The 130,589-nt window shown below is 39.5% G+C and overlaps 4 protein-coding genes across 9 annotated transcripts; 1 reads left to right on the forward strand and 3 right to left on the reverse strand.

Annotated features, from left to right (window-relative positions):
- Window positions 1-11,842: 11,842 nt before the first annotated feature.
- Window positions 11,843-56,722, reverse strand: clec16a (C-type lectin domain containing 16A). 4 transcript variants are annotated; one of them, XM_061712834.1, is made up of 23 exons: window positions 56,528-56,722; window positions 55,411-55,539; window positions 51,760-51,893; window positions 49,675-49,823; window positions 48,035-48,140; window positions 44,051-44,174; window positions 43,683-43,857; window positions 42,956-43,006; window positions 41,727-41,843; window positions 37,217-37,454; window positions 35,977-36,088; window positions 35,793-35,893; window positions 34,039-34,158; window positions 33,490-33,599; window positions 30,314-30,358; window positions 27,967-28,017; window positions 27,674-27,802; window positions 27,148-27,268; window positions 20,657-20,808; window positions 18,326-18,530; window positions 17,225-17,395; window positions 16,064-16,201; window positions 11,843-14,459 (listed from the first exon to the last, which is right to left on the reverse strand). In XM_061712834.1, exons 1-23 carry the CDS (start codon window positions 56,599-56,601, stop codon window positions 13,882-13,884), a joined length of 3,330 nt encoding a protein of 1,109 aa, XP_061568818.1. In that variant the 5' UTR covers window positions 56,602-56,722; the 3' UTR covers window positions 11,843-13,881. The 4 variants fall into 4 exon arrangements, with proteins under 4 accessions (XP_061568818.1, XP_061568817.1, XP_061568819.1 ...); XM_061712833.1 differs by having other exon boundaries at window positions 37,145-37,454; XM_061712835.1 differs by lacking the exon at window positions 17,225-17,395 and having other exon boundaries at window positions 37,145-37,454.
- A 284-nt stretch (window positions 56,723-57,006) lies between these two features.
- Window positions 57,007-62,519, forward strand: dexi (Dexi homolog (mouse)). 2 transcript variants are annotated; one of them, XR_009770687.1, is made up of 2 exons: window positions 57,007-57,884; window positions 59,618-62,515. XR_009770687.1 is itself a non-coding variant. In XM_061711028.1 (2 exons), the coding sequence occupies exon 1, from the start codon at window positions 57,490-57,492 to the stop codon at window positions 57,757-57,759; it is 270 nt and encodes an 89-aa protein (XP_061567012.1). In that variant the 5' UTR covers window positions 57,007-57,489; the 3' UTR covers window positions 57,760-57,765; window positions 59,618-62,519. The 2 variants fall into 2 exon arrangements, 1 of the variants encoding a protein (XP_061567012.1); XM_061711028.1 differs by having other exon boundaries at window positions 57,007-57,765; window positions 59,618-62,519.
- Window positions 62,520-62,545: 26 nt separating this feature from the next.
- ciita (class II, major histocompatibility complex, transactivator) lies at window positions 62,546-91,002 on the reverse strand. 2 transcript variants are annotated; one of them, XM_061711026.1, is made up of 21 exons: window positions 90,084-91,002; window positions 80,143-80,202; window positions 79,345-79,380; window positions 79,088-79,147; window positions 75,353-75,457; window positions 75,217-75,276; window positions 73,564-73,785; window positions 72,100-72,150; window positions 71,846-71,959; window positions 71,701-71,754; window positions 71,394-71,611; window positions 69,283-70,610; window positions 67,750-68,277; window positions 65,606-65,785; window positions 65,431-65,502; window positions 64,921-65,001; window positions 64,747-64,830; window positions 64,547-64,630; window positions 64,367-64,450; window positions 64,046-64,129; window positions 62,546-63,952 (listed from the first exon to the last, which is right to left on the reverse strand). In XM_061711026.1, the coding sequence occupies exons 1-21, from the start codon at window positions 90,901-90,903 to the stop codon at window positions 63,877-63,879; spliced, it is 4,401 nt and encodes a 1,466-aa protein (XP_061567010.1). In that variant the 5' UTR covers window positions 90,904-91,002; the 3' UTR covers window positions 62,546-63,876. The 2 variants fall into 2 exon arrangements, with proteins under 2 accessions (XP_061567010.1, XP_061567011.1); XM_061711027.1 differs by lacking the exons at window positions 75,217-75,276; window positions 75,353-75,457; window positions 79,088-79,147; ... (1 more) ...; window positions 80,143-80,202; window positions 90,084-91,002 and adding an exon at window positions 73,874-73,891 and having other exon boundaries at window positions 62,553-63,952.
- A 3,435-nt stretch (window positions 91,003-94,437) lies between these two features.
- On the reverse strand, window positions 94,438-107,209 carry nubp1 (nucleotide binding protein 1 (MinD homolog, E. coli)). Its single transcript, XM_061712011.1, has 10 exons — window positions 107,155-107,209; window positions 103,550-103,654; window positions 103,101-103,234; window positions 101,239-101,307; window positions 100,943-100,975; window positions 100,762-100,852; window positions 100,526-100,680; window positions 97,275-97,385; window positions 95,815-96,001; window positions 94,438-95,454 (listed from the first exon to the last, which is right to left on the reverse strand). Exons 1-10 carry the CDS (start codon window positions 107,183-107,185, stop codon window positions 95,402-95,404), a joined length of 969 nt encoding a protein of 322 aa, XP_061567995.1. The 5' UTR covers window positions 107,186-107,209; the 3' UTR covers window positions 94,438-95,401.
- Window positions 107,210-130,589: the final 23,380 nt, after the last annotated feature.

Genomic DNA, 130,589 nt, shown 5'->3' on the forward strand with positions numbered 1-130,589 from the left:
CGCGGTGTTCTTCCAGCAACGTGGTAATGGCCGCCAGGGTTAAGACAGCGCCAGCCTCGTCCTTTTTTCCCGACTTGCCGCTCTTCGAAGCCATCTCGGAGGTAAGTGGGCTCGTTCGAGACAAAAAAAAAGAAAAACAGCAACAGGGAATCCCTTTTAAAGGAAAAAGTTTGAAAGTTTGAGGGCTTGGTGGTTTAAAAAGTTTGGCATTTACGGGAGCACTCACGAAACACGTCTACTCCATCTGCTCACCAACCGGAAGCCCCAAAAATTATTTTAAGATGAAGTTCCACTTGTCTATGAGCAATTGGTCAGTTTTGTTTCCCCCGAGACACAAAACACAATTTTTCAGATGATTTATGTCAGTTTTTGCATCTAAAATTTCTTCAGTTGTCAGTGTTAGTTAGGGCCCGAGTTCTTACAGTGCGAAGGCCCTATTGTATCTGTAGGATTTTTTTTCTTCTTTATTCTTTCTTCTGACGTGCCCCAAAAGTCACCAAATTTTGCACGCAAGCCAGGGCTGGTCAAAAAATGTGATATTTCATGGTTTGCATTAATGGGCGTGGCCTAATGGTTCAACAGCGCCCCCTAGAAAACGTTGTGCCTCAAGCCCCACAATACGGTTTGACGTACATGCACGAAAATGGGTACACACCTGTATCATGTCGAAACTTAAAGAAAAGTCTCTTGGCGCCATGGCCGAAACCGAACAGGAAGTCTGCTATTTTGAATTAATCGTGTAATTTTGGCGCAATTTATGCCATTCCTTCGGCCGTAAATACGGCCCGAACCGTAACGTGCACTCAGGTGTGTTATACATCAAAATATGCGTCTCCATCCTGCGACAACGCGCATTACTTTTCTCTTTCAAAATTGTTCCCATGGCGACGCCAGACGCCAAATAGCTTGCCGCCCTTCATCTGATTGGTCCATATGTGATAGTTCCTGCTTTCTGCCATAACTTTTGAATGGTTTGACAGTAAGACTTGTGGGTGGTGTCATCGGACTCGGTATTGACTCCTTGAACAAAATTGGTGCAAATTAGCCCCGCCCCTTCTTCTGATTAGTCAATATCTGATAGTTCCTACTTTCTGCCATAACTTTTGAACGGGTTGTGATAAAGACATGTGGGTGGTGTCATCGGACTCGGTATTGAGTACTTGACCTTCATTGGCATGAATTAGCCCCGCCCCTTCTTCTGATTGGTCGATATGTGATAGTTCCGATTTTATTTTCTCCAATAACTTTTGAATGGTTTGACCTAAAGAGTCGTGGGTGGTGTCATCAGACTCAGTTTTGAGACCTTGAACATAATTGCTGCAAATCAGCCCCGCCCCTTCATGTGATTGGTCGATATCTGATAGTTCCTACTTTCTGCCATAACCTTTGAATGGTTTGAGAGAGTCGTGGCTGGTGTCATCTGCTAAATGTCCAGGCCTGAAGAATCTACATGCAGGTCATACAAGCGCTTCCACTGCAGCACGCCTGAACGTGTACAAGGGTGTGAGGGCCGTTCATCGCTGCTTGCAGCTTTAATTTTCTTTAATGACTTTGTCATTATGCGTGTCAGATTTCTTTCCTGCTGTGTGATCTTTGTTACACTGGATGTAAAAATGTCTCCTTCATTCTATTTTTTAACCCACCAGATGAGCCTTTTGTGAAATAATAACATTGAAATCTGTCTATTGTAAGTTTTCTTTGTGTATTTGAATGAAAGATGTGCTTTTTTTGTTGTTGTTGCTATCTCTGGTATGCAAAATAAATTTCAGCAGGACATAAAGTGACAAAGCTGAGCCTTCCTCAGAGGGAGGAAGGCGGGAGATCCGCCGAAAACTGTCAGACGGAAGGCAAGATGTCGGAACTTTGTCTGAAAAAAAGAAACCATAAGATATCAATCTGAAGACATGATGAACACAATACAACTAGTATGCTTGGTACGTCTCAGCCAATCAGGGGGCTGGTTGTTAGTATGTAAGGACCCGGATGTCTGGTCATTGGTTACTGTTGCTATGGACGTGGAAGTAAACGGTTAATATTTAAGATAGTTAAGCTTATAGTAACGTAACATTTCAGAAGTTAACATACATTTTATTTTTGTTGGAAACTAACCGTTTAAAGAGGATATTCCTGGGGTTTCCAACCGGCCACGAGCACGAAGAACCGGCTTTTGAAGGCCATAGCGCTGTTTTTAAACAAAACAAATCAAATCGGATTATATGCACAGGTTATACATGTTCTAACTTAATTTGAACCGATCTGGTTACCGCACTGGCCAACCTGAACATGCAAGATTTCCCTCATATTTGCTTGACGAGGTCTAGTCACTAGTAACACAGCCAGTTCACCTGCTGCTAAACCCGAGCTGCTAGTACGGACGTACGGAAGCGTGTTGCCTTCACTTGAGAAAAAAAAAATCTGGGCTGCGTCCGATATTGCATACTTCCACCCTAATGAGTATGCAAAATGAGTATGCAAGTGCGTCCGAAACATTAAAACGTACTCATCAATAGCATGCTCTATCCATACTCATTCCGGAGAAATGTATTAGTGTGGATTGATGGACACTAGCTGAGCAGAAACTTCCCACAATGCAATGCAGTGGTGTTTGGTTGCTAGGGTGCTGCATAGATACGGATATTTCATAAGTATAATATTAAGTATAATTATATTATTATATAATATTAATATTATAATATTCGTATATAATAATATTATATAATGTCATCTTGTTTCGCCCAGGATAAACGGGAAATAGCGGAGCGCTGCTACTGCTGCTGTGACACGTCACCTCCTCCTAACGGCAGGAAGTGACGTGTGCGCTCTGAGTAGTACGTCCCAATTAATGCACACTGATATTTACTCAAAAGTGTGCCGAATTTTAGTATACTTTTTAGTATATACTGTTTAGTATGGCATTTCAGACACACCGCTGTTTTTCCGAATTAACGAGATAAATTTTTAATCCAAAAAAAAAATCTGCTCTGTTTTTCTGAATTAACGAGATAATTATCTCAGAATTCCGAGAAAATTTTTAATGAAAATAAAAAAGATATTAATTTAATATGTGATGTTTGATACCGTCTGTCTAAAGTTGAGTGTACAGCTTGCTAATTTCAACATAGGTCCTACTTCATATGAGCAAGAACAGAGGACATAATCAAACACGATTGATCAACTGATCAAGCAGCTCTATTAAAGCTAGGTTTTGGCAGTTTGCTGGTTTGGGGCACTCGGTTGGTTGTTATCACAGTGCCAAGGAGACAAGACATCAGTAATAATGCAAGTGAATCAATCAGTGCTGCCTATCTGTCTGGGAACATCAAGGACGTTTTTGAACTGAAATGCTGACCCTGTTTCTCAGTGGATGGGATGTAGTATGTTCCAGTGAACAAGCGGAAGTCAGCTGGCGCTTATCCCAGCGGCTAATTGCTAACAATTGGTTGTCTGAAGGTAATTCGTGAACAGAAACAAAGTTATATGGCTTTGCTTCATATGTTTGGTAAATCATTACTGTGTTGACATCTTTGGCTTTGTCTGCTGTTACAATGAAAATCCTAGTTTTGATTTGGAGAGAGGAAGTTGCACCAATAACTTGGAATACAGAAGATAAGGTCAACAGTTTTCCACTTTTTTCCTCAGAATGGGAAATAGAAAATAAATGAGTGATTCCCACGATTCCAAGGAGGACTCATGACTACAGTTTCAGAGAGGAGGCCCTGACCTCGACTAGCGGAAACGACGTGCCTCCCTCCCGCTGATAACTGGATCTTTGCTCATTATTTTGAAAGAAACTGGAGCTCAAACGAGACACCAAAGCAGTGCTCTGTTGGTCAAACAGTAGAGAGAGAGGTGACCTGCTGTTTTTGCCGTTGAAGCCATGGGTCATTTCAGGCTGAACACAATGTTTGTAAAAACAAAAAATAGAAGTGACATGGCAAACTTTGTGTGCTCTGAAAGGAAATGAACCGAGATCATGTCGTGAATTGACTAGATCTGATAATGATCGTCTGTCAAATGTTTCAGTCGGTTTTCTGGTTTGAAAAAAAAAAAAAAAAGAGAAGCGTTGGTGATATTTATTTATAACGGTTCCTTCAGTGAAACCAACACCCACATTTGTCAGTGAGATCAGACTCTACACAGTTACCTTCTGAAAGCCATGACATTTAGTCATGAGAGTGTCACTTTGTCACCCGGCGTGACGTAGACCTCATTTCTAATCTAAAGTGGTACCCCCTTGAAGGTCTGCCACGTTCCCCACCTCGTCAGGCTTTTTGGGGATTCTTTTTTCAACTCTTGATTCTAGACAAATACAGTCAAGCACACACACAGGCGGGTCACGCTGAATTAGATACTCACAGCTTGACTCAAGTGACGCTCGACTAGTTAGGAGATATATTTAGGAGTGAGCTCACATACCCACATATCCTCATTTTCTAGTGAAACAAAATATTCAAACACAAAGAGATATTCAAATGTGAATTCTTGTGATGAGGTGAATCATGAGTAGCAGTTTCACTCAAGTCCTGTGTTTTCAGGACATTCCCGACTATTTCGAGAAGTGAAAGGTGAAGTGGGGTGTTTTTGCGACTGCCAACCCGTCAGCTGATTTCAGCAGAAGACTTCATCTGGAGTTTTCTATTCTTTAAACATACTCACACAGACTTCTACCGAAACCAGTCGATTGCAGACACCTGCAGCGAGAGAGGACGAGGGCGTTGTGAGAGAAAACAGGGAGATGTTGCTTGACATTTGACATCATTAGAGTGAGTTGATTCAATAATCGTGGCCTTGTTTTTACTTCTTTTTCGATGAAACCTGAGAAAATAAGTTCCAGAAATGTGATCCTGTAAAACATCCTATCTGGCAGCATCACTGCTCGCTTGTTTTTTTCTCTCCACTTCCCTTACTGTCGTATTGAGAACAGAAGAATCAGCAATTCCCTGAAGTCACCTTTAGTCATTTGCTTTGTTTCCTCTGATTCTCATTCGAGGAATCTCTCAGAATTCCTTGGGTGATTGTCAAGAGCTTTACAGGAAACCCCGAGCATGTAGGATAAGAGGGGCGCGTTTCAACAGCGACTTGGCCAACAAAGGCTTTGCTCCACAAGTCGCATTTGAGTCACTGAACTCTCAAAAGTCATTCATCAAACTGCGTTTCCTTCTTCAGCAGAAACCATACAATTTCCCTTTTTTCAACTACGTAACATAATGAGTGTGTGTGTGTGTGTGTGTTTGTCTGGGGGAGGCAGCATTTCTGCTTTTCACTACCCAACCAAACTAGATGGACATTGAAAAGCTGTTCATGATTCCAGAAAGTCCCCAACTTCTGGTGAAAAAAAATGACGTCACTGCTGAAATATGCCATATGTTTGGTTCTTTCCTCAGACGTCTTGGATGAAACATCCTGGAGTGATGTTCAAAAAGCATCACTATACCCTAACTCAGCACAAAGACTTAAAATAGATGAAAAGAAGACAGTGACTGTGTGTCTGCCCGCCAGTTACGTCGAAGATTACCAACTCCTTATGGAATTAAGGAAAGAGAACTTTAAGTGGAGTTTGATGTTTTATAGTGTAGTTTTTTTTGTGATTTGCACAGGTTATGCAACCTGTATTTCCCAGAGAAGGATTATTGATTACAATTCAGTTTAAATGATTAATTCAAATCTTCATATATTTCTTAACAAATGTCTACGTACAAGAAATATTCACCAAGAGATCTGGTCGGTGTTAAGAGAGAGATCCGCCTCCTATTTTGAAATCGGAAGAGAGACTGAGTTATTTATTTTGGACACTAACCTGTAAAAACTTTAGAGTGCTTAGGTTCAATAATTCTATTATCCTGGCGGGAAGTTGTAGGTCCAATTGGTTAAGTTTATATTTTTTATTTATTATGGCCTTAAGTTGTTGGTATTCTAAAAATGTATTACTAATTCCATATTGAACAGTAAGGGGTAAATCCACAAAAGGATTGCGCGGCTTTTGCGGCCGCTAAACCGGTGCAAATGACACAAAAAGAGAGCTTCTAATTCACAAAGCACCCGCAAAGGGCGAATTGCACCACAAACTGCGCTTCCAAGCAAATAGTGGCATTATGCGCCTGTGCCATTTGCATGCATGCAAATTAGGTAATATTCATACATTCGGCGCAAAATTGCCCCCTTTCTATGCAAATAAGCCTCATTGCAAAAACCGTCTAATTCACAAAGGCCAGCGCTATTTGCCACACGCAAAAATAGTGGAGCAAATACCGTCTTTTCGAAGCGTGTATTAACTGCGCGCAAACTCACTCCTCAAGGCTGAATTATGCTTCTGCGTCAAAACGACGCCGTGTCTACGGCGTGTGGTTTTTGTACACGCAGAGGACACGCCGTCACCTGCGCCGTCAGTGACGTGCACCTCCCGAAAATTGTAACTACGCGTCGAGGAGACGCCGTCCACACGCAGACCGAGAGGGCTGTGATTGGTTCGTTTGAAAGCGAAGCATTTCCGGTTTCCGGTTTGAATCAGTAGTGAACTTCCAGGGCTTTTTTCTTCGTTTATATGTGATTTTTTTTGTTTTTGTTTTTTGCACAATAGTTGTCCTTATTTCTTTGATTTACTGTGACCGGAAAAAGTCGGATAAACCATTTAGAAAAAGATCGCTAACTAGTGGCCGCGGGGGGTACTGCACCGCGACCAAATGGAGAGACGGAGAACTCTGAACGATTCGTGACGGCGTCACGGGTGCGCCGTGTGCTCTGCGTGTGTGTGACGCAGAACCATACCCGCACCTTCACTCCCGCTCTGTCTCTGTTTCTCTCTCTCTTTCAAGCCTGTGTGATACTGAATGATATTAAGGGTGAAATCTACAGTCAGACATAACTGTAAACAGTCAGATCAAGTGGGGTTGTGGACTTATCTCGGATTTAAAAATAAAAATAACAGGACGGAGCTCAGGATTCATCCATACAGTAAGGGGCTGCTTTATTACAAACAATTCCACCATATAAACATATAAATCTAGAATGTGTGTGTTTAACAGCTGACCTGTAGGTGTGTGTAGCAAAACACAGAACATGAATTACCGTCAGATCCTGATCTGGGACCTCATCTATAAAGCTTGCTTGCGCACAAAAAGGGCCTGAAAGATGCGGCGACGCGCACTGTACGCTGCGCGTCGCCGCGTAACCAACGCCGTATGCTCTGCGTCGATTTAACGCGGAACCATAAATCAGCCTTGAACAGCACTGAGGGAGGAGGGACAGTGTCTTGAGGATGTACAGGCTGAGCCTACCGTTAGTTCTTAAACTGTAAAAAAAAAAAAAAAAAAGGGGGGGGGGGAGACAAAAGCATGAGTTTGAAAAGTGGAGGGGCATGTCCCCCCTGTTCCCAGTGGAAATTGCGCCCTTGCGCCTCACAGCGTTTTGTTTTCACTCGCTTTATTTTTTATTTCTGCAGTTTTCATTATGGACCAATCTGTGTGCTGAAATATGGAGAAATGGAGAACACTGGAAACAGCTCCGCTCACTTACTCAGACAAGGGCAAATTGCACTCAGCTCCAAAACTTTATGGGCGTGTTTGCGCCGGTATATCATTAGAGAGCAAAATCTTTTGTGAATAGGACCTTAAAGCGACACTACGTAACTTTTCCACCTTAATATAATATTTCCAGAGTCATTGTGATGGTACATCAACTTCCAACAGGTTTAATGACACCTCTGTCCTGGTCTGAGGGGTCTGTATCGCCTTCACTGGCACTATGTAACTTTGAGGAGCATGGTAGGAACCCTGCCACACTACTGGTAAAGCACTACCGCTTTTGTCCAAAGGAGACGCCAAACTCAACAAAAGCTGAAAGTTACGTTGCGCTGCTTTAAAGGTATTGTGACATGAAAAACACATTTTTCTTGATTTTTTGTGTTTTGTTAGGTGTCTTGACATCAATTACACCCAAAAAACAACGAACTTTTAACATTCAGTGTATTGTGTGCTTTCTGGGATTTTCCGCATAACTGTGCAAAAACGGCGCATCTGGTTTGGTGGCGGGCCGTGACGTCAAGGCCCGCTAAATCACCGCCCCCTCCACCCAGCTCCCTGCCTCCTCTCCTCTCCAGCGCACCATAAAGGCTGATTTATGGTTCCGCGTTACACCGACGCAGAGCCTACGGCGTAGGGTTACGCGGCGACGCGCACGGTACGCTGAACCCTACGGCGTAGGCTCTGCGTCGATTTAACGCGGAACCATAAATCAGGCTTAACACAGAGCTGTTTAGAGCCTCTTTTGTTCTAATCACCGGAGGAAAACTGCTAAGAAGACCCGCGGCCACTGACTGGACTTAAGATAATGTGACACTGCTGCTTGCATGCCTTTATTTTTATGATTGTTTGCTCTGGTTCGCCCTGCTGCTTTTCCGTGCATGCTTCGCCTGTCGCTCCCGGCTTAACTCTCCGACGCCGCTGTGAGCGTATGGCTGGAAGAGGAGGAGGTTTGGAGGAGGAGCGGGGCAATGATTGACAGGAAAGGGGGAAAGGGAAGCATTTTTCACGGCGCAAAAAAACACTGTCATAAAAAGCCAGGAATGGAGTACTAGAGTGAAGTTTTTCTTGTTACACTCTTTTAGACACATTTGAGGGATGTTGGCCAAGACTTTTAATAGTGTTAAAAGCATGTTAAAAATGATGTCACAATACCTTTAAGGCGGGGCAAATTGCGGGGGCAAATTGCGGGCGCAAATGCGGCGCAATTCACAGCGCTATTTGCGGGCGCAATCTGTTCTTTGTGGATGTACCCCTAAGTGTATTAAAAGGTACAAACTGTCCAAAATTTGAAATTTTGACACATATGAATCCAATGACTTAAACCAAGAAGGAGGGAGTTTGGATGGTATCATTGAGAAAAAATAGTTTACTTTTGGTAAAACCATCATTTTAATGGGGACTATTCTGAGTGAAATGGGAAGAGAGTTCCATCTGGAAAGATCATCTTCTATTTTCTTTAAAAGCTGAACATAATTTAATTATGGGGAGATATTTATGCCTAAATATTCATTGGTTATTTTTAAAGCTCAAAACAGCAGTTTAAAGGTAGGTCTGGGTGATGTCACATTTGTTGATATTTGATATAAAAAATGAACAGAACAAGCAGGCCTGTTGACTGGCTGGACCACTCCCACCAAGTTTAATGCAGTTCAGTAGAGACCAATGGAACACACGCCAAAGACCCACTTTTAGTGCTAGCTCCTAGTGGTCAGTCTAAGAACTACCGTTTCCTGCACTTTCTGGCCTGCGTCAGATCATCAAAATGAATATAAATATAATTTTTTTTATATTATGTCAATATTGCACAACCTGGGCCCTCGATAGCTCAGTGGGTTGAGAGGGCAATATTTACAGAGGACATTGCCCTCGTGCAGGCAGCGCAGGTTAAAATCCCGGCCTGTTGCTTTTTCTGGCCCGTCTCCCACCCCCCTCTCTCTATACCCATGTCCTGTCTACCTACTTCCAAATAAAAGCCACTAGTGCCCCAAAATCTAAAAAAAATTATCAAATATTGCACAACCTCCTCCTCTTGCACAACGACCTTGAAGCATCATTTCCACAAGCTTATGTCTTATCACTGTGTTGCATTCATTTCCTGTTAAGATCTTGTACCGATTAGAGAGCTGGACCCCTTAATAAAGGGCTCCTTTCTCAACAGGGTTTACATGTGGACTCTGTAGTGGTCAATCCATGTGTGAAAATCCTGTCCCATGCTACCTGAGCCACTCTTTCACAGTCCGAGTTCCGTGAATCCCAGCTTTGTCATGTTGAAAGTTATCAACCAGTTGATGGGAAACCCTGGTCATTCAGTGTATTCAGGTGATTTGCTGACTCATTTCTTTGAGCGTGCAACACTACTGAATCCTAGAGCTGATTGAGTCACAACCACCCCAGATCATGACACTGCCAACGCAGACACTAGATGTTACTTTCTGCTAGTGTTTTACTTGAGTTAGAGTTCAAGTCTTTAAATGACCTCCAGTCATGATCACTGACTAAGTTATTCTCATCATATTTCTTCCTATTCTTCTGGATTTTAGTAGTCTTCGTTATTTTGCTTATGAAGGCCAATAAAACAAGTCTGCTGTTACAGAGTAACCAATTTCCGATCAGGAATGTCTTCGCACAAAGTTGTGAATGAAAACATCCGTTAGGTTTAATTGAATTTAATGAATTGAATTGTTGCCAGCTGATTCACAGCTTTTTGTTCATGGCATGTTTGTTGCACAATGTAAACTGGTATTTAATGTCATTAACTGGGTGTTGGCAAAAACACTCCCAAAGCGTGGGGAGAAAAAAAAGGGGAACAATAAATCTGATTATAGGATTACTGATTGGGACAGGGATGGTCTTTACAGCAACTTTCTAATGAAGTATTTGTATTGCAGGCGTGTGCACAGTGACACTAAAAAGGTGTTACTGATGTTCTCAGATGTCATTTGAATTCAGCTGCACCGCTGAGCATTGCCAAGAAAACAGTGACATATGATGTCTGAGCGGCTTCTGTTTAGAGCGGCCACATGTGAAAACGCAGAAGCACGAACACGTCAAAGGTGCAGCTTCGAAGACAAAAAGTCAAATCTTGTCTGAGATCTCTACAGTCAAACCTTCTATTAATCCTGAAACTGTGGTTTTGTACAGAGAAAACGTACACGCCGTATCGCTTCAGTACCAGGAACCTATTCACGTTTACGCATGCACAAGTCACTTCCCTGAAGAGAGGAACCGCGATAAAAGTGACACGTACAGACCACAGGCTGAGTGAGGCCCCCCAGCAGCAACCGCAGCCAGGTAGAGGCCAGGATGTCAGCCTGCTCACCCACTCTCCTACAGCGCTGGAGGAGAACACGTTCACATCCAGCTTCCTTCTACAGAGAGGCAAATCCTTCTGGGTGGTGCTTGTTTGAATATAGGAATAAAGTTTTCACAATCCAAATGTTTTAGCATCACACATTTTGAGATGAACAGACAGTAGTCAGACGCTTAAAGGCGACAACCCTGAACATTTACTTGGAGATGCTGGCGTTTCTCTAAATATCAATCAAATCAGATGTACAGGACTCTCTCAGAAAATTAGAATATTGTGATAAAGTCCTTTATTTTCTGTAATGCAAAAATGTCATACATTCTGGATTCATTACAAATCAACTGAAATATTGCAAGCCTTTTATTATTTTAATATTGCTGATCATGGCTTACAGCTTGAGAAAACTCAAATATCCTATCTCAAAAAATTTGAATATTCTGGGAATCTTAATCTTAAACTGTAAGCCATAATCAGCAATATTAAATTGTAAAAGGCTTGCAATATTTCAGTTGATTTGTAATGAATCCAGAATGTATGACATTTTTATTTATTTATTTTTTTTTAAATTGCATTACAGAAAATAAAGAACTTTATCACAATATTCTAATTTTCTGATACAGTCCTGTATAATTGAGTGGAGTTCCGATGTGTGACCCAGACTCTCCATCTCATCTCCACCCATCTTTACACTGTCTAAAGTTACTTTCGAGATACTAATGGATCTTGAAAATGAGTAGCACTATAAAATCCATTTCAAAAGAGGCACCGCTTGCAGATGAGGGGGTACGTGGGCCCCCCCACTTAAAATGAAGAAGTTAAAAAGGTTGCTCTGGTACCGTTTCTCTGGGGTATTTCTGAAAACACAATGCCACAGATTTCATTAAGACCTCAAGATATCAGCTTTTTCAAAAGAGATCCTCGTGTCTTCTCTGAAACCTGTTTGCTTTTGATAACATGAACTTTATCAAGAATGGTACGGTAACTCGAGGAAGAGACGGCAGCATGACTGGTGTTAGGTAGAATAATTTATTGCAGTTCTTTATTTAATCCTCTCTCTGTTCATTAACAATAATTACAATTTCAAAAGCCCAAGCATTTACAGAGCATACAAACATACCACACACACACGCGCACACACACTCTCTCTCTACAATCAGAAAGTAATGGAAACTTGTCTTGGCGTGTTACAGTAGAAGTGTCTAGTGGCTGCAGGCTACATGACTTCATGCTCCTAAAACCACATGACGGACTCCCCCAGCTGTGCCAAACACCTTCAGGACATCAGTGATCATCACCTTAACTCTGTTGCTATCTACAGCAGCGAGATGGAAATATGAACAGACAGACTCATAAAAGAGTGTATTGCTCTGAATTTGTCATTTATAAACTTACTGGTTGTTAAAGCAGAATGGAAAAGAGAGTGATTGAGTATTAAGACCTAATCTGTGTGATTATGGCACAAAAAAGGAGATGGGGTGACAGAAGGGTTAAAGGAAGGGAATGAACTGCAGGATTTAAAGGAAGGGAATGAACTGCAGGATTTAAAGGATGCATGTGTGCTCTGTTACTAAACGTACAAATCAGTTCACGCTAAAACTCACCAATCCCATTTGCATTCATCAAACACTGCCGTTTGGAGAGAGGTTCTTTGTTACAATCACCTCTCCCCTCAAGGTTTGGCTCTTTAAATGATTGCAGTAGTGAAGCTTCCTCCGTGTGAATGAAAGACCGAACAAGGAGGGGTTTGTCTACTGAAACAGTCCTCAGGTCACCGCCTACTTTCTTTGTCTTTCTTGGAACTGTTTTAGTAATTCCAAGTCTGAACCAGAGCGGTGGACCCACTTCAACCAGTTCAACCCAAACAATTGTTGTTAGGAGCGTTAGGAGCTTTAATTTGTATTTCTAAGAGTGGCCTATGCAGTTACAAGAAGTCTCTGGGGCAACAATTAACACCTTAAGTTGTCATTTCAGATAGTTTTGCACGTTTGAAGATGACACTCAAACATATTGACTTGAAGATCGTATGAAGCTGACTTTTATTCTTACATTCTTTAACCTAAATTCCTGTTAACAGACCGGGGAACAACTGGCTTTTTACTCAACCTACGCAGCTACAGTGTAAATAAATGGATGAGCTGATAACTGCTGTTTCTATTAATCATCGATGACAACCATTTACTTATGAGGCAGGTCTTGCTTCATAGTGATCCCTCAAATCCATTATGCTGTTACTAATGCTGATGATTCATAAATGAGCAGACCAGCTTTAAATCCTTGAATCCCTTCACTCTTTGAACTATGAATCTGGAAATAAAGACGGTGAGGAAAAAAAGTCAACCAGATCCAACATGTTGTTATGGTTATTTAAACAGACAAAAAAGAAAAATGTTCGGTTGCCACAGAAAAGATGGGAGGCTCTGACTGAGAGAAGGTCAGATTAATGCTTTCAGTTTGAGACCCGCTCCCTCCTTACTGATGCTGCAGATAACAGAAGTAGATAAACGGGAAATTAATGAACAACTGAAGACTGAACAGCACACACATGTATCTAGCAGCAGATCAGGGTGTCAGTGCCTGCTAGTGGATTTGACATGCTATGATGAAAAAACAAGTGCAGCTGATCGAGTGGTGAGCTGTTATATGAACACAAAGACAGAAAAGTGAGGGGGTAAACGCAGCTCACAGAACTAGCATGTGGTGTGTGAGTGTGATTGAGATGATGCACAATCAATCAGAATGAGTAGAAAACATTGCTGGTTGTGTCTTGACACACGTAGAAATACGACCTGACACACTTGAGTGCACAGAAAACTGAATGTGCTTTGAGCCGTCCTGGAGGCCGACCAGTGTCTGTTGTCCTCTGCTCTCTCTGGGAGCAGAAAGAGTCTTTCTTCATGTGCAAACACAAATGATGGGATGCTTCCAAAAGCCTCTTTAGATTATTTACATGACACTCTACCTTCAGTACCAACATGAGAAGCAGACGAGCAGTTCCTCTGGACTGTTGCTCACCAGTGAATGAGATCAGTGCATAAACGTGACTGTGCGTGTCCTTTAATCCAGCTCAGGTGAGTCTGGTGTTTCAGAGCGCAGCTCTGCTTCTTCGCTTTTCTCCGTGCTCTCTCCTTCTTGCAGCCCGTCTCTGTCCACCTCCAGAAGTGTGTCTTCACCTTCTGTCTTGTCTGCTCCCTCTGAAGCCTCATCAGTGGGTGTGACCAACTCCGCCGTCTCAGTGGTTTCCTCTTTCACAGTTGGATCCGTCTCTGGATCGTCCACTGGAGACCCGTCGTCCTCCTGCAGCCTGCCTTCCTCTTTTAGCTTCCCCCTCTCCTCCTCTTCCTGCTCCTCTGTGATGGCTTCTGGCCTCCTCAGGGCGAGCGGGGCGGTGCAGGGGTGCAGGTGAGGGGAGTCGGCGGGGGGCAGCAGCGTCAGGGACTCCACACTCAGAGTGTCTGCACTGCTGTCTGTGAGGAGGGAGATGGTGGGCTGGGAGGCCGGCGTGAGGCTCGGGGCCAGAGCTGGAGACGAGACCGGGGTCACGTTACCGGTGGAAAACTGCGCCACTTCACCTCCTCCTTCACCCTCTCCACCTGAAGATGAGGGTGGGGTGTGCTCCAGGAATGTGCCATCATCTACGGGAAGGTAAAAGAGAGAATGAGACAGCTGAACTGAGGAAGAGGCGGGTATGAAAGGGATTTATGTGCTTGTTACCATCACAGATTTAAGTCAAAATTACATTAACTGTGATAAGACAAGGGAGCTGGATGTGGCTGTAACAGACACTAGTGTGGATGACAAACATGCACGTGGCCCGACAGGCTGACAAAGGCATGTTTTCATTGTCTACAGAGAGAAGAATGAGCTGATTCCTACTGACGAGGTTCAGACCGCCTGCTGTTCTCAGAGCACAATGACACTCGACACAGGTGTCATCATTCAAGTTTAGTTTTTTAAGAAATCTATCAGTTTTAGAAATCAGACAAACAACATAATTTTGGCTCTTCTGTACAAAACTTAAAGATTAAACCTTTTTAAAAAAAACCGTGATATGATTCTGATAATTTGTCTAACTTGTATAGGGTTAACTATGTGTACAGCAAAGCACAGAGGTGGTAGTATGATGATATGAGTGCTTGTATTTGCAGATAGCAACATGACCGTCAGTGCACGTACAAATATACCAACAAATTGAAGGTTTTTTCTGTATAACAGAATAAAGCACACTGCTGAAGCTGTGCGCGATTCGCTGTAGGAGTTTCAAACTATGGTCTGGATGAGTTGGTCTGAAACCCAAACAGCAGTTGAAAGAGACAATCTGTCAAGGACAGATATGAACTTGTCCAGGAACTTCTGCAACACTGGTATCCATTGTGTCTAGTAGGAAGGACTCAAAACACACTATGTATTGAAAAAAAAGTTTAATCTCAGTAATAAAAAAAAGTTCTGACTCTATTTCACTCTTTATGCGGAGCCTGTATTACAAAATCAGGAGTTGAATTTACATGGGAAAAAATACCCAAGTAACCATTGAGAGTAATGGGGTTATTTTGAGTTGATAAAAGTTTTGATTATGGACATTTGTTATTGCTCAAGTGTAATCCAACTTGCGTACACGTAAAGTAAAGTAATAACAGCAGCAATACTAAGTGTGTATCTCAAAATATACACATTATTCACAAGAGTTAAAGGATAAAGATTGGAAAATTAAATCACAAAACAGAAGAAAACAAAAATACATTTTGTTTGGCCCTAAAGATTTCTTATACACAACATCATATGATCTCATCTATTTACTTGTGCAATTTTGTACTTTCATCTTCTCTGAAACTCTTACATGCTGATTATTTTCTTGTGTTACAACTGTCTTGCTTGCCATGTTTAATGTCTGTTTAACATGTTTGTTAACTTTCCTTTCCTGCTTGCTTTATCAGTTCCCTGGCAACGCACCACGTGTTTACTTAAGGACGGTATGGTGAAATAGTTTTGACTGCACACACTGTATATGTAACACATACACACGCCTTAACACACTATAAGGGTAAAGGCTTGTTGAGTGTAAGGGCGTGTATATAAGTGCAGTGATGGTAGACAGTATATTGCTGCACTTTTGCCTTGAATTAATATCTTCTTTACAGTGCATTCTTCTGAATCTTCACATCATTAGCACAGCGCATGAATCTTTTGTGTGTCTCTATGTCTTTAGAGACTAAGGGTGTTCTGTTTGTGCGAGTGCTACCTGTGGGGCTCTGAAATGATATAGTGCTTGCAGTAACAGAGTCACATCGTCCTGTGCTCCCACTCCCACTGGAGGGAGGCGAGGGAGAGGAGAGGGGGGAGGAACTGTGCTGTGGGACACAGTGAGCCACCGCAAAACCTGCACATGGTAGAATAAGGAAACACTGTTAACAAGATGTTGTACCATTTTAACCTCTTCATTTGATTTCAGGAATGGGTCATTTACAAAATTCTTAGCAGTTTTTTGGTGCCCTCTGGTAAATTCTCCACTGCCTGGTCTAAATAAATCAATCAGGTTTTATTGAGTTTTGGAATACTTTAGCATTGGTAATGCCATGTTTTTACTAAACCTGCACAATGACACAACTGTGGCCTTCAGTTATATTCATTTATTTATTACCAGAATTCATGATGGGGCCGTCAGACTTCTAAAAAAACAAGTTTATTCAGAACATTTCAGGGGCTCTCAAATGGACACTGTGAGTGGAAATGTCTTGATTTACTAGTAAAATATTACTGTCAAGTCAAGTCTTGATTTTTCTTTGACTAGCTTTCTTTAAAGCAGTTAAGTAATCTGTATTCAAGATCAACTTTAGGATTTATTCCAACACATTTCTGTCTGAAAGATGATAACTTCCAGGGTTTAATAATGTGTTGGACAGATCTTAACCCAGTTTCAGTAGCTTCAGCACCACCTTACTTGTTTTGTTTGCTGGATTTGGATTACTTGCTGAAGTCCAGCAAGTAATCTGAAACAGAGCAACATCTTTGCACGGCCAAATGACATGATTGGGCAAAATATTGCTGGATTTTTTTTAAGGAAAGAAGAGCTCCTCACTGGATCAGTTAGGGCTAAATGACATGTTGCCCAGTGAAACATATTAATCACTGCAGTACTTCACTAATAGGAAGATCTACCTGACAGGTTTAGTTAAACCCGGGTGGTGACTTTTGACTGTGCACTGCATTTCTACTTTTTTGCAGTGTTGAGGACAAAAACACATTCATCAGTTTTCAGGTCCCCCACACGTCACTTTGACGGCCAGAGCAACTTACAAAAAGTTTCTTGCCTTAATACAATTATTAAGTGCATGTCAAACAGGGACTTCTAACTCTTTATTGTTGTTGTTTTGTAAGGTCTGCATGCTACTCTGCATGTCACCTGGTACTTTGTCGACAGAGGCAAACACAGATCTGGTTGCCGTGGGGTCATTGGGGGCTCGTCTTGACTGCTCGTAGAATCGGAAAGGTAGGCCGCCGGGTGAGGCGTTAGCCGTCTGACCGAAACCCAACACGTCTGTTGTGCTGGGCTGCACTGGCAGGTCCAACAGGGCTGGATGTAAAGGAGGACAGGACAGTTGCATAAACCTGTGCTGCCATTACATCTTACAATACAAGAGTAAATTCAAACTCGCTGGGGAAAACATGCCTTCTTTTTAAAGAGAGAAGAGAAAATTTGTAACCGTCTGAGCAGGATTCACATCCCTTTTTCATGTGCCACACTCCTATGATTTCATATCTGTTTTGACACTTTGGTAGGTATTGCTTAAGAATTAGTCTATGTTGAGGGGAAGTACTGATGGTTAAATCTTTTTTTCTTTTTTTTTTACAGTACAAAAGGGATGATTTTTCAATGCAAAACAAACTATGCCGACTCAACCATGGACTATTAAAGTTTGTTACAAGCAGGATTTAGACATTTATGCTATTGGCTAAGATATTTTAGAGGCCCTTAAGGAGAACAAAAAATTAAAGCCAGATGCAGCTTCCAGATGATCAGCTTTACTTTTGTTTAGGGGAAAAAACGTACTCTTGAAGCACCTGAAGGACTTATCATGGGGGACTGAACTGCAGGAAAAACAAAATGTGATGATGAAATGTGATGATGAATACTGATAATCAAAGAAAAGTTAGGCAGTCACTTGAATTTAGCAGAAAGAAGATGTCTGATAATGGAAAATAAAAATACTGATTTCCAAGAGATCATCTTTCACTTCACTTGAACAGTAGTTTCACATGTAAAACCGCACAATGCTTTAGTAAAAGAGGTATTTTTGAACTTCAGCTGTATTATAACTGTTCTGTATAACGTTAGGCAGTTTCATTGTTAACTTCCCATTGGACGGCGTGCTTTTCTTGTTAAATTCACTGTACTGGGTAACTTCCCAACGTCTGTAACACTTCCAGCCCCTAATCTTCTGCTAAAACATTTTGACAATTTAAGCAAAGACTGGACACTTGCAATACTTTTCTCTCATCTCACCTGCAATTCTCTGCATCTTCATGCGTCGGGCCTGAATGCGACCTTTGGCTAGTCTCTGCTTGGCGATGATGCAACGGATGTGGTCAGCAAAGATGAAGGTGGCCTGCAGGATGGGCAGGGGCTTGGCGTGGGGGTTGGAGCCAGGTTTATGAATAACAATATTCAAAGCTCTGCTGTCGTCCTCAACACCAGACACCTGCATGTCCTGTTCAAAGAGAGAGGCAGAAACAACAAAACAAAAAGCTAGATCGTAAAAGTTTAAACCCCAAGACAGATATCTGCAACGAGAAGTTAAAACTGGGAAATATAAGATACAAACCCTCTGAAAAAAACTGGGTCAAAAAAACGGGACATAAACTTCAACTTTAACATTCACAGAGATAAAAAAAGAGGACTTACATTATTATCGTATAAAGGCTCAAAACAAACGGGACGCTGACTTTAGAGCCACTTATTCAATACCCATTCAACAATTGTATACAGTCTATATTCACTAAATTTTATAAATGAACTGTAGTTTATCTTAATCTGTTCATGGGTGACAGACATTACAGATTACAATGACCCCGCTTCTCTGGTTCAGCTTGTCAATATTCAAACAGTTTATATACAGTTTGTTCCTTCTTCCAGAGAAGAGATATGAAAAACCCTGAAAAACAACAGCTAAAGTTCAGATGAGTTTAACAGAAGAGAAATTATAAGAAACAAAGAAAGAAAGAAAAAACAACAGTGAGATGGGAATTTAAAGAGCGGATTGAGATGAATCAGAAAATCTGAACTGTAGATAAAAGCTAGACAGATGTGGAGATTGAAATAAATAAATAAATAAATAAATAAATAAATAAATAAATAAATAAATAAATAAATAAATAAATAAATACAAATAAAAACACAATTCCTATTTAAAAAAGACTGGGCCATTAAATTCAACTTTTGCTTCATATACTGTGTAGTCTAAATTAGGGATGTCACGATTACTTGTTTTCACTATTAACCGCGATTTTAAACGGCACGATTAATTATTCGTGAAGACTCCTAAACATCGTCACTTTCCAAAGATTACGCCGGGACCCGGAACCATAGACAGATCAGCGCAACTCGCACGGAACGAAAATAAAGTTACACAAGCGGAGGCGGAGCAGCTGAAGTGAAGCATGGATGAAGAGTTATTCCCCCCCAAAAAGCGGATAAAATCAGCTGTGTGGGATTATTATGGGTACCGCAAAAATGAGGAAGGGGTTATCAGTGTGTAAACATTGCCGAAATAAATCAATTTATTTAATAAAAAATCCCCGGCCCGCGGGGACGGGCTGGGAGCGGGCTCGGACGCGAGGCTGCGCTCCGTCGCGGGCTCTGTTGATGGATTGTACCGTAGACAACTGCTGCTTCTGTTTTACATCCATTATTAAATAAATGGATGTAATAATAAAAGAGTCTGCTAACTTAACCGCCGTCTTCAACGCTCCGTTGTTTAAAAACGGCTCTTCCGTGTTTATTCTGCTTTGGTTGTTCAGTAACACCGTCCCCAGCCCCGCCCCCAGCCCCCGACGTAAGCACGTAGCTGACATTCCTGCACTTTAACCTGAACTGAAAGGACTTGAAGCAAGTCTTCTGCAGGTGGCTCCTGTCCTGCAGCCTTTCACCACTTTTTTTGTTCCAAAAGGAAATACATAGCTAGCTTGTATTTAATTTCAGATGTGGTCTTGTTTATTTTCACTGTTTCAGTATTATTTATGTTTCAGAGGGCAGCTATAAGTCAAAAGCTAGCTAGATGTTTTTTCCTGTTTAAAAATTCTCTTCTCAGGTCCAAAAGAAATGTTAAGAAACATTTTTGTACCGGTAATACAGTTTACAGTTTGCATGTAGCATTTGAAACGTTATTACCCAAAAGGGAAATCCTGCTGTGGATGATTAACACAGAAGTGATTTTTGTTTAATTCCAATGGTATTATTGTCATTAATGTTGTACTTTTTGGTTACTTTTCTTTGTTGCTAATATTTGGCATGGAAAATAAATGACATTTAAAGATCTCTAAGGAGTGTTCATGTGATTTTACACATTCATAGTGTGAAATTAATTAATACATAATAATCGTGATTATTTCTCTGACAATAATCGTACCAAGAAAATCTGTCATCGTGACATCCCTAGTCTAAATATGCAGATGAGGTTTCACTGCTTTGTTTACTGACGCTGCTCACCCACCTGTCTGCTCAGTTTTGACTGTTCAGTCTAGTTCTTTCTGATGGCGTGTTGAAACCTTTTGAGATTTAAACACTTTGTTCGTAGCACAAAAACAAACATGAAGATATGGAATAAACGTCCCTTACTTGCAAAAGCCCAGCAAACTTGACAACTCCCCATCCAAGCCGCTTGGTTTCTGGTTCAACCAGACTCATCTGGTACACGTCCACAGCCAGGAACCTCTGGGCCTGGCCGCCATCTTTGCTGACCACCATACAGGCTATCAGGTCGCTGTTATCTAAGGGCGCATAAAATAAAAACCAAATAGGACAAGAATGGGGTCAAATGTGCTACTGGAACAATATGTGCATCCAAAAGAACAAAATACACTTTTAATCTGAGGAATTATGGATACTGTTATCAATAAGGTGCCGATTGTGTTCCTGGTTCAGAAGAACTACGCTTGTGTTTCTTGATTTTTAAAACAATGCAACTAGAGTGGCACAGTATTTTTTGTATTATGTTATACATAACAGTCTGTCGCCATGGTACGTGTCTGGCAGTAACATGTTTAGGAAGGTAGCCAATCACAAGCAGAGTGAGCAGGAGGGAGAGGGAGAGGCCATACTAAGTGATCAACAAGCATACATGAAAATGACAAAGTTTTAGAGTCCTCATCAAGGTAAACCAGCTCTGAGAAACACGAATAAGGGGTCAGAATTGCATTAAAGGGGACCTTTAAGAGGTGTTTTTTTGTGTTGACACTGTATATGCATAATCATCTGAATTCATGCCAGTCATGTATTAACAGAAACAAAGACAAAATGCAAAAGCAGTATGTAGTCAAACTCATGACACTGCAAGATCTGCAAAGAGCTCGATGGACCACTTTTAGCAAACTCTTCTTTACAACGTTGTGTGCGTGCTCATTGAGGTTTGTAGGCTTTATTTAATCGCAGCTATTTTAAAAGCCATCTCCCCTGTGGGCCAATGAAACCTTTTTTTTTTTTAGTCTGTCGTAAATTTTGTAAGTCTCTTGGCGTATTTGCCATCATTTTGTTACATGACTCAACTTCAGCCAAGCTGTAGCGTTCAGTTAGACGACCTTATATCCCGTCTTTAAAATACAGAAAAAATCATTATCAACTCGGTTCGTGTTCGTGTCCAGACTCTGTGGTTGTAGAATAAACCCCAATCATCACTGGGCTTGCTGTGTGGTGTTTGTATTTGTTTGTCTCTGTTGCTCAGTTTAGAATAATAGGCTTTAAATTGCTTGGAAGTCACCTTATAATCCTTCTCAAACTGATGTGCAGCAAATATTTGTTTCTCTGATATCTTTGATGTCTTTCCTACCTGGCATTATATCAAGACAAACCTAAATGTACTAGACTAGTATAATCAGTGAATCAAGTCTTTTGATTAGCAGGTCCTGATTGCTACTTATCTTCTTAAGATAAGATGTGGCCATAGGAATCATGTATTTGTTCATGTGGTTTTATTATTGTTATTTTTAATGATGTTTTAATAGGAGGTATTTAAAAATGTATTGCATTCTTTTTCCATGATTTTTTATATGCAGTCAGGCAGAAGAAAACAGTGAAAAAAACACAGGCAGGCAAATGCACATTAAAGACAACGGTGCTTTACTCTCCCATGTCTAGAAATATTGTCAACAAATAATTAAGAACATACTTCAGCTGCTTCACCTCATTTCACCTCAAATGCTTCAGGACAGTGAACCAGAAATGTGGAAACGCTGGTAAGCTGATCAAACATCAAGTATTTGTTTGACGTGTCACCCATTCCGACTGCCACTAAGTGGAAACCAGTACAAAAAATAAATATAAACTGTTGATCAAATTCCTATTTCCTACTCAAATATTTTAACCAGCCATCTTTAGACTGCGACTAATGCTATGAAAGGAAAACCTGTTGGATCCCTGAAGTTCAGCAAAACTGACATTTTGTTCCCACAGTACATCTAGAGTAAGATTACAAACACTACTTTGGGGATTTTCTTGAAGACCAGGCAGCTATGACTTGTGGGACGGGCAGTAACCTCAGTCCATCATACATGTGTCCTAATAAGACGTGAAAGGGGGGTTCCAGGAAGTGAAGGGTACCTACTGAACCAAAGAGCAGGGACAAGGTAGTCCTCATTCTGCTACCGTTACAGAGGACACCGACAGCCACACAGTCAGAGGACAGTTTGATGGATTGAAGCCCCTGACTAGACAGGAAAAAACCTCAACATCCCCTGTGTTTTAACTTCTGCAGAAGTTAACAAGACATCGCAAGTTGAAAGCCAGATCAGAGTGGGATGTTCAAAAGGCAACTATGCGAATGTACAGCCAAATTCTTTATTAATGATTATTGAAATTGTGATGGCTTTAATTATTAACTTTGTTGCTACTTCTATCTTTTAGTCAAGTGTTTTTTCCCCTTTTTTGGTTTTTAAGAAAGCTTCCCGTTCCAAGAATAATGCTGTTCAAAGACACCGTTATTTGTTTTATGGTTATTCCTGATTATAACATAGATAACAGAGGGTATTTTTTGGGAGAGCAAGAAAAACAAATTACATGATTATTTTGTTCTCCCAATAAATTAAGCATATATACAGGACTGTCTCAGAAAATTAGAATATTGTGATAAAGTTCTTTATTTTCTGTAATGCAATTAAAAAAACAAAAATGTCATACATTCTGGATTCATTACAAACCAACTGAAATATTGCAAGCCTTTTACTATTTTAATATTGCTGATTATGGTTTACAGTTTAAGATTCCCAGAATATTCAAATTTTTTGAGATAGGATATTTGAGTTTTCTAATGAATACATGAATGTATGAAATTTTTGTTTTTGTAATTGTATTACAGAAAATCACAATATTCAAATTTTCTGAGACAGTCCTGTACATCATATCACCTGTTTAGTGAAAAAGACTATTTTGGGTTACAATTTGATTTGTCGTCTTAATTGTAAACAATGTTTAATGAACCATCAGCCATATAAAAGTGTGTGTATGTATGTATATATATATATATATATATATATATATATATATATATATATATATATATATATATATATATATATATATATATATATATATATATATATATATATATATATATATATATAAAAATGGAATGACAATATTAACTGGTGTGAAAATTAATACATAACTAAAATCAAAGTGAGACTCCCAATGATTAAATGTGTTCATTAAGGAATGCAAGATCCAAAATCTATCAATATATTAAAAAGTGAATTTTGAATACATAAATAGTTGCTTGTAACTAAATATACTAAAATCAAGACAATCTGAACACGTCACAGGAATGTATGATTCAAACAACTGTATAATAATATTGCATTATATATCATGACCTTTCACTTGTGAGACTTCTAATCTCCAAAAAGAGATTCTCGGGTAAAGACGGTCCTGAGACCGATTAGTTCTATTGATGATGTGTTGCTGTAGCTGCAATCCCACTGAATCATAGCAGCAATGCTCTATGATTCAACAGTTATCAGATGATGTGGTAAAGGGTAGGCAGTAGCCGCCCAATGGTCAGAAAAAGACATCTGAAGGTGGAAGGTTCCAGGTTTAACACCCCCCCTTCCACACACGAGGAAAAACCCTCCCTCTCACCATAATTACTCTGTGAGAGTGCGTTCTTAGTCAGCCTCCTAGTTTACAAGTAAAGTCAGCACAGGAATGTATTTTTAATCATGCTTCCATTGAATTAAAAGTAGTACAGAGTCATTATTAATAAACAAACTGTGTAAGATGATCTTTTCAAGTGACACCAAATTACAGGAAGTCAAGCCAAAGCTGATATTATCTTAAAGGTCGTCAATACCCAGATATGGTGACGTGTCGTTCCACTGGCATTTGGAATAACTGCAATAGGCAGTCAACATTATCTTTTAATTTATTTTATTTTAAAAAGTAACTGAACTAGACTTGAAAGTAAGAATGCAAGGAACATTTGCTTTTCAAACAAGGTTTGTACTCCTTTTACATCCAGCCTGGGGAGCAGAATCAATACTGCACTGTTAATGTTGGGAAGGTGAAACCTGAGACCACCTCCTCCATTGAACACAATGTTAGTTTTTCTGGTTCAACAAGGATATCCATTTCCCCTCTTTTATCAAACATTTGTCTTCTCTGTTCAGAGTTTCTAGATCTCTGGTGTACAATGATTGTTCCTTATGTAGGCTGCTGTTCATTTCAGAGGATTTGGCTTGATGGCTTGAACTTGATATTGTTGTTAACCAAGCTGATGGGTTTAGAATCAAATGGAATTCATTAATCCCAATAAAATTATACAATTCAGTTAAGCTTGGTACAGGCCCAAACTGTGAGATGGTACTTTAATCCCCATATCTGAACCAGCTGTTTGATATTATTCCCCTGCAGATGTTGAATGTACTGCTTTTCACTTCTTCCATGTGAAGAACACAATTTCAATGGTCCACAGGAGGGGTGAGTTTGTCAGTGACTTATAAAACTTTTTTTTTATTATTATTTTAATTTAAATTTCCAAACAACAACTCATATGCCTGAAAAGCTGCGTCCCACAAAAAAAAAGAAAAATATTTTGGATGGGATCCAAGAAGAGAAGGCCAGCTGCCCGTGATTTTTGAATGATACTGACCTAAGAATCTAAACCAAAATAAACTAGTGTATTTACTCGTCCATCAGCTTATGATGTTCAATTATACAAATGTTAAAAAAAAAAAAAAAAAAAAAAAGCTTAAGCAGAACTAATACCAAAAATACTACCCGTGAAAACAGATCAGTAACAGGGATACTGCTGTGTCACGTATTTGTTCCAGCCAGACCACACGTTTACATCATTACTCTTCTACTTGTTCTAAATAGAAAAACTGTGGCTGACTCAACACAGATCAAACGATAACTTTTAAAGAGCATGACTGCCTACTTATGCAACAGATACAACAGACATCACTTCCAGATAAACAAAACTAAATTCTATTACAAAGTAAAACAACAAAAAATGTTCCTCCATTCATAATTCCAAAGGGTGGATTTAACCACAATGGTTAAATAAAGTATATAACATAACTCGGTACACATCTGTGCAACATCTTTTTTTGTTGCACAGATGGTGCAGAATTTCCAGCATTTTATTTTTCAATATGTTTTGCACCTAATTACATGTCGAATAATTGGCTGAGGCCTGATACTCAAATTTGTGGAAATGTACTAGTCATCACTGGACTAGAAAAATTTACTTCTCTCAGTTGTTTGACGATGTAGTGAAATTATATAGGCTGCAAGTTTACAAGCAGCTGATTCATTTTTATATGTGCCAATATTCTATGTACATATAGCATACAATAATAAATCATGGTTCACAAATGTAAATAATACATCTCTCATCCCCCCAAGAAACCAAAACAAAACCCTAGTGTATAGGCCTACATTGAAAACATTTTTTAAATACAAGAATGTAATACTAAAAGTAATAACCGTGTATTCCAAATGTATTCATATGGAATCACACAGGGTGTATGGAAAGAAGGTTTTAGTTAAATACAATCACAGTCTGGTTAACCGGCTGAGTAACACTAACATTCTGATCTTAACAATTTGATTTTGTTTCATCCAACCAATAATGTGCTTCAGTGTTATGCTTGGGTTGTGATTTTTTTTCCATGGACATCATCAGTATGTGCGTTCTTGTGTGTTTTCAGAGCGAAGTTGCATGATTTGCATGAATAGGCCCAACCCCTTTTACCATGACTTGTACAGCAGTTTATCTCCTCTTACGCAGTAAAATCTGCTTCTCATGAATCTAAAATTACATTCAGACATGATATCTAGACCTCGCCCAGACACATGCTACTATTTTTTCTTTTTAAGTTTATAAACTGGCAGTTGGCCCAACCCTCCGGACTGCGGTCTATGGTCATCTGTGTACCTTATTCTCATGTTGAAGGATGCCTCCTGTCTTAATGGACTAATAGTTTCCTTTGGAAATTCAGACTAAACTGTCAGATTCCAGATTAATTTGCATGTGAAAGCTAAGACAGTCAGTATATTTAAATACGCTTGTTGTCAGATGCATTTGAATAAAAGTTCCAAATCGGCACTGTTACTTTTAGGATTCAATTTGAAAACTGATCATATTTTAGCTACTGTTTTAATGTATTGTTCTTCCTTTATGTTTCTTTACATTTTAAATCATACCTTTTATTTTCTGCTTTGTGTTTTAAAGTCTCTATTAAGCACTTTGAACAACCTTGTTGTTGAATTGTGCAGTACAAATAAACGTGCCTTGCATGAGTCAGTCTTCATGGAAAGGTGTGTGCTGACTGTAAATGTGGACATTTTTGGGCTGTTGTTAAATGTTTACATGTGGGCTTATCTGGGTTTGTAAAGACAGGACTCATACATTTGTGTTTAGGAGCTGCCAATGAATTTTGCTGGCAGAGTCAGAATCAATGATATTAGTCAGATATCCATGTTGCAACTGTGAATGAAGTAAACTCTTTTACGGCGGGGGTTTCTTTGTGGATTTCCTTTGTATATTACACTGATCAGCCTTTTCTTATGAGGTCATCTGCTATGATGAAGTCTGACTGTATCTGTGTGCATCTTACTGAGATCTAAGACATCATCGGTCTTGATAAGGTCTTCAGGTCTGGTCAGAGGCAGCTGAGTCTCTGGTTCTCCCTGAAGTTGAAGTGACAACGACCGCAACATGAAGAACACTCGAATCGCCTGAGTGAAGTGAAGAGAGTTCCCGCATAAAAAACAAAACACACACACGAACAACAGAAAAACACAGAGGGAGGGCACGTTAAAACAAATTACTTCTCTGAAACTGGGGCACGGATATGTTAACTAAATCAGTGTTTACAAAAACTGAACTATAATGAACTACTATGATAGTAAAACTTTTACTATCATAAATAAAATTAAAATAAAATGACTTTTACTAAGTAAAAGTCATTTTATTTTCTTGGATGTAATACTTCGACACTACTGATTAATAACTTTTCATTTGTTACATTTCTTGCATTTTCAATTAAAACTAAGCCAAAAGCATGTGAAGCCAGGTATAATTTATTTAATTTCAACTGTGAAATGATTGTGAAATGACTGTGCTTGTGTGCGTGGACACACCCTGCGTGTCTTCTCCACATCTCCACACGGTAGTCTCTTAACAAAGTCAATTCCAGTCAGAGGGGTGCCGGTGGGCGGCAGCAGTATGGAGGCATCCATCATTAGATACTCCACATTCAGAGGTTTACTCTGCAAAACACATGACAATGAAAACCAACACCACTGATGCACAACAACTACTCAATCATCCCCACACATCGGCAGCCCCTTGCAGTGTCTAAGTTAATAGATGCACATTTTTAACTGTCAAGAAATAGAAAATAAACCAATATGTGAAATAAAAGCCAACCAACCGTCATGCTTCTGTATTCATCTTCAAACATGTCCAGAAAGATCTCTTCCCCCTACAACAATGATGGTAATTGATGCTGGGTTAAAAATAAGAGTGTGCAGGAAGACGAAAAACTGACAAAACAATCAATTTTTCACAGACAAGATGGAAGCTTTTCTTCTAGCGTTTTGTGTTTAAAAGGCATTTAATTTGATAGTGATTGCAGAGACTAAGAGATGAAACCTGGAAAAGAAATATACACAAATAAAACGTCCAATCTCAACTGAAACTCTGATGACACATTACTTGCCCAGATTCCTGCTTAATTTTTTTTTTTTTAACCACTTTGTCATGCCTGAAGGCGAGACAAGCTTTTTCTTTGATAAGTGATTCATTGTTTTAGTCTTTAATGTCAAATAAATACACAGCATATTAACCAGTAAAGAAAAGTATTATATTGCTGGTATTATGCCATCAAGATAAAAAACTATATGCTACAGTGCTGCACTAAGAGGATGGTTTACATTCACCGAAATAAACAAGTTAGAACATATATCTGATAAGCGCCATTTTCTGTTGGAATAATTATTTTTTTTTTATTGTTTTTAAGAGTTTGGGTCATTTTGGCTATGCACTGTAATCATGATCTTGCACTGTTGCATACAACAGACCCAGACGCTTTCACAACAACAGCAACAAGGGACGATGATTACCCGCTGTCTGGAAAATAATAACCAGCCTACTCTGCTCTTTTACTGAACACGATACCAAGAAAGATTTGTTATTTGCTCCGTATTCTGTTGCCCATATAAACGCAAGCGAGAGAGGAATTCTCAAACAGAATCCCATCAAACAAAAGAAAGAAAAAGAAAAAAAGATTATGACCCAAAACAGGAAATGATGTAGTTTGGACATTCACTTCTGAGCATCCAAGATGCAGCACAGTCTTTGTTAAAGTCAACACTCGTGGGTTCATGTTCATCCTAGTGCCTTCTTACATCAACGTACCATAGTTCCCTTTTGTTCGAGACATACTGTGTTGAATAGAATTTTTCCTCAAAACAGAAGTCCAAAATATGCCAACCAACAATTTTGGGGGGATTTTTTAATACTTTTTACACACAATTTAACTATAAAGGATAAGATGCCTCCAATTTCTAAGATCACAATTATGCAAATGCAGGACAAAAGGAAGTACATCCCATGGACACGGTTGACCTTTAGTTTGTTGGCATTAATTTTGTTTGCAAATTTCCAAAATCCAATAGATAAAAGAAACAGATTGGTCAAATGGAAAAACTTAATTTATCAAAGCTATAAGTGTATCTTGGTTTCAAATTAATCAGGTGTCTGTTCTGGAGGAAGTGACAGTTTGACCTCTTGTCTAACCTCTGACACGTAGAGTTTTCGCTGTTAAACCGTTTTTGTTGCCTGCAAAACTCTGTAAATAACATCAAAAAAAGGTAATCGCATAAATGAATACACAAAAATCCATGTATGATCTGAAATAATCATGATGGCCAAAAGTTCTGTGGGTCTGGAGACAAAACGCAGGTAAATCAAACAGACTTCAAATCATTTGGGAACATGTTCTGAACAGACAAATGAGTGATTTAGTAGTTGAGACATCTTTTACAGATAGGAAATTCAAACCTCTTGGACTTCTTTTTAACTATTTGCTAAAAATAAACAACATTTGGAAATAAAAACAAACTTCCACCTCAGTCTTAACTGGTAGTCTGAGGCAGAGAGTGAAAATTAACTCCTGTGACTTACGGTATGTCAGAAAATCAGAGTGAAACAGAAAACTGCACTACAAGCAGTTTGCCTGTCATTTACCTGTTAATAAATACTTTCCGTGACATCGATTATCCTTTTAAAGGAATAGCAATTATCACCAATTATATACCCTTATCTACAATGTGTTTTACTTTCACTTACAAGTTTTCAACAAGCTAGATAGTCAGGTTATTACTGTACTTTTTGTTTTCTCAGAAGGGACTAAATGCAATGCAAAGATATTTATTCCCTTAGTCCATTTTTTCTAAATTCATGCTTTTTAGTGGCTAATTGTCCATGTCAGTCTTAGCAGTTCAAGCTAAAGTGTCCCACTTGAGTGCAGAAATAGTCTTGTGCACGACACAATGCAGGAATTGTAAAATACTTTGCAACACTAATTAGACAGTGTCACTCTGACTGAGTTTTATGGTGTCCTTAAACCTTTGATCCCTTTTATCTGTATTTGTAAATTGTGTACATGTTGGTGGGTGATGGTGTAAGGGACTTATTTTGCAGATCTACTGAGTCCATAAATAAACTGTGTAGATATGTGAAGATGTTTAAAGTGTTGTGTTACTGTGTATACTAACCTTGTAAAATCTGCGCAGCAAATGCAGGCTTTCTTCTCGGGCTCCCTGCAAACAAAAAACATGACCACCAGTAAACCCATGGAAAAAACATACTGTATCCTCACCTTTACTAACATCTTCAAACAAACAAGTAAGATAAAACCAATACCAGTCAATACCAGGGCTGAATAATGGTTCGGATATGTTAGACAAAAAATAGTACAGATGATTTATTTTTCTTTATTGCTTCTATGCATTAGTAGTAATAAATTATTTCACCATAATGCAAAAGAACAATATTGAATCAGCAATTCCCATCAGACCTATCAGTCTGTATAAAACACATTTACTTGATGGGACAGTATTGCCAGATGCTAATGAATTCTATATCATTAACACACATTATCTTCTCACCCAGCTGAAAGCAACGTTTCTCTCTCTAATGTGGCAGGATTCCTTTATGTTTACAATAGTACACAACAACAGGGTGGAAGGTAATGCCACTGAATCTTTAAAAGCTTCCTTTATGTACTGATCCATAAGAATTGCAAGACCCCTGAGAACAGCACTCAGAATCAAAGCTTTTTTAGTAAGAGCAAATTCTGCATTAGCAGTTACCAGTTGTTATTCCTGTAAAGCCCTGTCGTGTATGCGTCAACAATACGAATGAACTGCAAAGAGTGAATCACATGATTAACATGAATCAGAGGTTGTACGGGTGGGCGATATGACCTAAAATTAATATCACGGTATTTTTCATCTTTTGAACGGTGACGGTATAATATCACGGTATTTTTTTGGTACGTTTTGGGAGGAGTAACCTGTCCTGTCCCTTTATGTGAATAAGGTTAATATTTTTATAATATAATAAGTAAATGGTAGTATTCTTATCAAAAAGAGACATGGGAGAGTATCATGCATTCTCAACATATTTATTTGGCAAAAAACCTAAAGATCTTACACACATATATATATATATTATATTTATTTTTATTATATTATATTTTAAATATTTTGTAAACCTGTCTTAAAATGTAATACTGGACCTCGGTTGGGCTGGTTGGACAGCGGGTGGTGGAAAATTTCCCTTAATTTTAAATCCAAAACTTGACAGGTTTATGCCATGAGTATTCATATACAGTAATCCCTTGTTTTTCGAGAGGGTTACGTTCCAAAAAGAACCCGTGATAAGTGATATTCACATAGTAGCAACCCTTTTTTTTTACAATTATTATACAAAGCTTCAAACTGCGGAGATCAGCACCGCCTCGCACGTATTTCACTGCTCTTCTGATGCTGCTGCATCCCGACTCGCGCTGCAGCGTCTTTTTCTCCTAAAGCCTGCGGTACAGGTGTGTTTTTTCGAGAGAAGAACATGGTTATGGGTATTTTTTGTCACTCTTTTTTTCTTCTGGGCAAAAAGATTCTTTTAAACCGACATTCATTAATTTTTTCTCCATCTTGAAGTCGGTGATTGGTATTCCGGCAGGTTGAAACAGCGCTCTGCGCTCCGCTGCCGTCAAAGACCCGCCCAGCTCCACTTCTGATTGGCCGGTGTTAGTTTGGTTGAGCCAGAGCTGCTTTCCTCTCATTCCATTGGTAGACGAACTCGGTTGACTAAGACTTTTTTTTTTCTTTCAAAACTTTTTTTTTTAAAAGCAGTCAAACTCGCACGCCGAGAAAAAAAACTCCGTACGCCGGAGATCCGGCACGGTGCCGGAATACTTTAAGCCCTGTCATTTCTTACTACTCTTGTCGTAAGGTGTAGCAGCATAAACGATGCCTGCAGTGAAAGCTGTGTAGTCTTGGGACGTGCTCCGCTGGTGCTGCTGAGCAGCGGCCCCAGCAGCAGCTGCTGGTCCCACTTGCGCTCGTTTTGGCCCGGGTTGCCTCTTCATATTCACGGGCGTGTGTGTTTTTTAAGTGATGAAACAGGTTGCTTGTGTTTCCACCTCTTGCTGTCACAACACGGCAGCAAACCTTGCATATCACCGACGTTTTTAATGCCTTATTTAGGCTTATTATTTTATAATTGATTTATTACGGTATTGACGGTATTGCAAAATCCATGTCGTGGCGCAGTGTCACACCGGTGATGACTATGACACCGGTGTACCGCCCACCCCTATACTCTCATCTGTAATGTTGCAAATTCTTCCTTATATAATAAACATGCTTATGGGGTTAGGATTGAAAATGAAAGCAAATTCAGATAACGACATGATTTAGTGTCCTCTTTCAGTAACTCGAGGTCACATTCAAACAATACTGAATATCAACCTGGTCTGTTTTACAGTTAGAGATGAGTAGCAATCAAATTCCCGTAAATATACTAAGATAAGATAAGATTATCCTTTATTTCTCCCTCAATGGGAAAATTCACTCTGTGCAGCAGCAGTACACTTAACACACATGCAGGGAAAGGGTAAAAAAAGTAAAAAAATATATAATTACAAAATATAAACAGTATATACATTGGAATGAAAAACAAAAAAGTAGTGCAGTGCGGGAAAAGAAAGAAAAACAGCGCAAAAAAAGCAGGTAGGATGTGTGTGAGGTAGACAGATATTGCACAGATATTGCACATGTTATTATTGTCCGGATATACAATAAAAAATATTAAAATGCAAAAAATCTAAATCAAAAGCACTAAAAATGTAATTTTCAAAAGCAAATAAAGAGGCTTCTTTTCTGTGCCACTGAAGGAGATGAAATAAAATAAAATAAAACACTTCCTGGAACATGGTGTGAATGCAAATAAACAGCAGGTGGGGAGGATTACCCTGAAGTTATAAAAGAGGAACAGAAGGTTTCCCAGAAAGATGACCAAGAAAAAGCAAAGTTAGTCCAAGCTCAAGAGAGAAAGACAGAAGGACGAGTCAGAGAAAAGGAAATAAAGCAAGAAGGAAATGTCAAGGTTTGGGCAGAATAATGAGTAAGTCCCACCCACATTTATGAGTAAATCTTAACAACAATCATAACCCGGCTCTTTCCAAGTAGCCTTACAGATTCAGATTGTACTGAAATGTAGAGATTATACAGAAGAAGAAGGCGTTTAACTTCTGTGGTTGATAATACGTGTTCTCTTCTTTGCTCCCCAGAAACACTTTTGTTTGAAACATTACACCTGTGTGCATGTGACATTAACAGGATAGTGACATCACTGAGCAGCATGTGTACGTTTGTGAGTCCCTTACCTCCAGACAGGCCAGATGAACATCTTTAATGATACAGTTATTTCCAGAGAGCACAGACTGCTTTAATAAAAGGCAGCTCAGCTCCAGAGTAGCTAGACGCACTCTACCGTCTAGACAGAAAAAACAAATACATAAATAATGTTATAATACTGTACACACTAAAGGAAGAAATGTTTAGATGTATAATGGAGTAGCTTCTAATGGTATGTAGCTTAAATGTATTTTAATTATGAAACATTCTGAAATATACATAGTGTTTTTGAGACACACAAACGTCTCCTAGTTTAACATTATTTATATTCACTTATGCAGCTCCTGTAAGACATGTTGTTATGTCTGTGCTTAAATATTCAGGTTGGTACTGTACAAACAACAAAAACCAAAAGAAAAAGAAAATCACTGAATTTAATTTTTTTTTTTTTAATTCAACCAACAGCCATGCTTAGCAGTGGGAAATAAAACTGTAATCTGCTTGCAAGATAGCTTCATATTATTATCTACACTACAAAGGATACCAAGACATTTAACACACATCTGTGTGTGTGTTACCTGGCTGAGCTGCCTGGCTCATCACTCGGATCAGTCTTTCTACGAGCACCAGACTGTAAGAGCTCCTCTCCTGGTCTGGAACTGGCAGCTGCAGGCGCTCCAGAAGATCACGGTTTACACCTACAAAAGAAAAAAATTGAAGAACCATAAGTCTGAAACTGATGGTAGGGCCTACAAATCATCCATCTATTCTCATCCATTTATCCGGAACCGAGTCGTGGGGGCAGCAGTCTCAACAGGGATGCCCAGATTTCCCTCCTCCCAGACACTTCCTCCAGCTCCTCTGAGGGGAGTCCGAGGCGTTCCCAGGCCAGCCGAGAGACATAGTCTCTCCAGCGTGTCCTGGGTCTTCCCCGGGGTCTCCTCCCGGAGGGACATGCCTGGAACACCTCCCTAGGGAGGATCCAGGAGGATCCGATACAGATGCCCAAGCCACCTCAGCTGACTCCTCTCAACGTGAAGGAGCAGCGGCTCGACTCCGAGCTCCTCCCGGGTGACCGAACTCCTCACCCTATCTCTAAGGGAGCGTCCAGCCACCCTGCGGAGGAAACTCATTGTGGCGACCAGTATTCGCGATCTTGTTCTTTTTCAATCACTACCCAAAGTTCATGACCATAGGTGAGGGTAGGTGCGTAGATTGACCGGTAAATCAAGAGCTCCATCTTTCGACTCAGCTCCCTCTTCACCACGACGGTCCGGTACATCGACCGCATAACTGCGGATGCTGCACCGATCCGTCTGTCAATCTCACGCTCCATCGTTCCCTCACTCGTGAACAAGACCCCGAGATACTTGAACTCCTCCACCTGAGGCAGGACTTCTCCACCCACCCGGAGAAGGCATGCCACCCTTTTCCGATGGAGAACCATGGCCTCGGTTTTGGAGGTGCTGATTCTCATCCCTGCCGCGTCGCACTCGGCTTCAAACCGCCCCAGCACATGCTGAAGGTCCCGGTGCGATGAAGCCAACAGGACAACATCATCTGCAAAAAGCAGAGATGAAATCCTGAGGTTCCCAAACCGGAACCCCTCCGGCCCCTGGCTGCGCCTAGAAATCCTGTCCATAAAAATTATGAACAGGACCGGTGACAAAGGGCAGCCCTGCCGGAGTCCAACCTGCACCGGGAACAAGTCTGACTTACAATGCAAACCAAACTCCAGTTCTGGTCGTACGGAGACCGGACAGCCCGTAGCAGAGGGCCCAGACCCCATACTCACCGAGCAACCCCCACAGAATGCCAAGAGGGACACGGTCGAATGCCTTCTCCAGATCCACAAAGCACATGTGGACTGGTTGGGCAAACTCCCATAAACCCTCAAGCACCCTGCAGACGGTATAAAGCTGGTCCAGTGTCCCACGACCAGGACGAAAACCGTATTGTTCCTCCTGAATCCGAGGTTTGACTATCGGCTGAATTGCTGAATTGTCTGTTTCAGTGGTCTCCATTTCTATGAAGACCCATAAATATCCATATCTTATCCATTTTGTCATTTTCTAGGAGAAGCATTTGGTCGAGAAGCGGTGCTTTTAACATGAGATGATCCTTTATCCCTTATGGTATCTGCTGCGGCTCTAGGAACCACAGCGATACATAGGCTGGAAGGAGCAAATGAACTTTGTTATGCAGGTAATCCAGGGTTGAACCTCAACTTTTGTCACTAGTCCTGCTTTGTACCACCGGCTCATGGTGTTTGTTGGTGTGACAGTTAAAATCAAGGATGAGAATGTAACTGTAAATAAACAAAGGGCCTAACCTCTGCTGTGTGAGGCAGCGTAAAGCAGGCAGAGGACGAAGAGGGCATGGTAGTCATCGTTGGTGCAGTCAAGAGCACTGTACACCATTTCTAAGAATGGTCTGTAGAGAGGAAAAGAAAATCAATTCATTATTTTCACTTGTAGGCCACACCTCCATATGCTGTGTGAGACAAGTGTGTGCACCTGCTCCTGTGCATGTGTGTTCGTGTGGCAGCAGCAGTCTTCTCCTCATCAGTGATGTTCTGTTCCGTCAGCTCTGACACCTTGCACTTCTCCATCACCACCATCTCTATTTCTGTGCACAGGCATTTTGTATTCTTTAACATAAATGCCCACAAACTTGGACACCCTCATCCCTAATACACATTATTCACAATCAGATCCCACATCTTAAACACAGAGTTATGAATCATATATGGGTTTTTGTCACTCACAACTATGAATGTTCAGTCTGAGATGATTTCTTCTCTCTTGTTGCTTTAAAAGGTTTCCAAAATGTATTGAAGAACCAAAGAAATCTCATAGTTCTCCTTCTTTTGTGCAGCGAATATAAAGTCTTTACAGTGTTACTTAAGTTCTCATCAGTCTGTTGCATTGGGTAGGTGATGATTTCCCACGTTATAAAGTATAGATTTTATTTTGAAACCATGTCTTTCTTTTCAACCCACAATCTGATTTGTGCTTAAGTGGCATTGAACGTTGTGCAATCCTACAAAGAGTCCAGCAAAAAGTCTTCTCAAGTCAAGAAGGAAACATTTCAGATGAATAAAATGGTCCCATTGTACAAAAACACACATACATGCACACTTAAGAGCAGGAGTGAGAGACAGGCGGAGAGGTGAGGAGCACAGGATGGATGGTGTGTCACTGTTGGAATGAACTGTACTGCCATGGAAGTTGTGTTGACAGTGTGCGATCAGAGGTAAACATCATTGGAAATATAAAATTGAGCCAAACAAGTAAAAGAGAGAGGACTCATCCAAAGTCTAGAGATTTTTCCCCAGCTCACTTTAATTCTCGGATTGTTTTCTCGATTACAGAAGGCTGAACTGAATATTTTTTGCAGCATAGCAATGATGGCCACATACAATATTGTTTATTAAACCACTCAAATGAAAGACAAGAACACAGAGTGGTTGTATTATTGAGAATAATGATATTAATGAGAAATAAAGCTGTTTTGTCTCTTAATTTCTTGTCTTTTCCAATGAGCTCTCTCTTTTCTGTTTTAAACTAGGGCTGCTGTTGGAAAACCAGACTGAATGGACGATCACTAGTCTGATTGATGGGAGTAAGGAAACATTCACAAATACAGTCCTGTACTGCTGTGTCCAATGAGACACTCACTCACCTTCCGCCATCTCCCCACTCGCTCTGCTTCCCTTAGAACTCCCACCTCCTCCTCCTCCTATTCCCTCTGTACCTTTTCCCTTCTCCCTCTCTCCTCCTCTGCTGCTGTCATCATCCCAGGACTCCTCTAGTCCTCCTCCACCACTGCTGCCTCCTCCTCCCAATCTTTCGTCATCCTCTTCTTCACCCAGGTTCTTATAGTTTGGCCTTTTCTGTGTTCTCTTGCGGCCTCGATGGCGGGACAACTCCAAAGAGCGCTCCAGAGTCTCTGGGGGTTTGATGAACCGACGCACTGCTCCTGCACTGGCCAGCTGGAGGGATAAGGGAACAGTGAAGAGTGAAGAGTGATGCAAAGGTGTGAGGAAAGCAGGTATACATCACGTGCCATGAGGTAAGGATAAATGACTTTTTGTTTGAACTGGAGAGTATTTGAAAATAAAGACATGAGTGTGGCTGTCATCTTGTACTTTCAAGGAAAAACCAGTGGATGTGGACGTGGGTATGCGCCCCCCACCGCCCTGACAGTGGTGCCACTATAATACAGACACATGCCTAAAAAGATGTGACAAATTACAACTCAGATCACTGTAACTGTTCTAAAAGAGTGAAAAAATGAAATTGAAGGAGTGTATTTCTTATTCGTATATCATATTCTGGGAAAGAAAACAAACAAAAAAAAAAATAATTCAGAACCTGATTACTTGGAAGAGACTAAGTGTCCTTTTACCAGAAAATAATATTTATGCAACCTGCTACAGGTAAGTGTGTGTGTGTAAAAAAACAGATACATATCAAGTCACATCTGCAACAATGGTTGCAGTAAACTTCTCCACATAAATGAGTTATCATAAATTCTTCTAACTTATCATTTGGATCATTCTTTACAAAAAAAACACTTCCTCTTAAACACTGTGTTCCCCCCCGCCCCATCTCCCCACCTCCCCACAGACTTCATATATATAGCCCTTAAAATGACACTAGACTGCACATGCACACACACACAATCTCAGGGGAAGCAGCTGGTAAATAAGAGGCTGAGCACTGATGTCAACACTGACTTATGGTAAAACTGAATAGCCATTACGACACTGCTGCTGCTAATTCTAATCCAAAACTGCTTATTTAGTGCTTTGTGCTTTATACTTGGTTTTGAGGACGCTGCGACCCAAATCAAAACTATAAATATGTAATGAGCTGGTCTTCAGTGTAGAGGATAACGTTATGTTCTAGTTCCCTTTAACACACCCTTCACAGGCTGTCAGTAATCCATATGAAGGCAAAACTTGAGTCTTCTCCCATTTACTTTCCACTTTCATCATTTTTCTTTGTTGGAGTGTGGTGAGAGTCATGTTCAATCGAGGTCAAACATTTAGTTAGCCATACTATGCAAAGCTTAGCACTCAAGATACAATTCATGGTGTGAACTGTGGGTGTGAAACCTGGGGAGTAATGCAGTTTATGAACTGGACCTTAAAAGGGTGAAGGTGCCACACTATACCACATAAGGGGCATCATGTTATTCTCCCAGAAAGGCTGTTTTTGATCAAATTAAAAAGGAGTTTTGTGATACAGGCCATGAAGTGCACCATCCTATAATGCATTCAAGTGCACTTCTGTCACTATAACAGCCCACTGTATTACTGTCTTAAATGAGTACAGACAGGACCAACAGCAGTTTCTGGTATGTGCACATGTGTATGCTTATGTAATACTACTTTCATTCAATGAGTGTTGTTAGTTTTCTGCTGACCCAACTTATCATTTGAGAAACATTCATTAATGAATATATTGGATAACTTGAAGGCTACGTGTTATGAAAGGCTTTGCTACTTGTCTTATAATAAACTAAACATTTGACAAAGAACACCAAAATAAAAATAAAAAAAACCTTTCAATTCACATGTGATGGTTATCTTTTGTTATGTCAGTTACACACTGCAAGTATAATGTGAGTTGAAAGATATGGGGTGGGTTCAAAAAACTATGAATCCTATTCTTGTAATTTGGCGGGGCTCAAATTCCCAATAGCCCTATCTGAGTGATGTCACTTCTTGAAAAGGCTCTACTTCTGTCACAACAGACAGGAACCATGAAACTGTAAGTGGCCTCATTTAAGTCAGCTTCTTGTGATAACACAAACCACCAAAACACTGACGCACGTGACCAGGTCTGAATATACAGTACATGGACACCCGTCAACCAGCTGTGCAGAGTCTGAAACCAAAAGCCCATCAGTCATATAGAAATCGGTGTCAACAGCTTGAACAGATGTTTCACAGTATTACCCCTCAATAACCCCAACTAATAGCTAATATAGTTATAGTTATATAAAGCAGACGACGTATATATATATTTTTTAAATAAGCCTGTTCTCTTTCTCATGCTTTATCCTCGCCCTCTTTTTATTCTTCCTCTTCTACTTCTGTTCTCATGAGGAAGAGTACAATTAAATTAAATTAAAATTAAGAACAAACACACATTTCTAATCATTCTGAGGTTGAGCAGCATTGATAGAACAATTATTAAGAGTTTCTCTGCTAAACAAATAAGGACCTAAATATGTTCCTTTTTTTAAGGTTTGTTTCTGAATAAGGTGGATCCAATTATTAGACTAACTCTGACAAACGACGAAGCCAAAAACCTCAACTCCTGCAGAGAGCTGAAGAAGAAGCAGTGATATCTGCATCATCTCAATGTGAAGTTGGATGAGCCGCAGCAGGACTGAGCCGTAGTAGATGCTGAAAAACAGCGTGCATTCTGTTTGACATAAACCACAATCTAGAATGTGTGTAAGTGTCACACCTGCTAGCTGACAGTGTTCTGGTAAACCGCTCAGAGTCTCAGCCGCTGCTGAGAAAATAATGGAGGTCAGGTAGGATGCCTTAAACATATATGCATGCAAATGCATAAACCTACGCACACACATGCTCAGCAGCACTCCAAAATAGTGCACCATTTTGCAGGTCAAAGATAAACCTGGAGATACAAATGTACAGTTACACAGCTGCATGTGTTTTGGGGAAATAATATACCGATATGCATATGCAAATGTTGACATTATGATCTAACTGGTGCACTTGCAAAATAAAAAAAATAAAAAAACATCTACAAAAGCAAGAGAGAAACACAGAGAGAAAAACACACTTCTTCCAGGAAAGAGATCTGGGTTAAGTGAGCCAGCTCTGTCAGTGTTCCATCATGTGGCCTAATTTCCTGCCACATCATAGACAAACAGGAAGTACCACTTTACCACCTGCGAAGAAACAGAGTCCATGCCTCATGTGTATGCTTTTCATCTCCAATAAATCAAACCATAACACATCTGATGTGGCAAACATACTTCATATTTACCTATAACACACAGGAAATAAAAATGATGATAATTTCACAGAAAGTTGCCACACAGCTTTTTATTTTTGAGAGAAGAATTGTTATGAACCTTCGCAGTTTTTCCTCAATACATCAGTGTGCCACAGCACAGATTTTCACCTGCTCTCAACAATCAACATGAACTTGATGGAACTGACATTAAATTAAAGTACTAAAGACAAACTGAAGTACTTATCAGTCCATGTTTATTTCTTAGTTTATACAGCTCCTTAATACAGAAAAGCAGCACAATAGCGACATTTTAACCAAGTGTGACAAGAAAACAAATAAGGATACATGGCCAAAAAAGTCCATATAACAAATGCTTCCTAATTCAACTTTTCTTTGTATTTTCACCTGACAGAACAACTTGGGACCATTTCAGTGCTTTCTGCACTTCACAAGCAGTTTGAATTGTCTAATCTTTCACAAATTCGGTTACCAGATCAGGCATGGCTGCCTCCTTTTGTGGTACACCATCATTGTTAAGACATCACGCCTCAAGTCACATTCACTGAAAAGGAAGGCTGCTTCCTACAACAGCCACAAATTAAGCACACATAAACACACACAGACACACACTCGAACCCACACACACAAATACACAGATCAAAAAGAATAACCACAAGGGTTCTCAGAAACGCTCACTACCTCAGCACACCCACCTGTCTACACAAACAGATGGTCAAAACACTTTGTTGTGGAGGAGGGGCTACAAGGGAAGAGAAACTAAATGAAGGCAGAAGAGAAAAAGAGGTAGAGAATCAGAAAATGAGAGTTGAGGGGAATCAGGTGGGGAAGAAAGGGGGCTCAAAGGGGGAAGGCTGAAGGAAATATAAAACGGGGAGGGGTGAAATTATGCAAGCATAGAGACAAAAAATAAAACTGGAAAAAAAATGTTACCAAAGGAAAATTTAGAGTTTTGTTGGCTTGATGCTGGTGAATTATGGAGAAAACCTTTGACCCTTGCGATCTCATTACACCTACACACACCTACACACACCTACACACACACACACTTGTTGAATTGTGTTTACGTGTCAATGTGGTTGCATGTGTAGGAGTGCATTTCTTGTTTAAGCCCTGTACTCCTGGTGAATGCGTCTTGTGTTTTAGTTCACATCTACACACCACTGAGCGTGCCTATATTGTGTGTACTCTGGTCTCTACTGTGTTCATGTGACATGACATTCGCATGCTTGTGTAAACATTACCGTGTTTTTGTGTGTGCTGTGTACATCTGTCTGTTGGGTGAAGACGGACAGGTCTCCGTTCAGAATGACATCTGCGAGGGTGTTGACCAGTGGCTGATAATGGATGATCAGAAATACCTGAAAACAGAGGGAAACAAGAAAAATTAAAAATGTATTTGTCCTTTAATAGAAATAGAGCACATGCATGGAAAAATGACATCTCTCTATATATGCAAGGATTAGGTATTACTGCCCTTTAAACTATACTGCAAAGAAAAGTCCTTTCTACTTGGATCCTTTGCAATTCAAAAAGTAACTAAGATGTTAAATGAATTAACATTATGCTAACTTACAATGATAATTCTGGATTTACCTTGAATGTGAGGGTATTTGATCTGCTGTACAATCAAAATCACAAGTGCAAAAGTACAACGTCACTGCAACAAACGTGACGATCTATGGCTGCTGCAACAAAAGGGTATGTATATTTGAGTTTCTGAACCAAAGCTGACGCAGACTGGTTCTACGTGTCAGATCCACCTCAAATAAAATAGGTGGGTTTCCATAAGTGAGAGAGGTAGTTATACAGGGCCTTGACTGTAGGTACAGGTCTCCATTACCAGAAACTAGCCTACAATCAGAACTTAACGGGAACATCTACAAGGCCAAGACACTTTTCTGACTAGGGGTAGATCATTTAGTAAAGCCCTCAAGGACTGTTGGGTATAGCATGGCGTTGACTTCATGCTGATGAAGTATTCTGTATGCAATCGCAGTAAAAAGACACTCAGCTCTCATCTCAGCTCCTTCCATGTCGATCTTGCCATTTTAGCTTGTTTTTTGGACCTGCTTGTTGTTGTCTTGTTGAAACTGTCATAAAATGGTAATGCCGCAGTCAAAAGAGCTAAAGAATAAATATGTTATAAGCATGGCTGTCAGTGGGTCCTACACTTTGATACAGATGCAACGGCTGGAACAACAGAGCACTGTGTCGGCTCTGTTACAGTTCCAGTCTCCTAGGTATTATCCAACCCACCCACTATCCCAACAGGTGTCACAGCTGGATGACCTTGACAAAATGTACTGAAAAGGCAGGTTGTTTATTCCATTCTTTAAACATAATAATCATCATCATCACACATACATGAAATTTGAGCCACTTAAATAAGAAGGTTAAACAGAAGCACAATCACATAAACCAAGTAAAATATCCCAAAGCTTTGGGGATGGCTGTGGTGTGCAGCGCTTACTTGAGACAGCAGGTAGAGGGAAACCTGAGGGTTGATCTTCCGATCTTCAGACTGAGGAAATAAAATGAAAGGTAGAATATAGAATTAAATATCGTTGTTCAGCAACAAAACACTTTGAAAACTATTTTGGGAGTTTTAGCAGGTTTTGCATCTTTAAATATTACAGAGATCACTTTAAACCATTATCCACAAGTTACAGAAATTAAATCAATTAAAAAAAAAATGGAAGTTGTTGCAAAGTTGCTTTTACAAAGTTTCTAAATAGGATAACATAAGAAGACAATGCTGTGTAAAAGATGATCAGAGAAGCTCTAGCTCCTCTGCACTTATGCAGAGAACCAGCAGGAACAGATAAATCCAGACATTACCCACTTAAAAATCTGAAATTTGGTAACAAACTAAAATGTTTGTTTCATTATGAGGCCTCAGCCATTTTGAGGAAGTTTCAAGTGTCTTGAGCATATTGTAATGGCCTAATAAAATTAACTGAGACCAATGAGGTCATATGAGTTTTTTGTTAGCATATAATTGCTTTCTTTAGACTCTCTGTTGAGTTATCAAAACAAGCAGTTCAGTAGTTCTCTCATATGCTTTCTAAACATCCGTTTTGAGAGGAAAACATCTACAAATAAATAAGTTAGAAATTAGAGTATTAAGGCATCTTTCCGTAATACATCTTCCATCTTTAACCTGTGAGATTAATATAGTTTGCTTGAGGACAACGCACCATTTCAGGATTAACCAGAGAGAAGACATAGAGCGGCAGGAAGAGGCGGTTGAGGAGGTGATCAGTTAACACATCATTGAGGAATTCACAGTTGATCATGAGGATGTCGTTCAGGTAGTGGAGATGGTCCAGGTGCTCTGCTACCAGGTCACTTAACTTTCCTTTGTTCTTGTGCCTGAAGCAGACAGACAGACAGACATTGGTGTTATTTAGGCAACAGGGAAGCTGATTTAGGATACAGTAGGCATACTGTACAGATAAAAAAGAAAAAAAGTTGACTTGTTTGATAAGCAGCAGAGTAAGCTTACAAACCTGAGACAAGCCTGACCTCTAGAGGCTAAAAAGAGAAAGACGGAGCGAGAACTTACTCTTCATCTGTCTGCACACACTTGTCCAGTTCAATGACATGGCTGCCGATAAACCACACCAAGTTACTGAAATATGGGACTGCTGTCTTATCTCGAATGTAGTGCAGCATGTGCTGGTTGTCCACTGGAGAGAAGAGGGTCAGGAGGAAAAATAGTTACCAAGGATGTCCACAGATGTAGAGGACACACACAAACAGTCTTCCATCTGTACACACATTTGTGACCCAGGGAAATACCAGAAGGTGATAGTTAAATATGATTGGGAAAAACATACAAAACAAATGTAATAAATAAATTTAAAAAACTCAAAAAGAAAATTATCCAGCTTTAGAAATACAAACCCAACCGGTGATTCTATTATTAATACAAGTAAGAAAAAGGAAGAGTAATGGCAACAGAAGTTAATGATATTCCAGAATTTTTCCAGAACAGAATTTAACCTAAACTGATCCAACACTGCATTGCATTACTAACAATATTCTCCAGAATTGCAAAGTTGCACAAATCAACAAATATCACTGTGAGGAGGGAAGGTTACTGATTCTACACATAAAATGCTGTTTACATGTGTTACGGAATACTAGTGCATATACAGAGAGACAAGTAGTTTTTTTTAATCCCTCTAAACCTCCACAAAAGGCTGGGTGAAATCTGAAGATAAACTACTTTAAGTGAGTCCATTTTCTTTTTTGTTTTGAAGTGAGTCCATTTTCTAAGTCTAAAGACAACAAGTTAAAAGGGGTTTTGAGACAGGAGGAGGCAAGTTTACCAAACATCTACAGCCTTCCCTTCATCTCTGAGTGAGGAAAGCAGCTTAAAGCCCCAAACCCACCACTGGCAGAGAGAGCTGTGGCGCATGTGAACTGTACCAGTACCAATAGCCAGTGTTGCACGGTAGACTATGGCCAAAGAAACCGGGTGCTGTGGTGATTAGTTTTTTACAACCCGTTCTCAGTCGTAAGATGTTTTCTAAATAGGGTTATAAAGTACTATAATGATGATACATTTTTAATCTGAAAATCAAAGAGGCGATTTTCATTAATTGGCACTGCTCAACCATTAAAAGGCTAAACTTCAATTAATTTTACCAAAATTACATTATTTGTATTTTTCAATGAAGTGTTAGCCAAAGGAATTCTTTCAGCAATAATCAAACATAAACTACAATGCAACAATGCAGCCTTCTCTAAGTGGGACAGTTCGGTGCGCTGGCTGAACCCACTGAGCCATCCATGTGCAAGTACTTTTAATAAAGGGACAGCGCTACTATAAAAGCAGAGAAAATCTGCTGAAGCACACATAATAAATGCATAAATAAATAATGTCTAGATGAGCAGCAGTGTGGACCCAGGATGTATTTACTGGTGTAGTGTGGTATTGTGATGATAGAATAACAACAGCAGCGCTGTACACCACCAGTTTGTTCTGGCCTCAAAACAGCCAAATAAACGCTCCGGATTGTATGTGGTCATTGTACAAGCTCACACATTTGAAACCTAGCAATCTGTGAGCTGTCAACTTAAATTAATTATGAGGGAGAGAGTGATTAAATGAACATTAAATCCAATACTGTCAAACCCATCACCAATGATTCAACCAATACATGGAATCAACTGAAATTAAGTCATTGGTGCAATTAGGTCAAGGGTGAATGGAAATTAAGATCAGCATGCAGGTATTTTTGCATTTATGCAGATGGGTGAGACATGATAAATGATCTACAAGAATACACATACTCAAATATTTGAACAAATACACCATTAGGAACAAGTAGAGCTGGGTAACGACAAACAATGGCTTTTTTCTTTTTAAAAATCACATTAAAAGTAAGCAATCCCAATCAAATGCAGGGTCATATCAGGTTACTTGAACCCTTCCTTTAAGCTGCTCCGTCTTTATATCCATTAAAGAGAAGCTGCTATCAGCAGCAGTATACTGGAATCAAATCAACATGCTGCTCAGATACCCAGCCCTAAGAAAAAGACTGAATGAATGGAACCAACTTACATGAGACTGCAGTTAGGCAGATGGGGCGCGTAGAGGGAGGAGGAGAGAGACAAGGAGAGGTAGAGTAGAAAGAGTGGTTGGAGAGGGGGAAACAGACACAGGGTTAATGTGAGTAAAGGGGTAGCTGTGGAGGGTTGAAGGCTATGATGGACTCCGCAGGTATCTTAAACTGCAAACAATCACTTGAAAAAGGAGTTTCAATGTTAGACAGACATGTTTCAGGTATTTTCTTTCCAGATGTTTTGTTGCAGTGCATTTTCCAAGGAATCAGTAAGAAGCATCAATTACACACATCCAATAACATGAGGCTAGACTGTTTTCAAACAAAGTACAACAAATTAGCAAAAGTTCAAACTCCTTTTCTTTTTTGGAAAGATGCAATCTATGGAAGGTATTATACAACACTTCAAGAGACTGATGTACACTGATATTACTATTTACAGACATTTATTTAAAAACATTAACGATAATTCATCAGTCAGTGTCGGTGTATAGAATTGATTCTTCCCCTTTCTGCAGATTCCTTGCTCCAACATAACAAGTGACTAGGCCAGCAAGTCAAGGTTATATCATATACAAGTGTAGTTCAGTTGTAGTAAAAATCAGTTGTGCCTGCTCCATCTGTTGCAGAATCTAGTATGGGTAAGATTTTTTTTTTCTCCTTATTGTTTGTATCTATCGCTATCATGTTTTTATTAATGTTTTAATTATAAACACACTTTGTTACTTGTGTCTGTGAAAGATGCTCTATAAATAAAATGTTACTTACTTACATAATCAGGATGTCGTGGATGTTGTGAGAAAGCAGAGCTTTAGCATACAAAGTGTTACATGCAGGACACGACAAACAGTTACTGAGGAAGAGACCGTTCCTGGGATTCTATATGTATATTGAAGGAAGCATGATGCGAGGGGATATAGCTGTTTTTCCTACAACAGTATGAGCCAGTTCCATCTCCTCAGGAAATTCACAGGTTAAGAAATCACAGTGCAGGAAAAAACACATTGTAATAATTGTTCAGGGGTCATGTTCTGGATCTCTGGAAAGCACCTAGAGACAACTTGTGTTGGACTCTACGCTATATAAATAAAATTGAATTGAACAGAGCCAGTGGAGAGCTCAAGTAGAGCATCTCTGCTGTACTGCATGATGGCACTATGAAAGCCCTGCAGAGCATGACAGCTCTACAGTCACATTTTATCCTGGATAGTGTGGATTTGCTGTCGAATTGTTTTTTTATACTTAGTAAATACAAGCCTGCAAGAGGAGTAAAGCAGCAACACTAAAGCCTGTGGTAACAACATTGGCTGTTGGAAAATATAAATGAATGAAATAAAATACTAATCAAATTAATATAAAGCCTATTAGCCACTGAGATGTTTTCTAATCATCAACAATTATACAATTCTGCCATTTTCTAAAATTTAGTGTTAAGAATAATAACAGATGGATTACTCTGCGTAAATGTGAGTAAACTAAAATACTTTATTAATTCCCAAAGGGAAAATAATTAAGAAGTGACAATAATTGTTTAAATAACAGCAGTTATTATGCAGACAAAGATGGTACCCCGAATTAATATTAGTTATTTTAGTTATGAGAGCAAGTTTACTACTGGATCAGATCTTTATAGTTTACAGGACACAGTAATCGCCAAACAGACATGCAACCTGCAGAAAATCATCTTTTGGCTGAGTTTCATATTTCTATAAATTCTTGATCAAATAACACTGTATTTTGTTGAAGCATACATGTGAGGTAACATAAGGACTATTTGTTAAAAGACAATTTGTTAAAAGACTGTAATTGTTGCAGGGTTACCTGTTATTTCATGCTCATGCACTTGAAGTAGCGGCAGGAAAGGGTACGCAGAACGAGAGAAAAGCTGTAGGCAGTCCCAGCACGCCGAGCCTATGATGTGTGTATGTGCGCACGAGTGCAGTTTGCATCTGCGCATCCGTGTTCCTGACACTCACCTTTGTAGACGTTGAGCGTGATGGTGCGGACTGCGATGCGGACCATGCTTTCAGGGTGGTTGAAAAACTTAATGGCTTCGGTGTACAGGGCAAAGTCATTAGTGTGCTGTGTGTGGGAGACAGAGAGGGTGCGCCGGTGAGCAAGGCATTGCACCGTTGCACTCAGGCCGTAAATGACCACAGAGAGGGAAAAAGAGCAGGTTGACAGATCTGATAAGACTTTATAAACAATAGTAAATAAATAAAATCCTTATATCTTTACTTCCTTTTAAAGAGAATATTCTTGGAATCTTATTTAAAAGAGAAAAACTTAAATGTTGGGGAAAAAATAACAGAAAAGTTGAAGGTTAATGTGAGGCGTAAAACATTTACACCAAGTTATTTACTTAAAACATGAGACATCTTTCTCTACACTCAGAGAAAAAAAACGTCCTCAAGTGACTGAGGTCCAACAGAAATCCTGTTATGTTTTTGATCAGCATGAACTCTAATGTCTTACAATCATGCTGCAGTTGGAAAAATCAATATATCCCAAACAGCCATCTCTCTGTGCCAGTGCCTGATCCTCCACCCTAGCATTCCTCAATCACTGTGACCTCCAAGTCATCACAGTCTAGATTCAAGGTTCAAGCAGTCACTCGAAAGTCACAGCGAATGAAGAAAGTATTCCTGAAGCTGAACCCAAAACTCTATTTTTGAAAAACCAGACTGAGATCAGGAAAAACAGACCAATGGCGCCATCTGGTGGAGGTAAAATGCTAAACCCTGGTTGAGCTGATGTAAGTGTTAGATAATTGTAAGAGAGGAAGGAATTCTAAACATGTAAATAACAAAACGCTGCAAGTAATAATAAAAATAATACAATATGAAATAAGTCTGGAATTATTTGTTTTCAGGTGTGTGGATTTCAGAAAGACAGCTTTACTTTATTTGGTATCAGTTTATCAAGGTGCAATTAAACTAAACAAATTAAAATTAAAATTAAATCTAACTACATACTTTTAGATCTCCATAATGGGTCTGGGTTTGGCTTCAGGAGCACAGCTACCATCAACAGTACACCAATAACTTTCCCCACTGCACACATGCCAATAAAGACTAACAGATACGGCTGAAAGAAATGAAGCGTCATGTTACTTGTTGCTGAAAAGATCAGGATGATTTCGGGTTAAAATCCATTACTACACATGCAAAACAAATCAATATCAACTTGCCTTTGGGAGTAAGACTGCACTGCTCAGTTTAGTTATATCGTTGTTCCTTAGCCTTACTAGAATTTATAAAAAGGTGCATTAAATGCTAAAGACGGAGACTGCTAAATCAGCAAAGCTGCAGTAACACAGGAAGGAACCTCAGAGAAGAGATGGAGCCTGATAAAGCCAACTGACACAAAAGGCAAAAGATAAACAATTCTTAAAATATTCTAAGGAAATCAAATGTCTACGATACATATTTACTCACTTTAAGTTTTTTGTAAAACTTTAAAATTCATATTTCATAATTCTAGGTGTTATTCCTATTAAATTATATCACTCCATCTTTTTTTTCTAGTCTTTCCGGTAATGGTTCTTGTTGTCACGGGGAACATTTCACCATTTTGTCCCATTTTCTGTCATACAGTCTTTCCTCTGTGGCCTCACCTCGTTGTAGAAGAAGTGCACAGTGTGGTTGTTTAGTTTGAGCGACAGGGTCTTGAGGAAGGAGATGTAGTAAGCCATGATCTCTTCGTCTGAGAAGTCAAACTTGTGGACAATGATGGAGTTGACATGGTTGTTCGATAAGAGATAATCTGTTTGCAGAAGAGAAGAAAACAGCCAAAACAAAAGCTTGATCAGACTTATTTGATCAAGCCTAGAGATGTAGACGGGCAGACAGACAATGGCTTTTTATAATTTGACAGGATTCTTACAGGATTATAAAAAACAACTATCTAGGATTTCAATGCAAATCTACAAGTGTAAAAAGATGAAATTGATGATTTTTTTCTTTGGTGTCTCAAAAAAAAAAATACTATGGAGGTCCATGTTTAATCTAATTGTAAATAAAAGCTCATGAAACCCTTTTTGAACATGAAGGCATGTTTTTAAAAGATACACACAACACCCATTCCATTACACGTTCTTATAACATGAATAAGTCTTGCCAAGTCACTGCAGAGTGTAAGAAAAACCTAGTTTATCATCTGCTCAGTTTTGGTCACCTGGCAACAACGAGAAAATACAGTGCAGCTGTAATGCACTAAATATTTTAACAAAGGCCAGTAACACACCTCGCACTCTTTACTGATACTGATCTTTTCTTCTTCCTTTACCAAGATTTTCAGTTACTGGTAGTAACACTTTATTTTAAGTAACAGAACACTCACTTTCAAATTACAATCACATTGCCTGGTGTCATGCTGCTCCATGCTTATTCTGCCAACAGACTGTAGTAGAGAAGTCAGTTGCAACATGTCCAGTCATGTTAAAAATTAAGCACACCTGTTCTCAATTTAGAAGATTTTTGTATATCAAGTCACAGCTTTAAAAAAAAAAAAAAAATTATAATCTTAAAACTAGTGAAATACAACCTCAGACAAAATACAACATGTGACTTTTTACACCACTTAATAATAATATATATTTTTTTTTTAGAAAAAGCACATTTGATATTACATCTTTAAGTGAGTCCTTGAAATGCTCAAAACTTAGTTTTGTAAAGTTGCACCTAAACAAACCATAATACTTGTAGATAGATAGATAGATAATACTAATAAGTATATCAGCACAACATCTGAACTGTGAAGCACGGCGGTGGAGAGGGGATGATTTATAATGACCTGCAGTTACAGGACATGGGTTAGTTTTAATCAATGAGTCTACCATGTACTGCTCTATGTATACAAGTATTCTAGAGTCAAATCCGTGAGTCCATTTGTTCAAAACTAATATGAACCAGTTACCAATCAAAACCAATAAGCCAAAAATCAACTGATCAGCTATCTTCACATAAAACTATAGAATTGAAATAAGTTGCACTTTTTTTGCAGTTGACTAAACTAATCCAATTAGCTATCCCTAAATTAGGAGCATGCCTGCATTATGATAAATGATGATTATAATTCATGATGATACAGTGCAGGAGAGCAGGAGTGAACTGTGTTCTGCAGAAAGTAATGAGGTTTTGTTCAAAAGGTTGCTACTTTTATCTCAACAGCTGAAAGGGTGTGAAAAGTTGCCAACTCTAGTTTGTGATAGTTTAACCTAACCATTATTCCTTCTACACATAATCACATATTGATTCGGTGTGGACAATGAGAGGGAGTGGCTAATGTTACTATTAAAAGAGAAGAACTGAAATGCTACACTACATTGAGCTCATCAGTAAAACATCTTACCATTTTGGAGAAAAAAAAATTATGAATAAAATAAGGCACTCTAAAACAAATTTAAAAAATGCAGCCAGAGGATGTTATATCTATTCTGTACCTACAGAAACATCTAGAGCAGTAGTACAATGAAACAGTACGCTACAATCAAGGTGGCATTAACTCATGCACAGTGCATGAGAATCAAATGCACTTTCAAATGGTGCTACATATCCCGATTTTGAACTAAACTGCTGAGTTTTAAATGAAAAGAAGAAAAGAGAGCACTTCATCTGCCCTGAATGCCAAATTGGTGTACTTGCTCAGACCGAGAACCAGATTTGAAACTGTGCCGGTCACTGAAAGAGTTTATACTTACAGAGGGAGGTCTCGTGGCTGATGTTTTCAAATAGGATGTTGAGGGTTTGGAGGAGCTGGACACAGACGTAGCGACCAGACTTCTGACGCAAGATGTTCAAGAAGAAGGCAAACATGTTCTTCTCCAGGAAAAAGCTGTTCGCAGATACAAGTGCAGAAAAATTAGTAAAGAAGCTATTTCAAGATGACTTGATCCTAAAATGTGTTAAAAGAAGATAATTTGTCTTTAAAAGAATTCAAGCTACTAGCGTTCAGAAGATTAGAATGTACCCTTGCTACTTGTATTAACTGCTACACACATCAACACGAACTGTCATTCTTAAAAAAAAAAAGACGCTGGTAATTTCAACAACATCAAAAGACCTGGAAGACCACAGAAAACCACTTCATAACATCAATAGCAGTCAGGAATATTTTGAAGAAGGTAAAAAAGCATGAAGTTGAATACAAAGTGTTTACAAGAAAGTGCAAATCACTGGCAAAATTAAAGAACATGAGAACCAGATTAGAGTTTTCCAGAAAACATCTAGAAAATCCTCCCATGGTCTAGAATGAGTCTTGAGACTGATAAAATCAAGATTTACTGTCAGAATTAGTAGGACATTAGTCTGGAAGTAGCGCAGGTACATATGCATAAACATTCATATCTCAAAACCTTTAGTCTAAACACTGATGTAAAATATACTATGTATATGTATTTAATATGAATTTGGTTATATGCAAAAAACCTGCTGAAATAAGCACCTTGTACACAGTATTAACAAGTAATTGAAAAGGTACCCTTAGAGAAGTATGGAATAATTAGCTTATACCAAAGACATGGACATATTTCTGCTCCAAAAGAATTATGCAATGGTACTTTATAATTCTTACTCTATAAAGTCAGAAATATGGACCTTATGAAGTCAGAACTAGTGCCTTTTTTTCCGTCTCGGAATTGTAACCCCTCACCCCAGAATTTAATTTCCTCAAAACAGGTAGAATATGCAATTGTATGTGATGATGAGGGCTTAGTGCAGATGCCGAGGAGGTGAGGATGAGTAGATGGAATGAGCAAACACAATTTAGCTGAACCTTTTCTATGGACTTGGAGACAAAAGGAGAACCAACAGCTCTAATGGGGAAGAAAAAAATAATCTTAAAGCAACATGAATTAAATGTGAATGCCACAATAAATAACATACTACTTATAAATAAATAAATACAACAGATATTTTAAAACACTGTCCATCATGTGTCAAACATGGTGGAGGAACTGTTATGGTATGAGCATGTACAGCTGCCAATGGAATGGGCTCACTGGCAGAAGTAGCAAGATGAATGAATTCTGAGTCTTAGAAACTTGAATAATAATAAAGGATTTATATTGCGCTTTTCTGCACTCAAAGCGCTCACAATGGTCGCATTATTCATTCATTCACTCTGTTCATACTTTGTGATGGTAAAGTACATATGTAGCCACAGCTGCCCTGGGGCAAACTGATGGAAACATGGCAGCCGATCCAGGCCAACGGCCTCTCCAACCGCCATATTCACACACCAGCGATGCCCTCACTGGAGTCTTGCTCAAGGACACAACGACGGATGACTGGCGAGAGCAGGGTTTGAACCGCCAATCCTTCGGTCAGCTCGACCTCCTGAGCCACTGCCCCCCGAATGGATGGAGCTTCACAGTACAGGTGGATAATGACCCTTAACATACTGCAAATCTTTGAAGGCAAAGAAATTCAATATTCTTTAATGGCCAAGTCAGTCGCCTCGTCTTAACTCAATAGAGAAGGATTTTCAGTTATTGAGGGCAGAAAGGCCCACAAACAAGCAGCAGCTTGGTGGCTGCACTGAAGGTCCTTCCAAGGTCCATGCAAAATTCTGTTTGGGATTGGAGGACTGAAGTGTAGCCCAGTTGTCTTTAGGTGAGAACATGGGTACTCCCTGGACAGGGCGCAACAGCAATACAGGGTCAGAGACAAACCACACACATCTCTGGACAATTTAGAAACACCAATCACCCTCAAATGATTTTTCTTTTTTTCTCTTGGGAAGTAGCAGGAAGGAAGTTAAAGAAATCCACACACAACTAGTCTATAGTGTCAATATGAGCTTTTAATAAGAAAGGAAATGGAAAAAAATTCATTCAGCAAAGTTCACCATCATATATTAATTATGAAGGGTTTTTACATTATATTCTTGTGAATTTCTTCCCATTTACCTTTTACCATACCAACCTTGACAAATGTGTGAGATGTGCACATCTTATTGTCTTCTCTCTCTGTTCTCCATCCTCTCTTTCCTATCTCCCTGCTATGTTCCTGCTTTACCCAGCTGGCCTTTGGAAGGATTGTCCCCCTTTATGGTTTCTTCCCTCTTAAAAGGGGAGTTTTTCCTTGATACTGTTTGGCTTCAGGGCTTTTCTCCTGCTAGGGGAGTTTTTACCTGCCATTGTTTATTTAATAATTGCTTGGGGTCATTCTCTGGGTCTTTGGACAGCACCTTGAGACAATTTGTACGGTAATAGATACTATATAAATAAAACTGAGTTGAATTGAACATCATTCTATTGTAAATAACAAGTTGTGTGTAAGAAAAGGCGTAAGCTTAGCGTTTGAGGGCACACATCCTTTATAAATCTGAAGGCTCTCATACACTGCACGATTTTTTTCAGTTAAATAAACTCATTGCATCTTACACTGTACGAATTGCATCTACTTAAGCTTGAATAAAATGTCAAGAATAATATACAGACTGTACAATGCCCCTTTGAAGTATAGGCTATGATCCAATGCTGCTGGATGTAGAACTGTCATCAGCAAGCAGTGCAATAGGCAAAACGTGAAAATAAACCACATTGTAGTAGCTTTTGTGTCTGCTAAAAATAATTTAAAAAAAAGAAGAAAAAAGCAATGAAGCAGAATGGGATTCCAGTCATGATTTGGGAGAAGAGGCCAACTTTGGATGCCAGTTTTGCAAAGTGTGCTTGAGGTAGGTAGTTTTAATGCCGTGATATGACCCAGCCTGCATTTACAAACAATATGTCTGATAACTTGCAATTCCTTCACAGTACTGTGCTTAGTTGCCACAGATTCTTCCTTGAAGTTTGATGAAGCTTAATTTCTTTTCCATGTCACTTCTTTTTAAGGATTTGGGCATTATTACGTAATATCAAGTGGCATTTTAATTGACTAGACCAGTTTTTCCCAACCCTGGTCCTCAAGGCCCACTGTCCTGCATGTTTTAGATGTTGCCCTGCTTCAGCACACCGTGATACAAGTGGCTGTGTCATCAACAGAATTGTGCAGGCCTTGATGACAAGCTAATTAGGACCATTAATTAGAATCAGGTGTGATGATGAAGGGAAACATCTAAAACATGCAGGACAGTGGGCCTTGAGGACCAGGGTTGGGAAACACTGGACTAGACATTAAGATATCTGGCTCCGTCAGAAAATCATATCAGGCAGACTTTGCTCGCAAGACCAGTGTGATGGTGATTGTCAAACTGCTCATATTGCACAACGTGGCACAGCTGATTTGACCTGCGATGAATGACACCACGATTCTTTCACGAAGGTCCAAAACCGTACACTGTGCAGGAACATTAACTCCTCTGCAGCTACAGCAGGCCAACTGCTCACAATGACATGGATGAGACTTACTCAAACACAGAGCTGTCATTCTGGTCCCCCCAGATGAGGATCTCTGTGATGGAGCGGATGGTCTCGACCAGGAGGTTTCGGTTGTGGTCGGTCACAGTGGTGTTTTTGGTCAGAACGTGGTACATATATCTGTCAGAGAGACATGGTTGGAAAAAAAGATGTTAAGAGCAGCGAGAATAAAATCCTATTCTGCTCAAAACAATGAAATATACAAACAAAAAAACACAGTTTGAACTTATTTATCAGAGATTTTAACGGTGCGTGAGCCTGGCAGAGCTCTGAGATCCTCCAACCAACGTTTGTTGGAAGTGCACAGGTCAAAGCAGAAGCGCTGGGGGGACCGAGCCTTTTCAGTTGCCCCCGGCTCTGGAATAAAATCCCCTGTGAGTTACGCACCATCTCTGACCTGGGCCTTTTTAAATCTAAAATGAAAACTTATTTATTCAGGGTGGCTTTTAATACTCAGTAGTGTGGCGACAATTTTTTTTATACTTGATGTTTTATATGTTCATATGTTTTATACTTGTTTTATTTTGTTGATTGTATGTAAAGCACTTTGGTTCACCTCTAGGTTGATGTAAGGTGCTATATAAATAAAGTACATTTACATTTATTTGGAAAAGTATCAAAATCGTTTGCACACATATAATCAAATTATTAATTAACAGCTTCAATGCTTGTGATGCTAGTTTGCTATAAGGAATTAACAGATTCTGAAGCACCTGTTGTATAGCAAAGGGGCTCAAAACTCCTCACTTAACTCAAATTGCTTCGTGGTTTAATAAACTGATCAAAAACACAAGCGCAGGCCCTTAAACCCTTGATGCACTTGGCTTTTCAGCGGATGTGCAGGTGAATGAGTATATTGCTCACCAATAAGCACTTGGGATGTTTAAAGCTATTAGCAACAAGCGCTGCAAACATGAACCGGCTACTTTACATTTTATGTATCTTACGCAACATTACTAGCAGGATACAGCAAGCAAAGATTGCATTAATCCAATCTGGGTTTATGTCTAAATTGTTAACGTACCTACTCTGAGTTTTACCTGTTAATAACTGATAATGATGTCTGATGGTAATTTCACTGAGCTATCATTAGCCGCTAACTACTCACTTCAGATGGTCCAGCGAGTGGATGTTTCTGGTTTTCCCCTGACCTCCAACCCAGCTCCGGGACCGCCCGAACATGGTTGCGGCTTTTACGAGGGGGGCTTATGTTCTGCCAGACGCGTTATTAATATTATTGTTATTATTATTACAAATGTTACTGTGGGCATCTAGCCATAGCGCCTGCTTGCACTTTACAGACACCTCCTTGAGGGGAAGATGGGCGGAGATGCAAGACGTACTGCAGGGGTCATTGTGCAACGCCTCCGGGGTGTGACTGCCTCCTGGGAGTTGGAGTTCTTATTCTGCGTGGCGGCCATTGAACTGCGTAGAAGAGCGTGTCGGAAAAAACTACAAATGTCCACACTGGTGGCGACGACAAAAGCACGCGACTGGAACTCCTACCACGCCCACTGTGATTGACAGCTCGACAGCCAATCACAGCAGAGCTTACTAGTGGGCGAGCCAATCACGTGGCGAGGCTTCGGGTGTCGCGCAGTGGTCGGCTATGTTTTGATGCAGTTAAATGCTGGAAATGACATTTAGCCATAAAGATAATCGTCACAAGTGCATATATGTGTGTTCGAAAAATGTCGACTTATTGTGTAAAAATGCTTGCGTTTGTTTAATCTAGCGCTTAAAGCTACTATTCCTCCCAGTTGTTTTGCCAGCTGGCATGGCGTGAATTCCGCAAACCCGAAGGAACCAATGTCAAGAATGCGTCGAGCTAGCTGACATGGTATTTTCATACTGAATTCTGGTTATTATTAGCGATGAACGTAACGTCGTCCAGACCAGCCGCTTTCCTCTCGTTTTCTTCTGGATCCGACAGATAAAAGTGCTCGTGAAAAACTTCTCCCAGCGCCGTCCTGATCCGGGACGAGCCTGTAATGGACGCAGCAGCGCAGACGGGTTTATAGCCACATTCAGGCCCCCAAACACACACAACGGTGGCTGTCTTTCTTTTCTATGACACATCCAGTTTATGCCCAGCTAGATTCGGTGGAATCGCTCCTGGACGAACTCCCATATATGTTTTATTTGGGTCTGTTCTTTGTTAACGTCCTCATCCTTTACTATGCCTTTCTGATGGAGTACATCGTGCTGAACGTGGGGATCGTGTTCCTGCCCGAGGACATGGACCAGGCTCTGGTGGACCTGGGGGTGCTGTCCGACCCGGCCTCCCTGCCCTACGACACCGACACGGAGCTGGACGTGTTCGAGGGATATCTGGAGTGACTGATGGTGGGAGACATGTCCGGGACAAAGGGGGCCATCGTGGGGGAAAGTGTGAGGAGGAACACGCCTCAAAGTGGACGCTGTTGTTGCAGTTTTTCTCTTTCACAGAGACTTTTGGTCAAAAAGTAAGAAGTCATGATTTGATTTGATTTTTATGGAGGATCAGAGGTGGGTAGAGTAGCCAAAAATTGTACTCAAGTAAAAGTACTGTTACTTGATTTGATTTTTTTGATTTGATTTATTAATTTTTGTACATGTAAAAACTTCATGAGAAGTTTAAGAAAACAAAACAACAAAACAAAGAATTTCATCCTTTAAAACTTGCTATTTTGATTTACATGTGCCAAAAAAGGAGTAGGAAGAAGTATAAACTTATTTAGTCCTCCTACCTCCATTCACTGATCATTTAACCTGTATTTAAAAATATTCACACACACACACACACACACACACACACACACACACACACACACACACACACACACACACACACACACACACACACACATTACTTCAGAATAATATGACTCAAGTAGAAGTAAAAAGTAGTCATCCAAATAATTACTTAAGTAAAAGTAAAAAAGTACTTGCTGAAAAAACGACTCAAGTACTGAGTAACTGTTGAGTAACGTATGATTTATTTTTTTAACACAACCATTCAAACAGACAAAAGTACAAAATAATCATCTTCAGGCAAATTAAATCAATAAAATAATAAAATTAATTAAAATTAATAGAAAATAAAAAATAGCTTAAATTAAAATAATCTTAAAGTAAATTCAAGTACTTTAATAAATAATAACAGAATAAAAAAATAAATTAAGCACAAGTGGCACAAAATTTAAAGCCTTGTACTTTTCTTTTTTAACCAGGCTCTGCAGGCAGAACTAGAAGAAGCCCATGAACTCATATAAACTCTGTGTGTGTGGGTTTGAGTCTGTGTTTATGCGACAAAACATGCAAAAACAAAAAGTTTTCCCAAAGAATCACTCAGTGATGTCATGAGATTGACGCGTACGTGGATAAAAGAAAAGTAACAAGCTCAATGTAGACTAATGTAGCGGAGTAAGAGTACAGTTTCTTCTTCACAAATTTACTCAAGTAAAAGTATAGTGATTCAAAACTACTCCTAAAAGTACAAAATTTCCCAAAACGTACTCAAGTAAATGTAACAGAGTAAATGTAACTTGTTACTACCCACCTCTGTTAAGGATCCCCATTAGCTGGTGCCATAGCAACCAGCTAGTCTTTTTCTGGGGTCCACAAAGAAAAAAAGAAACATACAGAACTATACAATTACAAAAATAAAGTGATTACATGATTTCTCAATGCGCAATGACAAGTTTGATACTAGATACATTTACATTAAAGAAAAGAAAATTGTTAAATAATACAGAATGCAAAAAGAACAAACAAACAACAAAAACTTTACAATGCTAAGTAGACTTTAAGATTTTTTTTTAAAGTTAATTTTTTGTGTATGTAGCAGAGGTTTTGAGGCAGGTTATTCCACAAAGTCACTGATCTATAAATAAAAGATCTCTTAAGATGATTGGTCCTTGGAATTGGTAATTTGAGCTGACTGGAACCTCTAGCGTTATAATGATGAACACTATACCAAAAAGAATCTGTTCATTTATAAACACTGGGGTTTTTGCGCTCATGGCAGACTTGAACAGAACAAGTGTATTACACATGAGTCTCTTCTCAACAGTAAGCCAGGAGAGGCAGGCGTGCATACGGCTCACATACACCTTGATGATGTGACGTGATCAAGCTTAGAACGTTTTTCTTTGTTTGTCTTGGTTTTTTTTGTTTCGTAATATCTGTAGGCTCAGTTGTGTATCTCTGTTCGTAGGTTGTCACGGCTCAAAAGAACTGTGCCTGAGGGAGAGATTCAACACCGCTTGCCATATGATCACCAGCTGGACGGATGGAAAGAGCTTTCTGCACTAGATCATCTGTGTTGACTCCTGCTGGACTCAGCCGGGCTGGTTATGGCACCGGGGACACTCACTTTGGACATAAGGAGTTGTGCAGCACGCGGGGAGCAGCAGGTGTTCTCTTTATCTGAAGGCTGGAGCTGCGCTGTTGACGTCCAGTACCCTGACATTTTACATTAAGCAATTATCCAGGCTTTACAGGATATGGTGGTTCAAACATTTCAAAAGAACTGGCAGGAAGATAGCACTTATGTAGGCATGTGTCATACTTAATCATTCAGAGAATTCCTTTTTTTTTTTTTCTTCTTCAATCTATAATTCAGGACACATTATCCATTGCTTCTTGATAGTTTCATTCTCAAAGTTTAAATTTGTGTCTTTTGAGGCTATCCATGCTTTATTTCAACATCAGGGACATGCACTCTCTCAGGAGTAAAGAATAGTGAGCGCACTGGCAAGACCTCACACACTGGAGATAGGCTGCAGAATGGAGAAGAATTAAGCTGATTTTTCATGGTGTACTTGCCACTTTTTCTTTTTAACTCTCAACCAGAATGTATTCAAGTTAACATGCTCAATCTATACCATGAGCAATTGGGTTCAAGTACATTTTCATTTCCCACTTGATTCATTGTGGCAAAATGTGCCAAATGTCATAAAAGAAAACCTCAAAAGAAGTCCATAAAACTTGCCATCCTCTGTTCATCGTGAATGCTTTCAGGATGACTCAGAAGACTCTATGCATGATGCTGTGTTTTTAGTTTAGCTTTTTTTTTTAACTGAGGTTAATTGTGTTTAAATTGTTACAGTTTTAGAATTTCTTTTTATGAATTGTATGTTATGAAAAGCAATAATAAAATTCAAGGAAGGGGTTAATTATCTGTTAATGTTATCATTCAAGTATTGGGTTATTGTCACCCTTGTGCTTGGTTTGGTTTGGAATACAAACTTGCATCAGCGTTGACTGTTAAGGGATAGTTAAGTTTTGGACAAAGTTTGAATATATTGTACATGTTGCAGATCCAAGAGGGCTGATTTCAGTCCAGCTAATGATTAACGTTTGGATGAGAAGTGTCAATATCAGTCTACCAGAATATGCAAATTGTGTAAGATATTTGTTAAATTGTGGTTGTAAACCAAATAAATGGAGCTGTAGAGACAGAAGGGAAAAAAAGTCTCAAACTACGCATGCATGCATGTTTCAGCTGAGGTTATCTTGGTTTGGCCTGGTGGCTGGAACAAGACAGACTTTCACCACTCTGCCAAGCTGCACTCAGTTTGTATTTGAACATCATGTCTTGTCAGCTGAAACAGCCCTACAGCTAAACCGATATCAGCAGTGAAGAACAAAACATGCTGCTATCAAATGCTGATTTAAATAAAACCTTTTATTGTAATTTAGGGGGGACTGATATAGGGTTCTCTTGGGCCAGTGCCATCTGTTATGACATCAGAAGCCATTTACATTTTTTTTGGTCAATATGTTGGGTCAGTTTTCAATTTTCCTGTCCATTTGATCAGACATAACTAGTTTGTCAAGCCATACTCATTTACTTTGTAAATGTTTTTGCCTGTGAAATGGGTGTGGTACTCCTCCCATTCTCAGGCATTTCCGCAGAAATTACCAAATCAATCACAACAAGCAAGGATGGGTTTTTAAGTGATTAATCATAGAGCATAACCTAAGAGCTACGTTTCAAAATATCCAAGATGGCCACAGAGTTGCTAAAAACCTATCAGATCAAATCAATACGTTTTTACTTCCAAACTGACAACAGTCCCTCATTATATTGTGTTAGTCCAGCTGTCACTCTACCTAAGTCACTGGTTCGTTTCTCTGATTGGTTGTTTTTCTATCTAGAGGTCATGTTTTCTGTTAGTTGAAAGTTTCTCCTGGAAATTTAACGTCTCAACCAGACTTTTCCAGACTGATTCTTTGTATCGAAGAGGGAAAGATTAAGGGTTGCATGTGACAGTTTAAAAATAACATATGTGGTAACCATAGATATTTATTAATTAAATTACATTTGAATTTATAAAAAAAAGAAGGAAGAAGATGGGACAGTAATACATGTTAGCAGCAAAGGAAAGCCCACAAATTAACTAATTCGATTTTCTCAAGCGCCGTCCAATGTCAGTTAAAAAAAGGCATTAAAGGTTGAGTAGAATATTTTTTTCTGATGAGTTTTTTTTTAGACACCATCAGAGAACAATTATGTGAACGCATGTCAGCAAAAAATACGGATCATCTGTAAAAAGAACAGAGCTCTAAAAAAAAAGCAAAAACAAAACAATCCTTGTCTGAATCGTCTGAACAGTTCATGTGCTTTGGTGGGGATTTGGGAGGCAGGTCCTGAGGGAACATTAATGCACTTTATTTATTCTTTTTTTTCTCAAAATATTCAACCCTAGTGCATTCACACAAGAGCATTGCAGCACGATGTTTCTGACGTACCATTGTTGATTGTATAGGTTGTACCACTGAACCACTCAGTGCTTAAAACTGCGTGCGATTTCATTGCTGAGCATCAGCTGTGTATCCACAGTTATATCAACCGAAGCTTGTGTTGGCAGCTGAAAAGTTGTACTTTTTTTCCAACTTCTGACAGGAACAACACTTCCATAACCACACAAAGGACTCAGTTTAGTTTGGCAGTGCCTTACGTCCCTCCACTCAGAGTCAATGGACACCAACTCAAAATCTTAAAAATAATATTTGTCTTATTTCTAGTTAAAATGTCTCATTTTTAGTAAAAAAAAAAATCTCATTACACTTAAAACAAGAACTTGAAAAAAACAACAATTTTCCCCTGTTTCAAGTAGATTTTCACTTAAAATAAGTAGAACAATCTGCCAGTGGAAGATTTTTTTGCTTGTAATGAGAAGATAAATCTTGTCCCACTGGCAGATTTTTCTACTTATTTCAAGTGAAAATTTACTTGAAACAAGTGAAAATTGTCAAATAAGTTATTTTTCTGGTAATGACTCTTGTTTTAAGTGTAATGAGATTTTTTGACTAAAAATGAGACATTTTAATCAGAAATAAGACAAATATTCCTGGTAAGATTTTGAGTTTTTGCAGTGGCCCAAGGCTTTCATCATCCCAGTTTTTCTTCCTCTTAGCAGACGTACTCATCCTCTAAAGACCTCTGAATTGTCACAGTTTGATTTTCTGATATGTATTTAATTAAAGACGAGCTTCCAGCCTCAGACTTTAAATGACTCGTCTCTAAATGTTCCTCACGTTTCTCTGTTGGTGTCATGTTAAATTTCATCCACGAGAGGGAGCTGTTGTAGCAGAAAGCAGCAGCAGGGTGTTCTTGTTTGAATACCAGCCTTTCAGTGAGAAACAGTTTAGAAATAAAACTGGAATCGAGCTGTGAGAATTCAAGCTTGATCTGGCGGTGTCACACATGAACTAAAGACTAATTTAAATTATGAGGCTGGATCTGTAATTGGGATTTCATACAGAGACTCTTTACCAGAATGTAAACAATCAAAGACGGAAAACAAGGAAAAAGAGGATCAACTAAACATCACTCATATGATCAGGAATCATTGGATTGTAATGTTTCTACAAGGTACAGCTGTAACACATTAAAACCATTTAGAGCCACACATACCACATTTATTTAAAAGGTCAGTTTGTATAAAAAAATGGAGAACAAAAACCAGGAGGGAAGGAAGTGAAAAGTGAAAATGCTTGTGTTTAAAAAAACAGCCCTATTTGTATTAAACTGACACACTATCAGCTATCTTTAATTCACAGCTACAGAAAGTGCATAGAAATACCTTTAGTATAAAAAAGTCACATGCTGCACAATTACATTTTCTCCAGCTATGAGCAGTCGACATTAAAAACAACCAACACAGTAGTGAAAAATAGCTTCATCAAACATTAAACCGCCCCCCGTAGACACATTCACGACCCTGCAGAACAGCTTTGTTCATTCCTCATTGAAAGAGCAGAATCTGGAAATCTGAATCTGATCAATCAACAAGTAAAGCAGCATTTGATTCATGTAGTGCAATCTTTCTCTTTTTCATTTTTTTGTTCATCTTTATAATTGTTCCGTAGCTCATGTCCTTTTTCTATTTTTGTGTGTAGTTTTCATCTGCATGCATGAGATCCATGACGAAATGTTTATTGCCTGATAGTGTTTTTATCATTATTCTAATGCCAAAGGATGCGACCGTCCTGCTGCTGAAGTCTCTCGAAAACTCTGTACGGGATGCACTGGTTCCACATCCTGTGATGAGATAATGGGAAAAACAATTTCAGGATGGAAAACTAGATTTGGGTTGAAACAGAGTCATTATGGCGGGACGGGAAGACGGCTCACCTCAAGGACTTGATTTTTCTACACTTTCTCAGACTGTCTCCGAAGCTCTGCGCTCCAACATCTGTAAACTTGTTGTATTTCACACTGACAAAACAGAATTGGGACAAATCAGCAAAGAATGTGCAAGTTACACTGATAAACCAACTGTAAATGTTTGACTTATATAACTTCTCCCACACAGCGACTTCCTCTTTTGCAGGACATGTTTTGGAGCTTTGTTATGAAAATATAAATGAACAAACTATTTACCATTACACTTGCTATGTGTGTGCGAGTGCAAACGGTGATGTGTAAGGACAGCCGTTGTCAAGGGCAACTCACTCGAGGTCTGTGAGAGAGGCCATGTGTGGGAGGACAGCTGCTAACGATTCGGCCCCTTCATCAGAAATCACATTGCTGTACAGACTGGAGAAAGCAGAGAGGGAAGTGACATTTTGTGAGTGAAATAAGATGCTATTTAAAGGTGTTACATGGGCGTATGTGTGGGTACGACGTGCATACCTTAAACAGAGCAGCCTGGGCAGGTCCTTCAAAGGAAGTGCCAGTTTCTTCACTCCCTGGTCTCCTATGCAGTTCTGTGACAGACTAAAGATCAGAGGCAGAAAACACTTGTTTAGTTTAATGCATAAAAGTCAACATAAAATTAAAATGCTTTTTATTTTCTCCAAACAGACACAAAAAGGTCAGAAAAAGGGGCTCACTTTAGTATCTCCAGAGAGCAGAGGGAGACTAAAGCATCCGCCAGCTTCTCAGCTCCTTGGTCACCAATCTTACTGTTCTCCAGACTGAGGGAAGAGCCAAAAAAACAGGCATCAGACAAACATCCCATGATACAACATAACGTATTTTGACCTTGAAAGGCTGTTTACACCTACTCCAAGTGTTGTAGATTATGCAGCCCTGGTAGGAGGTCCCACAGCTTAGGAAGTGCCAAGGGACCGTTTTCTGGCCCAAGCCTGAAGGGAAAGGCAACGCCACATAACCATCAGCATCAAACTCAGCCTACTGCACTGATGTGAAAGAGTTAGTGCCCCTACGTTTTAGGGAAATACAACTTCAGATGATCAACAACATATGGTTTAGAGTCACTGTGCAACAAAAAGCCAAAAAGACTAGATCATGTGGGCAATACTAAGTAGCCCCAAGAGCTGATAGCTTATAGATCCACATGCAATCACCTCAGTGCTTCATTTACACAAAACATGGTAGTAGGCATAAAAGCCAAATAATTCTCTTATGGTTTCGTCTATGACCATGACATAATCTTGAGGTATTAGTGCCCTTCTAATTATAGTGTCATGGACTTTAACAGCATTAAAAGATAGAGAACTAAGTTTTACACGTGACTGTGTTACATTCTGATTTTAAATGTCAAAGCTACTCACTCAAACTCCAGCTTGTGTAGTTCTTTGACTGCTGGGACCCCTTCTGCCAGGATGGAGTCTGATTGGCTGGAGCTGCATGGGTGGAAAGCGCATTTCAACAAATGAAGAGAGAACTCGTGTTTTGCAAAGTATGTGTGCATGTGCAGCATCCTTGTGCGCCTGTGTGGCGTTTTACCTGTCCGACAGCCTCTTGTGCACGTGTATGTTGACCAGCTTCTCCAGGTGCTCGATGTGGCACACCTGCGTGACCTTCAGAGGGTGGATCTTGAACTTGGACACGGCTCCTTGTAGGAGCCCCTCTTCGCTGCTCTGCTCCAGCTGCTCCCAGAGGGCGATGACATCAGCGATACATGCCCTGAAGAGCACATAAAGGGTTTCAAAAGCATGGAAATGAAAGAGCATTCCTCTCGTACAGCAGGGTAGATTTGCTCCATCGCACAGTCAAACAATGATCAATCATAACATCAACCCCTCAGTGTGCTACATGAAAAACATTAATCTTATCCCTTGTAGTGCAATGCTCTTGCATTCATGTAGATTTTACTTTGAGCTCTAAAACCCCCCCCCAAAAAACCAATGCTCAGTGGCACCGGGACCAGTCTCCCTCAGCATACCAACACATTCCTCAACAAGCCCAAAATGACTCACTCACATCTCGAGGAACAATGAGAAAGAGAAAAAGAAAGCATTGTATGCATGACCAAGTCTGCATGCAGTGCATTTGCACTGTGTTTAAGCCATGTCAGAATCAGACACCCCATGTTTGCTACGTGGTTTAACATTCGACTTCGATGTGCATGTAAAAGTGTCAGATTAAATGCATTTATCACGAGGAAGAAAACAAAAACTACTTTTATTTCGTTCTGGGTTATGAAACCAAGATATTTAATCTTTTTTTTTCTTTTCTCATCAGCTTAATTCTATTTGTTAAAATACAGTAATTTTCAAACGTTAGGACTGACAAAAAAATACCAAAACAAAGTGCTATTCCCTTCCCCTCTCTCCTCTAGAGACTGTTTTTATCCTACAGCTGTAACAAAACTCAATCTACTCAAAAACAAACTGTAACTGATATGAGGGATTGTGTGCATGTGTAGGCTATTTTTAAATTATTTATTGGTTTTAATCAGTTATTTTTATATTTTGTGTTGTGTGAAAGTGTTTTGTTTACGATACTGTTTATCTGTTGGTTTTTTAGCACTGACTGATGGCACCTTTAATTTCGGTGTTATATAACAATGACTAATAAAGCTATAATCTAATAATAAAGATATAATCTAATCTAACCATGACACTTAAAAAAAACATTCTGGTACTAAAGATACAAAGTGATGAAACATTTCAGTGGATTTGTGTCGTTTTCTTGGAAATGTATGGCTGAATGGCAGCTTACATTCCCTTGAATATTGCTGTACATTTCTGCATCAATGCTGCCGTCTCAGAAAGGTGGATGAGCTTTGAAAAGGCCGCTGACACAACCACACACATGCAGAGCGTTTTTTTTCCCCGGCTCCAACACATTCTCCCACATGCCCCCTCCAACTGCCTCAGGTTTACACCAGCTTGGTTTGTTAGGTTTTTTCAACATTGAGGTTTAAATTTCAGAAGTGAATGTAACATTGCAAAGCGGTAAATACTTCATTACTTTGTCAACACAACTTTTTTAACTTGAGAATAGCAGCTTCGTGTAATTTACTGCAGATAAACACACAGTTGCTGTTGGGACTTAATACAATATATATATATATATATATATATATATATATATATATATATATATATACATATATATATATATATATATATTATCATGATAATCATAATAAATCACAAGTTAGTATTTAACACTGATTTTGGACAATAAATGATAAACAGCCTTCAGTGGGCGGTCAATAGTTGCAAAGAAAAAAACACCTGTAAGCCCATAGAAAACTCAGTTAACACTGCAAAAACTCAAAATCTTAACATGAATATTTGTCTTATTTCTAGTTAAAATGTCTAATTTTTAGAAAAAATCTCATTACACTTAAAACTAGAAAAAACAACAATTTTCACCTGTTTCAAGTACATTTTCACTTAAAATGAGTAGAAAAATCTGCCAGTGGAACAAGATGTTTTTGCTTGTAATGAGAAGATAAATCAGATTTTCAATTGAAAATTTACTTGAAACAGGTGAAAATTGTCAAATAACAAGTTATTTTTCTGGTAATGACTGAAGTGTAATGAGATTTTTTGACTAAAAATGAGACATTTTAACTAGAAATAAGACAAGTATTCCTGGTAAGATTTTGAGTTTTTGCAGTGTAAGTAGCTTTTTACCTGTATGTATTGATGTTGTTGAGGCTCATCAGCGCTCTGAGTCCACAGATCTGTATCCCGGAGTCCTCCAAATCCAAACAGAAGTTTCTGCCTCCAGCCCCGCCCTGCTCAAGAGCCTTCTGCACAGTGAAAACATCTGGCGGGCTGAGGGGAACGCCACGAAACGTCAGGGACTCGGGAAGATTTGCTGCCAGACGGCTCAACAGTCCTGTGTCTCTGCTGCTCTCGTCACGTGTGAAACTTGCTTCATAAATGCAATGGCAGGCCTCGAGGACCTGAGCGGGACTCAGGTTGCCATAGGAAAGACCGTCCAAGTGTTTGGTTACCAGATCCTGCTTGGTGGCCAGCGTGTCCCCGAAGGGTGACTCTGCGTGGGAGCGGATGCCGTGAGCATCTGTGCTGCTGTGGAAAAGGAGGCCGACTACGAATCGCTGCGTGAGCTCCAGCTCCTCCCTCTGAGGTCGCCGGCGGCCCTTACCGCCCGTCTGGAAAGGGAGGTTTAGGAGGAAGGAACGGTCCGATACAGTCCTGGGGAAAACAGAAATCAGACTGGGTCAGGGCACCACAAAAACAACACTTAAAGTGAAAGAAAAAAGGCTGAAAGTGGAAAGGGATATGCTCTTTCATTTTAGGCTTTTACAGCACACTCTCCCAACTGAAACACAAAGCTTTTTAACTTTAATTCAAAGTCTGTCAGCATTAGGGCTGTTCGATTAATCGATTTTAAATCGTAATCGCGATTATGTAATTAGAACGATGTTAAAACGTGAAAATCGTAAAATCGATTTTTCACTTTTTTTTTATTTTTTATTTATTTTTTATTTTTTTTACCTTGTCTGCACACATATTAATGATTGATACCATATTAATGATTGATGGAAATACCTCTCAATACCTGCGACAAGTGCCCCATCGGAGAGGCTCTTTAGTGTAGGAGGGGGCGTTGTAACATGCCACCGGGTAGACCGGCTCGAGTTCCTTGCAAAGAACTTGAAAATGTGAATAGCAAATGTAATGACTGACATTACACACCTCTACCTCCTTCATGGGTTGCATTATTATTTAGCATGCAAAGACCCAGTTTAGTTTAATTAGAAAATGTCTTGTTTTATTTAATTGGAAATATAACTTACTGTATGTTTGCAAGTGCTGATTTGCTGCCACATTGCTGATTTTTCAGAGATAAAACTTTATATTTTATTATATTTTTTAAAACTTTTTTTCAACTTATTTTACAGAGTTTTGCACTTTATTCATTAATTTTTGGTTTAATAAGAGCAAAATTTGCACTCAAAGCCCAATGGGGCAAATGTTCAATAAAAAAACAGCATATTTGAAATCATTTCTTTGCCTTTTGTCAATTCACAAAATAATCGTAATCGTAATCGAAAATCGGATTTTGAGAGAAAAAAATCGAGATTTTATTTTTGGGCAAAATCGAACAGCCCTAGTCAGCATCTTTTCATTTAAGCTTTCAGCTCGGCTTTCTAGCTCAATTACTCCCTGAAGAATGCAGGAATATATGTACTTTACCTTGAAAAACACAAATGGAGGGCAGCCATGTAGCTTTGAAGAAAAGGGTTGGCCCACAGCAGGATGTGCTTATCTCCGTCATCAATAATGTCAACATTTCCTCTGTTTTCCTTCTGCTCCCCATCCTGTCCTCCCATTTCATTTTTGTCTTCATTTCTCCTCCCGTCCGGCTCACCGTTGGAGTTAAGTGGCCTCGTCCTCAGGCTCTGACAGAGCAGGAGCCCCGTCCTGAGGCCGAACGCCTTGACGTTGGCAGACACGGCTCGTTCCGATGGAAGGATGGAGGTGTTGGCTTTGACCCCTTCCCACGCCAAACACCTCAGTCGGGACACGATCTCTCTGTCCTCTGCTCTGTCTGCTTCTACAGAGATTTCATCCGCTTTCTCCACCTCTTTCTCCCGCTCTTTAGCTCTCCTGGGTCTTGGGGTGTAAGAGGAAGTGGACTTTGCCCGTTTGCTAGTGGAAAACCTCCTCTCTCGAGAACCCTTTACAGTTTCTGTTGGAGTTTCTTGTCCAGATTGCGTAGATATTTGTGCCTGATTTTCATCGTGCGACTGTGCGCTCCCTCTGTCTTTTTCCATTTTCAAAGAAAGCACTTGACGACAGAGCCCAGTTAAAGTTCTCGGTAGGAGATCTGGACTCTTGCAGCGTTCTAAAACCGTGCACACCAGCCGGCAAAGTCCGGGGTTCCAACAGAGGAGGTGTAAGTAGCAGCTGCCTTTTAAGCAGTCCAGGGCAGATGCTCTGAGGGCAGAATCAGTGAAGTACTGCGACAAATAAACCTCAACATTGGTTGGGCTGAAGCCTCGTACCTCCAGGAGACTGTCTGCACGCCGCAGCAGCTGGTTGGCGGTGCCTCGGGGCCGCGTGGAGAGCAAAAGAGTGCAACCTGGAATCAGAACCCTCTGGAGGATGGCGGAGTACAACTGCCGCACTGTGAAGGTCTGTGCCTTGCTGTCTTTCTGCAATGACGTCACCAAGTCCTTTTCTAGAGTCTGGAGAAGAGTTTCATAGTCCCGCAGCTCGTCAAACCCGTCGAAAATGATGAGCACGCGTTTAGGGGCTGCAAGGATTTGAGCATACACCGCCTCGGGGTCCTTGCAGCACGGGGCCAAGGAGGAGAGGTCGAGAAGGAGCGACTGGAGGCTGTGGACGGGCTCGGTTAACGTGAGTCCTTTGCCGTCCAACAAAAAGACAAAGTCAAACTGATGGCTGCAGTCTCTGGACCAGTCAAGACACAGCTTCTTGATAAGAGTCGTTTTTCCCATACCGGCATTGCCGAGCAACAAAATACACCGTCTAGATCTGTCTCCGTTTGACTGAAAGATCTGAAAGAAAAAGGATAAAAAATACAATTAACTTTGAGATGCAATCAGCAGTTCTGAGTTTTCACTTATTTAAATAATCCACATATTACGTTTGATTTGATTTGTTTATTTGCACAACATAAAAAACGGTACAAAAGTTTAAATGAACATAAAAAGCATGAAAATATGTGCAGGTGAGAAAGGAAGCCCTAAATGGGCTTATTCAAAGTTCTCACCAAGAAAATACATTGTATTGAAATAATAGCAAGAACAAAAAACAAAAAAAAAACAAAAAAACAGCGTTCCAAAAAGATGGATATAAACAGACAATTTCTCGGTGTGCACGTGCAGAAGTGAGTCCACATTAAGTGGAGGCACTTCTAGACGCTTGATCAATAAGGCTGGTCTTCAATCTCTGTTTAAAACTATTACAGTAATAGACAGTGAAGATTTTGCAATAAGTATATGAGAGTTCCAGAGTGAGGCACCTCTGTCTTTGATGGAGAACTGACTGCTATTGGTACGACTGAATGAAGAATGGAGATCCTCAAATTGTCTGGTATTATAGTTATGAATTTGTGAATTGGTCTTAAAAAAATCTTTGAAAGTACTTGGAAGCATATTTGCAAGATAAGTGCATTTGTAAATGAAAGCACATGATTGGAGTATGTTAATATCATAGATGGATAATAAATTTAATTTTTTAAACAAAGGGGCAGATGGGGCCAAATAGGAGGCAGAAGTAGCTATTCTTACGTTACTTGATAAAGCTTAAAAATGAGCCTTTGTAAAACATGCTCTTACTTGATTCGGGCTCAGTGCACTTTTTTGCCGATCTATATCTCCGGTGATGACTAGTTCCTTGTCCAGACATTTGTTTGCAGTTTTTCCCGAGCGCAGAATCTCCCTCTGGCTCACTTGCACCTCGATGTAATGCGAAGTCATGCTCAGGCCGGGCTCCATGTGCTGGCAGGCTTGCAAAACGTGGGCTTTCGCTTCCTGAATGTAGTCCTTCACACCCTCTAAGGGAAACACACAAGGGAATGTTGAGGATTTTGCACAAGTCTGGGAGAAAATAAGGGGAGAGCCTTTAAAGAATCTGAAGACTCACGTGGAATGTCAACAACAGTGGGGGACTGTGGGGATTCCTTGCATGGGGAAATCTCTGAAAGGTGACAAGTTATATATTACACACAGAAGTTGGTATCTGGCCACCAACATGAAAGAAAGACACTGATACAGATAATGATGCTTACCATAACTAGGAGAAGGAGGTGAAGCACAAAAGGTAGACATGGCTTTGCTGGCCGAGTCTGACAGAGAACCTGGTGGGGATGAGCTCATCAGAACCGGTGCCACGGCACCGCCCACTACAAACACAAAGGAAAACTGTCAAAAAACAGTACAATGTATTGCCAGTGGGAAATCTATACATATATGTGCAAGAAAAGTAGGATGGCTAATGAAAACATATGCGTTACTATCCCAGATTAATGGGTGCTGTGCTCACCTGGGGAGAGTGGTGGCACTTGGCGTTGGCAGGGTGGTGAGGTAGCAGGAACTGTATGAGAAACAAGGTTAGAGCATCCAATGTTCATGCAGTAATAATCCTTCCATCTATTAAACCTTATAAAGTCAGACATTTCCAGATGTTTAAAAAAGAAACAAAACCAAAACCTAAAAGAAAAGAAGCCCAAAGAGTGAGACTTAAAGGGGACCTATTATGAAAAACAAGTTTTTTCTTGCTTTAACATATATAAAGTGGTCTCCCCTCAGCCTGACAACTCAGAGAAGGAGGAAAGCAACCAAATTCTGCAGTGTCTGTACAGCCGCCCGGATGAGCCGTCCAGTCTGATGTGGCTTCTATGAGCCGTTCAGATTCTGCTCCTTTCGTTACGTAACCAAAATGCAATTTGCATCAGTTGGCCTCCGATCCGTGAAACCACGCCCACAACTAACTCCGCCGGCCGGAGCTTCCGCCATTTTTTCGTAGCGGTGTATCGCGTCATTCAGGCAGCCAATCAGCACAGAGCCTCATTATCATAGCCCCGCCCACTCAGAATGCCGCATAGATAATGAGGTTAGAGAATGGGTAGATAAAGACATGGCTCAGAGGCTGAATTTCTAATTTATTTAGCAAAAACAATCAAAAGCTTGTTTTTAAGACTTTCAAGGCCTGTTTAAAATAGGTATTAGATGCCATAATAGGCCCCCTTTAAGGAACCCTGCAGGTCAGGTTGTTGTCCCACGGAAAAATACTGAGGGAAAAATGTGTGAGAAATTAATATTTAGCTTTCTGAAGTGACGTCTAAATCTAAACCTCCAACATAACACAGCCCTGTCACTTAGTTTTGAGCAGCCTGGGTCAGAAAATGTGTCACTCGTTGAGTCGTTCACCTTTGGAGGGTACTGTGACATCACAGACTCAGAATTATTCAGCCTCTACATTTTAATCTCCAAGCAACTTCGTATAATGAACTCTTTACCGTTATTCAAGACTGGGTGGTTTAAAGCTATACAGGTGATTTCAAAAGTAGCATGTGCTGGGAAAGATGGGGTGGAGTCAAGTCAAGTGTCTGACTCCACCCCCTTAAAACAGCTATCAACATCTATCAACAGCACACTGAAGAGATGTTGTAAAGGGAGCGTTTTTTTTTGTCTTTTTTAATCGAATCATATCACAAATATTTCATTAAGACCTCAAGAAATTATATCAAATGTTATGTGTCTTTTTGCAGTGTATGTAAACTTGGTTTCAACTGTATCTTATGCGCTTACATAAAAACCTTCATTAACATAGCTCTGTGGTTGCTCATCATATCTGTATTTTTATTTAGCAAACCACGTGTGTGTATTTGCTCACCCAGTATGTATGAGGACCTTTGACTTATCTCGGCCAAAACAAACACTGAACACCATCAAATGTCACTGCCACACCTGACTTTTATGGGAACACTTGTGTGTATTTGCTCACCCAGTATGTATGTGGGGTTAGCAGCCGTGTTGGACAGCCTAATCACGGGAGGAGGAGAAGCCAGCCGGACGAGCTGATACCCTGAGTTGTCTGGGATGGTGATGAACTGAATGGGAATGGGAGTCGCCGACTGCGGGGAATATACGTGAAGAATTTTCGGTGGAGTGGTGCAAAGTCCCGTCATGGTCTGTGCCGGAACTGATACCGGTCCATCACCAGTCTCTGCGAAAAGAATCAAAAAAAATATTTTAGGATTGTGTGTACTTCATATTCAGTGGTCCCATTTTTTTTTGTGGTCCAAGCGTCTTACAACTTCAGATGTGAACGAGAACGAGTGCTAGAAAGTTTTCATCATACTAACAAGTCTAAACCCCAAATGTATCTGGAGGAACCACAGCCAGAGTGGGGGTTCTTCTTTTGATTTATCTCCGTCACATCTGACACCTTCAGAAGAAAGCTTCCTGTTTCATGAAATGTTTTGTCATTCACTGAAGGAACTGAGTCGAATGTTTTCAACCAGCATCTTTTTCACCCACGAGTCTAACATTCCACGACATCTTGTGACTTGATGTCAGTATTTCATAGGGTCTTTAGCAGCAGTTAATATTCACTGTTATATTTCTGTTTGCTGCACTTCATGTCAATCTCTTAATGGTATTATTCCTGTTTGGTTAGCAGCTGCATCTTGGACCTATAATTAAAGAAGCGTAAAAAAACGTAAAAAAAAAAAGAAAAAAAATTCATAGCCAAACTGGTTAAAGATGGTTAATCTTTAAGAACAACCTTTTAATTTAGTTTTTTGGCATTGTACTGAAATATATTATCTCAAGAACACTTTTTTCCAATTCTGTCACTTTGCCAAAGTACTTGGCTGAACATGGGGGTGCTCTTCTTAAAAATGTATGTAATTTCCAAATGGTAAGTGACATATTTCTATGAATTAAGTCTAAGTTTTTATTGTTTTATATCAAATTGATTTTGGTGGTGCAAAAAGGCAAAATCATGAAAAACGAATTATCCAACTACATGCCAGCCTGGCTGTACAGTATGTACAGTAGGCTGTAAAAAGGGGCGTTGCTGACGATGTACTGGTCCCGTGTAAACTGGTCATGAGCTGTCCCTCAGTGGGACCCAGAATATGACGTTTTGGGCCCGTGTCCATTCATTATCCATGGGCCTGAGCACATTTATTGCAATGTGAGGACCTCATATACAAATATAAGCTGGGCTGTTGTGTTGAATCCAGTCGGTTTGCATTTTCTATGATAAGATCATGTAAGAGAATAAAATACATAACAAAGCAGGTCTGATGACTGTGAGAACTCATGCAAAAGCGTCACAGAATACAACATGAGCTACAATGATGTTTATGAAACTAACTAAAACATGCAAAACCTTGCTTTAACATGCATGTTTTTACAGAATCGGTAGAGAGGCAGTTATCAATCTGGGTATCATTGACCAATTTCTAAAATGCAATCATCACATGACTTTTGACTGGACCGTAATGAAGAATTGTAAAATAATAAAGAGACGAGTGATAAAACTTTATCGAGCATCAAGTCCTGATAGGGAAACTGTGGAAGTCTTTCATCACACTGTCTTTATTTGTGATCAGTCTGATAGGCAGGAGGACTCTGGATTTGTTTTTACCTGCTGCTTTTTTCCTCTTCAACGTGGGGTTTTCCTCAGCACATAGCTGAGAATGAGGAACTGGAAAAGACAAATTTACTTTATTAACAGCAAGCATGATAGATAATGACTTAAACAGTTGTTGTATTTTTTCTACCTGTTTTCCTTTTTTCCCTCGTTTTACGTTTGCCTGGTAGTTTGTTCTTTTCTCTCTGCTCGTGGTAGTTTGGTGGGTTGGGGACGTCTGTTGGACTCGATACATCTGTTGAGGCACACAGAAGAGGAAGTTAAAACGTCAGTGACCCAGCACGACTGAACTTCAAAAAGCTGTCATCGAGAAGGCATTTCAGTAATGTCCTGAAAGGCACGGTCATGTAGCTTGTTCAACAGAGATGTGCATAAACAAATACCTAAAAACGTCAATGAATTGACACAATGTTTAAATAAATAAAGAACAGAAAGTCCTGCATATTATTGTGAAAGGCTTATAATTAAGCTATTAGTTATGCATAGGGCAAAAAGAAAATTATTACCAAGTAATCTACAGCAGTTGTTTGTTTTTTCAAATCCAAGAGAAGATATAGAACATAGAAGGAAATATAATTTCAAACATCAGCATGCAAGGACCACTCTTAAGCAGGTGTGTACATCGGTTGTGGGAGTAAAACTGTGGAACTCTCTACAAAATGATTTAAAGGAATGCACTAATTCACTTAGGTTCAAAAACATGTATAAAGATAAAATATTTAAGTTATATGATCATGAATGGACTGGGAATTAAGCAGTATTATTAATATCTCTGGTTGGTTCTATTTAAGTGTATATTTTTGTAAATATTGGTTACATTGGTTACATATTATCAGCCGTGCTACAGATGCCCCGCCCACTGTGATTGAGCCGTCTACGGAGACATGCGAGGAATTTTTATCTTTCTTTTTTAACAAAATCAGTGTAATAAGAAATCATATCACCCCACTGCCTCTTGTAACACTCGAACCACCTATTAATCTGTTGTGCTCTTTAAATTTGTTTCACCCTGTCTCAATAGAACATCTTGGCAAAATCATCTCCAACATGAAGCCCACATCCTGTCCTCTCGATATCATCCCCACCCGCTTCCTTAAAGAAGTTCTGCACTTAGTCTGTCCTTCTATTTTAACCATAATCAACTCCTCCCTCTCATCAGGCATAGTCCCAGACCACTTCAAGACTGCATTAGTACAACCACTGCTCAAAAAACCCTCATTAGACCCCACCATCCTGAACAACTTTCGTCCCATTTCCAAACTTCCATTCCTGGCCAAGGTTTTAGAAAAAATTGTTGCAGAACAGGTGATCTCATTTATGACCGGAAATGGCCTATTTGAAAAATTCCAGTCTGGCTTTAGAACGGGCCATAGCACAGAGACTGCACTCCTCAAAGTGCTCAATGATCTCCTTTTAGCAGCTGACTCTGGCCATTCATCTATTTTAATCCTTTTAGATCTCACTGCAGCTTTTGACACCGTAGATCACCTGATTTTATTGGAACGTCTCAAGAACTGGGTTGGCGTCTCTGGCACTGTTTTAGACTGGTTTTACTCATATCTCCACAATAGGACTTTTAATGTTGCTATTGGTGACTGCAGATCTTCCACAGCATCTCTGTCTTGTGGAGTACCTCAGGGGTCAGTCCTTGGCCCGCTGCTCTTCTCACTCTACATGTTACCTCTAGGTCACATAATCCGCAGACACAATATTAGTTTCCATTTTTACGCAGATGACACACAGCTTTATTTCTCTTTCGACCCTACCATCAACCATCAACTACACACTCTCAAAGTATGCCTAAATGAAGTACAAATCTGGCTGTCTAATAACTTCCTTCAATTGAACCCGGACAAATCCGAAGTCATTATCATAGGCCCAGACACCACACACAGTCACATCTCACCACAACTTGGCTTATTCTCCACCAGTATTACCCCCAGCTGCAGAAATCTTGGTATCATCTTCGACAGTAATCTCAACTTTAATCAGCATGTTAAAGCAACTGTCCAGTCTTGTTTCATTCAACTACGCAGAATCTCCAAAATCCGGTCCTTTCTGTCTCCCAAGAACCTGGAAATTGTCATTCATGCATTCATCACATCCCGTCTAGATTACTGTAACTCACTCTACTCCTGCCTAAGTAAACATAATCTCTCCAGACTTCAGCTTATCCAAAATTCTGCTGCCAGACTCCTCACAAATTCAAATAAAAGAGTACACATAACCCCGATTTTAGCTTCATTACACTGGCTACCTGTGCGTTTTAGAATTGATTTTAAGATTTTAATGATCACTTTTAAGGCCCGGATGGGACTGGCCCCTGAGTACATCAAAGACTGCTTAGTCCCATACGAGCCAAGGTGTAGCCTGAGATCCTCCGGCGGGTCCCTATTAGTGATTCCTAGATCTCGACTTAAAACTAAGGGCGACCGGGCCTTTGCTATCAGGGCCCCGTCGCTCTGGAACGACCTGCCGGAGGAGATCAGGCGAGCCACATCTCTGTCCATTTTTAAATCTCTTTTAAAAACACACTTTTTTAAATGTGCTTTTACTTAACATCTAATAATGTACTTTATAATATCCAATGTTATTATTTTCTAATGTTTTATTGTATTTCTATGCTCTTATGTTTTTATATTTTTGTCATTTTATTGGATTCTGCCTTTTAATTCTGCTTTGTAAAAGCACCTTGTAACTGTGTTTGGAAAGGTGCTATACAAATAAAGCTTATTATTATTATTATTATTATTACATTGACTGTTCTTTTTGTTTTGGTATTGAATAAGGGGCAGGTAACATAAGACTTGTCTTCATCCTGCTCCTTTTCGGTCATGGGTGTGTAGATTGACCACCATGCACGAAACGAAATAAATAAATAAATAAACCCACACAGGAAACAAATAACCAGTTATTGCTGCTAGAGTTGGATCTAGAAGCTGTTGAATCATGGGGGTACTTAGCATTGCCTACATGACTTTGTCTTTTTGCCTTCTTGTTTCTTAAATTAACAACGGCAAAGATGAAAAAAGTTTTATGTGCTTTTTGTCTGCGGTTATATTTGGCTAGTAGGACCCACTATGATCTGACTGTGATTTTTACTCTGTACTGTGTTCACTGGAAAACATATAAGATTAAAAGATTAAAAGGTGCATCCTGGCTAACAACAATGGAAAGCGCCTTCAGTGAAAAGCTGTGGCCTGTGGCTCACAAAATATGTAGAAATGTTTCTTCCTCCTGCAGTTATATCTGTATCAAGCACTGCCATATGAAAAAAAAACAACCTAACTTTGTCAACATTATTGTGGCAGGGTGGAGGAGCAGCAGCCACTCAGGTGATGGGTCACAGGTGTGTCCCATCAACCTCTCCACCCTGCCTGCCTTCATAAGGCATGGCTGCACAGCAGCAAGGGGGCTGCTGTTGGAGAAGGTGCTTGTTCACGTGTGTCTGATGAATAAGAGTTCTGCACGAAAACCCCGTGTCCTCTCTGTCCTGTCGGTCGGGCCCCCGTAGTGTACCATCAGCTGTTCCAGCCGCGTCACCTGTGCGCCACCCCCCCGCACTCCCTCTCTCCCCTGCAGACCCCGCCCCAGTCCTGCACCCTGCCACCATTGTATTGGGCAATAAATCTCCTGTTGTTGTCACTTAGTGCTGTTAAATACACAGTTGAGTCCGAGTGGTAGGTGGAGTTGCAGGTCCTTCTCCCAGGTCAGAAACACATGGACGTAATTTACCAACGAAGGTTACTCAAAAGTAAAGTAAATACCTAACTTTGTTAGATTTATCAAGTGTACCTAATAAAGTGATCTGTGATTAATGTGATAATGAAAAGAGGCTGCAGAATAAAAATAAAGAGCTTCTTACTGTGATGGTTGGGTTCATCCAACGCACTTAACCTGAGATCATCAAAGAGCACTGCTGGGTCTTGGTGAGAGAAAGAAAAGATGTATTTAGACGACAGACTGATTACACATTTGTGTTAATGTATTGTATATTGTCAATGTTGACCAGGGAAAAACCTGTGTTATCTTGTTTGTTGATTTTTGTTTGTGATTGACCGAAATAAATATTTACTACTACTACTACTAATGTGTAAATACAAGTCGACACAAGTTACTCACCCAAGTAATCTTCATTCAAGTATTCAGATAAATCCTCTGAAACACAAATTATGAAAACCTTCAGACGGGACATTTTTCCATCAGCATGATGAATGATTAGATTTTTTCCAAGTCCATGTTCACACAACTAGCCATAATCTGATGTATATCATATCCGACCTTTCAGACCCACCGTTTACATTCTACATCGGAACTGATCTTATCCAGTTTTTAAATCCTAGCTGATGTTCATCTAGTTGGTTGTTTTGTAAGAACCATTTGACTATTTTTGGGAATTACTGTCTATTTCTCCTGTTCTCCCACGCCTATTGTTGGAATTAACCAAGCAAATTTTATGCGAATCCATGTCTTTGTGTTTAACTTTTGTCTTGACTTCCCTTGTTCCTATCTGCCCTGATCGTCTGCAGCGGTGTCCTGTCAAGTCCTCTGGGTATATCTGGTCTTTCCCTTGCTCCCTGCTGGTCTGTGCTGTTTCGTCCCTCCATGTGTCATGTCTCGGTTTTGGAGTTTTACCAAGTTTATGCTCTTGTTTTGTTTATTGCAATCTGGCTCAGCAGTGCTTTGGTTTTGTTTGATTTAAAATAAATCACTTTTTCTGGAACTCGTCCCGCCTTGCTCTCCTGCATCTGGGTCCACGACAACCCTGACACCCTCTTTAAACTGTAATCTCAAGCTTCACTGATGCTATGTGAGGAGACTGCTTTCCATATGAGATATTTATGGTATGTAGAGTTCTTCTACACAACAATCTTATGTGCATCATCAAAAGACAAGATGAAAAGGCGCACCATCACCAACCTGGTAGATTGAAGTCTAAGAGGTTTAAGGTGTCCTGGTCCAAGGTCTGCATCTTGGCATCTGGTAAAACACACGCACCCAGAGAGAGAAGAAACTGTAAACACACATGAATAAAGAGTGACAATATCAAGACACAAGACATGCATGGATGCATACATAAACGTATTACACTGATTAAGACAAAGTGTCAAAGCTGCTATTTTGAGATCCAGCTTTGTTCATGTCCTCGCTTTAACTACCACCAGTTCCTCTTTGCTGATCTCTTAGAAAATATCAAAAGTTAAGTTGAGCCAAAGGTGACCATTTGGTCATTTCTGTGTCTTTACAAAATAAATGGACATTTAAGATCAAAACAGTTCAAACGTGGGCACCAAAAGGCCGGAAAACTATGTGGAGCTAAGAAAGAAACGTTTCCAGGAACATCATCCAAGTAATTAAGTAAAGTGATGATCAGTGGCATGATTGATCATTTAAAAAGAGCATATTAGAGAGGCAGAGTCTCTAAGAAGTAAAGGTGGATAGAGGTTCCCCAGTCTGCAAATCTGATTGAGAAACAATGACTTTTCCTCACTCTCAAACCACAACCAATTTGGATTTGTCATCTACAGAATATAATGTCATGAAAAAACTCAGAGAACCTGGAGAAATCTCTGTGTGCACAGGACAGAGTCAAACATAGGAATCCAGTGCCTGTGATTTTCAGGTCAGATAGAACTACATTTAAAAACAGCTATAATCTTATAATGGAAATCACAGCATGGACTCGTGGATGCTTCCAGTTTCCCCCTCCACCCACAAAATGCAGGTTAAAACTATCATGCAAAGAAGAAACCACATATGAACATATGAAAATTCGGCCTCGGCTACTTGATTAAACCAAAATAATAGCCTGGGTCCAGCTAAGTGTACAGACTGGTAATCTGCTCAAAAAAGATTATTACTGACCTTAAAGATGTTTTTTGTCTACTCGAATCATAAGAATGAATCATTCTTTATGCCTTTAATATCAGTATGCTTCCTTTCATTGTCATTCCACATCGACACACCTAATGTAAGTTTTGACCCTTTTGCATGCAACTGTTTAATTCAATCTACTAAAATCTGAATCATTTCTCAAATCTTACTCTTGGTAACTTAGACACTCAGTTTCAGCCCCAGTTATTCACCTAGTTGAAAAGAGCACACTAAAAAGCGTTTAATGGTTTTTTCCAGGACAAACATAATCCAGAATCACTGCTGTCATCTCCTCTGGGCCAAAGCTAATTATGGAATGGGCAACTTGCGCATCTGAAGAGGAAAGATCAACGCAATAGGATATATACAGGTTTATATGCTCCTGTCAGACATCTTTTTCAGGGGCTACTTCCTGTCAAGACAAATGGACTCAAACATGTGTGTGTTTGACAAAAATGTTTATTTATTTATTCTGTTTCCTAGTCTCCCTCCTCCAGGTTCCTTATTCTCTTTCTGCTTTTACTTTCTGCTATCAGTTTGTGAGTGGGAGGAGGGACAGAGAGGAAGGGCGTCTTTTTGAGGCTCAGGAGGTTTGATTCCCTTTTGTTTGGCATCAGCTTGTTCTGCAGAGAGGTCTGCATAGGAGTCACTTCAGGGCTGTTACTGGTACAGTAAGTAGTATTCATTTGCAAATGTTTGCATTTGATTTCTTTCAGTTTATCAACCCACCTACCATCTCTGAGCAAAATAAAGTGGAAAAAGTGGAGTTGACCAATTATTCAGTCTCCAGATCTTTTTCTCAGCTGAAAAGATTTAACCTAAGATTAAACCAAAAATATCACAAAGAAGATTGAGGAAGATTGAGGATACAATATCTCTCTCACAAAACCTGAGCAACTGGGTCTGAGATGTAAAGGAGGATGCTACACGGTGGTAAACATCACCATCTTGGACCATCTCAACTTCAACGTCAGCCATGTTCATCGAAGCTCTGATCAGTTCCAGAGAAGACGGTTTTAAACTCACAGATGGACGACAACATTTTCACCACAAATGGTGAAATTGTTTTTTTTATATAGAAATCCCCTAAAAAAAAATCTGACATTACCACTTAAATGTCAGTTTGAAAAAAACAAAAGTACAGCTGTGTTGTGAAAAAAAAAAATCACATAAACACATAAAAGCACCACCGAGGACCAGAACTGGAGTTAAGGTTGTGCTCTGAATGACACTGCAGTGATAATGTGATTAAAAAGCCCCCAACTGTATGTTTTTTTACTTTTTAATCCGTCTTTATTTTGCGCTGGCTGCCCGTTTGATCCTGGCATGACTGAATGTGAAACTGCAGCTCTGCCCAGACAGGTTTGCTGGTATGTCCAGCATTTACCTTGCAAATTCTGTATTTACTGTACATGGACAAAGTCAGTTGAAGAATAAATCCCGGCCCAGCTTTAGTCTTTTGGTGTAGAAATGTAACAATACATGATAAAATGTAACGCGTGTAAGTCTGGTCATGAATGTAATAAAAGGTTTATGGGTAGCGCAACCTCCCGGTTGTTATTAAAAATGTTCAAAAAGCCATGTTTGTTCCCGAAAAACAGGGGTTTTAACTGCTTTTATTTTGCCCTCAGGCACAGCTTAAACTGTGCCACCAGCGGTGGTTTTTACTTGACTAAGACATGCCCATTCCCACAGAGAGAGCTTTGAAACTTTAACAACAACAACAAATGGGGGGAGTAAAAGAAATGCTCATCCTGCCTAATTACTTCTAATTACTAGACCAGAGAAAGAAGAAGGAAGGAAGGCAGGAAAAGGCCATTCTGCTTTGAACCATTTTACATACCTCATGGATTGGATCATATCACAGTTTATAAGCCATAGATCAGATCAGTTCTTTTCTTTCCTTTCTTTTTTTTGAATTGGGTATGTTTGTCTTGCCTTCCTTAGGTCAAATATTTGAGAAATCTTATAAGAAATCAATTATATTCTAAAAGTGCAAAAGACGTGTCAGATGATACCTGCTTAAACTTTACAACATAGAATTAGTCTTTTCTTAATAAAAATATTCATTCAAAAAAGCATTGATGCTTAAAAGAAAAGCATCAACTCTCAGTGTTTTGCCTGAAACAACATCTATTGATGGTATAACATTGTACCACCTGCTTTAATTAGCTGAAGAAGGAAATATGTAGGGTTGGGTAGGGGTTGGAGGGTCAATGTCAGCTTCAAAAGGTTCACAAAATGTCCAACAAATGTACTTGAACTTTTTGCATTGTTTTGTAAATTGTTGGACACAAAAATATAAATAGAAAAAATACTCAAAACCCCCAAAAGAAAACAAAAGAGGCATGATACGCGATTTACTTCCCTTTAAGCATATTTAATTAATATTAAAATTAAAGTTCTTTAACTATATAAGATAACTACATAAAAACTAAATCATATCTCCCAGCAGGATGACAGTGTGTCATATAATCAGCATTCTTCCATGTTTGTATGGTTTTCTTATGTGGCGATGCCTAAATACAGTGGCTATTTTGTCCACAATCCTTAAAAATAATAATAAAGTAATAAAAATGACATATAAAGTGATTTAAGCTTTATTTATCACCCAAAAGTTGATTATAATTCCACGTTCCATCGACAGTGTATGGCTGCCACAGCTGGTACTCTATAATGTCACAGCCTCCACTGTAGCCTGACGTTCACTTCCCCAGAAATGTAACTTTGTTTTTATGTTTTTATTCACCAAAGTCAGTCTGCAGCCCTTGTGACGGCATTTCACACTTGATCTGTTACCGCCCTACTCAACAGCCTACACACGAACAGACCACTACCATGTTGCGCATGAGGAGACATAAACATGGAAAGGAAACCAGCTGTAAATATTTCTTGTCACGAGTCCTTTACATCAGAATGAACATATTTTCATCCACAGCTTCAACTCAATAATATTTGGGGTGTTTCCAGAATAAACAGCGCTTATCTGATCGCTTTGCGAGATTTCAGTGACATTACAGTCAGAATTTTAACTTGACCTTTGAAACCGATTAACTCTGTTCATTTTTAACCAGGTTAGTCTTGAGAGGCAACACAGGTCCAATTCAGTTTGGCTGCTGTTGAATCAGAGCTAACCTAATAGGTAACGTATCTAGTCATCTTTTCGGTTATATTTTCTCCTTTAACTACCAACCCCATGTCAATGAAGGCGTATATATGAGTATATGAGCTAAATGAACGTTTAAAATGAGCTGGCATTGCAGTATTGCAGTAGTTATTGATGTAGGAAGATTCTCAGAGATCTAGTCTCAGATGGGGTCTGTTGGTGGGGTTGGTGGGATGGGGTTTCTCTCAATACTCCAACTTCCTCCTGAGGTCCAAAAACACGCACATTAGCTTGATTGGTCGGTCTCAGGCAATCAACACTGCGTGAAATAAAATTTGCCACATAAATACATGTTAACTTAATTTTGAGACTACAACTAAAATAATCAGGTTTCATTCCAGTAAGTTGTTTTAAGTTTGACTGCATGTTAATTTCTTTGAACAACAACTTTCAAGCTCTTCTTTGCTTGCTCTGCATGGGCTGTAATTAAGGTTGTTGTCTTGAATCACAGCAACTTTTCTTCAGATAAACACACAATTAATATGGAGATGTCTTTACACTATTATGAGAAATTCCATGTTATGATTTAAAAAAAATGTTCAGCCAATGATAGCAAGCAGCCTTAGCACATATGCAACACACCATGATAGTGCCACCACCGTGTTTTAGAGCAGGGTAAGGATTATTATCTTAGGGTTTAGTGTTTATGTTTTTCAAAAAAAGATCCAGGTGTATGTCCGTCCGTCCGTCCATCCATCCATCCATCCATCCATCCATCCATCCATCCATCCATCCATCCATCCATCCATCCATCCATCCATCCATCCATCCATCCATCCATCCATCCATCCATCCATCCATCCATCCACACACACGCACACTCACTCCTCTGAGCTTAACTCATGGGATATGGGATATCCTTCCATTGCTATGCCGATGACACGCAACTCTACATAAGAATTGCCCCCACTCCCTCTGCAGCCCTGTCATCTCTCACCATCTGTCTTGAGGATATAAAGGCATAGATGAGTATCAACCACATCAGATCCAGTCTTCACCCATATCCCAACTCACCTTCAACGGTCAGGTCATCCCTCTATTCAACTCAGTCACAAATCTGGGGGTTCGATTTGACCCCACCTCACTTTCAATAATCACGTACAACAACTGTGCAAAACTTCATTCTACCCAAACTCTCCAAACTCCGCCCCACTCTAACTCTACCAGATACAGAGAAACTGGTACATGCCTTTATCTCCTCAAGACTGGGCTACTGCAACAGACTCTTTTTCGGGATCCCTGGCAAGAACATCCATTCAGAACAGCGCTGCCAGGGCCCTGATGAGAGTCCATAAATACAAACACATAACCCCCATTCTTTACACACTGCACCCAGATCAACTACAAAATCCTACTACTCACCCATAAATGCATCAATGGACACGCACCCCCATACCTACAAGACCTCATCCCTCCACAAACCACCCGTTCCCTCAGATCTACAGGCAGCTGCTCCTCCGAGTCCCAAAAACAAGACTGCACCCTTGGGGACCGAGCCTTCTGCTCATCAGCACCAGCCTGTGGAACCGTCTCCCCGCCCAGTTCAGGGCTCCACACAACTTGGACACTTTCAAAACAGGCCTGAAAACCTTTCTATTCAGGAAAGCTTTTAACTGTTAAGGAGAGTAGAGAGGAAAGGACACTGGTGTTTGTTCACCGCTTCTCCATCTCTGAGTTTATTATTATTATTATTATTATTATTATTATTAATAATAATAATAATAATTTTTACCCCCTTCCCCGCATGCGTGTGTGTGTATACATGTTAAGTGTAACAGTGAGTTTCCCCATTGAGGGAATATTAAAGGATTATCTTATCTTATCTCTCTTATCTTATCTTAACTTAAAATCACCAGTAAACCTGAAAAATTCATTTTGGACTGTGGGATGAAGCTGGACTACCCACAGAGAGCCTATGTAACAATGGGGAGATGTGCTGTTGCATGTAAACTCATTTCTGGCCCAGCTTCCATCATTGATGACAAACAGCCCTGGCTCGCATGCAGCAAGCCATGATGACACTCCCACCACCGGGTTTTAGAGATAAGATAAAGCCCTTATATTGGAGATTAATGTTTTCCTTCCCCAGACACAACACAGGTTTGCCCATGTAAAGCAAATTGGTTTAATTTCTGTCCGTGGTGGAAAGCAGTCCTGGCTCATGACACCACCGTGTTTTAGAGATGGGATAAGGTTCTCAAACTGAAAATCAGTGTTTTGTGTGTGTGTGTGTGTGTGTTTTTTTTTTTTTCCAAATACAACACAAATCAGAAATCTCCTCATTGTATGTGTTTTCCCTCCAATGTACGTAAAAAAATCTGTCTGACTATGGTTTAATCCCTCACATCCACTTGGACCTGGTTGTCATCCCATAAATTAAAAACATATGACTCAAATTTCACCTTCAAACAAACAGTTTCAAAGTCATTGCTGCTTTGAGTGACAGCTAGAATTTGTCACAACTGTGGACTTGCAAATAAACTCTGCAAGGACTCATTGTTTGTCTCCTTATCTATAAATCACGGTCTGTTTCCTGTTCCCCTGGTGACTCTGCCCGATTGAGCCACACAGGTAAAGGCCAAAAGCTCTACAGAGCTGCTCTTCCAAACTGAAGATTAGAAATAACCCTGACAATGCGACAGTGTTATGCACTAAGGCACTTTCGCGCTTGCGCGCACACACGCAACCACATAATAAACTAAATAAACCACCAAATGATGACAAACAGCACATACGGGCTGCGAGACAGAAAAGATGTGCACTACTTCTGAATCCAGATGGAGAATTCATGACATTCTTTGTAAGTAGTGCGGGTGTGCGCGCACCTATGTGCGTCATGCTCGCCACCACCGACTGCCCTGCTGTGTAAAGTTGTCCAGACAGAAATACTGTAGCTATGAATTCCCTTCAATATAATTTAGATTATTTAATCACGTTTCCTGAAAAAAAAAAACACTGGTCTAGTTGCTGCTTGCACCGTTGCCACGTGCTTGTAGTTTTACGCACACACGCAAGTCCTCTGACTGATCATTAACGGAGTAAAACAATGTAAAGCAACACAAGATTAAAACCAATGCACCTTTAGGCCTAGTAGTTGAAATCAGAAAATGGTTATTAACAATCATTCTAAATAATGGAAGCTAACGTGTATTTCTAGTTTCTGTTGTCCGCGTAATGGTCAGAAATAAAACCATGCTGTTTTAACTTTCTTATTTTTGGTTAATTAATCTGGATAATATCGTTGCAAAATGATTCAAATACGCAGTATTGAAAAGTAGACTGAAGACAAAGCCATCCGTCCTCCACCCCACGCGCCTTCCACTGCTTTTAAGGCTGATTTATGGTTCCGCGTTACACCAACGTGTAGCCCTCGCCGTAGGGTACGCTGCAACGCGCAGCTACGGCGCGCGTCGCCGCATATCCTACGGCGTAGCCTACGCCGTCGATTTAACGCGGAACCATAAACCAGGCTTTACGCACATGGGAAAACGCGACCACCCCGTCCCGCTTAGAGGTTTACATTTACCTGCGAGTTGACCTGGAAGATGCTCAGGTCTGCCACAGTTCCTGCTGTGTTTTTCGTGTCTGACCCCCCCCCCAGTCCCATCCGACAATGTATACAGTGTATCCTCAGATGACCCACACCTGCAGTCAGTGCGCACCAGTTTGATCTGGCGCTTTTAGTTTCAGTTTGGTGCAGACGCACAAGCCAAGCTCTGGGGCCGGACATGCAGCCGGTGACATTCAGCACCACCAGTCTGTTTTTATTTTACCCAGTTCTTTTCACGTTAGAAAGCATGAGGGATCTATATGTACACGATTTAATGGATGCTTGCTTTAGAAACTGCACTGATAAGCAGGAGTTCCTTAAAGTTTGGAAACACTGGTTTTGCATAAACTTGAAGGAGTGTTCTCTAAGCTTTTATCATTCCTAGTATTATTTGGCACACCTTGAGTGTACCAAAGGTTTACAGTTTGTGTTAGCCGGGATACTCCTATTTTATTTATTTATTTATTTATTTATTAAGTTTATTTGTGTACAAATGACACAAAATGTACAAAATGACATTAGTCTCAGGGATGAGAAAAGATGCTTTGTATCGGATTTAGCAGCTACTTTCCATCCGTAGTCCCTGGGCAGGTTTATGGATAATAAAAGGTAAGAGCGTCAAATACAAAACAAATCAGTCATATATACACATGTACATACACACTTCCACCCACACATCATCACATCACTCACACACTCATGTACAAAACATAGTACATAACACGGGGAAATAAGAAGATACGTTGTAAAACAATTGTAAAACAGTTTAGATATAAAATTAATGTTGACAAGTCTGATTCCTTAAAATCCACTTTTTGGCTGCAGAAGAAAAAATCTTGAAGTCTGTACAAAGTTTCAGGTAGGTTGAAAGATTGTTCCATGATTTGATGGCTTTAAAGGAGAAAGCAGATTGTGCAAAGGCAGAGCTTCGCTTTGGGATGTTACAATTTCCACTTGAGACAGACCTTGAGGCTCTGACAGAGTGTTTTTCAATGGGGGAGGAGCAGTATTATGAATTATTTTATACACTAAACGGACATCTATATACAACATTAAATGATTACATCCCTGCGGCCCAGTGGTCTGAGATGTCCACCACAGATTTTCACTTTTACTTATTTTTCTTGCAGGGATGTCATCACCCTGAGATTCCTAACTGCTTTCCCAACAAGGAAAATAGTTGGCTAAACTTTCCACTTGAACTCTATCCAGTGTCTGGTGATCTTGTTTATCATTCAAAGCCTTTATGAAACTATATTAGGAGTTTTACATTAAAGATATGACATATCCTCCATATGATTTATAATCATGTCCGGACATTTTTTAAGACAGTTTGACATAAAAAAAAAATCTTTTTTAATTTTTTATTGGGTGGTGGGGGTAAAATCCAGGTTTTGGGGCTTTGATGTCAACCTCTTTGAAGTAAATACTGGTGGCTCTGCTTCCATTTCCTCCTATGCGATCAAAACAATGGAGAGCTTGGTAATTACAGTATGTGGAAAGCACCTGCTCTTCCTGTTCAATGGTTTGATAGGCCATTTCTCATGCCACAATGCCACATGCTTTACATAATTCAAAAGCATACCTGTTCAGGTGTTCAGTTTCCTAAACTAAGCTCCGTCTTGAAATCCCGGCAGATAGCCAGAAATAAAAGCTTGGTATATTAAAAGCTCATTAGAAACAGGAAGGGAAGGGTCCCTGTTTGGCAAATGTGTTTATCCCAAAACTTTTCTTCAGTTTGGTGTGACTTAAAAGGAAACTGAAAGTAAATCACCACCAGCAGCCAACCCCCCCAGGCTGTTTACCAAACTAAAAATATGGTATAACCGAGGCAAGCTGTGCAGACTTTCACTTTCTGAAAAGGCAGAGGGGGGCGGAGAATGGAAAGCACCAGGAGATTTTAAAATAGAACAACACAAATGCCTTTCACCCCCACGGCTACACCCATGCAAACACGAAGTTCGGGCTTTGCCAGTGTTCCTGTAACTCACAACATTTCTTGCAACAAGTTGAAAGGAACGGAAAACCCTGCAAGAAGGAATATCTGAACTTGACCAGATTGACACTGGACTGTTGGTCCTCAGCAAGATTCAGAAGGCAAAAAATAGGAAAAGAAAAAAAGAAAGAAGCTACAAATGGATGCATAGTGGGCAACATATTTATTAATAGCAATTAGTTAATATGGCTAATATTAACAATACATCATCTGCTCTAATCTGAACTGGATCTGGGTTTAAGGTGAATGCACAATAATTATGATGAAGAACTCACCCCCGTGTAAATCCTTTTCCTCAAAGATTTCTGGTTGTCCATCATTCCTGACAATGTCTGTATCCCCCTCTGTCATGCTATAACATGGATTTAAGTAAAAAGAATTCATTTCCACTGCATGTTTAGCATCCTTTGGTGCACCTGCAGAAAGATGCATAAACGTGCTCTCTGGGAGTCCAGAGGCTGTTTTATAGAACAGCTCATCTGCTGTCCTGTCATCTGTGAACCAGGGGTCCAGGCAACCCCTCAGCTTGCAGCCCATGTTTGTTTCAATAGGTGAGGCTTTTCTGAAATGACCTGCGTTCAGTCCTGTAGTTGTCGAAATGTCAGAAAGGTGAAGGCCTTCTGGTTCGTCACCATCTTCTTCTGCCGAGTTTGTGTCTGTGATGCCCAAGTCCGTACACTCAAACGTGCCCGCACGGGCGGCAAGTGACCTGCAAGCGGCTGCAAGCTCCAGTTCCTCTTCCATATCTAAAACAAAGGCCTCCGCTTCACAGTCTAAAATCATGTTGCTGCTTGTTGACCAGCCGGCAGTCATACAGGGAACCAGCGGCTGCATCATCCCTCGCGCTCTGTCCCAGTGCTGCCACAGAGGAACAGCTATCCTCCGAGCTGCTTCTTCTACCTGCTCTAACCACTCCTCCTCATTCTCCAAATTCCCCTTATTTATCCTTTCATTATCGCTTGCAGGCTTCTGCTGTGATTCTGCACTGCTCAGCACTTCTCTTATTTCATCATTTAGTCTAAGCCTACACTGGGACTCAGATATTGGTGTAGAGAAGACTCTGCCATTGAGCTGGTGTTTGTCCTGTGTTGGCATCTCCGTGAATAACTGTTGAATAAGTTCAGGATTATTCCTGTGAACATCTTGAAGGTAGTAAACCGGGATCACTTGTCCATCTAGCGATGACAGAGACTCTGATTCTTCCAGGTTGTGGTGATTAACAGCCGATCTTGACGTCCGTGTTCTCCCCTGACGGATCTGTCCTTGATCAAGGTGAGTGTCGTACAGGTTTCCATATCCCAGTTCAAACCCCTCAACAAGTCTATATAGACTTAAGCTCTTTCTGTATTCGTCTGAGATGATCCGCTCTTTGACCAAACCCTCCAAGAGAATACGGACCTGGCCAGGATGAGCGCTCATCAGAACCGACCGCACTTTCTCCAGAACCTCTGTGAACTGATCCATAGTGAAGACATGAGCTCCCAGTGACACCCAAGAGACACATTCACGCAGGGATGAGAAGGGTTTACGTTGTTTTGTTTTTTTTTCAAGGGAGACAATGTTTTAATCCGGGAGGCGTTCTCATAGACAGGGGAGGTGTTTGTGTGGCTGGAGGGGAAGTCTGGTCCAAAATCTGTGGGCACGTATGTGACCGAAACCAGAGTGGCGACATCTTTATCATTAGGATTATTCATGGGATGTGAGATTGCACAATACCTTTATGAAAGTACTGGATCTGAAGCACAAGGTCTATTTCACATTTTCACTTTCTCCCTTGTTTCCAACTGCATTATTTAGAAGCATTTATTTTTGCTTGCTACATAATTTACTCCAAAGGAAATGTTCAAACCAGCAAAAAAAAAACAAAAAAGAAAACATTGTATATTTTAATGTCAGTTTGGCTCCTGGACGATCAGCGACACCTAATCATGAGAATGTATCTTGTTGAGAAGCTCGGGGTTCAACTTTGACGGTAGTCTGGTTGTTGAAGTTGTTTATTTATAGTAGGATAAGCCCCTTGAGTTGTAACAACTCGTTTACGAGGGGGTCCTACACAAAAAACATCAAGACATAACACAACTCAGAACAAGACAGTGAAAGGAGACAAGACAATACAATACAGACACGAAAACAAAACAAAAACAAACAATCAAACCAAAAACAAGACAGACATATACAAAAATCACTTCGACAAAATTGCAACCAGAGTTTGAACAAATATTAGATGAGAAAATAAAAAATAAAAAAATAAAAAATATGGTGACAGAGTTAATGAAAGCAGGAGCAGGGTGTTTCAAGGTAGGTGGATAGGACTTGATTAAAACAGATTAATGATTGCGATGATCTGATAACTACAGGTAGATGGTTCCAGTCGTTTGGACCTTTGAACATGAATGCTTTTGTACCTACTGATTTCCTATTGTGAGGCACTGCAAAGTAAGGATAAGTAGATTGCCTGGTTTGATAATTAGATGTAAGTTGTACAAAATACTGTTTTAAATAAGGCGGGTAATCATAATAAATAAATTTAAATATAAATTGAAACCAGTGTGTCTGTCGTCGAGTATGAAGAGAGGGGAAGTGAAGAGACTGGTACATTGAACAATGGTGAGTATGATAAGGACAGTCCAGTATAAATATGCAGATTCTATTGTACACTTTGTTAAGAGGAGCTAAAACACATTTAGAAGAGGAAAAGTAAACAACATCACAATAATCGAATATCGGAAGGATCAGTTGCACAACCAGTCTCTTTCTAACACGATTTGTAAAACATTTTCTGGATCTATGTAACATGTTCATCCGACAATTCACTTTCCGTACAATACTTTCAATATGTGAATTAAATGACAAGGTGGGATCCATCCATACACCAAGATATTTAAATTTATCGACCTTCTGCACACCTCTGAGATTGAACAATACCTTTATGAAAGTACTGGATCTGAAGCACAAGGTCTATTTCACATTTTCACTTTCTCCCTTGTTTCCAACTGCATTATTTAGTAGCATTTATTTTTGCTTGCTACATAATTTACTCCAAAGGAAATGTTCAAACCAGCAAAAAAAAACAAAAAAGAAAACATTATTGTATATTGTAATGTCAGTTTGGCTCCTGGACGATCAGCGACACCTAATCATGAGAATGTATCTTGTTGAGAAGCTCGGGGTTCAACTTTGACGGTAGTCTGGTCAGCCGTCTCCCTCGTGACATGCGTGGTACCCGTCCCATTTCCTGCAGTACAGAACCAACTCCAACGGTGGTGGTTTGGTGCAGTGACTCACAGGGGAGTGTCCGTGAGCTGCAGTTCAAATGCTGGCAACAGAATTTGCCAGTTACACCCTGGTTCTACATTTTCCACTGATTGGTTGCATGCCTGTTCATCGGTGTCCAGAAGCAGCTTCTTCTGTCAACTGTTACTGACCCCTGGAAATCAAAGTGGAATCCAAGGGCACCAGCCTAAATCGGGGGGCGGGGGGGGTTAAAGATGGATGGCCAGGCTATTGCTCACCTGTCCTAGTGCTTTCTAGTTCATGGAAATGGAGTGGAACAGGAAAATCTTATGACTGATCCAACTGTACAGGGAAAACACTTTTTAAACTTTTTTCAGTTTTTTTAGCTTTACAGGGTCCTCCACGTCTTGTCAATCATGGCTCTCACAAAAAGTTTAGATCTTTATCTTTTTTTATTCTTCCCTTTGATGACTGATTGATATGATTGGTGTGACATTCAACTCTCGTCCAGATAATTGAGCAAATGTAGGAATTCAAAAAGCCTCTCAGAAGTGGCGGCTACCCACAATTCTTCTGACATAGTCTGGAGGGCCCTGATCAACATATTTAATATAAAGTACAAAAAAGTGTGAGAAAAACCGTGTGGCCACTGCTACACTTGTTTTGTCTGTTAGCAGGATGCAGATGCAGTTTCACATGTGCTTTTCAGTGAACCCCTGAGGAACTATGTCTATATACAGTACAGCAAACGCTCATGAGGACACTCTCACTCACATAATGTCATGCAGTTATAGGATATTCTGTGGACTTCCATCCACTGGTTACCACCTAACACGAGCCCAAACTAAATGTAGTAATCACTAGTTTGACCCTAACCTACTGCCCAACAGCAGTTCCCCTGCTCAACCAAAATACAGTTAACTGCCACGTTTTCACGATATTGCCTATATGTATATTTGTTTATTTTTGTACTGAGATTTTATTTCTTTCCCCCCTTTTTTTTTTACCCTTTATTACATATTTATAACACCTATTTTTCACTAGAGAGCCAACAACTTCTGGCAAAGAATTCCTTGTATTGTCAGAACTCCATAAATTACATTCTACCTCTTTAGGACCGGGATTTGTTCCCTATAAAGACTAAAGAGCCTAACAAAGTCAGTGATCGCATTTAGGTCCCAATAACCTAACAGAACTGTGTACACACACACATACATAGACAAACACCTTGGTGGTGCAGGCTGTCAAGAAAATAAATATCACCTGACCCTATTTGCATTAGTGAAATACGTACAATAAATATTTGACTATTCCAACACAGAGTTCTTAAATCAGTTTGGATTACTGACCAGAAACCTGAACTGGATCACTCATACATTTAGTCAATACACTAGATCTTTTGTCTTATTTTTTTAATCAGTGAAAGCAATTACATAGAAAATATATTTGTCATTGCACTTTTAACAAGTTGATAATCAGGTCAAAGTCAACAGTGACTCAACCTTTAAACCTGAAATCACAGTGTGTATATTTATTGTACATCAGTGACAAGTCTTTTAATTTGTAACAAATGTAATTTACAGCTGTGAAATAATTATAACTTTCATGTCAAGCTGGAATCCTGAAGGTGAAGCCCCGTGTCCAGCACTCTGCGCTCCTTGGACTCGTCTTGCAAGACGAAGAACAAACCGACGACGTCAACGAGCTCCAGAAGAGACTAACTTCTGACGACAGGAGATGAGGAATTCGAAGCGGCAGAGGAAGTGAAAACTGAGCTGATGGTGACAACATTTGACTCTCTCTGTTTATCTAATCACAAACAATACTTGGAGTCAAAATACCTGGACGACATTGTAACTTGAACAAAGCTTTTACCTGAACAAACGTAACATTAAATAAAATGAACAAAGGAAGAGAACAGATCATAGCCGGATATTTTTCAGTCTCTAGTGCCATAAAGCTTTGGTCTTACCCCAAATACTTTGAAAAAAAACAAACATCCCTCAGATTTGCATCGTTAACGACAGTGTCTTTACTTCCATTACCCTTTTAGAGCTGTGAATACTCACTTTTGGAACAGGTGAGTTTTGATCATCATCATTCATTGATTTTTGACTCAATTTGTTATATTCAATGCTTTCCAGAGCAGAGGATTGATCATCTTAGTTATCTGAACTAAAAGCTGCTGCTTGACATGAACTACAGATTTCATTGTTGAAATTAATTCTTACAAGCTTCATTTGCCCTGTGGTGTTGATGTCACGGGGCTTTCCTTCGTTTCTTAATCAGTTTTCTACCACACTGTTGCGATGCGAGCGGCCTCAGCGTAGGGAGACAAATAGATGTTTCCTAAATTGGGTCAGGTCATGCTTAGCTGCTCCATTGCTCTGTTGGAACAGTAGTCCTGGATACCTGGCGGAGGAGAGACAAAATTGAGTTTCATTAACTATATCTTTTTGTACATCTTTATTTGCTCGCACAAATCTGATAGTATAGCTTTAATCTGATGCTGAAACTCAAGTTATTGAATTTTCATACAACTCTTCTTCCTCTTTGGTTGACTGCTTCCCATTTGTAGAGTAAATACTTCTTCTTTCATTGTATTTAATAAGGAATTGGTGCATCGACCAAAAAAAATCAAGTCATCAGAAATAAGAAGAGGATTCACTGGAAATTCAAAAAGACTGAATATGCATCCAACTTCCGTACTCGGGGACGTAAGCAAACCCAGAACGGGCTGAAGGAAGAGAAGGTGGGTATCGGCGGACTCACTCTGCACAATTCTCTGGTAGATTTCAGCAGCCGGAGAGTCCGGCACCTCGGTGAGGAAAGACTTGCCCTCGTCGCAGCTCCGCGCTATCCTCGGGTCGAGGGGCACCTTCCCCAGCAGGGGCAGATTTAGATCTGCACACATTTTCTCAGCGCCCCCGGTGGTGGGGGGGAAGATCTGCGATGTGTTCTACATGACAAGTCAAGGACAAAACTAATTAATACATATTTGGAGATTCATTGTCTGTGAGCCACATAGCTACATGTGTACTGTTTAAAGAGTGTTTTTATGTGCACAAGAACACGTATTTGGGAGCATGAAGTAACTAGCGACACAACACTGTCACTTTATTTAGGGCGAGTTAGCTCGGAAATATGCAATTCTTTCAACCGTTTAAACCAGATTTACAGGGTTTTTTATCACAGGCAGAGATTGGTGTAGATTTATCCAGATTCTTTCTGTGTACTTCACATCCTGCTGCTTTTGTTGTACCTTAGTACAGAGTAGCACGAAGATGCATGACAGATCTCAAAAGAGGCTCCAACTCCGTTGAAAGTGGGAGGAGGAGTAGAGTTGATTGGCTGACCCCACCCCTAAAACCACCTTCTATAACAGGGGTGTTAAGACATGGCTGGAAAGGGAGCTGTTGTACATCTCTGTAGTTTTTTGAAAAATCACATATCAGACATTTAATTAACACCAATGAAAACTTTTGCTGGGAATAAAAAGTAATAATATGCCTTCTTTAGAGTCCTTCATATGCTGGTGATTCAAAACTGCAGCTTCACCTTCAAAAAGTTTTCCTGAGAGCCTAAAGAGAATGATGACAAAGCCTTGCGATAGGCAATGACATCCTGACTTATAGCCTCTAGAATAAGCCAACTTTGTAAATTTAAAGATATTTTTTTCAACCTATCAAATCTAAAAGTGAAGTTTCTCAAGAACCACAGAAGAAGATCAAGAGTGGGACTGAAAAACAGTCCTGTAAAATCTAACATAGTTTAATATTATTATTTTTTTTTTATTATCTACTATTATCTAATAGGATCTATGATTCATTTTAAACTTCAGTTTCCAACATCTGAGATATGAAGTGCTAGAGGCTGATCTTAAATATCTTAAAGACAAGTGTCATTTAAGAGCACAGACACAGAAGCTTGCTGAGATACTGAACTTCTTGTGGTTTTTAAATGTTGATTAAGTCAAGCATAACAACATTCAAAAGGAGGGTAAAAAACACAAACGGGTTCAAATAAAGGAAGATGATACCACAAGGAATACAGCTCCGCTCACGATCTGTTCCTCTTTCCTGTGTGCTTCTGCTCTTATTCACCTGAACTCTCCCAACATATGCCTGCACACCTTTTCTCCACTCTGCTTATACAGTATCTTTAATCAGGCAGAATGTGCTCCATGATTTCAGAGTTTTGGCCTTGCATGTGCTACTGTGTTTGTCAGTGACCTTGCATTTGGGACAGACGAAGCCGCTCATGTTCTCCACCACCCCGATGATCGGCAGCTTAACCTTCTGACAGAACCGGATCTCCTTCCGCACGTCCTGCAACGACACCTCCTACGAAGACAGAGGGGGAAAGGATGTAAAAACAGGAACGCGGTAGCAGGAAAAGAGAGGACGCAACAGTGGCATGGAAAACCTCACAGGATGAAACGCTTATAATAATAATAATACAATAACGTCTCAATGAAAAATTGGATTGTTTCTCAGGGTAATTCCAGTCTGGTGAATGCCTGGATGTGGTTAGATAAAGCCTGAAGGAATGAGGAAGTGTTTTTTTTTTTTACTGTGGTCTAATCTCACCGGTCTGAGCCGAAACGTACCAGGAAATGTTGGCTTTAAATAGTTTTTCACGTAATATCAGACAAGATTTTAGAGACACACACGTGCTACTGAAAGCAGCTTGTTGCAATAACATCATTTCACAACATTTTGGTTCCCAAATTCTAACAAAAAAAAAAAGAAACGCTGGGGAATTCTGTCAACGATTTTCTTTGATGAAAGAGATCGGCCTTTATGGTTGCTAACAACACTGAAGAAGAAGAAGGAGTGCTGACTTTATGTCACATGAGTAGCAGGCCTTATTTTTAATCATTTACATCTTTTTTTTTAACCGTTTTATCATTATGAGAAACAAAGACAGTCTATTAGAAACAATGTCTGTCAGAAATGCACTTTTTGGGATGAATTTGAAGAACTGCAGGACCCTGTCTTTCTTCCATCTCTGTCTTACTAAAGAGATTCTCCTTTACACGCAGGCTATTACATCAGAGTACAAGCGTACAGCGTCACCTCCCTGTGCTTGGTTCTCAGGGAGGTCAAACTAAATCCTGACTATTGCTTGTGCAGTCAATTTGCTGAGTCAGTTTGCTTCACCTACCTGTGATGGTTACATAACACAAATAAGCAATTTCTTTATCAATTTTTTTATACAGTAGGTTATCACAGGTTATCACAAAAACACAAAGACGCATAACTTCTTTTGTGCCTTGAACCAAAATTTAAAAAAAAAGAAAGGCAAAAGCTGTCACTTTTTTTAAAATCTATTTACATAAAAGAAAAGTGATGTTATTAAGCAGGAGTTACAAGATACAGTATGTGCAGCCGGAGGAAAACACAGGAGGAGCCGTACGGCAAGAAAGAAAAACAAAAAGATTTTTTTTTTTTGTGTTTTTTTTAACTATTGGGAATATTGCGACAAAATACCTGTAACAGGAACCAATGCGATACCACAAGTCATCCCAGTGTCATGTACACATGTGAAGAGACTTGTTGGTCCCTTTTCATTAAAAGAAAAAAAATCCCCCCTAAAAAACCTCACTTCTGAATCGTCCAGTTGTGTGTTTTGGTTCACTATCCTGTTGGAGGATCCATAACCTGCGACTGAAACCTAACTTTCTGCCACTGGGCAGCACATTTCACTCCAAAATTTCTTCATAGTCTTTAAATTTCATTGAACTTGTGCAGTTTCAAAACATCCGGTACCAGACGCAGCAAAGCAGCTCCAGAGCATAACCGAGCCCCCCCTGTTTCAGCGTTTCTTTTTTTTTTTTTTTTTTTTTAAATGCAACAGTAACCACAGGAACATCAAGCTGTTAGAGGCGGTTTTATCCTCAGACAACTTTCTCCTTTGTTTTCTCTGGTCCATGTTTAGTGTCGTGAACACCACGATACCAAACAGCAGGGTGACGACTTTTAACCCCTTTTAATCAGCCGGACAATAATACCATCGTGGCCATTTGTATTGATTCATACCACTGCTTTGATATTGATACTTTAGTTTCAGTTTGTCTACTGGATAAACTGCTGCGATTTCATCAAAGAGGCGTCCTGGCTGTCTGGAAATGCTGCTGCTTTCGAGTGCCGCTCCCGTCAGGGCGGGGCAGGCACACTTTGACTGATGTTGATGTGATTTGATGTTTATCGCATTTAAACAAAAAAAAAAAGGGCTTTTGCAGAGTTTGAGTTTAATTACTCCCCACCAGCCTCATCTACTTTTGCATTTCCAGAGTAACTTATCACAAACTCCAACCAGTGAGCTTTCGGTATTGAGCTGAGAGATGACATTGACCGTAAAAGGGGGCTGATTGGTACTTTTTTATTCCCCCAAAAACCCATCAACTGCCTGATCATGTGTGGTTTCAGTGCGACTTCTATGATTAGTCACTCTACATATACAACAACTATACAAAGAACTCCAGCACGGCTGAAAGTCATTTAGGGAAATGTTGAGAATTACCAACTGAACGAGAAGGCGGCACATTAGAAGGAGTGAAAGTATTTGCAGACGTTTAAAGGTGGGATTTCCCGTCACAGTTGCAGATATTAGCAATTACACTAACTGTCAACTATCTGCTGTGAGCAGTACTCGAGTTGTAAAAAAAAAAAATCAGGGGGGATGGTGGATTTTATCATATGGGGACAGATAATTTGTGCTGATTACAAATAATATAATATATTACAAATAATAGCACTGACCAAAACACCTGCAGAAATACTGCAGGAATGACATAGCAGCAGTTAAATGCAGCCTTCTGTAAGCTTTAAATATCCACTGGGCTTACATCAAATACATCAAAACACAACAATAAAAAACAGTTTTCTGAACTTATCAATATGACTCTGTCCTTCACAGGATAAGTAAAATGGATCACTGCAAAAACTCAAAATCTCAACAAGAATATTTGTCTCATTTCTAGTTAAAATGTCTCATTTTAGTAAAAAAAATCTCATTACACTTAAAACAAGACTAATCACTGGAAACAATTTTCACCTGTTTCAAGTAGATTTTCACTTAAAATAAGTAGAAAATCTGCCAGTGGAACAAGACTTTTTTGCTTGTAATGAGAAGATAAATCTTGTCCCACTGGCAGATTTTTCTACTTATTTCAAGTGAAAATGTACTTGAAACAGGTGAAAATTGTCAAATAAGTAATTTTTCTGGTGTTATTTTTCTGGTGTTATTTTTCTGGTGATGACTCTAAATGTGGAAATAGCAGTAAAACCACATTCATTGATGAAATGACATAAGGGATGGAAAGGGGGGATGGCAGTTTTACAGGGGGGAGGATTTGGACCGTTTTTATTTCAGGGGGGATGCCATCCCCTCTCATCCCCCCTCAACTCCAGTACTGGCTGTGAGTCATAATGCGCATCTAGACCTTTGACAGTAATTGCTCATTCTCGTCTTTGGGTACCTGTGGGGTGGTGATGATGACTGCTCCGTCCACATGGGTGGAGCTCAGGTACTGGACGATTGACAGGTGTTCATCTGAGGTGCCTGGCGGCGTGTCCACGATGAGGTAGTCCAGCTCCCCCCAGTCCACATCCCTTAAAAACTGCTTGATCATCCCTGGTTGAAGACAAACACCTCTCTGTGCTTAGTGTCCGGCCGTTTGGAAGCAGCAAAATAAACATTAAAACGCGAACGCACCATTTTTCTTGGGTCCTCTCCAGATCACAGCATCATCGGGGCTACTGAGCAGGAAGCCAATAGACATAACCGCCAGGTTGTCGTCTACATACTGGAACACGCAAACAGGTTAATGCATGCAAGGTGGAATTTCTTAGAATAAATAAATAGAAGGATTCAAGCATGGTTTGAAGGGACTCACCACAGGAGACCAGCCAGAGCCGCTCTGGTGAACCTGCACCAGACAAAAACGACACACGTGCTCACTGTAATGTCAAAGTGGGACATAGATCTCCACGTTTCCTCTTTGAGGTCAGATTGTCTCTGTGATTGTCACAACTGTGAGTAATGTCTCCGGAAAACATCTCAACATTGACCACTCAAGCAAATATTTATCACATGTAGTTCTCACGTGACCCGTCTGAATATTAGTGTGCATTTAACTTGAAATTTGACATATTTTTGAGTGTTTATGAACATTTTTGGGCACAACTTCACCTGTTCTCCCTCTAAGCCCATGATCCTGGGAATGGATGGACCGCAGATATCTACATCCAGCAGGGCAACCTAGAACAGAAAGGAGGGAGTGCAGAGAGCTCTGTGAACAGCAGGCCGGTTAAGTCTAAAGCTTTAAATCTAACATATTTGATGGACCACAACCCAAACAGAGGTTCTGTTTCTGGATGGTCCTCCCCTCATCAACAGCTCTGCAGCCGATCAGATCAATCTATCGCTGCATGCTGACTAAATACCACAAACCTTCAAAATATCTGCAATAAAACCATTGATCCAAAACTCTTGATCATAATGTTTTAGCACATTCCAGTTAGCCAACTTCCCTTTTATGTGTCAAGTCCAAGATTTACAGTAAGTTACAGTTAGAGATGACCTCCTCACTGGCTGTGATGATAATTTTGTCTCTGTCCAGGTCCTGTTACCTCTCGGTCCTGGATTTGACAAGACTGAATATAAAATATGTAATTATAAAGATCTGAAGTTACGGTAACATCACGACCAACAGTACGACTGTCAACTGTTTAAGCAGGGATGCAACTAACGATTATTTTTATGGTTGATTAAACTCTCAATTATTAAAACAATTAACCAATTGCGCAACCAACTAATAATTGCTTATTAAATTCATTTACAACCATTTTTGTCATTGATTTTTGTTGACAATGTTAATTATCTGTTACAGCCCTAGTTTTAAGTTATATTTATCTGGTAGACTCCAGATTTTTCATGCATATGACCTACATGTATCAGAGTTATTTATGGAGTTCCACAGGGGCCAGGACTTGTACCACTTCAGTTTTATCTTTGTTTCATTTGGGCAACACTCAATTTATTCATCTACAAAGTATTTAGAAACTAATAACTTTTTGAAGTTACAAGCTTGTCTTGGAAACATTAAAACCTGAATAACCCGCAAAATGACCTTTAAACCTTTGACAGGTGAGATAAGTGTCACTCAGTCCTTAAAATACTCAGGGTGGCATTACTTTGGTGCCCAGTACTAATACGAGGAACCCTGGAGTATCTTTTGACCAAGATTTGCCTTTTAATTCCCAAACTAAAACGTTCCACAGGGCATCCTCTAAACCTGCGCGATGTGACGTGAATCAGAACAATTATTTCCCATAATTCCTGCTGAAAAACTTGTTAAGCTTTATTTAATTATAAGTTGGGCTACTGATTTAGCATTATGCCTGAGTGTCCAAATTATTTCAATAATCAAAAAAATAAATTAGTAATTAAAAAACACAGCATGGTTCTGTACATGTAAAGAAAGTAATTTTGTTTGTTGACAATACCCGTTTAAAAATATCATCAACCTCAAAGGAGCATGAGGCAGGATTTATGAAAAAAATGCGTATACGTTTTAAGTTTTCTAGTAATAATGTCAGATGAAGCGTTCCAAACCAAAAAGAATGAGCCCTCTAGCGTATCTCTCTGTTGCCTTGAACAGGCTGTGTGCTGCAAAATGCGCTGCAATTCTGGGCCCGAATTTCCCGCGCTGTCCTGCGGATGTGACGTCAAATGACGCTGCATGCGCATTTTCGGCGGCGCACAAGTAAACATTGGATACGCGTTTGATGGAGGCAGCTTCAACTTGAATTGGGACTGAAAACAGATGCTGACATGGCTCATTTCCTGCTGACCAGGTAAGATAACATTGTAAGTCATTTAGAGCTTGATTTGAAAAATCACATGAGATTACACACGCGCTCCCGTGCCGGTTTCGCTGTTGGCTGCAGGAACCCCGACGGTCGTCGTGGCGTTAATGAGTCTCATTTCTTATTCTTGCCTCATGCTCCTTTAAAAGATGAAACTGCGATGTACAGCAAATGAATAATTACCTCCTTTGTGCTGTCACCTGCCAGAGCGTGCGCCAGGTGAGCACTAAAGGTGCTCTTCCCCACTCCTCCTTTTCCAGACAACACCAGGATCTTATGTTTGACAGTTGAGAGCTTTGCTCCTATTTCTGCGATAGCTGAAATGAGAAAAGGGGGGAAGAGATGAAGGATTCAGATGAGTAGTCTGAAGTATATTACTAACTCTAAACATATTTGATAAACTGCACAGTCACATGCTCATAATGCAAGGCTGCGGTTTCCAGATGTTGCACCAATATATCACAAGTTTATCAAGTCAAATTGAATTACATATTATCTTACATATTTACAGCTTCACTTTATTCCTGGATTTCTTTATTTAAAATATATTCTTCCATTTCTTTTTAAAAAAGGTTAATTTAATCCAAGTAAAAAGGTAATCGGAGCAGCTCCAGGACTGAGCTGAGTCTCACCTGGGTCGGGGGCTTTTGTGGCTCCAGAAGCGCACAGTTTCTGGTTGGGACAACCCTCACATGGTGCAGACTTTCCTGCCTGTTCGCTTGTGGTACCCGGGCAGTCTGCAAGGACAAAAGTGCTTTAATGTCGGCTGACCCAAACAAGTTTAATTTCTAAATTCAAGGATCTGTTGTAAAAAATAGATACATAATGAAATTAAAATTTGTTTGAGACATCCATCCAAAAGGCACAATCTTAGTCATTTACAACATTTCATGTTGTAAATAGGGTTAGGGTTAGGGTTAGTCATTTCGAAGCCGTTTCGGACATGATATAGATGATATTATTTATTTTATTAACTGGTTAAAGTGACAGTACTTTTTCACTTATAAATGTCTTGAACATGTGATTTTTTTCCCCACTAAAGTTTAAAAAAAAGCTCTAATGAACTGGTCCATTTCACAACAAATGGGAAACCACTAGTAGCAGAGCAAACAACAAAAACATTGTGACTGCAGGATAATATATTATAACACAAATGAGAGATAGCAAGAGAAAAAATAATAATAAATGATGGATGTATATGTATAATCATTTGTACATGTTGCAGGGAAAAAAGTCTTTGTATTTATGAATTGTATTTTTCCTATTATCCAGCATTAACAGACATTTCAAAAATGAGTCCCACTCTGGCAAGGCAAGTTTATATGTCAGCACAGAAGGGCCGACATTTGGGAGACATTACTGCTGATTTCTGCTTGGGAGAAATATAAAATATCACATTTAAGATAATGCAGTTAAATACATGCTGAAATGTTTTATCTTGTGCGAACTCAAAACCATAGATTGAGTCTCTCAGAGTCGGAACAGATTCATTATCCTTTTTAAATGAGAAACCCGACTAAAGGTCTGCCCAGAATTTGCAGGAGACCTCACAGTCAAAGAAAATATGAGAGATTTTTTTCAGTATATTCTTCACAAAATGTTCAAAGCATACCAACTTGATGGGGTATATTCTATGGATAATTTAAAAATCTATCTCTTCAGTCTTGTTGGAAATACACTACTAGAACGATAAAAGCCGAGCCTTTTTCCAATTTAAATTTTCAACAGAACTTCCAGATGAACTTGTTTTTTGGAGCAGTCTAGCTCAGTTTCTGGCGGACTCTCCAGAGGTGTTTGTTGTTACATTTATACTTCTGTCTGGATTCAGAGATGGTCGTATCAGGATCTTATTCAGCAGCAAAGATGGTTATTCACAAGTTTAAATAATTCTTTATGGATTGCACGTTACATGGTTAAATTCTTGGAATGGGATAGGAAAATTGTATTCTGACAGGAATTCTTAATCGGAATGTTACCGGAAGCATTGAACAGGCTGAAGCAGTCAGGATCTACATCTGTGAAACTACTTAGGAAGAAAGTGGGGTTTATTTCAATGGTGATTTGTGCAGAGAGAAGTAGCGGATAAAAGCCAGATTCCAGGAGAGAAGATTCAGTTAACAAGCTTAGAAACCTCAATTGATAGTTTGCTTGAGATGAAATAAAGGGCCTCCAATTTGATTAAAGATACGATTTAGGATAAGGTACCAAATAGACTCTGGGCTACTAAGATATGTTTTAGCCAAATGATTCCGAGCATGTACACTTTATCTATAAAAATCCAGGCCTTGAAGGAACACCTCCCCTGTGCGACTGGTAAGCACTTTTTTCTTGAGCTTGTTTGGTTTATTTTTCCAAATACAATTCAGGAAAATTGTACTGACCTCAGTCAATATGGATTGATAAAGTAAACAGAACAGACCCTCAGCTTTCGACATTAGGAATCTGCCCATTATCATTTAATCTCTTTGAAGCAACCAGATAAAAAGAAGTGATTTTCTTTTATATTTTAACCTGTTCAAGAAATGTAAGTGTTGTCTGAGTCTGTTTTTTTGTCTTTAACAAGGATATTATTAAGAAACGGGTCGGGGCAGTTATGCAGTGGTAACATGTCACATTTAGAAGTATTCAACATTAGACCAGATGTGTTAAGAGGTTTCCTAGGGTACGAGAATAGTTAGCTGATTTTCATTTTTTTAAGAAAAAGACGTCATTGGCCAATCAAGAATTTTTCAATGTTTTGCCAAAAAATAATATTCCATTTCAGGAATTGTGTTTCATAATTGGGATTGAAGGAAAAATCTGGTGTTAAAATAAAATTAAACGCCATCATTCCTCAGCAGCCGGTAAGGAAAATGAGCCTGCTGGGCCTAAACAGCACACTCTGCAACTGGATCCCAGACTTCCAGTAAGCAACACCAGAGGCAGTCCAGATAGAGAACAGGACTCCAACACCACAGTACTGAACACACCAGCCCCTCAAGGCTGCATGCTCAGTCCCCTGCTGTTCCCACTCCTAAGACATGACTTGACATGACACCATCACATTAGCGGAGCAGATACTGCAAGTGGTGGGGAAAGATAAGCAAAGACAACGACACCCTGAACAAAGAGGAAGTGACATAGCACTGCAACTGGTGCACTTACAACAAACATATTTAATACCCAATGCCTGCACAAAGCCACACGTGTCGTCAAAGACACTACACACCCCTCATGTGCACTCTTCCACCCTTGTTTCACGATGTGCATCCTATATATTTGAAATGACAAGAAAACACTATTGAGTTGATTTAAGAAGGGTCATGCAACACCAGTCATCACTGAAAAGTGGGTCTTTGTCAGGCTTGGGAATAAAAGAAATATCACCCTGTTTCATTGTAGGAACAATTTTCCCACAGTTTTTATTATACATGCGCATAAGCAGATCCTTGATGGTATTCCAGAAATACTGATAAAGTTCAAACAATAGTCCATACATACACCTTGGGATTCACGTGTCTCATAGCAGTAAGGGTTTGTTTTAATTCCATGTTTGAGAAAGTTGTGTTACAGGAGGATTTTAGCTATTTACAAATTGTTGAATGAATATGTTCATTTTTTCCATTCATTTGAAACATTGTTTTGAGAACTGAAATGAGATGGATAAAGGTTACTATTGCTTTGTGTATCAAAGTTTGAGATTAGTTTGTGACTAAGAGTTCAATGGATGTTTATAACAGTTATGGATTTCCTCTGGAAGTTTCTCTTTTCCAAAGCCTTTTAAAAAAAAAAGAAGAAGCAATTTAGCTTGAGATCGTGTAAGGAACCTTTTGCAAAATCAAAGTATATTTAATCTATTTCTCAATTCAGTTCTTCAGGTAAATACAATAGTTTTTTAGTAGCTACAGTTTAGTTTTTTCATTACCAAAGATTAATTTTTTCCTTTTTGATTTCTTTACTTCATGTGGTGGCCTTCAGTTAACAAATGGAAGGGATGGAGATTTAATAGACTTATAAAAATACAATTGCTGGACTTCAGATTGATCTAAATTATTACCCCAAAGTTTTATTAACAAACATCCACAACTGTGACGCAGAGAAAAACGGCGATGACGCAGCCCGATGATGAGACAAGGACGGAGAGAGACAGTGGCATTCGCCCACAAGTCTCCACAAACGTATAGTTTAGATGATATTTCAACGTGAAAAATAAAGAACCAGCAGTGTCATTTCAGAAAAATTAAATGTAAGCGCTCACGTTGTGGTGCGTTGTCTGGTACGTCTGCCATCTTTGACCGAGCGTGCTCTCGGCATAATCGTCCCCTTTCAAAGGTTCCGTTTGTTATTTGTTGTTCAAACATTTTCAAATTAACTTCAACATTAAATAATAATAATAATAATAATAATAATAATAATAATAATAATAATAATAATAATAATAATAATAATAATAATAATAATAATAATAATAATTTACAGTACAGAAATGTCCTGAATTACACAACTAGAGTCGTGAAATATTGAGGCAAGTAAACAAGGCTGCAGTAATTTTTGCAGTTTGTTTTGTTTTTAATGTCTATAAGTTTACTTTCCTTTGGGATTTAGTAGTTATACTGAAATTAATTGAATTGCATTGTATTAAAATACAATATGTTTCAGTTATTTTGTTTTAACAAAATTTCACTTAAAAATGAATATAAAATGTATATTATACAATAGCTGCTCATGACAAAATTATTTTTGTAAATCATACTTAGTTGGTTTGATCAACTAATGCTAGAATACATGTCTTTTATTAAGGCGTTATTGAGTAATTGAAAGAGAAAAATGTTAAGCTAATACCAATTACTCCCAAATCTCACATTCATGCAAAACTTCCCTTTAACTGGGTGTTTTTATAACTAAGTCATACTTTTTAGTATAATTATAAATACATTGGGTAATTGCGTTTATATATATATATATATATATATATATATATATATATATATATATATATATATATATATATATATATATATATATATATATATATATGTATATATATATATATATATATATATATATATATATATATATATATATATATATATATATATATATATATATATATATATATATATATATATATAGTATATATTGTTTGTATTGTATTGTTGTTTAGGAGCCTACAGTATGGAGCCTGCAGTATGTAAAAGCTGACTGATCAATAGAAGCACAGCCTGACTTTGTCCAATAGGGGGTGGTGTTTATTTAGTTATGCCAGATAAACGACTCAGTGGGAATATTAAGAGTCAGAATCACACTTTGAGTTTAACATTGTCCATATTAAGTAATTGATCGCATTTTTTAAGTGGTGGTGGGGTATTTTATGTGTATGAATTTTGCACATAAAACATACACATGTGGCAGTACTATTGCTCCACAGGTAGAAAGTCCTGCTAAAGTTTTTTTGGTTGTTCATTATTGTGAAAAAACATTATAAAACCGTGTCTCGTGGTCGTTCTTAGTGTTAGGCAAATAGCCTACAGACCAACAACAACACAAACCCCTTTTCACCTTTACCATTATTTATTTAACAAAAATGAAGCAAAAATGGGGCTTAAAAAAATGTATGGAGGCAATACTGAGTACCCCCAATAACTTGTGGATTCACATATAGTTGCAACAAAATTATTTCCTGTAGGGTATGAGTTCATCAGTCCCTGGCAAAACCTCAATAGTACAGCTGGTATTTTTGCACATTATAAGGCCAATAACAATTATTTGACATTTTAATTTGCTTTAAAATGCAGTTAAAGTTTGAAGTCTTGAAATAGTTATTCACTTCCAGTTACGCTTCAATGTGTGCATATACCTTTATGAAAATGCTTTTTTTTATCAGCTTGCTGACATTGCAGGAAAAGCTGATTGGTTGACATCATTTGTTTGGGTTTGTAATCAAAGAACAAAAGACATGCTTTCTTGTGCAAGTGTTATGTTTCTATGTGTGCCTCTACAGACTGTGTGAGTTTAGAAATGATGCCCCAGCTGTATGTGCTGATGTTTTTACAGCTAATGTCCAATTTATTGGGTCGACTTTTCCATTTCTCAGGACTGAATGTTGTTAAGCGTGTTAGTACCTTGGATATGGGAGGTTTTGTATTCAGATGTCCCCAACCTTTAGCTCCCTAGTTGCACTAATGAGACTGTGTTGTGGTATATTTCCATTAGCAGCCCATCCATCTCTGCTCAACCATACGTGTGAACATGTGGTAGGTTATGTCCAAGCTTTTCACCAAAAGACTGTAAAAAAAAAACAAAAAAAAACTCCTGTTGTGTGGCAGTGGATGACTATAGTCTGTGAGGGAAAAAAACAAGATTATAAACTACGTCAAGTGGCCAAATGATGGACCGGTCCACTTTTTACTCCGGTCCGTCTTTGGCATAATGACAGCTAGAAAAGGCTCCAGCAGACTCCCTGAATAGAAAGACACAACCAAATTCATTATACCTAATCATAACCTTTCCTCTGTAAAGTGTCATTGGTGAATGACCCGTCTTGAGCTTTATCGGGGTAAAAACAAAACAGCAGCCAAAGTTGAAATAGCTGGGATATCCTTCCTTCCCCCTTTGCTATCGCTCTACTTCCTCCCCACACCCACTAATGGATGAAGTGTAGATAGAAGGGAAGTTCTTTGAACCGAGAAGAAATATTCTGACATTATCTTACATGTTTTCATCTCTTGGCTTTATTAGATACTGTTTGTATTTTTTTTCTATTAAAAATGCACTTAGTGGGGATTATCCTGGAATGACATTAAGGGGCACTTTAAGTTACACAGACTGGCGAGACAAATTTGGTACATGATATAGCAATTCAACAAAGAAGCCAAGAGTTATTAGCAGAAACACCACATATATGATTATTACAGGAGAATTAACGTCACCAAAGGCTCAATTGTCCAGTGTAATAAGGCTACACAAAAAGGCCCCCTGTTCTCGTTGAAGCTCAAGGTTATACGGTGCACCAGGAAAGACAAAAATGCAGGTTACTTAAGACCAGACCAGTGCTGACAGCCTAAAAACCAATCAAGCTGATGCAAATAAAAAACAGTACTCAGCGACGGAAAAAGAAGACATCATGTAGACCGAATCCAGTCAGGCATAAATATTATCAGGTAGTGTCATATTTGTGTTTGTGCATCTGTCTGTTTCCTTACTGTGTGATGATCCTGCTGAACAAATAATGAACTAATAATATACTGATTTTCTGTTGGTCTGTAAAATTGAGGAACACCTAAGACGGAGTTAAATGAGGTTGAATATTGACAAAATTAATTTGTAGGATGAAATACAAGTCTAAAAGTGTTAAAGAAATGACACAGACTCACCTGTATCAGACTTAAGCAAATACACACAAAAATTGATTTCTATTCGTTGATATGACTTTTTATTTTAGAACACAGCAACTAAAATCTTTCAGCTGCAGGTTAAATCGCAGGTGTTAACAACGATGTCAAGGGGTTAAGAGGTTACATGACTTTCTTATGTCACGTGGGGGTTTAATGTCAGTTTAAACCTAGCAAAGCCAGTGACAGTCTCTCTTGATGTATTTTGCTAAATGTATATGCGCTTTCTGCTTTTGTGTTTTCTTAAAAAGTGTTATCTAAAATGCCAATTTCCATAAGGACAATATTTATTCACTATCTGTGTTTTGCCCTCTGCATAGGAGCAGCTGAACTCAGGATCCAGCGCTCCCCTGCTTCTCAAGTCCAACCCCATCGGTGTGGGGTGTTTTTCATGATAGAGAAATGCAAAGTAATTACCTGAGGATATGAGGACCTGAGGATATTTTATTTTATTTATTTTATTTTAATCTCATGCACACTCGTGGCATTTGAGCAATGACATTATCACAAGCACAAATTCCCTTGACTGGATGGCTCGTCGTGGACTGGGGCACATTCTGCCTATTCAGCGAGTGACGCGTACTCACTCTAGCTGACTGACACACACTCTAATTGAGAGCTGCTCAGCACAAAAGTTAGGCTGTTACACCCAGAACAATGCAGCACTCACACACACAGCAGCCTTAACGTAAGTCACACTCTGTGTGAGGATTAGCGTATCAGGAGGGGGACATTTGTGTGGGTATGGGAGAGTCACAAATGTGAAGAGGAAAGAGGAAGCAGATCATTTATGGAAAAAAGATGGGTGTGGCCCAGACATGTGTGATAGAAATGAAAAGAGGCTGCAGACAAAGTCCTGATTTTATTTCATTATTATAAAAATGTACATAGTTGGATTTCTGGATCAGCGTTTAATTCATACAAACTACAGTAGAAATTACTTTTTAGTTAAAAAAAATAACAGATTAAACCCAATACCCCAATACTTTACCTCAATGAGTAAAGGAAAGCAGAATGACTGTTTTCTAACCCACCAGTTTAGATTTAAGACCGTTTTAGTTGTTGTGTAACTGCACCCAGTTGGCGCACAGACAATTATATGTGTGGGTCTGTGGACAGATTGGAACATTTTTGTTTGACTTTTCCACCTGGTTAGCGTCAAAGTGTTTGTTTAAAGTCTAGAAAACACTTTAGAAACGTGTAATTTTACACAAGCAACAAACATGCAAACTAACACCCACACACAAGAATAAAACATGGGCTATGCAAAACAGCTATCACAGTCACAGGGAGCACATAGTGTACACAGGCTTTCATGGATGTTTGCGTGATAAGTCACTTAGTCAAGTTATCAATCCTTTTTATTTGTTTTTATTTTTGAGACTAAAGTGCACTGATGGAAGGTAAATGAAGTCATGAAATTCATCTTCAAAATTTGATGAAATGCTGAAAAAAAGTATGAATATGAATTATGACAAATACTATTTTGCAAGGACTACTCTGTGGTGCCGCTAACTGCATCTGTTGGCACGAGGAGGATGCAGGCAGTCAAAAACTCCCTCTGATAAGTCTGATGTGACTTTTTCACAAATATGAAGTAATGAAAAATATCCTCATTAATTTCTTTGACAGACATAAGATACAAACTACCCGCTGACTGTGATTTCATTAGTCTCATTCATTAGGCTCATTTACGTGTCATTAACAGATTGGGCAGACCTTGATGACAAGCTGATGATGATCCATTCATGTGAATTAGGTGTGTTGAAGCAGGGAAACATCTAACTGGGCAAACCTGCCTTAAAGATCAGCATGGTAGTAGCTCACTGTGCAAACAGTTGCTGCTCAATTAGTATGCTAATGTCTTTGGTTTTATCTTTTACTGCTAAAAGATATTAATGCACAACAAGTGGAATGACTAAAATCACATGGCACACTCCCAAGTCGGACTATATTCCCCTTCCACCTCATGTAAGTCGCGTTTCCATTAACACTAAAATCACCTTAATATTGCAAAGAAAAGCCCAATAAAAAAGACTTTGAATTAGTGTTTTTTTAATGACAAATGTCAACTTAAGGTACGGTACGGTTCTACTTGTTTCAAAGTAGTCCAGTGCCATATTCTCAACTAAAGATGTTTCCGTGCATCTTCTTCGAAGCCGAGATCTTCTCTTTTTTCGGTGAAGAGAAGTTTCACAGAACGAGATTGTATGAAAGTATGAAAAAACGCGGTTCTATGGAAACACCGGCCCCTGCAGAGGTACCAACAGACTATTATTACACACAGTATGGTTACATGCTCACCTAAATTGCGCTATTGGCAATAAACGGAGCCAAAGATTTAACTAGAGTTTGCGAGAAATCCAAGTATACATGCGTAACGCTAAGTGGCGCTACACTTCCTTTCGTGTTGGCATTCTTCTGGCTAGTTAGAACAATTGGTGAACAAACGGGGCAGATTTAAAACAGACTAAGAAAGAGGACAACAACACGCACAGATATGGACGGCAACGACAGCAGCAGCTCTGTACATTTTGTACATACTAAACCTGATCGTGTTGCACGTAAGATGCACGCAAAGTCTTCCTCTTCTTCTTCTGCTACTGAGTTCTTGTCACTTCTGGAAGGGGGAGTTCCAGGCCAGTCAACAGCTCGGCTAACCGTGGTTTGCATAGCTTGATTTAGAACCACATTATCCAGCTAATAGCTTATGTAGAGTTATGTTACCAAGAAAAGTAATCGGGTGATTTTGAGCAACAACAATATTAAACATAGTCAGTTTACTCTTTTTTTTCTAACTCTTCTGTATTTACAGTATAATGTTATTTATGATATAACATTAACAATATTACTTCTTGACAGCGACTACATCTTCCATTATTGATGACAATGCCACCAGGAACTAAGCTTCTAACCACAGGTCAAAATCTTCCAATCATACATTTCAACATCAGCGTCAGACATATGTGTTGCTTCATGATGGATCATACTGTGTACGTTGCCAATGTATTTTCTCTACCATTCATTCTATGGTTTTTGGAAAAACTTGCATCATACCTGTGTGGTTCCAGTTATGATAGGCACGACCTGGTTCACCTTGGAGGAATGATAGACAGAGGTGAAACAGAAATAAATGCTGTATGAACTGACAACACAGGAAAACGTAAATAAGGGCATGAAGATGATGTGAACTCCGTTCAGAGGATCAAATCAGTCGGTCATGTGGACGGGGGGCCATTCAGGTCTGCTGTCAGTCTGCCTGTGACACGGAGGGAGCACAACGCAGAGTAAAGGACTGTCTTCAGACTGCAGAAGGCCAGAATGCCTTGTGAAACCACACATGCAAGGAAACATTGCAGCTTCATGTGATCACAGTATGGTGGTGCTGTACAGCTGGAAAGAAGAAACGAACGCCGGCATGTCTTTATAGTTCAAGTTCTATGTGAAAGTGGCCCTAGTCCTCAGGGAGATGGGAATCTTGTCAGCAAATCTTGTTACGCTCCTCTCTGTATCTCCCTTGGTCTTACGGTGGCTGTGCTGAGGCATTTTTTCATTTTGCACTCTTGTATGGACTTGTTTTCTTGTGAACTTTGTGAATTATGATCAGCCGCAGCAAAATGATGTGTTCTTGTTTTATCTCATTTTATGTAGGATGCATTAGAGACATTTGTCGGCTTGAGATGGTAAAGTTATGTTATGGGGGTACTTTTTCTATCTCTTCATGCAAGCATGTGATTCTAACTCTAAATTTGCAGTAAACTTATCAAATTAAAGCTTGTTTATAAATGTTCTCTGACATTTTCAGAGATGTACAGTAAGGGCCTACCAGCCAACTGTGTCAACCCATCCTCCAAAATACCTCTTCCTCAGTTCAACCTGTCCAGTATGACCTACCGAGTACCCAAGTCCAAACCTGGCATACTTGGAATTCAGAAATGGATGGGGAACATCTGTATCTTTGGTCATTTCCACTCTAGTGCAGTTTCATTTCAAATCAAAAATGATCCACGTCCACGCTCATGTTTCAACTCCTTATCTGGAAAGATCTCTGTCCACACTACAGCCCCGTAAACCCTGTTGTTTTGTCTTTGTGGATTGTCTGATTTCATTATCTTCTGGCAACTGTCACAAGACATTCCTTGGAGTATCAAAGAAACAGATCTGTGCAGCAATGTCCTTGTCTCTAAAGGCTTTTGGTTTTTTTCATCGACACCAGGCCACAATAGCTTGATCACATCCATTCACTTTACGTTACTTCTCTCTCGTGAAATGAATCTAGCAGCCCTCTCATTTAATAGCCACTGTCCTCTTTCTCTGTCTGCTTCATATATGTATGGAGCCCTTTATGCCAGCAAGGTATTCCCCACAATGTCCTAACTGTTGGAGGAAGTTATTTTATTCAGAGATATAAAGTATGAAAAAAAGAAGTGAAAATGTTAAAAGGAGAAGTGGGAAAGCAGCGGTTTAAAGCAGTGGTTCCCAACCTTTTTTCCTTGGAGCCCCCCCTACTTGTGTCTTAGACCAGCCGGGCCCCCCCTCAAAAGGGTAAAGTGATTCGTTACAAATCTTTAATAGAAAAAATGAACATTATGTTTTTTTTATACATTTCTCTTTGGTTTACCCTGTATACATATGACTTTGTTTTTCTCACTTCATTTTGTGTCACCAATGTTTAAAATACGCACAAAAAATAATTGCAAGGACATAAAAATATTTCAAAAAAATGTCTCTTAATATGAGAGCATACATTTTTTAACATTTTTCCTTTAACAACCTGTCGGAGTAGTAGTATGATTAAATGTCGAATAATTATATAATAATACGTTTTTAAGTTTTTATCCTGCTAAATAACTTAGTATTTTAAAATGACCAAAATATATATATATATTTTTTTGGGCTCTAGTGGCCCTTTATTGGAGATGCAGACTGGGAAGGGGTAGAGAGAGAGAACGGGGAAGACACGCAGCAAAGGTGCACAGGCTGGATTCGAACCCTGCAGGAGGAGGACTGTAGCCTCAGTATATGAGCCGCTGCTTAACCCACTGCGCCACCGAGCGGCCCGACCAAAATATATTTCTAAGTGGGTTTATACATACTTGGATTACAGTATTCCATTAGGTGTGTTATTATGATTTTTTTAATTTATTTAACATGCGCAAATAAAATTTTTACAACTGCATATCCTCAAAGCAGACAAAGTTTCGCTCCCCCCCCAGAGATCCCAGGCGCCCCCCCCAGGGGGGGCCCGGACCCCAGGTTGGGAGACACTGGTTTAAAGGATGGACTCGTATTTGCAGGTTCTCTGACTGTATGCCGCACCTCAACCTTAATAAGCCTGCATAGCCAATGAGTGTAAAGAAGGAAGTGAAAACTAGAGGAAACTGGTCTGTTAGCGACCCAGTGGTCACTCCTTCTCAGGATGTGATAAGCCTGGACTTAGATTGGAGGAGTTGGAAGGAGAAAGTGGTAGTTTGATGGTTTTTACTAAAAAAAGAATTTATGGAAAACTAGACAGTCCACAAATAGTGAAAAAGTCACCAAACTGGGGATGGAAACATAAACCATACCGTAAAAACAGACTAGCAGGTTTGCACTTTCAGCGCTGTTGCCGTTCTTCCAGCAGGCCAACAGTCCTCCCCTCACCTCTCTTGAGACTGGGGTGCAGGCAAATTGCTCCAATTAGGACAAACCAACACAAAAGAGGGAGTTTAAACAAATTAAATTAACATGCACCAATTATCAGATCCCCACAAGAATATAACTGAAAAACAAAATATAACATTTCAAACATATACACTGTCCCTTTTGTTATTTCCTAAAATTTACCTGAAAACTATTTCCCCAACGCTACACCTCCTGCCCTCTACGTCCTGCGCCTCTTACTCTCTTTTGGGAAATGGAAAAAAGAATGTAAATTAACACAAAATATTGGGTACCACACTATGTCGGGGTTGGAGTTTATAACAGTGATTGATTATTAAATAAATGTCCTGTAGAAAAAACCACCAACGTCTTTTTGGCAACAAACACCAACCCAACCAATAACACCGTGATGGGTGGTGAGAAGGGGAAATATCACCTTCCCACATGTTCAGAGAAGGAGAAGGAAAACATTTGTTTTAAGACTGGATTTGGAATCAAGTTTTAAATTTGCAGGTTCAGCGCAAATCACTCACCCCAAAACCTAACAAAAACATGAACAGTAGAATGTCAATATCAGAGCTTGTTATTGGAGCATCTGGCATCGTAGTCTTATACAGAGGACTTGGAAAGAGAATGCAATGTCTGTGTAGTTCAATTCACAGTATTTGTGGTACAAATTCTCAACAAGTTGGGAGTAAGATTTTGTTGTTATGACACATTCTTGAGGAAGAGAGGTCATGTTATGTAGCGTTATGAGCAAAATTGGTATACGTGCTTGCATTTGTTGGAGAAATAAGTCACAGTTAATTTCATCAGGTTGCAACTCTGCCTTTGCTTCCACCCTTCAGCCCCCATTCGCACCAGCCCACAGCCCGCGCCACAAACCACCAGAACCTCTTTCGCCGGAATAAACTAATAAAACAGCCACATTTCAAATCAAACAGTTCAGCTCATCTTTGCAATCTAACCACTGGAGGCTGACATGGCGTCTGGGAGAGGCTCTACCCTGTGATTATCAGTGAGAGTAATTCCAGAAGTCGGTTTCTGAAGCTGTACCAATTCTTAAACTGAAAATGTCATGCTCTGCATGATGGAGGATGCGCTCTTTCCCCCAGAAGAATTATTATTGGAGTGAACAGATGTACATCCTAATAATATGAGTAATACAACTTTTCAAACAGTTCTGTTAGAGAGGTCATGTGTTGACTGACAGGAAGCAGGGTGGTGCCTTATACTCCTCTTAGCTGTCCTGACTGGCTGCCTGAACGGAATAACCACAGGATGACCATTGTTATCTCTCTCTCTCTCTCTCTCTCTCTCTCTCTCTCTCTCTCTCTCTCTCTCTCTCTCTCTCTCTCTCTCTGTGTTTGTGGTCCATTCAACAGTTTGCAAGTCTTACAATGATAATGAAATATCTCTGTTCCAAGAAAGGGAAGCCAGTTGTAAATGCGTGTCCTCGCATGTCGCAGTGTTTGGGAAGAGGAAGGAAGATAAGCTGGGCTAGGAGCCTATTTCTGGTAACACACAGAGCTGGATGTTACAGTATTTATACACTCATGTATGCAGTTCTTGACTTTGGTGACAGATTTCAAACCTCAAACCTACAGCCACTCAAATGCTTTTTCTGTTACCAAAAGTAGTATAAGAATATTTGATCGAACAATATTTTAGTGATTCAGTTAAATTCAATAATATTTCAGTAACCCCCCCTAAGGTAGTATGCATATACTGGTCGTGTATACTTGTCTGAATATGTATGTGTGTGCCTGCACTCAGATGTTTGTGTGGTGGGGTGTTCATCAGCTGGGGATAGAAAATGCTAATAAACCATCATGCAAATTACACAACCCTGATGTCCTCATTACAGGAGCACCTGTGCAGATGTCCTTTCCCTTGCCAATTAGGTTTCAGGTGAGTTTTCTTGTTATGTATGTTTCAGTAAGATGCAAATTCTGACATTTTCAGGCTTCTGACTTTAGGTTTTCTGTTATTCCCAGTTCCTTTCATCTCATCATTTTCAGTCAAACTTGTGCACTTGCTGGTTTGTTCGTTATCAGTCACTACGTTGTTTTTTTTTTGGCCAGGTGCTTATTCAAATGAATGCAAATCAGGGGATGCAAATACACTTTTTCACTGAAGTCGTACCATGCTGTGCCTGAACATGACTGAACTTGCCTTGCACTTCCCCTGCGAATCCAGTCTTAGCAACGCTTGGCCACGATCGCCGCCTGTACATACGTCATCACGTTGTTACGTTAGGCATACGGTAAACTCACCTCTTCCAACCATGCCAGAGACCAGGGATCATGTTATGCATGAGAGGAGAACGCAGCGCTCACACTAACCCAATTAAACGTTCTTTAGGGGTTATTTATGTTTGGTACGGATTGATTATAGAGTGCATCATTTGTATTTCTGGGATCTTATATCTGCAGATTTGTGTTTGGTTATGGAGAAAGAAAGGGATGGTGGACGTAAAAATGAAAACTGTGGTTTAGTTTATGAATTTATAGTAACCTACCTGCGTTGGGCCTATGACTTAATATAGATGAATAAAAGATAAAATCAAGGCTATTATTCTTTATTTCTCGCAAACTGTCCAAGCTAGCATTTAAAGCTCCACTTGGATCAGGTGGAAGTTGACGGAAGTCCACTGGATTGATCCCTATGTTCTCAGATGTTTGAGTTGGTGTAGGTCACAAAAATCTATTTCTCTTATACTAAAACTAGAAGCTGGCACTTTCTTCATTTGATTCACTGCTGCGTAGCTGGAAAACTTTTTGAAAATGTCCCAAAAGTGTAAATGTTTGTTTCACAGTTATCTGCATCAGTTTGAAAACAGTTTGAGCCTCCAAGAGAGGAAGGGAGGGAGGTGAAGAAAACAGTTTTACTGCCAGCATTGTTCCACAATCACATCCCTTGGACATGGTTTCTTTCTCTCTGTATAATCTTCCACATATTTGGTCCTCTCCAATAATAATTCTCCTATCATGTGCCTCTATCTTCTGTCGCATGTGTTTCTCCAGTTTTTCTTTCTCCTGGGCTCTTCAGACTGCCTCCTGCTGATTGCCAGCTGTAGCAAGATTCTTCTGAGAGAGCGCGGGTCGCACACGCTCGTACGCGTTGTGAGAAACAGGAAGAGAGGAGGTGGGGGGCTTCCTGTCTGGCTCTGGCACTTTGCATTTGTGTACATGAGTCTGGCATGCAAAGGTGGCAGAGGAGCTGAGGAGTGAGAGGGGGAAGACACAAATGTAGTTGAAGAAGCTGACTGATGCAACTAGTTTTGATGTTGTAGTCTTAAAAGGGCCCTTTTACCTGACACGCCTCCATTTGTTCCAAAGCTGGTCTGCAGATTATATCATAGAGGGAATTAATGACAGCAATGATGATAATAATAAATACAGTCAAAAACAAATTCTACTTTATTGAATACTTTTAATCAATTAATCATCTTCACAAGAATAAAAGTTGTATCTTGGTCTCAAAACAAAGCCAATGCAAAATTGCTGCAGAAGTGTCCGAATCTGTATCAGAGTAAATTAATTTGGAACTCAATTGAACACTTTCATTCTTTATCTCTTTCTAAAGAATAAAACACATTACTTTGAGCAAAAATCTCCTTTGAATCATAGCCGAAGTCATTTAGACATTAGTTTAGTAATATCTGATCAGTAACCATGCTAAAGTATATGCTCAAGAAGTGAACCCAAGCAGGTTTAAAGATGTTTAACGTCCAGACGGAACAACTAAACATGGCACATTTGGGCACCATTTTCGCACCTTATGTGCCATTTGATCTTTTCAGGTACCAGACCAGAAAAGTAGTATATATATTGTTTAAATTTGACTCATTTTGAAATTTCACTCACACCTTTTTCTATACATTGTCCTGTTCAAATTAAACCATGTAACAGATATAAAGTTCAACTGCAACTGAAGAATCTATATTACTGCATAACACAACAACATATATTTCCAATTACTTTTTACAGTTATCCACTACTTCACAGTTTGTGTTAAGGGGTGAAGCTTGCAGAAGCACTTACGTTTTTATAGGCTGTTGAATTGTTTTTGCTTCATGTCCATAAAATTGCTTGGGGGTTTGACTTTTATTTTGGTTGGGTGACAATTCTTGGTGGAAGTTTTTAGCTGAGTTTCTCCTCCTCATTTTGGTACCCAACCTGCATAGAGAAAACCCATCCCCCAACCCAGTAGTTTCTCGGGGTTGCTATGAGTACCCAACCCACAACAGGGACTTGTTTCAGTCCTGTAAATGTTCCCAAGAATTCTCATGGTAACGTAGACAACAAACGGCAGCAAGCAGTCAAAGCCTTGTACAACTACCCCAGACCCATGCAAATGGAAACACACTGCTTACGGGTTGTTGTATTTCTAATTGGACTAACAGACCCTCTGAGAGTTCAGAGTTTTTTCCAAAAGTGAAATGTTGCTCTCATTTCAACCTTTAACCCCAATCTGTCATGGAAAGTCAACCTGGCAGACTAGGGAAAGCCTCTCTGTGGAAGCACCTCATTACAGGGCCTGTCCCTTTGGGTGCATTTTATCATAATGCACGACTGGTTCTTGATCCCGGTGGGGGTAAAGGGGATAAAGCAGCTTGCAAGTCCAATGACGAAGATGCTGCTGTGGCTCCAGTAATCACGGTGGATCGCTTCAGCTTTATTCTTTGAAGAAAACTTTTATCACAATGGAAGCGGCCGCTTCCAGGTTGAAATGGTCTCTGTACAGTATGTGGTGCATGAAGTGCTTTGGAATGTTTAGTGATTAAGAACAAGAAGTCAATCATGTACTGTGGCCTTCAGAGTCACCCGAAATTTGCATCCAGTTTTACATTCAACCAGATTCTAGTATAATCACAACTATCAGCCTACCAACATAATAAACCTAACACACAGGGAAAGTGGTTGTTGGAACTGTCAGTGTTGATGCAGAGATGGGCTTGTGTGCCATTCACCAAAATTCAAACATCATGCTGCTGACACGGTCAAATACAGACGGGCTGAAAGAAATGGATGTCGATAAAAGACATTACTTTCTCTTTGTCACGACAGAGATAGAGCCTTAAAAAGAATAAAGACTGAAGCAGGGTCATTGTCTTGGGTGTCAGCGGGTTTCTTGTGTTCTTTTCTTTCAAACCAGCACTAGTGCTCCTTCCTTTTTTTTAACATTTGTGGCTTCGTGGATTATGGTTGGGGTTTTTTCATCTGTGCACATCATTTACTGAGAATGGTTTCCCATGTTTTCTTAACATATATAATAAGACAACTTTGTGAGGATGAGGCATTAAGATGAATGGGTTTGTTCATAACAAACGTTTGTGAAAGTGAAAGCTACACATAAACCAGCAAGAAGAAGCAGTTAACCATTTCAGCCTAAGGTTATATATTGTATTACAAAGCCTATTTATTAAACTTTGGGTGGAGACACGTTCATTCAATAGTTTAAACTATAGGTATACAACAAAAGAGGGTAACTGTATAGTCAAATGTAATATATCGCACGTGTGTATTTGCATGTGCATTAGTGAATCTGGACTGTGATGGAAACTTAACACCTGTCAGAGGAGTTAAACAAGTTCCACCTACTCCTGTGGCATATTGGTGTTTATGTGTTGAAAGCAGTGGTAGAGGATTGCTCGCCTGAGCAGGTGTGGAAGATAGGGTTGATTTGTTGGTTAAACAGACAGTGGCTTTAGAAGTATGCGCATTTTCATGTCGACTGGATTAGTTGGGTGTTGAAATGAATAACAAATGTGCAGCAAAACACAGCTAGCAAACAAATTAAACATTAAATAGAGAAAAGGAGGGAAAAAAGTATTTCAATTAGAAATGTTTCCATATATCTATGGTATGATCCACCACAGTAAGAGAAATATGTTCTGTGATAAACAACAGTATAAATGAAAATACAAGAAAATGGAGAGGCAGCCTCCATGTATGAGCACTTGTGAATATCTGCTACAAGAAGGAACAAAACTGATGAAGGAATTTATTCATTGTGACACACACACAATATATATATATATATATATATATATATATATATATATATATATATATATAAGAATATAGAATATATATAAATATAAATCATCAGGTCAGCATTATCTGTGCACAGTGTCACAGTGAAAATCTAAAAAAAAATTTTTCATATCACCAGAACAGGGGGCAAGAGAGGTCAAGTAAAATCGGAGTGAGATATTCTTTTTATATTATTATTATTATTTTTTTTTAGAGCATTTAAGTTTTGTTTTTATTCCTACGTTTAAATTTATGGAAGACAACCTGGAAAGTTTTAAATTTCTTTACACAAATATTGAAGTTTTATTAAATTGTTTTGTTTTCTCCTTTATATTTACACCATATATATTTATCATCCTTGCTGTCGTGACAGTTCTACGTTGTAGCTCCAGTGAAAATGTATGGAATCACGGCAGCTGTGACAATGCCTTTTTCACTACCTCGTGCCTGTCCTAACTAACTATCTCCTTATGACCACAGGAAAGAATTTATTCTCATCACAATGGCTTGCGAAGGACAGAGGGCTGAGTGTTCGCCATCCCCCCGTCACCATGTAAAACTTTATCATAAAATTGCATAAAAAGGTTTGCATGCTTGATGGTTGAGGTTACAGGTTGAGTGTTATGATTTTGCTTGAAGGACTGAGAATTACAATCAAGCTTGGGCTGACTATGTCATTACAGTCTCTTGTGGGGGAGGCTTTCAAATGACCACATTGTTACCAATTTGATACACCATATGTTGTGTACCCTAGCTTTACTGGGTGTTTCAGCTGTTTATCATAATTCTACGGAGGAATGCCCACTGCAGGCTGATCAGACCTGGGTGTGGTTGTATGGTGAGGAAATGGTCATTTAGCAGCTCATTTCATGTCCCTCACTTGAGCCACAGCTGGTGGCCGCTCCTTTCAGTGGTGGTGATTTCTTTAATTACCTTCTGCTGGGCATGTCCTGTAATAGCCCTATCGCTGAACATTCTTGAAATAACATGCCTCAGCTGTTATTTCAACATTTTGCAATCATTTCCTTTCAAATGTAATATATATATATATATATATATATATATATATATATACAGAAAAGTATAAAAAACTCAAATTATTTTACTTTTATATAAAAAAGTATAAAAGTATAAAAGAAAAAAAAAAAAAAAAAAAAAAAAATATATATATATATATATATATATACAGAAAAGAAAAGAGGTTATGAGGAAGTAAAACTTACGGTATTTAAATCTACCCCTTGTCCAATATTCCATAATTAAACTTTACATTCATCCAGTTTTCTAATATATGAAAAAAAAACAACCAACCTTTAAACATATAAAGTAATGCAGAAAGTAATGCTGTATTTTAGCTTCAAAATGTTTGAATTTTAGCACTGATTAATGAAAGAATGTAACTAGACACTCCTTATGTGGGAAATACAGTCTCATCTAATTCCAGGAAGAGCTATTATTAACATTTATCTTTATTTTGTCGATTCTCTATTAAAGAAATACTTTTTCAAGATGGGTGTTCTGAGCTCAACAGTTAGCTTCATGAAAGTTGGAAACAGGGTGGAACAACTAGTTTGTTTTGCCCAAAAGTTGTAAAGCTAAACACACTACCATCATCATATGTTGCATATCCAGAATTAATAATCATATTAAAATAAAGAAAGCTTTCTAATAGGCTTTTCTATTATTAGCCAGCCTTTTGTTGTTCCTCCATATTTACTAAACAGATTGTTATCATTATTGGCATGTACAACAATGACTTCATGAACTACCGGAGGAGAAGTTTGCTCACTAGCCAATGATGCTTGTCTCCAAAATGAGTCAAATTATGATGCTAAAATAGAGATATGAGAGGTTAAAAACAGGGCTACAAAGTCTGACATCTATAAGGAAGTTGAAAAATGTGCAGATCTTTGATTGACCACCGGAAGCAGTCTCCAAAAGTAAGTCAAACTACATTAACTCTTAAGTTAAATTGTCCAACTTTACAGCTGAAATGAATACATGCACATCCTGGTAAAAAAAACGTTTTGGTCTCCGGGGCCACATCCATGACAACTCTACGTGTGTAAATCATTTAAAACTATAAATAAGTACTGGCATGTTTTTGGAGTGACAGCTGCGGTGTAGTCTATGGTCTTAACAACTAGCTCTCATTACTTTAGCTACGAGCGCTAAGCATAATCCGTGAATTTGACGTGTCGCCTGTGAATTAAGAGGTAAGAGAGCATAATCGCTCTCCTGAAAGATAAGCTCGTTGACCTATTATTTGTACTGTCAGAGTGCATGACCTGCTCTGCATTTGCCTTAAAGAGTTCAAGGGAAGAGGCCTCCACATTATTTGCTACCCCTTGTCAAAACTGCCTTCTGTCTGAGGCAACTGTCAATAACTGCCAGTCCATTTTTGGATTAGCAGTCCACTCCTGCCAACGTGGGTGCAGCGTATTTTTAAAAACTGGCTTTAAAGCTACTCCTCAGAAACGTATTGGTGACATCACAGAGGGCTTTTCTGGTTTCTACTTTTCAGCCTATGAGATTTCATTTTCTGTTAAAGTTGTTTGTGCTGTTTCACAATTGCATTTAGCAAAGAAGTAAATCATTTAGTATCCAAGAAATTATGTGATTTAAACTTCAGCAGCCAAAGAAGAAGACCAAAGCAAGAACTCTGTAATTCAAACACCACATCCATAATTTGGCGGCTTTACAAAATGTTCAACAATGACACACAAATACATAAACACACAAAAAAAAGACACAAATACAACAACGCGACTGCTTCCAATCCTTTGGTCCTGAGACGTGAATGAAATGACTGAAGAAGCGATGCACAGTGAGCATGCAGAGAATAACCGTTGCTCAGTTATTTCCCTCCTTATTCAGCTCCTCTTTTTTTAGTATTCATTCCTGTTCTCCTCTTCTTAACATTTCATCCCCTTTCATCTCTTTAATTTCCTTTTGTCTCCCTCCCCGTCTGACCTTCCTCTTGCTTTCTCTCTCTCTCTCTTATGTAAGGACATCAAACCTTTCCAGGTTTCCCATGCAACTGCTCAAATAACTCATGGTTGTTGAATTATTATCAACAATGAGATCACACAGGTACATAGTTTGTATTTTGTTGACACTGTTTATCCAGCCAGAAAGAATTTTATGACAATTTTAAATCCATCCTGAAAACATGTAATCATAAGAGGGAAATCCTGATTCTTGGAGACTTTAACATAAACTGGGAGAACTCAGCAGACAAGAAAAACCTGAAACAGATAACTGAACATCTGAATTTATCCCAGCTCATACAGAAACCCACTAGAATCACTGCTAAATCCAGTACCACAATAGACCTGCTTTTTACCAACAAGCCAGACCGAATTGTCAAAACTCACAACTTTCTAACTGGTTTATCTGACCACAATGCAATTTTCTTCTCCAGGAAGCTCACTAGGTCCCGATTCCTGAATACTAGACACAATTCACCACAATTCTACTTTTAATTATATCCCGAAAAGCCAGCAGGAAAATATCAAGCTAACATTAAATAACCTAAACTGGGATATGATCACTACTGACGTAGATATCAACAGCAGCACAGATTACTTTTATTAGGGTCACATTAGGGTCACTATGGACTCTTTTTCCAAAAGCGGGAACGGAAAGCGAGTGAAAGTATCTTTACCATGGCTATCCGCTGAATGTCGAAACCAAATGAAAGTGCGGGATGTTTTTTTGAAGAACTTCCTAAAATCCGGCCTAACAACAGACCGGTTGCAGTTCACTGCAGCAAGAAATAAAGTCACCCAATTAATGCGCAAGGCCAAAGCACATTTTTTTATAACAATCATGATGGCAAAAAGCTGTGGCAAAATATCAACAAATTAACAGGCAAACAGAGTAAAAAAGGTAATAGTGAATTAGAGCTGATTATTGATAATAAACTAATAAGGAATCCAGCCTATCTCGCCACAGAAATGAACACATTTTTCTTGAAATCGGTTGAAGGCATTACAAAACTCTTCAGGCTGTGCTGTCAGCTGGGGAGCTGGCACCACAGCCGAAGGGCCTATGTTCAGTATACAACCGATTACAAGAAATGAAGTGGTTAAAATCACTGGCTCCCTAAACAGCTCTAAAGTCAAGGATGCCCATGGTATTGATACCATGTTCCTTAAAACCCACATCGAATCACTAGCCGCTCCCATCGCACACCTTGTTAATCTGTCTATACAAAACTCAGTAGTACCGTCCTCCTGGAAGTTGGCCATAGTCAACCCGGTCTTCAAGTCTGGTAATAAGACAGACGTGCAGAACTATAGGCCCATCAGCATTCTACCTGCCGCCTCCAAAATACTTGAGAAATGGGTTCTAATGCAACTCACAGAACATCTGAATTTAGGCCACACCCCGCTGCATCCTGCACAATTTGGTTTCCGGAAACACCATTCAACCGAAACAGCCATCAACTTGTTTTTATAAAAGACCAAGCACTCTCTCGACAAAACAGCATGTGTTGGAACAGTGTTCCTAGATTTGAAAAAGGCATTTGATACTGTTGATCACACAGTACTGGGGCGGCAGTAGCTCAGGTGGTAGAGCGGGTCGTCCAATGATCGGAAGGTCGGCGGTTCGAATCCCGCTCTGTCCCAGTTTGCTGTCGTAGTGTCCTTGGGCAAGACACCTTACCCACCTGCCCCGTGTGAATGTGTGTGAATGTTGGTGATGGTCAGAGGGGCCGTTAGGCGCGATATTGTAGCCACAGCTGCCCTGGGGCAGACTGACGGAAGCGTGGCTGCCATACCTTACCACCACTGGTGAGAATGTGTATGAATGAATAATGATTTCTGTAAAGCGCTCTGGGTGCCTAGAAGGGCGCTATATAAATCCAAGTCATTATTATTATTATTACTGCTAAACAAACTTTTAATTTCTCAGAACAGGCAATCAGGTGGACCAAATCATATCTAACTGACAGGAAACAGTGTGTAGCCATCAAAGGTGCCAGATCCCTTCAACTGCCATGTACAGTAGGGGTTCCTCAGGGGTCAATACTCGGGCCTATCCTGTTCTCACTGTATATTAACGACATGCCTGATGTGTGCAAGAACAGTCATATTCAAATGTACGCAGACACAGTAATTTACACTTCCACTGCCTGTGTACTCACAACAGAACTGACCCATATCAATGAGTGGCTGAAGAAATCATGTCTTCTCTTAAACTAAAAAAAAAAACATCTGCATGTACTTTTCAAAAAAACCAAATAATCCAGATCACTCTGGCGTCTTCCTAGGAGGAGAGGAACTAGAACTAGTGAATGAATTCAAATACTTGGGAGTCACATTGGACTCCACCCTCTCTTTCAGGAATCACGTCAACAGGATCTCAAAAATAATCAAATTCAACCTTGCCAATTTCAAAACTATAAGACCATCTCTCACCACCCAGGCAGCCAGAGTGTTCATGCACGCAATGGTCATGTCACACATCGAATATGGATTCACCAGCTGGTCTTTCACCACTAAAACGACACTCAACCAAGTAGAATCACTGTACAAAAGAGCAATAAAAATACTTGACAAAAAAACGGTAACATACCACCATTGTCATATACTTAGAAAATATGGTCTGCTCAATTTCAACAACTTCACTGATTTTAAATATGCCTGTGCCATATACAAAATACTAAAGGGCCTAGCACCACCGCCTATGTCTGCCTACGTCAAAGCAAAACGTAACGCAACTGCAAGAGGTGACTGCATGATCCCACACAGACGCACATCATGTGGCCAGGCAGTACTCTCAAGCGTGGGTAGCCGCATATGGAACAGTCTACCAACTAACATCAGAGAATGTGACACATATGCTACATTTAAAGTTAATCTGAAAAAATGGTTGCTACACAGACAAACTTGTGACCATGTTTGACGTAACCGCTGTTATCATGTAGTGCTGTCATACTGTTATTACTACTACTTCTCTTTTAGTTAATATTGTTTTGTATTGTTTTTTTCCTTTTCTTTTTTTTTTCCCCCATTCCCACAGCTCAATGACTAAAAACTAAAGCAATCTTTCAACACCACATTTAAACCAATACCATGACCCGGTTTTGCATTGCTGCAACCCCATTCCACTTACATCCCCCCCACTTTTTTTTTTTTTCCATTCCCACAGTTCAGTGACTAAAAACTAGAATCAATCCTTCTACACCACATCTAAACCAATAGCATGACCCGGTTTAGCATTGCTGCAACCTCATTCCACCTACATCCTCCCACCTTTTTTTTTTTTTTTTTTTTCTTTTGCTCAAGTCCATAACCGCATACACCACGCACTTTATACCTCTACTCTGCACTTTATAGCTGTGACACCAGCACTTTACATAGACACTTGCACTTTAGTTTAGTCTGCTGCTATAACTTATAACAATAACTTATAACTATAACTTATGAATGTAAAAATATTATGAAATGTGTTATGTGGTTGGTTGTATTATTGTACTATTATATTTTTTTAACTGAACATTGTATTGCTCTTAAACTTGCTTTGTTTTTATATCCTAGCCGGGGGGACTGCCAATGGGAATTAGCCAATAGCCTACATTTGGGTGCATCTGCTTTTATTTTGTAAATGCATAATGATGTGCACTGTCCCTCCTTACCAAATAAATAAAATAAAATTGAATTGAATTGATAATATCCTGTAACCCCAAAACCATACCTGCCATACCATAACTACAGTATTTTACTTCTCTTTCCCACCGTACTCATGTATTAGTATTTTCCCGTAAAACTACCATTTTATAATATAATAATTGTTAAACTGCAAACTGAATTGTCACTAGCTTCGCGAGAACTCCCCCCTGCTGTGCCCTGGGTGGCAGTTCTCGCGAGGTTAGTGGCTACATGCGGAGCCAGCTCAGAAAAACAAATCAGAGATGGATGTAACAAGAGAAAAGGCTTCCACCAAAAAAAGCAAAGACTTTGTGTAAATATCTAAAAAAATGGGATAACATTTTTTACTTTTCTAAAGAGGAGCAGGATGAGGCTCAGTTACGCGTTCTGAAAGATGTGCAACTGTGATTTTAGTGTCTCTCACGGCCACTGGGGAAGGAACAATGTCCGTCAGCAGCACTAGGGCGGCACCAGAGAACCACATGAGTGAAAATGACAAATTAAAAGAAAATGTAAATATTTCACTTGAAGACAATTAACGTGTATATAAACTGAAAATATTTAAAATAAATAAGTGTGCTTTAATTCCCCTTTGTGTGTTCATTAAGGCTCTATTATAGGAATTACATACACTGATACCATTATTGTGCTTGATCTACTTAAAAACAATAAGTCAACTTTTTGCATGAGATTATTATGTAGATCAAGAAAGACTAGCCTTTGTATAAAATACTTAATTTTTTTATGTAAATAATACATTTTACAAGTACAGTCAATTTAATTGTGTAATTGTGCAAAAATTAAGTTTACTTTACTTGCAAATGAATTTTGTACATACTAAAAATTAAGTAGTTTATACAAAGACTACAGGTAGTCTTTCTAGATCTACATAAAAATCTCATGCGAAAAAGTTGCCTTAATTTTTTTAAAGTAGATCAAGCAAGATATTTTATACTGTGGTGTTCTACTTAAACAAATAAAGCATGTTTCATCTAAACGTTGGTCAATCTGCCCAATAGATTAAAATTGTTAAAGGGAAAGTAAATACAACAAGACCATTGCTTGTTGTTTGTGTGTAAATGAAAAGATTGCCTGGGATTACACAAGTACATGCTTGTTAAGAAAAAAATGCACAATGTCTTGTTTTTTGAAAAAATGCAGATTAAGTTCAAAACTAGATGTATTCATGTAAAGCAACAAACTTCATTTTTAATTGTTAATATCACAGATTTAAATATGTTATATTTACATGCGCTTAGATGTATTTTTTTCAGTGTACATGGGAATGTCCACAGCATTTCAGTGTCAACAAAGGTCGGCCTATCAGATTCTGAGCACAGAATTGTAGTTTTTAAAGGGGACCTATTATGAAAAACACGTTTTTCTTGCTTTAACATATATAAAGTGGTCTCCCCTCAGCCTGCCAACTCAGAGAAGGAAGAAAGCCACCAAATTCTGCAGTGTCTGTACAGCCGCCCGGATGAGCCATCCAGTGTCATGTGACTTCTACGAGCCGTTTAGATTCGGCGTAACCCCGGGTGGGGTTGGCAAAAGGGGCTTTCTGTGTGGAGTTTGCATGTTCTCCCCGTGTTCCCTTGGGTAGCTAATGTGAGCTCCCCTCACAAAAACATGCACACAGTCCTGGGCTATACATGCCCCCTCTGGCCAACCGGGGCGCCAGATGGGGTGGGGAGGATCCGGCCGGAATAACGTGATCCTTCCACGCGCTACGTCCGGCAAGAGAAACCCCACCCTGTCTGGTGAAAAGATGCGGCCTGCTCACTTCTCAGGTTAAGGAGAAGACCTGAGCTCAGTGCAGGGCCCTCCCGGGGTTGGTAGAGGATGGCAATGCCCAGGACTGTTAGGTAGGAGCACTGGGTGATAAAATCTGGAAAAAAACGGGATAAAAAAAAGAAAAAAAAAGATTTGGCGTAACCAAAATGCAAACCACGCCCACAA

Source organism: Cololabis saira, chromosome 21 (genome assembly GCF_033807715.1).
Source record: "Cololabis saira isolate AMF1-May2022 chromosome 21, fColSai1.1, whole genome shotgun sequence".
NCBI lineage: Eukaryota > Metazoa > Chordata > Actinopteri > Beloniformes > Belonidae > Cololabis > Cololabis saira.

Bases quoted from the DNA above. Each gene is read 5' to 3' on its own strand.
- clec16a (XM_061712833.1), bottom strand. From the start codon at position 56,601: ATGTTCGGGCGGTCCCGGAGCTGGGTTGGAGGTCAGGGGAAAACCAGA. The intron at 44,175-48,034 runs GTGAGTGTCAGG...TCTTCTCTCCAG, and splicing joins CACGCTCAACGTCTACAAAG to TGGACAACCAGCACATGCTG. The intron at 36,089-37,144 runs GTGAGTGAGTGT...GCCTGTGCACAG, and splicing joins GAGTGGGGAGATGGCGGAAG to AAATAGAGATGGTGGTGATG.
- dexi (XM_061711028.1), top strand. From the start codon at position 57,490: ATGACACATCCAGTTTATGCCCAGCTAGATTCGGTGGAATCGCTCCTG.
- ciita (XM_061711026.1), bottom strand. From the start codon at position 90,903: ATGCCAACACAGGACAAACACCAGCTCAATGGCAGAGTCTTCTCTACA. The intron at 64,631-64,746 runs GTGAGCCCCTTT...TCTGATCTTTAG, and splicing joins TGCTCTCTGGAGATACTAAA to TCTGTCACAGAACTGCATAG. The intron at 63,953-64,045 runs GTGAGCCGTCTT...ATCTCATCACAG, and splicing joins AGAAAAATCAAGTCCTTGAG to GATGTGGAACCAGTGCATCC.
- nubp1 (XM_061712011.1), bottom strand. From the start codon at position 107,185: ATGGCAGACGTACCAGACAACGCACCACAAC. The intron at 103,655-107,154 runs GTGAGCGCTTAC...TTGTCCTTGCAG, and splicing joins ACCAGACAACGCACCACAAC to ACTGCCCGGGTACCACAAGC. The intron at 103,235-103,549 runs GTGAGACTCAGC...TTCTCATTTCAG, and splicing joins CACAAAAGCCCCCGACCCAG to CTATCGCAGAAATAGGAGCA.